General features: G+C 41.8%; 2 protein-coding genes and 1 long non-coding RNA gene across 3 annotated transcripts; 2 read left to right on the forward strand and 1 right to left on the reverse strand.

Moving 5' to 3' along the window:
• The first annotated feature begins 12,679 nt into the window (after nucleotides 1-12,679).
• ppp2r2ab (protein phosphatase 2, regulatory subunit B, alpha b) lies at nucleotides 12,680-42,695 on the forward strand. The gene is made up of 10 exons (XM_060908707.1): nucleotides 12,680-12,940; nucleotides 17,392-17,469; nucleotides 21,468-21,565; nucleotides 24,272-24,431; nucleotides 28,402-28,514; nucleotides 28,610-28,787; nucleotides 28,870-29,034; nucleotides 33,771-33,940; nucleotides 40,562-40,653; nucleotides 41,466-42,695. Exons 1-10 carry the CDS (start codon nucleotides 12,934-12,936, stop codon nucleotides 41,743-41,745), a joined length of 1,341 nt encoding a protein of 446 aa, XP_060764690.1. The 5' UTR covers nucleotides 12,680-12,933; the 3' UTR covers nucleotides 41,746-42,695.
• LOC132873310 (uncharacterized) lies at nucleotides 12,685-13,390 on the reverse strand. Its single transcript, XR_009651552.1, has 2 exons — nucleotides 13,313-13,390; nucleotides 12,685-12,763 (listed from the first exon to the last, which is right to left on the reverse strand). It is a non-coding gene; the product is annotated as an uncharacterized LOC132873310 (long non-coding RNA).
• A 7,875-nt stretch (nucleotides 42,696-50,570) lies between the features above and the next one.
• On the forward strand, nucleotides 50,571-75,685 carry bnip3lb (BCL2 interacting protein 3 like b). Its single transcript, XM_060908709.1, has 6 exons — nucleotides 50,571-50,648; nucleotides 65,822-66,041; nucleotides 68,073-68,142; nucleotides 72,696-72,790; nucleotides 72,943-73,092; nucleotides 74,218-75,685. Exons 1-6 carry the CDS (start codon nucleotides 50,573-50,575, stop codon nucleotides 74,264-74,266), a joined length of 660 nt encoding a protein of 219 aa, XP_060764692.1. The 5' UTR covers nucleotides 50,571-50,572; the 3' UTR covers nucleotides 74,267-75,685.
• Nucleotides 75,686-111,191: the final 35,506 nt, after the last annotated feature.

The following is a 111,191-nucleotide window of genomic DNA, read 5'->3' on the forward strand; positions in this document are numbered from 1 at the left end:
TTACCGTCCAAACGAGATCACATGGGATTACCTTTCACAGGTGAGACTGGAAAAATACTTTTCAATACTTTTCCTTCAGTCTTCAGTTTCCCAGCTCATCTCCACCGGGGGGGTGTAGAGTTATAAGCAGTGAGCATTAGATAATACAGTGCCACACTATGATGAACGTTTTTGAACGTATGATGAATGTTTTTATTTTTGTTATCTGTTTTTTTCTTCTTTTATGGCAAATACTTCTCTTCAAAAGAAACTAATGAAGAGTAAAATAAAACATTTTTTTAATTTTCACAGTGATATGCACTTTATTTTTCATCCCTTGGTTTTCTCATCTAATATGGAAGTTATGGATGTCAGTGGCTGTGACAAGACATGTTATGCTCTGCAATAAATAAAAAAAAACATTGGTACAAAGCAAGCCCATTCACTTTTTTATGCTGATAAGAGAATTACATGGTTTTTCATGTGACAAAAATGTGCGATTAAATTGTGATTAATCGCGAGTTAACTATGACAGTCGCGACATTAATCGCGATTAAATATTTTAATCGCTTGACAGCACTAATATATATATATATATATATATATATACCCCTTTTAGAACTGCCACCTTATTGTGGTGGAGGGGTTTGTGTGCTTGAATGATCCTAGAAGCCATGTTGTCGGGGGCATTACACCCCTGTTAGGGTCTCCCAAGGCAGACAGGTCCTAGGTGACAGGCCAGACTAAGAGCAGTTCACCAAAACCCCTTATGGATAACAATTGATCAAGGACCGTGACGTCGCCCGGTATGGCGCAGCCGGGGCCCCACCCTGGAGCCAGGCCCTGGGTTGGGGCTTGTATGCAAGCGCTTGGTGGCCGGGCCTTTGCCCATGGGGCCCGGCCGGGCTCAGCCCGAAGCGGTGATGTGGGCCCGACCTCCTGTGGGTTCACCACCCACAGAGGTAGCCACAGGGGACTGGTGCAGTGTGGATTGGGCGGCAGTCAAAGGCAGGGGCCTCGACAACCTGATCCCCGAACACAGCGGCTAGCTGTTGGGACATGGAATGTCACTTCGCTGGGGGGGAAAGAGTCTGAGCTTGTTCAGGAGGTTGAGAGGTACCGGCTAGAGATAGTCGGGCTCACCTCCACACACAGCTTGAGCTCCAGAACTCACTTCCTTGAGAGGGGCTGGACTCTCCACTTCTCTGGAGTCGCCCATGGTGAACGGCGGCTGGCTGGTGTGGGCTTGCTTATAGCTCCCCAGCTCAGCTGCCATGTGTTGGAGTTTACCCCAGTGAACGAGAGGGTCGCCTCTCTGCCCCTTCGGATCGGGGAGAGGGATCTTGCTGTTGTTTGTGCCTATGGGCCGAATAGCAGTATAGAGTATCCGGCCTTCTTGGAGTCCCTGGGAGGGGTACTGAGAGGTGCTCAGACTGGGGACTCCATTGTTCTACTGGGGGACTTCAATGCTCACGTGGGCGACGACAGTGATACCTGGAGGGGCGTGATTGGGAGGAACGGCCTCCCCGATCTGAACCCGAGTGGTGTTTTGTTATTGGACTTCTGTGCTAGTCACAGTTTGTCCATAATGAACACTATTTTTGAGCATAGGGGTGTCCATAAGTGCACGTGGCACCAGGACACCTTAGGTCAGAGGTCAATGATTGACTTTGTTGTCGTTTCATTGGATCTCTGGCCCTATGTCTTGGACACTCGGGTGAAGAGAGGGGCTGAGCTGTCAACTGATCACCACCTGGTGGTGAGTTGGATCCGCTGGCGGAGGAGGAAGCCGGACAGACCTGGCAGGCCCAAACGTATGGTGAGGGTCTGCTGGGAACGTCTGGCCGAGCACTCTGTCGGGGAGGTCTTTAACTCCCACCTCCGGGAGAGCTTCTCCCAGCTTCCGAGGGAGGCAGGGGACAATGAGTCTGAGTGGACCATATTCTCTGCCTCCATTGTCGACGCGGCTGTTCGGAGCTGTGGCCGCAAGGTCTCCGGTGCCTGTCGTGGCGGCAATCCCCAAACCCGGTGGTGGACACCAGAAGTAAGGGATGCTGTCAAGCTGAAGAAGGAGTCCTATTGGGCCATGTTGGCCTCCGGGACTCCTGAGGCAGCTGACGGGTATCGGCAGGCCAGGCATGCCGCAGCTCGGGCAGTTGCGGATGCAAAAACCCGGAACTGGGAGGAGTTCGGTGAGGCCATGGAGGAGGACTATCGGTCGGCCTCGAAGAAATTCTGGCAAACCATCCGGCGCCTCAGGAGGGGGAAGCAGTACTCTGCCAACACTGTTTACAGTGCGGGTGGGGAGCTGTTGACCTCGACTGGGGACATTGTCGGGCGGTGGAAGGAATACTTCGAGGATCTCCTCAATCCCACCATCACGTCTTCCATTGAGGAAGCAGAGGCTGATGACTCAGAGGTGGACTCATCCATTACCCAAGCCGAAGTCACTGAGGTGGTTAGCAAGCTCCTCGGTGGCAAGGCACCGGGGGTGGATGAGATCCGCCCCAAGTATCTCAAGTCTCTGGATGTTGTGGGGCTGTCTTGGCTGACACGCCTCTGCAACATCGCATGGCGGTCGGGGACAGTGCCTCTGGAGTGGCAGACTGGGGTGGTGGGTCCCTCTTTTTAAGAAAAGGGACACTTCTCAGCCTCCCAGGGAAGGTTTACTCCAGGGTACTGGAGAAGAGAATTCGGCCAATAGTCGAACCTCAGATACAGGAGGAACAATGCAGTTTTTGTCCTGGTTGCGGAACACTGGACCAGCTCTATACCCTTCATAGGGTGCTCGAGGGTTCATGGGAGTTTGCCCAACCAGTCCACATGTGCTTTGTGGATCTGGAGAAGGCATTCGATTGTGTCCCTCATGGTATTCTGTGGGGGGTGCTTCGGGAGTATGGGGTTCAGGGCTCTTTGCTAAGGGCTGTCCGGTCCCTGTACGAACGGGGCAGGAGTCTGGTTCGCACTGCCGGCAGTAAGTCAGACCTGTTCCCAGTGCATGTTGGACTCCAGCAGGGCTGTCCTTTGTCACCGGTTCTGTTTATAATCTTTATGGACAGAATTTCTAGGCACAGCCAGGGGCCGGAAGGAATCCTGTTTGGGAACCACAGAATTTCATCTCTGCTTTTTGCAGATGATGATGTCCTGTTGGCTTCTTCAAACCAGGACCTTCAGCGTGCACTGGAGTGGTTTGCAGTCGAGTGTGAAGCGGCTGGGATGAGAATCAGCACCTCCAAGTCCGAGGCCATGGTTCTCGACCGGAAAAGGGTGGCTTGCCCTCTCCAGGTTGGTGAAGTCCTGCCTCAAGTGGAGGAGTATAAGTATCTCGGGATCTTGTTCACGAGTGAGGGAAGGATAGAGCATGAGATCGACAGGCGGATCGGTGCGGCCTCCGCAGTGATGCGGTCACTTTACCGTCCGTTGTGGTGAAGAAGGAGCTGAGCCAAAAGGCGAAGCTCTTGATTTACCAGTCGATCTACGTTCCGACTCTCACCTATGGTCATGAGCTTTGGGTAATGACCGAAAGAACAAGATCGCAGATACAAGTGGCCAAAATGAGTTTCCTTCGCAGGGTGGCTGGGCGCTCCCTTAGAGATAGGGTGAGAAGCACAGTCACTTGGGAAGAGCTTGGAGTAGAGCTGCTGCTCCTCCACATCGAGAGGAATCAGCTGAGGTGGCTCAGGCATCTCTTTCGGATGCCTCCTGGATGCCTCCCTGGGGAGGTGTTCCAGGCATGTCCCCCCGGGAGGAGGCCTTGGGGAAGTCTATGTCTCTCGACTGGCCTGGGAACGCCTCGGTGTTCTTCCTGAGGAGCTGGCCGAGGTGTCTGGGGAAAAGGAAGTTTGGGCTTCCATGCTCAGACTGCTGCCTCCGCGACCCGGCCCCGGATAAGCGGAAGAAGACAATATATATATATATATATATATATATATATATATATATATATATATATATATATATATATATGTATGTCATTTACTTTTACATTTAACAGTTATCCCACAAAATCGAGTTGTACATGAGCTGATAGCTGATGAGGCGCGTAGCACCGAGTTGTCTATAATCCATGTACGATGAGATTGTTTTATTCTCTCCACATTCACTGGATTTTGAGAAACAGAACACTTTTATTTTAATTTTTTTGCAAATTCGATAAATAAAAACTTTACAAAACGTCCAACAAAATAATTTCCGCTTAGAATGTAAACAAACCGGCGAAATGACAGGAGCAATTTGTGAAAAATGCGATAATAATAATTCTTGAAAAGTAAAAAAGATACATTCTTACTATCAAATACTTTCATTCCATATTTTGTTCCTTTTTTGTGTGTTTTTTGGAGTCTTGTTTTCGAGTAGAGTTTTTATTTTATCCTTGGCTGGTTCAGCAACATGCGCCACCATTTTGTTTTTCTCTACTCACGGTATATGAGCTGATATCCTAGCAGTTGAGTAGCCAATCAGAGAGTGCGATTGCTCATATCCAGTGAATGTGGATAGAATAACAACTCATATGCCAGATGCTTTTATCTAAAGGCAGGGTGCCACATGACACTCAGCCCAGTAATCTAATATACCATGTACTGAGAGGCTCTGGTTGAAATGATGGATTCTCTTCGGTGAATGGTATCGTACTATTTTCTGAAGGGTGCAGTACTACACCAGTCACTGAAGAGAACCCATAATTCCCAGAGCCTCTCAGTGCATGGTGTATTTGATTTATATCCCTCATCAAAAAATTCCAAACTAAAAGTGTTAAGATTGAATTTCGACATAAACTCACTGGAGTTTATTTGTTGTTGATGTGGGCGCAACCTTCAACCTGCACATGTCCAGTGTACCATGTTATCGCCTGCCTCGCTAGGCATGATCATGATCCGTAGATCTACACACACAGAAATGCTCACAGAGCCACAGCTGTGACTCGAGTCGGCCATAAAGCTTGAAATTATGACGTCAGTTTATGGTATATCCAGGATATACCATGACTGACTCACACCATATCCATTTTTTTTTACATCACAAGATACATTGCTTAATCAATGGTGGAACTATTTTATGTCATGTGAGCCATCCTTGTCCGATCCATGCACAGGAATTTTTTGATGAGGGATATAATGTGTAATATCGTCCTCTCTCCCATTCCTGAGAAAGTTCATTTGGATTGAGAAATACATCTTTTAACTGCACGAAACTTTCAACTTGATCATGATGAATGAGTTCATTCGCATGTTTTGTCAGGACTGGAGTTGACTTAAATGGCTTTGAGTTTATTGCTCTACTTTGCCCCCTAGTGGAATAACACAGCTCCTTTATCGAATCTTTCCATTCATTAAAGTGGGATTGTATTGAAAAAACGCAGCGGCAGAGCGTACCGCATCACTCAGACTAAAATAATTCTCTCACTCAAATCAAATTAATGTCTATTGCATTACTAATTGTTGTAGTGTCTAATGTGTAACTAACTGTGCTAGCTAGCTTGATAGCTAAACCACAACAGAACAGAGCTCTTTTCAAGATACTGTGATATTCACGAAGGCTACGATCACACTACAGATCGTAATGCTTTGCAATGGGTTATTGATGAAAATGAGGCATTTGGTGGCGACGTTTCCCTGAGCTTTGTGAAGTATTCTCAAACCTATCTGCGCGTATTCGCTGTTAAATTGTCGACGAAAACATCGCCACCAAATTTCAGTGCGTGCATTGAATTTTTTGCGACGTTTTTGGCCACTCGCGAGGTGGAGAGACACTAGAAACAACTCGCGAAGCTCAGAGAACGTTTGCTGTGTATCGTACAATCGGTGGTGATGCGACTGATTTTTCATTGCCATGTATTCGCAAACCCATTACAAGCTGTAGCGTGACTGTAGCATCTATCGCAGTTATTGCACAGCTGTTTACTAAATAATCATTACTTTGGCACCAATACTGATTTAATTTTTTTTCCATGCTTCTGTTATAAAACAATCTGTTCAATTGAACATTTTGGATCTGCATCTATAGCAACATAAACTTTTGTAGCCTTCTTAAGATTAGCCTACTTGTTTAGCATTATCATTCATTACTGTATTACAGGCATTTAGCAGACGCTCTTATCCAGAGTGACGTACAACACACCCAGAGCAGCCTGGAGAGCAGTTGGGAGTTAGGTGCCTTGCTCAAGAAATGGCACTTCAGCCATTCCTGCTGGTCCAGGGAATCAAGCCAGTGACCTTTTGGTCCCAAAGCTGATTCTCTGAACATTAGACTCTGGCTTCCCCTACATTCACATTAAACTGAACATTGAAATGAAATCCATATTTTTAAAAATCTTCCATTGGCGTTTTCTGATGGAGTAACATTTTTTGCCACAGGGTGTCGCCAGTGAGCTGGCATTGTCACTCTGATTATTCAAGCAACTAACTTGATCAGACTTGTTTCCGCGGATTGATAGATTGGATGTGGTTCTCCAGAGTCTATAATCAGAGCTGTGTCCATAACAATGTTATTACCTCGCCCCGGGACGGAGTCCACCAGGGGGTGAGGTATTGTTTTCGGTGGGGTTTCTTTGTTTTTTTGTAAATGATATTATGGGAAAACAGCTGGACCAATCTTCATGAAACTTTCAGGATAGATGGGCATTGGTCTCAAATAGAACCTCCAACATTTTGAGGGTCGTATTTTTAAGTTCGTTTCTTAGACAAGGATTTTAAGATCGTTACCTTGTTGACAGTTTCAACGTGAAACTTCCGCCTTCTTCAGAATTGTCACCAGATGTCGAGTGGTGACGTGCCTTATCAGTTGATGTTACGTTACGGAGGCGTGAACCTCCTGTCCGATTTGACAGGTAGTTCACGCCTCCTGCTGTCAGGTCGCTCCCCCAGGACGGCGCTCCAGGTGTGCGACAGCGCATACGCTCCCTCATCCCGGTTTATCGTCCTTTGTGCCCGCTTGCGTATCTCCACTGCCTCTAAAATCCAACGCTGGTATCTATTTTCTTCAGCGCGAATGACTCTGGCGTATTCCCAATTCATTATGTGATTTTGTTGTTTGCAGTGGTCTGAAATGGCGAATGATTCTGGCCTCTTCCCAATTCATTATGTGATTTTGTCGTTTGCAGTGGTCTGAAATGAACTTCCACTATATATTTTGAGGGTCGTCCGGTCAAGGTCAAGGTTTTTGTGGCTACTGCCTCATATACAGTGTAATCGTGCTGTAAGAATGTAAGAGTGTAACAATTGCACAATACGGTGTGTTCTGATTGGCTGAGAGCAGTAAGCAGTACAGTGTGTTCTGATTGGCTGGGAGCAGCAGAGAATCATGGTGCGTTCATGTGCTATGGGAATTATGGTAAATACCAAACGCCGACATGGAAAGCACACATGAACGCCCCCTCTTATGGTATTTTCCACTGGGCAACTCGTAGAAAATTTTGATACATGAGTTGCCGAGATGAGATGAACTTTAACCTTTTCAACATGGCGGCGAGTGGTACAAGACTAGTTTATGAACCAAGAAAGAAGTGGTTTTCACCTACGGAAAGCTGACTCTCACCTTTTAAACGAGTCATGTTATGTATATTATATTATTATAATATGTATATTATAGCCTAATACAAAATATTCTGTGGCTGTCCAAAGAACGCCAACAATGATCTAGTTACTGGCTACACTCATTGTGGCTACAGCCAAATTTCCAAAAACTGCGTGGCATTCAATGTGTTAAGAAAATCTCTACTTGTCATGATGAGGAAATATTCAGCATTATTTACCTTTTGACTTTTGATAACTCATATTCCTGCTGCAGCTGATGAACAAGGCAATCTATAATTGTTTTCGCCAAATAACAGGCCTGATTCTGAATCTGGTCCACCATCTTTAATTTGTCAACAACAACAAAAGCATGTTGTTGCATTCATGTGCTATGGGAATTATGGTAAATACCAAACGCCGACATGGAAAGCACACATGAACACCCCCTCTTGTGGTATTTTCCACTGGGCAACTCGTAGAAAATTTTGATACACGAGTTGCCGAGATAAGATGAACTTTAACCTTTTCAACATGGCGGCGAGCGGTACAAGACACTTGAATGCTAAGCATTGTACGCTACTAAAGTTTTTTTTACTAGTACTAGTGGGTAGTTTTTGGTGTCTATGCAATGTTGCGTCATTAACAAGTGTAATATAATACGTTAGAAATCCGTTTCCTTTAAAAATGTGTTATGGTTTGTTTTTACCTATCCAGAGCGAACGCTAGCTAACGATAGCTAACTAACTATTGCTAACTTGAATCTGGTCCATCTTTAATTTGTCAACAACAAAAGCATGTGAACACAACACACTGGTAAATACCACTTCCCAACTGGAAAATATCATCTTCCCATAGCACATGAACGCAGCATCACAATCAGAACCATGTTTACTGGCCAAGTATGTTCACACACAAGGTCAAAATCAAGGTCACCAAAAAGGTCAAAATCATTTTTTTGCAATATCTTCCTTCATATTCATCATAAGTGCTACCAGGTGAGGTTTGTTTTGCCTGGCAACACTTGTTCAGTCTGTTATTCATAGCAGGGGTCTGATCTTCAGACATAACAGACCATAGAATGCTGTGATCGACCAATCAGAATCGAGTATTCAACAATGCCGTTTTCTTTCCTGTTAAAATGTCACCTGGTCTCATTGCTAACCAGCATACTGATGTGTATCCTAATCTAATGTTCTCTGAGCTTTTTAAAGCTTTTTAGAGTTGCACAATATTCTGCTTCAGTTAAAGGAAACTGCTGTACTGTCAGAAATAGGGGTGCAGTAGGAGTCCTTTTCTGCTCCCCAAGATACATGTAACCCCTACGGCTCATTACTGGACCTCAAGGTAACTATGTGTACCTTTTTAGGGCCAAAAAGGTACAAATATGTTCCTTAGCAGTATTTAAAGAGTACAAATAAGTACCTTTGAGGGAACTGATCCAGTGACAAGCCACTGTACCTCTAAGGGTACAATAAGGTACTTTATTTTCTGAGAGTGTGTTGGTGAAATCTTGAATGAACCCTTATGTAAAAATCACGTGATCATGTTTGTTTTTTTTTTTCAAATGTGATTCCGTGAGAATTTGGTGATTACATGTGAAAAACTAGTGCATGTCGTGAAACTGTGAAGTAAACACAGGTGAAGAAAATCTCTCATGAAAATAAATGAATTGTGTGAAGTGTCTAAAAACCACACATGAATGTTTCACATATGAATTGTACGAATATTTGTTTCGCACATGACTTTTTTGTTCATTTTGCTAGTTTATACAGTTCAGCGTGTCCTTGGGAAAGACTTGGATAAATGGATTTGACTTTTTGGATAGAAAATGGATCGCTATTTTAATCATTGTCAATGACATCAAAGTTAGAACTTCATATAAAACCATAATGACATGTTCCTACATGACAGCTGAACTCCTCCAGCTTCAACTCCCAGTTTATCTCCTGTTTAACAAGTAATAACATGGAAAGCTAAACACTGGAACACACACACACACACACACGCACAAAAAGGGATGAGGCTGTTTCTCAAGACAAGACAAGCTTTATTGTCTTTCTTTCATCCCACAGTGATAAGTAAGGAAAGAAATATACACTGCCTTGCATAAATATTCACCCCCCTTGAATTTGTCCACATTTCGGTGTGTTACAGCCTGGAACTGAAATAGACTTAATCAGGAGTTTATGTCATAAATAAAATAATATTGGTATGGCAGGAAAAATCTATAAACTGTTTACAAATTAAAAAGTTGCACACTTGTGATTCTCTAAGTGTTCATCTCCTGTTGCTGTGAAACCCCTAAATAAATTAGTTCTGGTGCAATTGGTCACATCAGAAGACATGTACTTAGTTGAATGGAGTTGGCCTGTATGCAATTAAAGTGTCATGTGATCCCAATATAACTGGACCTGTTTCTGGAAGGACCTAAACAAACAGAACTATGAAGACCAAGTCTCAGGTAAAGCGCTAGGAAAAATTACCATGACCTCTAGACATCCTACAGAGCAAAAATATGGCACAGCTGTGTCTCTGCCTCGAGGAGACCATCCACCAAAAGTGTGTGACCAGGTAAAGTGGGGATTAGTCTGAGAAGCAACCAAGAGTAACTCTTGACATGATGCTACCACCAGCATGCTTCACTGTAGTAAGGGATGGGGTTCTCAGGGTGATGAGTAGTGTTGGGTTTATTGCCAAGTGTAGAGTTTTGTGCCACTTCCAGGTGCCAGAGAAGTCAGAAGCCTGTTGCAGTAGCTCTCTCCCCACTTTCCTTTTCTGTGGCTATTTATTTATTTAAAACTTAACCTACATTTATTTATTTATTTTTTCAAAACCTTTATTCGTCACATACACACTTCAAGCACAGTGAAATTCATCCTCTGCATTTAACCCATCTGAAGCAGTGAACACACACGCACACACCCAGAGCAGTGGGCAGCCACACCAGAGCGCCCGGGGAGCAGTCAGGGGTTCAGTACCTTGCTCAAGGGCACCTCAGCCCAAGGCCGCCCCACGTCAACCTAACTGCATGTCTTTGGATTGCGGGGGAAACTGGAGCACCCGGAGGAAACCCACGCAGACACGGGGATAACATGCAAACTCCACACAGAAAGGCCCTCGCCGACTGCTGGGTTCGAACCCGGAACCTTTTTGCTGTGAGGCGACCGTGCTAACCACTACACCACCCTGCCGCTGTATCTATAATTTACTCTGTACTTGAGCTGTTGCAACACCTGAATTTCCCCTCATGGGGCTCAATAAATAAATATCTTAAATTATCTTATCTTAAATGCTCAATTTTGGTTTAATCAGACTTCAAACAAGATCTTCTTATATTGCTTGCTACTCTGACAAAAAGTCACATGGTTGTCTTGTGAGCAGTTTCTCCCATCTGGGCTGTGAATCTCTCCAGCTTCTTCAGATTTACTTCTTTTTGCATCTTGATTGCTTCCCACAAAGTGTCAAACCACAACAACCGTGACAACACAAAAAAAAATTTTTCCCCTAAAAAATGGTTTATGTTGATCTGCACAAATTCAGGAAGACCTTATCAGGGACTGGTAGGCATTGGACTGTCTGTTTGTGCTTGTTGTCGTGTTTGCACTTTGTTGTGTGTAGTTTATTGTCTGCAATGCTTGCACTTTCATGTTTATGTAGATTTGTAGCCCTGTGATGTTTAACGTAGCACCATGGTCCTGGAGAAGTGTTGTTTCATTTTAAGGAAGTACTGTACCAAGTGTATATGGGTGAAATGACTATTAAAAAGTCTTGACCTTGTTTTTGCTGTTACTACAGTATACTGAATTAATTTGGAAAATAGATTCACTGGAGGCGGCATGGTGGTGTAGTGGTTAGCACTGTCGCCTCGCAACAAGAAGGTCCTGGGTTCGAGCCCAGTGGCTGATAGGGGCCTTTCTGTGTGGAGTTTGCATGTTCTCCCCGTAACTGTGTTGGTTTCCTCCGGTTTCCCCCACAGTCCAAAGACATGCAAGTTAGTTTAATTGGTGGATCTAAATTGACTGTAGGTGTGAATGGTTGTTTGTCTCTGTGTCAGCCCTGCGATAACCTGGCAACTTGTCCAGGGTGTAACCCGCCTCTCGCCCATAGTCAGCTGGGATAGGCTCCAGCTTGTCTGTGACCCTGTAGAACAGGATAAGTGGCTACAGATAATGGATGGATTCACTGGAAAGAAAAGTGGATCATGCTTAAGAAATACTGTATAACTCATAAGGTTAAGGAGGTTTCATAAAAAAAATTCCATGTAATTTACTGAGAAGACCCTTGATGTATACAGGAATCACATTACCATTGATGATAAATCAGTAGAATTGGCCTTGAAACTATTCGCCATTTATTTTAGTTCTATCCCAGGGTAAAGACTTGCAGTGTCTTTTTTTTCTTTTTTTTAAATAAAGATGAATATTAACTTCAGTTCCATTGTATTGTATACTTATGCTGGAATGTTATTTTCAAAATTTAATGAAATGTTCTGGTGAGAATCCCAAGTTGTTTTTTAATGAATATATAAATGACTCGGGGCGGCACGGTGGTGTAGTGGTTAGCGCTGTCGCCTCACAGCAAGAAGGTCCTGGGTTCGAGCCCCGGGGCCGGCGAGGGCCTTTCTGTGCGGAGTTTGCATGTTCTCCCCGTGTCCGCGTGGGTTTCCTCCGGGTGCTCCGGTTTCCACCACAGTCCAAAGACATGCAGGTTAGGTTAACTGGTGACTCTAAATTGACCGTAGGTGTGAATGTGAGTGTGAATGGTTGTCTGTGTCTATGTGTCAGCCCTGTGATGACCTGGCGACTTGTCCAGGGTGTACCCCGCCTTTCGCCCGTAGTCAGCTGGGATAGGCTGCAGCTTGCCTGCGACCCTGTAGAAGGATAAAGCGGCTAGAGATAATGAGATGAGATGAGATATAAATGACTCTTTGTTATTTGAAAATGTATAATTCAAAAGCTGTGAATAGACTGTCTTTAGTTTAATTTTTTCTTTATTTTTTGTAATAATTGCTCTTGTTTGCTAACATGTACTCTGGTTTGTATTGTGTATATTTTTACTGTTAATTAAAAAAAACAAACAAGAAATGGATATGCACCAGTGTTTGGCGCACATGAAATGCGTCATCGCAGGGCGCCTTCCTTCCAAAGGCTGTTGTCGCGTGTTGATGGCGTCATGGCAGGGCGGGGATGCGCCATTTTGAATGTGGATAGTGGAGTGTGGGAGGAAAAGGCTGAAGGAAGGAGGAGTGTTGGACTGATTCAGAGGGACTTCAGCTTGAGAGGTGGAGGGGGAAAAAAACAAAGTGGTCAGAACACATCCTCGGTTTATTATCGAGCAGAATTTTTTTTTTATATTTTATTTGCAATAAAATAAACCTCGGGAGAGAAAGTTCTCAGGAACCGCCGCTGAGATTCCCTCCCTCCCTCTCTCTCTCTCTCTCGCCATGGCAGGTAACTTTGCTAAGCTAACTGCTAACCTGCATGAACGTCATGTTAGCTCGTTAGTGCACTGATTCCTGGAGTATTAGAATGTGTTTAGAATCTGACAGTGTTATAAACAGCTCTGTGCTGCAGCGACATGTTTCATATCATCACATGGGAATGATTCAGAAACGGAAACACTGCTCGTGCCTGTAGCTTAGCATGCTAGCATCCTGCTTTCCCTCCCGGTTCGCCACCAACTCCGCTTAAAGTCTTTTCGTTTTTAATTATCATCTTTCATTGAACTGTTTATTTTGTCTAGCTGCTTAAAACCTATGTACACACTTCAATGAGTAAGCAAAGAATAAAATGCTAGCATGGTTGGGTTTTTTTTTCCCCTACCTGTTTTCCGATTTAATCAGGCACGCTGATTTGATTGGTTGAGCCCATCCCGCCTCGCTTGCTCTGATTGGCTGGTTCCTCTTAAATGCTTGTTTGTGAATGGAACGTGTTCAGCGAATCATATGTCAGGAGGCGGGATGTTTTCAGAATATAGGTGGGGATGAATAACGCGGCTTTGCTAGCTCAACTTGCTGCCAGGAAAGCAGGCGCTTTATTTATTAAATTCGTGTATTCGGGTGAGTTTTTATTAAAAATATTATCATTTGGTTAAAGTAGCCAGCTGGCATGGGTTTGCAAATGTTTAAACCAGCTAGATAATGTATTTTAATAGGCATTTGCAGAGTCATGTGCAGGGAAAATGGGAGGAAGTAACTTAATTTTTGCAGCCATAATAATAAAATCATCTTCAGCCTATAAACTGTTCCAGATAAAAATCTCTGAGGTATTCATTTTTGTTATTGTGCACAAAGGGATGTTAAAGGGTGTGGGGTTTTTGTGCTTTGGATTAATAACTCAGAATTACATTACATATTAATGCACAGCCCTTTTCTCGGGTCCAAGGGCACTGATTTCCGGATTTAATAAATTTTAACTTCCTTCATTCGTGAGATTTAAGACAGGAGCAAGAGATGCGTACAAAATTACCATCGTAAGCCTTTGGGAGAAAATCTGCTTGCTTAACGCTGATGTGTGCAAAAGTTTGTGTCCCCTTTGTTTACTGGAGTGATCTTGCAAGGACTGAAAAGACTTTACACAAGTCCAGAGAACGTTCATGCATCATTCATTCAGCCGTTTAAACCTATGATATTTCATAAAAATGAATGATCGGGACGTCACGGTGGTGTAGTGGTTAGCGCTGTTGCCTCACAGCAAGAAGGTCCGGGTTCGAGCCCCGTGGCCGGCGAGGGCCTTTCTGTGTGGAGTTTGCATGTTCTCCCCGTGTCCGCGTGGGTTTCCTCCGGGTGCTCCGGTTTCCCCCACAGTCCAAAGACATGCAGGTTAGGTTAACTGGTGACTCTAAGGTGGGGTTTACATTAGACCGTATCAGCGGATCATCAGATTAACGTTTTTAAAACGATTAGTGTGCACACAGCAACACCAATACACGATTTGCGTGCACACAGCAACACCAATACACGGATACGCTCGGCTCCGCAGGCATCCTGCGCTCCAAATCACTCTGCCCTGAACAGCGAGTGCCCTCTGGAGGGTGCGCACTCCGGCCCTGCGCAGCTCACAGAGCGCACGAGTGTAGTGCATAAGCAGTGATTCGGGACTGAGCCGCTGTGTGTGTGTGATCCCAGCGCATATCACTTACCACTTGCAAGTGGAAGGATGGTAAGCCTAAAGACAATCATAACTACACAATGGGCAGTATTTGCATCAGTATTTGCAGTATTTTCATACTTTTATACTCTTTAATGAAAGGTGATACAAGGCGGAAGTCCGCGCCGTTTTTCAGCAGTCGCGTCACATGACCAACGCCAGCAAATCAGGAAGGTGGATGTCACAGTGACATTGTCCAATGACCACGCCAGCTAGAGCTCAGCACAGCGTATCCGCGTATTCTCAGTGTTTACACAGCACCGGAGCTGACACGATCTGGATTGAATACGTGGACCCTGGGGGATTCCCGTTTCCAGGCGGTTTAATGTAAACGGACAGTGCATCCGCGAAGAAAACGAGACAGATACGGTCTAATGTAAACTTGGCCTAAATTGACCGTAGGTGTGAATGAGTGTGAATGGTTGTCTGTGTCTATGTGTCAGCCCTGTGATGACCTGGTGACTTGTCCAGGGTGTACCCCGCCTTTCGCCCGTAGTTAGCTGGGATAGGCTCCAGCTTGCCTGCGACCCTGTAGAACAGGATAAAGCGGCTAGAGATAATGAGATGAATGATCGGGTATAATTCACAATGCCGGTGTCTTGTCTGAAAGGGTGCACAAACTTTTGCACTCAACTGTATCGAGGTGTGGGAATCTCTACAGAGGTTTGTTCTGTACTGGTTGTCACTATAAAATGTTTCTCTTGATGCTCGTTGAATACATTTTTAATACTTTTTTTTTAAAAATAATAATTTGGCCACCTGTATTGATGCTATAGTACTATAGAGGACTTTCAGTGATCTTTTTGTTTTTTATGCAGCATCTGCCATGCGGCCAGGCAAACTAAAACATAGCCGTGACAGTTAATCATGAAAATCAAGACGAATGCAGTCAGTACAATCTCTCTGAAATGATTAAAAATGTATTTTGCACCAGCAGACCATGTTTCATCCAAAAGCTGAAACATGCAGGCATCACAGAGCCATATAATTTACCCAGATGCATGTATTTATTGTGTTCTCTCTGTGTGTGCATGTGTTCACTGCTTCAGATGGAGTAAATGCAGAGGAGGAATTTCGCTGTGCTTGAGTTTACATGTGACAAAAATAAAGGCTGCTCTTGCTGCTTAATTTACCCACAAATGTTTCTATTCCATTTGAAAAGTGTTAGGCAAACTAGCTACCGGATTTGGGGCACTACGACACCCTGAACTATTTAGTATTTGGGACTTCTAAATACACCAGAGATGCTAAAGGCAGACAGAAGTACAGATACGTACCAATATTTCGAGGCAGGTTTTGTGCCATAATGTTACTGGAAATTCCCGATAAAGGAAAAATACCTTATTATGACAAAGGGAAACTCAAATGTGGGCTTAGATCGAGCATGTTTTATGGTGTTTAGCTGAGTCTACATCATCAGTCCATAACAAACATGCTGCTAGTTGAACCATGCATTAGGTCTAATAAAATATATCGCGTCCAGACCAAAGCTCACATCCAGATTTACAGTTTAATGTTGCACAGAGTTTTCACTCTAACCTGATATAACGTTCTCCACAGACGGATGTTTTTCTTCTGTTTAACTGCATCTTGCCATTTTTTTCATCTTTCTGGGTTCGCCGGGAAATGGTGAAAAGTTAAACCAGGCTTATCTCCACGTCTGTTATTACATCTAAAAGCACTACAGGTCTCTGGCGGTGTTCTTTTAGATGGAACTTCTGCAAGTTTGTCTGTTTTTAATTGGGCTTACAATCACGTGCATGCGCTTGTGCCGGTCGCTGGCAAACACAAAGCTTGGCCGGATAAACAAATCCACAGTTACGGTGGCGTCACGTGAAGGTCCTCTATACAAGGTCTTTTTACTTAGGTTTAATTTGTTTATATGTAATGTACAAAATGCATTCAGGAAGGACTAACAATGCATCTGTCTTTATGCCCATATGACCAGCTTGTTCCACAAGATTCATATTTAATAATATTTATTTCTAAAGAATTTACTCGCAGTTAATCATCCCAAACTTCTCTTGTGCCTCTTTAATTAAAAATAATGATGCAATCTGTGTGTTGAGGTCATCAGGCATCAAAGGGCTCAGTGTGTGCATAAATCGTGGAATATGAACGTAATAAAATGGCTGTAACATGATATTTGACGGTTGATGCGTCTGCATACCAGTGTGATGAGCTGATCATGATTTACTGTTTATACACACGCAGTTAAAAATCCATGTCGGATTGACGTGTGATCATCACAGCGAACCGGTTTGTGTCATTCGACGTTTGCTGTGATGACGGCACATAACCCGACCTGTTTTCTTCTCTTTAAATCGTGTCAAAGGTTCGTGTGCTTATTTTGCTTTAACTTCTGGAATTCACTTCTTTATTCTCTCATTCACCGGGTTTCTAAACACGGATTTAGTCGGCTCTGATGCTGTTCACCGTCCGAGTCACTTCCCTCCAGGTGGCTTTTTATAGCGCAGCCATACATCCTGCTTTTCACAGACTTTTTTTTTTTTTATGTCAATGGCGTTACATTTTCCAAGAACTCTAAGGATGTGACTCAGCCAGGACGTGTTTCGTGTCAGGAGTTTGTTTGTCGCATGGCTGATAAAGTGGACGGTGAATGTATACCTGTATATCTGTGTTTGATGAGTCAGGGTGGCGGAACAAAATACTCAACCTGTCCATAGGGTTTGATCTGGAGTCTGTATGTAACTATGGGCGGAGTCTAACCCGTGTGTGTGTTGTGGCTGCAGGTGCCGGAGGCGGGGGTAATGACGTGCAGTGGTGCTTCTCACAGGTCAAAGGAGCAATCGATGATGACGTAGCTGAAGGTAAGTTTTTTTTTTTTTTTTTTTTTTTTAACATTTTCAATTCTATGATGCACTCAATTGTGAAACAAGTAATTTTGATATACATGTTAATCTTTTTATTAAATTGCGTGTAAATGTTTGCGTAAGTCAAACACGGCTTAAAAAAAAAATCCGCCAGATTTACAAGAAACCCTGATCTTCATTTCGGTCACCTGTAAAGTCCAAAGCGTCTTCCTGACACACAGCTAATTTGCATATTCCTGACGCCCACAAAACTCCGTAACTCTACACCAAGTCACATAAAATACTGTTTTGAAATCGATAAATTAAATCACAATCTCGCCTGACATTTAAATAGTTTTAGACCGAACTTCGGCGCATCTTTAGTGCTTTTCAGAACCGCGTTTTCTTTCATCATTTATAATTCTTCCTCAGTTCAGGCCTCTGCATGCTCTTGCGACAAGGCTTTCGCAGATAGCTTTTCGCAGACAGTTGTAATTTATCGTTGAGCGGGGAGTAATAGGCGTGCGCGATGTTATTCACCGCCACAACGCAAGGGGGCGCGAAGTCGCGAAATCGCTAGGAGTAGTTGGTGGGTGTGGTTAGTGGAGTGTTTATCCTCCGGTTACTTATAATGACTAGAACTGGAGTCGTATAGATGTACGTCCTTCCTCACTTCCTCGATCAACCGCTCTTCGTGCTGCTCCATCTTCGCTCGTGTTTTTAAAAATGGCGGTCGTGAAAACAAACCAAACTGGGAAAGCAGGGAAGCGGAAGTGCGTGTACAGCGGATATAGAGTGGACCAATCAGAGTCCTCTTATCTGCGACGCTGTCTGCGGTGGTCACAATTTTTGGGAGGTGCGCGCAGAGCGTCTGCGAAGGTGGGGGGGCTACGCAGACACTGTCTGCGACGCCATCTGCGAGGACTGGGTTGTCAGCATAAATTGGCCTTTACATTGACAAAGCGATCGGCCGCCATTTTGCCGAGTCACTCGAGGTGATTATCGAGAAATGGTCAATTTCTTGACCAATTGGTGCCCGTGATTTTCTATAATCACATACATATTTATACTAATATTACTCATTTATCTTAATTCATGGGTCTGTGGCTGTTGTTTATTTTATTGTTTAACAGTGGTAAAATAAAGCGACTGGTTTTCTGTAAGGGCCTCTGCATGCTCTTGCGACAAGGCTTTCGCAGATAGCTTTTCGCAGACAGTTGTAATTTATCGTTGAGCGGGGAGTAATAGGCGTGCACGATGTTATTCACCGCCACAACGCAAGGGGGCGCGAAATCGCTAGGAGTAGTTGGTGGGTGTGGTTAGTGGAGTGTTTATCCTCCGTTTACTTATAATGACTAGAACTGGAGTCGTATAGATGTACGTACTTCCTCACTTCCTCGATCAACCGCTCTTCGTGCTGCTCCATCTTCACTCGTGTTTTTAAAAATGGCGGTCGTGAAAACAAACCAAACCGGGAAAGTAGGGAAGCGGAAGTGCGTGTACAGCGGATGTAGAGTGGACCAATCAGAGCCCTCTTGTCTGCGACGCTGTCTGCGAGGCTTCTGCGGTGGTCAAAATTTTTGGGAGGTGCGTGCAGAGCGTCTGCGAAGGGGGGGGCTACGCAGACGCCATCTACAACGCCATCTGCGAGGACTGCGTTGTGAGCATAAATTGGCCTTAAATGTTCTCGATGCTGCTCTTCGTCCCGGACCGAGCGAACTAGTCTGAGGATGCGTTTTTGATCGAGACTCCAAAGCTCTTCTGTAAGTCTCTCTGGATAAGGGCGTCGGCTAAAGATGATTAACAGCGTCTCGACGGTATATTCCAGATATAAAAGCTCAGTGTCCATGCAGATTATACGATGAAGTCGAGGTTTACATTATATAGTAGTCTTGTATGTAAATTTTTCAGGAAAACGAGTAGGTTAAATGTTTTTACAGGCTTTTCATGAAAACCAAATTTCTTGTGTAAACGCTCACACAAACGATTTATCAGCAAATTTCTTCTGATTCTAATGTACCCAGTAATTTGTGCACCACGTTAATCCTCCAGTGTTTACTCTGTTAGTAAGGGTGTGTGTGTTTTGTGCAGCTTATAGAAGGCAGGAATGATTGTGAAAGAAAGATGTGAACCCTGCCTCGTCATGTTCCCACACAACTTTAACTCGAACCACAACAGCATCGCCCTTTTTATTTTAATCTTCCCTCGGTGACTTGAAGGATACAAATAGAACGAGACGAGCAAGTGCGAGGTTGTGATTCTGAGCGATTGGTCATGAAAGAATACAAGACGCTGTGTGTGTGAAAGATTATTGGGGGCGCAAACTTTTGAGCAGTCAGAATGGAACAGAAAACATTTGTCCTCGTGAAAGAGGCAGATTCTCTCTCTCTCTTTTCCCCATCCTCTGAGGAGCGTGCAGGAGTGGGAAATGATTGGGTGCAGGTTGGCATGAAGGCCTTCTGAAACCGAAGCCCCGCCCACTTTGCTTGGAAGTATAATGCGGAAGATGGCTTCGAATGCGTTTTTTTTTTTTTTTTGGTTTGTTTTTTAAAAAGAGGTCGTCTGATTTAAATCTAATCCCTTAAACTTCGTATCTGGTAAAACTTGGCTACAAATTTTTTTATTGCTTTGCATATTCATGTAATATGCAAATAAGCTCTATTATTATTATATGTAACATTACAAACTACACAGGGTTTCTTTAATGTTACTCATTTACAGCCCCCCCCTTTTTTTATTTATTTATTTATTTATTTATTTTCTTAATAAAGGTGCCAACTTTGACATTTTATACAGGATGGTGTGATTTGGCAACAAATATTGTATCATGAGATTCTAGTTCTACGATGCTTGGTATTTATCATACGACGTTTGCGTAGTTAAGAGAAGTTTTGATATTATTTAACGTCTCCTCCTCCTCCTCCAAAAATAAATGAACATTTAAAAGCAACCTGAACTCGAGCTGCGTTCTTGTCTTTGGGAGTTTTCAACTTCCCAGTAGGAAATATTGGTTTGAACGGCTCTCGGAAAGCCTTTCACTCCAGGTTTCCTCGAAAGCTCGATACCGTGAGTATTTGTTTAATTTCCGGCGTGAATGCTGTAATGTGTGAGGCGGAAGGTTCCTGGTTGTTGTCGTAAACGCAGCATTGCACCCTGCACAATCATCTCTGATGTCTGCCATCTTGTTGAAATCTCACTAACAGCGTAAACATCGCTGCTCGAACCCATCTCAGGGATCTGTCGCTCTGCCTTCGTGGGTACGCTCTTAACCTCCCCCTGCGTTCGGGAAAACTGCATGTACTTTAATTTTGTATTTTATTATTTACGGCAGGTGATTCAGCGTAGATTTTCTTTTTAATTTTATTGAATCTAATTTCCATTTAAATTGAAACCCTTTATTCTATTAAGCCTCATCCTTTCTCACGTCCTCATTCTGTGATGTTTGCCCCCCCCCACACACACACTGTGGTTCGTCCTGTGGCTATTATTCCTGTCCTTTTGTGTTTATATGAACTAACTCTGGCTCGCTCGCTCGCTCACATGCACTTGGGGGGAGCGCTCAGGGAGCCTGAGCTCACACAAAAGCCTCCTGCTTCTCACACTCGCTCGTATTGTTGTGCATCAGCAAGCAGCCGAGGGTTAAAGCATGAGTCAGTCTCCGGCGAGAGAGACTCAGACTCGCGCGCGCGCACACCCATTTTAGCGCAGCGTGGGAGTGTTTCGCCTTGTGCTGATAGTCATCTCTCATTTCACGATAACTACTGGTTCACTGCTGCTGTGGTTAAAGCAGTGTGTCTTCAAAATTTGTTCAGAAGATACATCTCTTGAACAAATGTATATAATTTGGACATGTATATAAATTTGTTCAAAAGGTTTTTTTTTTTTTTATAATAAATGTGCATGATAACAGTGTACATAAATATCCTGCTGTATTGAGTGTTCATATGAACTTTGGTCTCTGTCGATCCTGACAGCAAGGTCACATGTTCCTGGTACGTTTTGTGTGTGTCTGACAGCTGATATCATCTCCACCGTGGAGTTCAACCACTCAGGGGAGCTGTTAGCCACTGGAGACAAAGGCGGACGTGTCGTCATCTTCCAGCAAGACACTGAGGTATCGGCACGTTTCCCATCATGCTTCACACAGCCGTGTCTGTTTCAGCAGGCCTTCACACATTGCACTCTGCATTTTGGTATCGCTGTACGCCGGTACGAGCCGTCCCTCCCTCAAAGATACACAGCAGGTTCGGTTCTGGAATGATTGACAGTTCCAGAGATGATCTGAACTCACTCATAAACCGTACAGCGTCCTCGATGCTTTGATTTAGCAGATATTCAGTCCCCCCAGGATTCCGCGGGCCTTTTTTGTGATTGTTGCGGGCTAAAATGTCTGATGTTGCGGGGTTTTTCCAAAAAATTGCAATGAAAGTTGGGGTGTTTTTTAGGTTTTTGTTGTGATTACATTGCGGGAGGAAGTGAAAGTTGCAAGGAATTGTTGCGATTTTCTCTTTTTGTGATTAAAATTGAGTGATATGTTAAATATTAAGTTATTACTGAAAAACTATTGATTAAAAAAACAAAGACACTGAGAAATGGTCCTATAAACAACTTTACCAATATAAAAGATTACCAGGACTACAAAAATGCAGAAAAATAGGCTTTACTGATCCAAATGCACCTGTTGGTTCAAAAGTTAAAGTGCATAGAACCTCACAGCACAACATGAAGTTACCTTAAAATATAATATAAATGCCTCAGCTTTCATGTAAGAAAAAAAAACTATTAATACTAGTACTGTGTGCAGGCAGTCTCTCCTGAAGACTAAATTAAACAATAATTATAAATTAATAAAATAAATGGCTCAGGCTTCATAGAAGAAAAAAACAATTTGAACAGAATCTCACAGTATGATGCTGAAGCTGCCTAAACAATGGAAAATAAAATACCATTTTGGCAAAAACGTTGGCATCCATTAATTTCTTGTATTAAGTAAAAAAAATAATGTAAAGTGCACACAGTCCTTCACTGTAAACATAACACACTTTCAGTAACAGAATTTAAGCCTATATAAACACTGACTCGCACATGCTGCTTCTCTTGAACGGAAACACGGAAGTAAGCAGTGTTGCCAGATACTGCTGACGTTTTCCAGCCAAAATATGTTCAAAGCCCGCCAAAATGCACTTGAAACCCCCCCAACTGGGTGGGAAACAGCCCAATCTGGCAACACTGAAAGTAAGGCAGAAGGTAGTTTGTCGACGTCACCTTAAGACGACGCCAACGATTGGTCAAATTTGCGGGAAAGTTGCGGTGATTGGATATAATTGCAACACCGCCCTGAATTCGCAGGGATTGGTTGTGTTGAAGTTGCAAATCGCAACATCGCAAAATCCTGGAGGGTCTGGATATAATTGTGTGTGTGGTTTACTGTGTGTTTGTGTATTTGGTATGCATTAGAATTTGTGGCCCAGAAGGTCAGAAATGGTATGGAAGAGATCTCGGATTTGAGGAGGCCTCAATTCCCCAAATTCCCAAGTAGGAGCCAAAGTGTTGAGGTCTGGGAATTGAGTATGTAGTCTAGTCAGAAGTGTTCAGTTTGTTCCTCAATGTCAACTGTGTGGAAATATTTCCAGCTAAGCCATTTGCAAAAATTGTATATCAAATTTTTTTTATTATTTTGGGAGCCAAGTAGTGAAACATTCATCCGTTACAGTCCTTTCGGATCAGATCTAAGTCCTTCCCACGCCATGTGGCGCATAGGGCTGCGCCAGTCTCCATTTCTGTAGCCCTCGGTGCCTCACCTATTGCGTAGCTAGGGTTACAGTGGGGGCGGGTCCTCTGGTAACCACGAAAGTTTGACTCCTCACTCGTATCTGTATTGCAGCGTGCCTTGCCAGACAGCAGCCGGTACCATTTTTATGATGGTCGTTGGTATGACCCGACCATGAGGAGAACTCGCGATCAAGAGGCGGACACGCTAACCGCTAGGCCAACTCGCGGTTAGCCAAACAGGATGTGATGTCGTCAAACTCGGTTGCACCCAGTCTTTGGCCAACTGACCAACAAAAAGCTTGCTAGGAGTGTTTACAAGCCAAGCTTTTCACATGATCAGATCGAGTTGTGATCGCAGCCCTGCTTGGCCCCCTCATTGCTGCTTGCAGCTGTATCTGTAATTAGGGTGTGGGATTTTTATGTATTTATTTAATTAAAAAAAAAATTTTAAACTCTACCCTTTTGGTGATTTTCCATATTTGCAAAATATAAATAACGATCCAACCAACCAGCATCAATCTTCCACGAGGTCAATGACTTACTACCTCCCCCCCCCCCCCCCCCCCTTCCTTTGTAGTGTTCTGGTTTTTAAAGAAGGGGGGAAAAACGAACAAATGAATGTGATGCTAGTTTAGTTCATTAGCAAGCATTAATCAGCTAGTTAATGTAAATGAACATGGTGTTAGTGAACGAGCTGGGTTTGTCTCTCTGCCCCCCCAATTTGCTTTATTTTGGAGATCAAAGCTGTTTTGTGGTGGTTGTTGATGTTACTAGTTATTAGGTCGCATACTTATAATAACAGAGACTGATTTTAAAGTGAGCATTAATCTACGCCGCTTGTAGCACACGAGACCAGCAGATGGGGGGGAAACCATGTCTGAGGGTTTCGGATTTCACTAGCAGTCGCCACAAAACAGAGGAGGAAACCATATGAAGGATAAATAGTTTCTAAGCAGTATTTTGTTTAACATCTCTAACAAAACATCTCTGTGCCTTTTTTTTTTTTTTTGTATTTCTCATCTTTTTTTTTTTTTTTTTAATTCTCCAGAACAAGGCACAGTGCCGCAGTGATTACAACGTTTACAGCACGTTCCAGAGCCACGAGCCCGAGTTCGACTACCTGAAGAGTCTGGAGATCGAGGAGAAGATCAACAAGATCCGCTGGCTGCCTCAGAAAAACGCCGCACAGTTTCTCTTGTCCACAAACGGTGAGCGGATCAGCGGCAGGACGGGGGAAAGTCCATGAAACCGAATGTCCTGGGCTGGCGTTTCCTGTGTTATGGATGTGAGGACGCGTTGTACTGTATCTTCAGGAGAGGATGCGTCTGAGGTCACGTCTTCAAATTGGGTTGATTTTATTATCTCTCACTCAATGAAATTAAAAAAAAAATAATACCGGAATTTATTTTTTCGCGGTCCAAATCCTGCGCTCTGATTGGCTGGCGAGCGGGTCTCTATCCTAAAATAAAACGTTTCAGAAGAAAGCTAAAAACTGTAACTTGCTAACACCGAGCAAAAACATGGCTGAATCCTGAATGACTCCTATTTGTATAAATAGGGAACTACATAGGCGGCAAAATGTAGGGTTTTTTTCCTGCCATGGAAGTGCACTTGTATACCGACAGGGATGAGAATTTTCCGCCAGTCGGCGGATTTCCGACTTTTTCAGACCGAAATGATCGTTTTTGAGATCGATGTAAATCTGTTGAGAAATTTTCTGCCTGGGGGGGGGTATGGTTAACGATCTGTGGTCACCTTATAACGTCTTGATTCTTGGTGGGCTCCGGGTTAACACACTCGAGTCTTTCGACATGTCGTAATTAACATTCACTTGTGCGACAGTTTTCGACTTATTTGCGGTAGAATTTTCGGGAAATCCCATCGCGTGCAGTGTATAAACACAAGTACGCATGCTCTCCACGCGTGGCTTGCAATCACTGTTCATTGTCCGGACACACTGTTTATTTGACGATACGCATTGGTAACATCGGAAAGATGCATGTATTCAGGCGGGATATTTTAGCATATCGACAATGGCAAAAGTCCTAGATAAGAAAGAAGAGGCTCGAACGAGGGAGATTGATAAAGGTGCAGGAATAAAGAACTGTTTTCGATGAGCTTGGTTAGAAAGAACACTGAACGCAGACTGTCACAACGAAGCTCGGTGATCACATCCGGAAACTAGACGTCCCAGGAAAAGTACGCTCGTAGAGGGGCAAGGACTATCGAACTTCACATATACACCAAAAAACACACAGGCAGGTCGAAAGTTATTTTGCCTGTTCAATGATTCATTATGTTTATAATGTATATCGCACGAATCAGTGCCATGGTGTGATATATAAGTGTGTATCTTTTATAAATGAGGTTAGCTTATCTAATGTAGCATGTTGGGGAGAATCATAGTATCATATCTATGTTTCTGATAAAATTTTAGGTATGATACCGTGTATAACTCTCCTACTTATTGCTCATTTCATGGGGGGGTGGGGGAATTGCTGGCATGTGCCGCACGGGAGCGTCTGCCCACATTTTTTAGGCCGAGATGAACTTAGTTTTTGATTTAAAAAAAAAAAAATTTCCAATATGTAATGCCATTTGTACATGCCTGTTCTTTAATTCAAAATCACCATCTTGATCTTCAAATTGACCGTATGGTATCTGTATTACATTACACAACATCCTGTCCAGATAAAACCGAGTTAGTACACACAACAGTTGAAAGGGAAGTGATGAGTGATGTTGAATGCTGCCTGCTTAATATGCAAGAGCTCCTGCTACCATGATAACATCAGAAGATTAGAGTATTCAAAGACATGAATAGCAAAAATGCAGAAATATAATACTGTAGAGCTCGTTTATATTAAAAGGTGCATCGATTTTTTTTTTTTATTTTTTTTTAATCATCAAATGTGAATTGATTAAAAACAAGTCTCTTGTACCATATCATTTTCACCTGGTAGTCCACCAAGAAGGGGAATTTATTTCCAAATAAATTGCAACTTTTTGCTGATTAATGCCATGTACACACGTAGCCGGGTATTTTTAAAACCGAACATTTCCCCCCCCTCCGTTTATAAAAATGTTTTATCCACACCACCTCGTCTTCGAAAAAAAATCCCTTCCACACATAACCGAACATCTGCGTTTTCAATCACATTCATAAGCATTTCCAAACCTGTAGATGGCTATTTCCCCAAATCCTACCCCCTAATCACATCGCCTGTGCTCTTGGAGCAGTAGTTGGGCTTCTAAAATTAAACATGTAAATAGCACCTGCACAATAATTAACGCTTTCAAGGCACTACTCCGATCCATTACTCTTTAGCTAGCCGCACACTACGCCGATTTTCAGCGTACCGAGCCAACTGAAGTCGCAAGTCAGGCGTAAAGACTAGTTTTCGATGGTACCGACTCATCTCACAGCCGGTTCGAAAAACTAATCGGGAGCCAGACTGATCGGCGAGAGTCGCTAGCAATAGCCAATCATATCTTTCGCATATAACACGTGACATCATTAAACACAATTTCTAGCGCGAGAAATACGCGTTGGTAGCAGCTAATGCAGGTATATACTGTAATTCCATAGACTGAAGCTTTATCCATAGACACAGTGGGCTGGAAAGCCACTCTGCTCAAGTTGTGTGGCTGAATTCCAAATCGCTTTAACTCCCCTATATAAGTGCACTATTTAAGGTTGGGAATAATAGCTCATGCAGCCTAGATAGTGCGCTACATATTCCGTGTTGTCATTTGTAATTCAGCCTGTAGCATCTTCAAGTGTTGGATTTAACAGTAACTATATCCAATAGCCAATCACAAAGCTATTAAGTTGTCACGTGTCGCTTCAATCGCGACTGCACTCGTCAACAGTCGGGGGATATGTGCGTGCCCTGTCGGGAGTCGGCTCTGAAATGGGTCGGTTCGGTACCGCGTGGATCGCCGTGGTGTGCGGCTAGCTTAAGTCCATGCTTAATCTGGCTTCTGCAGTAAACAAAGGTCACACGTTTGACGTCAGGGCAGATTTGTTGTCATTTTTTTGGCGCAGATTGTGACGTTCTAAAATGCAAAACTCCGGTTATCTCTGTCTACACGAAAAGGCATACACGGAGTTTTCAAAAATCTTCACTTTGCCCGGAGTTTTTTTAAATATTCGTTTTTGATGTGTTTTCATGTGGATGACAGGCCAAAACGTAGAAAAATATCTTCGATTTAGCAGATACCCGGCTACGTGTGGACGGGGTTCTAAGATTAATGGTTTTGGGGTATAAAAAAAAATAGCCAAAAGTCATTAGCTCCCGCCCTCTGGGGCTCTGCCCCTGGGCCCCGCTGGGTGCCTGCGGCCCCCAAACCCCCGGCTTTTTCCAGACTTTTTAAATATTTTTCATTCTCATCCCTGATACCGAGGAGGAAGCAATTTGCATTACAGCCGTGAATGAGGATTCAAAATGGCGGCTCGCCTCGGCTCGGTTTTCCCTTTCGGGCGCTCTCGTTTTCTGTTAGAATTTGGTAAAGAAAAAAATATATATATTATTTACCAGCTTAAGGTCGGTCCGTATGGTGAAATACCGTGACCTCGGCCTTGAATACTGACCTCGGCCCAGAGGCCTCGCTCAGTACTTTCAACACCTCGGTCACGGTATTTCACCATACGGACCTCCCAGCTGGTCAATAACACGTATTTAAAAAAAAAAAAAAAGTCTTGCGGTTTGTACAAGATTAAAATCAGATTTGTTTCAAGTGTTCTAAGGTAAAGGGAATAAAACATGATTTTATTGAACTTTTACGTATGCAAGAGTTGCTGGTTTGAACAGAACCTTGGTGTGTGTGTGTGGTTCTCTGCCTCAGGTTCTAAGTTAAGTGAGAGAATACGGCAATCGTACTTAGATCCAAGATCACCTGCACAGTGTGGTCTCGAGTGCGAAAATGATTCGACTCGCATGCAAATGAATCAATTTCACTCTGATTCGGAATCAGGGTGCGTACAAAACGCACAGATTTACTTTAATATGAACTGGAGGCGGGGTTTGTTTGATTGACAGCCAGGCAAGACTTGTCCTTGTGTGTCTCATCAATATCACAGGAAATTAAAATATCATCTGAAGGCAGAGCTCATTAGTTTTTGGGAAACATCCCACCCCCTTGGTCCAGGTCTTTTATATTTATTTTAATCAACAGATAAAACTATAAAGTTGTGGAAGATCAGTGAACGCGACAAGAGACCAGAGGGCTACAATTTGAAAGAGGAGGATGGCCGCTGCAGAGATTCGACCACCATCACTACTCTACGGGTACGTACACGTGTACATGCACACACTCGGGCACTTAGTTGAGACCTGCTCATATCCCCCACCCCGAGTCTGACCCGTGTTCTGTCGTGTATCAGGTGCCCGTGTTCAGGCCCATGGACCTGATGGTGGAGGCGAGTCCTCGGCGTGTTTTCGCCAACGCCCACACTTACCACATTAACTCCATCTCGGTAAACAGCGATAACGAAACGTACCTGTCTGCCGATGACCTGCGCATCAACCTGTGGCACCTGGAGATCACCGACCGCAGCTTCAGTATCCTGTAGAGTGTGAGTGTGTGTGTGTGTGTGAGAGATTTATCTGTAGGAGCTGCACGTGCTCCTTAACTCGCTCTCAGACATCGTGGACATCAAGCCAGCCAACATGGAGGAGCTGACGGAGGTGATCACGGCGGCCGAGTTCCACCCGCACCAGTGCAACACTTTCGTCTACAGCAGCAGCAAAGGCACCATCCGCATGTGTGACATGCGCGCCTCGGCACTCTGTGACAAACACTCCAAACGTGAGTCTCGCGGCCACGCTGAAGACAGGATCGTACACAGTGCAGATGAATCTTGCGTTTATTAGAGAGGATGGGTTTAATGTAACCTTACTGTTTAAAGCAGATACGCAGAACCTTTATTTTTAAATACATTTCTGAGTGGACAGGATCTCCACCCTTGACTCTTGTATGCTGTATAAATGGGAATAAAAAATATATTTTTGAGAGTTAAAATCGACCGCAAAGTTGGGATTCGAGCTGCGCCGCTGAGCCAGCCAGTCCCGAGTGCGTGACATCACAGCAGGAACCGGTTTTAAGGCCGAGGCCTTTTACAGCTATAGACCAAAGTCGTATAAATAAAGATTTATGGTGAAAGTAAGAAATGCCGTTACCGACTTGCTCAACTAAGACTGATTTGACTTCATTGATTGTGGGTTGACTCTCATTAAAACCGGATGGGTGTTATAACTTATGCAGCGTACATGTACATGCATGCATTTTCACTGATAAAACGTAAAAGGCTCATTAAATAATCAGATGAACTGAGACAATCACATTCTGAAGCAAATTTAAATAATCTCATACCGGTAACTTAAACACACAATACAAGTTACATGTATTGATCTAAATGCAGGTAAACAATGTGTTGTGTTTTGTTGTTTTTATCCAAATGAGAGCCGGAGCCGACCCGTCTGTGTTCTCGCTTCTTGAAGGCTGATTTGTTTTTGAAACAATCTGACTTTCAGTTCTCCGTTCATTCACTTCTTCTACATAAGGGTGAGATGGCAGTGATATCCAGTTTAGAAATCAGATGGCTGCTCCACTCATTCTCCATACCGAGTACTCCGCCATTACTGCTCGGCTCAGGCAATTACTAAAACCTGGGACGGAACGGGACGTCACCGGTTTCAGCAGCGACTGCAGGGAGGTCACTGCCCGAGCGATATGTTCCATCCTGGGTTTTACCAACAACCCTCAGCTCACGCTCCAGGAGGACTGGTGCAACTGAACTCGCTTTAAATAAAATAAAATACTTGTTTTTTCTTTTAATTGTTGGTAATGCAGCCTCTTTCAGTACGGGCTTATAGCCAACGCTCCTCAGCAGATCAGAGGTCTCGTACGAGTCTTCAGTAAAATGTGCAGAGCAGAGGAGAGACCACTTCATAGCCGCCCAATGTGCCCGTGAACTTCTCGCAAAACGCGTCCAAATCTTTGCAGTTTGAACATTCTTGGGCCATGAACGCAACGTAAATCCACCTTCTGTTGTGTTGCTGCACCGGCCAAAAACACATCTGCGTGGTATGGCGATGAATCAGCTCAAAATGGAGGATCAGAGTTGCAGTCAGCTCTGTGTTTTAGTATAGCGGAAATGGCGATGAGACCGATAGCCTTCCTGCTGTGACATTACGGACGTCAAGGTCATTCACTCAGGCCGCTACCGATATAAATCACTTTTATCGTAAAAATGACTATATTAGATTTATTGTTAACGCTTAAAACTATTCCTGTGCCAGAGACTCAGATTGTTGGCGCACCCGCGTCTAAGACGCACTATTTCGAATAATGAACGCATTGTCGAGAGGGGCAGGGGCCAATATGGACGCGAGCATTTTATACCCTATTTAGAACGTTTCGTGGCGTATGACAGACCCTCCAGGATGTTGTGATTTGCAACTTCAACACAAATTCAACCAATCCCAGCGAATTCAGGGCGGTGTTGCAATTATATCCAATCACCGCAACTTTCCCGCAAATTTGACCAGTCGTTGGCATCGTCTTGAGGTGACGTCGACAAACTACCTTCCGCCTCACTTCCAGTGTTGCCAGATTGGGCAGTTTCCCGCCCAGTTGGGCTGTTTCAAGTGCATTTTGGCGGGTTTTGAACATGTTTTGGGCTGGAAAACGTCAGCAGTATCTGGCAACGCTGCTTACTTCCGTGTTTCCGTTCAAGAGAAGCAGCACGTGCGAGTCAGTGTTTATGTAGGCTTAAATTCTGTTACTGAAAGTGTGTTATGTTTACAGTGAAGGACTGTGCGCACTTTATTTTTTTTTTTTACTTAATACAAGAAATTAATGGATGCCAACATTTTTGCCAAAATGGTATTTTATTTTCCATTGTTTAGGCAGCTTCAGCATCATACTGTGAGATTCTGTTCAAATTGTTTTTTTTTCTTCTATGAAGCCTGAGCCATTTATTTTATGAGTTTATAATTATTGTTTAATTTAGTCTTCAGGAGAGACTGCCTGCACACAGTACTAGTATTAAGTGTTTTTTTTTTTTCTTACATGAAAGCTGAGGCATTTATATTATATTTGAAGGTAACTTCATGTTGTGCTGTGAGGTTCTCTGCACTTTAACTTTTGAACCAACAGGTGCATTTGGATAAGTAAAGCCTATTTTTCTGCATTTTTGTAGTCCTGGTAATCTTTTATATTGGTAAAGTTGTTTATAGGACCATTTCTCAGTGTCTGTTTTTTTAATCAATAGTTTTTCAGTAATAACTTAATATTTAACATATCACTCAATTTTAATCACAAAAAGAGAAAATCGCAACAATTTCCCGCAACTTTCACTTCCTCCCGCAATGTAATCGCAACAAAAACCTAAAAAACACCCCAACTTTCATCGCAATTTTTTGGAAACCCCCCGCAACATCAGACATTTTAGCCCGCAAAATCACAAAAAAGGCCTGCGGAATCCTGAGGGGACTGATATTACTTGACTTCATGGTCTCAATATCGAAAATCTTGCACAAATGTGCAACTTCCAACATAATTATCTGGCTATTCAACAGATTTCAGCATCGGATGAATTTGTTTTGACCGCCGCCATATTGAATATACGTCGGACCTGTTTGTATATTTACGCCGCCCCGTTTGTAGTGTCCCAAGCGAGTAAAACCTGATCCAAGTCTTTCGCTAGGTGGCGTCTTACGGTCTATGTATGAATATTCGAAAGAGACAAGAAAACATGGATAAGAAAAATACATCTATTTTGTCATTCTTCGGCAGAAAGAGAGTACATTCACCTGAAAAAACTGATACCCAAGGTAATTAGTCATACTAGATTTACAACAACAACTACTACTGCAACATCAACTACTACAACAGCAACCACTACTACCACTGGTGACGACTACTACTACTATAGACCTACACCTAACTGAAAACAAGTTAATAAAATAAATTATAATCTACAAGGAGGAGATAATATAGATGTGAGATATAGTGGCCTGTGATTGAATTCCAAAATATTGCCACTGATTAAACGATATCTCAATATATTTGGTTGAAGCATTGATTTTTGTCATCTACATTGCTTCATATGGCTTCTAATACCAAAAAAAAAAAAAAAAACAGAATTGAGAAGAAAAAAACAGCCCCTGGGCTGCCCCAGCTGTTCATTGGGCTCGCTTTGCTCACTAGGTTCGCTTCAACTGAAGGGTAATCACTGGGACCCCCATTGTAGAAATGGGCCCCTGTTTTTTCCCCAGGAGGGGCCCTGTGGGCCCCTTGACCTGCAAAACAATCTGAGTCTCTGCTGTGCCATTCTTGAGGTCTCAAGGCGTTTATGAATGAAAGTGAAGCCATGGCTCTGTGTATCTGCTTTAAGGAGCTGTTTGCCTATTTAAGGACTGTGCTGATGCATTTGCATTGCAAAGTATTACGATACACGTTACCGAGCCTTTCTTTTTTTTTTTTTAAAGATTTTTTTTTGGGCTTTTTTCACCTTTATTGTATAGGACAGTGTAGAGACAGGAAATGAGCTGGAGAGAGAGAGACAGGGAGGGATCGGGAAATGACCTCAGGCCGGAATCGAACCCAGGTCCCTGGATTTATGGTATGGCGCCTTATCCACCTGAGCCACGACGCCCCCGTTACCGAGCCTTTCTACCTGTTGTCTTGATTTCCTGTTTCTCGTTCTTGTCCTCACTTAGCCTTCGATGTCCTGTTTGCGCCTCGACTGACCCTTTTGCCTGTTTTCTCGTTTTTGATCTAGCCTGCTGTTTTGGATTGGTTGCCTGTGTATATTTCGTCTCACTTTTTATATATTCTGCACTTTATTAAACTGTATACTTCTGCACATACATCCGCCTCCCTCGCATACGTGACTTGGAGATTATTCCATGCGACTTTGAACCAACTGAGAAGATTTGGAAAGACAGCCGATAAGGACGAGTCTGTCACGCTGGTATTTACGTCATTACCGCCGCACAATTAAAACGTGCCAGATCAGTCGGCTGCTGGGTTTTCAAAATAATAAATACATGCATGTGTTTTTGCGATAAATACATATTATACTGAGCGCATTTCCAACATAATCCTCGCTAAGGTTTCGGACATCGCTACAAAATGGCGTCCCCACTATATAGTGAGTAGGGAGCGATTTCAGACACAGGGAAAACTTCCGGCTCGATTACATCAGTATTCGAAAGAGGGAACGTACATCTTTGACGACGTTGGCAGATGTCGGTCACTTTGATTTCCGCTGTACGTTTTACTTCCGTACTACAATGTCTTGCACAGGTCTTAACGAATCTTGTTTACACCCATTGCTTTGACATATGGACTGATATATTACAGAGCATATTTCAAACACTCATAACTTGCTCTAGCAGTGACAAACTAGCGATCAAACATGCATCCTGATATTTAATAAAATGAGAAATAGAATTTTGTTGATAAAAAAAAAAATTTGCCTTCAGTTCTCCTTTAAATGTTTGTCATTAAAAGTGATTGTCCATGTTTCTGGTCAGTGTTCGAGGAGCCAGAAGACCCCAGCAACCGCTCTTTCTTCTCAGAAATCATCTCTTCCATCTCGGACGTGAAGTTCAGCCACAGCGGCCGCTACATGATGACCCGAGATTATCTGTCCATCAAGATCTGGGACCTGAATATGGAGAACCGGCCAGTGGAGACGTATCAGGTGGGGATACAGGGACCGGGAGGAAGGTGTTTTAGGGGAGACTGGGGTTGTGGTGGGGTGTTTTGGGGATTATTGGGGGGAGAGAAGTGTGAATCCAAACGCGATGTATTAAACACGTTCCCTGAGTTATACGTTCCTGTTTGTTCCTTAATTTGGTCTCTGATAATTCTCACCGCTTGACGCTTAGTTAAGTGCCGTCTGCCCTCTTCCACATACAAGAGCTCACAAACACCCATGAGTGGCTGGTGTCATTATGATTGACAAGGGAGAGTATGCCCCTCCCTCTCAGAGAGCACAGCTAAATTTGCATCCAATAAGTTAAAAAAAAAAAAAAAAATTTTTTGTGTGTGCAACTTATTTATTTATTTTTTTTATTTTTTGACAAGAGCTGCGTTTGCATCCGTGTGCCGTAGAGAGTGTGAGAGAATCTGTATTAGAAAACAAACTCCAAAAATCAAACAGTTCAGACATTAGTTAAATATCTTATTAAACATTATGGATTTCTCTGGCTGGTTCGGTCATGTTTAATAATCTTGTTGGAATTAAGGTCCGGTCCCACTATAGCTATAAATAAATCCGTCCCCTGCAGTTTCTGTGGTCGGTGCTCACACCAGACTGATAATGATCCCTATAGCCCAGGCCTGGGTTTATCCGTATCGCTGAGATTACTTCTGGAGAGGTTTTTCCAGGCCTGGACCTGATCCGATAAAACATCTGACCAATCGGGTCATTATTTCCATGTGACGTTGTCTGAGTGCGTGCTATTTTTCCCCGGGAGTCTTTGTCCATCCTTGTTGCATCATGAAGTCACGGAAAATAAAAAAAAAATGTAACACAAAGCGCGGATCTTTTATTCATGGATGTGTGATATATATTCTGTGAAATAATCAATAGTAAAGATATAAGTGCAGGCAAGATATTTTAATGATGAACTTCAGCAGTCCAGACGTTTGTTTTAGACTAATTAATTTTATCTGTGATGCATCGTCCGTATGAAATCGGTAACCAGTCTGTAAATTATTACCATCCGTGATGCATCCGTATTAAAATCCGTAACCACTCTGTATTTTGTATCCTTTCTTATTATATTTCCGTAATCCGTGATCTATCCGTATTATATCAACCACCGGAGTGTGTGCATGGGTTGTTGGAGTCCAAGCTGTACAGTACGACCCGGAATAATGTGCTACTACTTGGGGGGGGGGGGGACTTCCATGACTATTCCTGAGTTGCATGTGTTTATTTCCCTGAGTGTCAGGACCAAGCGGGATTATAGTCGTGGTGTTTCTGCTCCAGTTATAGGTATAGTTCCCGGTGTTGTGGGACCGGGCCCTTACACTGATGTTAATGATAGTTATCCAGAACTGCCGGAGTCATCCATCAAAGTCTTGCAAATTCTTTTATGGCATGCGTTTGTGAGGTGGAGTGAAATGTTTATTGGGGTAACGTTAATTATTAAACCCGTGATGGAGCTATGAAGTTAGCGTTCTTACAGAAAGGCTTTAATCAGCCATAATGTCAGTGTGAACTTGTAGAGCGTTTCATTAAAAATTAAAGTTGGGAAATTATTCGTATGCATTTTGGAAAACAAACCAAAACCGTGTTCATTTTATTCGTGTTTGAAACGATCTCTCCTGATCATTTTTAGTTGACAAACTTTTCTATATCTAACCACCTTGGAATAAAACTTGAAATCCAAATCGTGTTAAAATTAACACAATTTATCATATTGACGTTATGAAAGGCTTGAATAGGGCTTTAAAGTGCAGGCTTTCGTCTAAACGGGGGAACAGGGGCGCTGCGCCCTCTTACTCTCGGCGTGCGCCCCCTTACCGACTCCGTGAAAACATCCCAGCAACACTATGTGACAATGTGTCTGATCATCAAATACGTTATAATTGCTCCAAAAATATTCCAATCATAGTAGATACACCGCCAGACGGTGCAAAAACAATCCGAATTGGCGTTTTCCAGACTGAGGCGCCATGTTGTTTAGTTGTTTACTTGTCGCGGCTGCTCTCACAAGATTTGACATGGGTTACATACAAGGTCAGCTGACTTGTAGAGCGAGATTTCTCGAGACTGAATGACCCTTCACCCACCGACGCGGGAGCTTTTGACAGAAGTAGTTCGCGAGTTGTTTTTGTTGACACTTGGGCATTTAAAGATGTCATCTCGCGGCACGAAGCGGAAGAAAGCCAAAGACTGTCTGGGGCAGAAGAAGATTAGGCCAAAAAAAAAAAAGTGTTTCCGGTAACCCGACCGATCGAGAATTTCTGCATCGAAATTGCCGACCATAAAGTTTTTATTACAAATTTCCCTCAATATTTTAGTGTAAGCGGCGTTAGTTTATCATAATTTTTTGTTTCAACGCATTCAAGTTGTGAAAGAAACGATAAAAAGTAAAATGTTTCGCCACTTCTATCAGCCCTCCTGCATAAACTGAGCCGAGCCGCCATTTTGAATCCTCATTCAAGGCTGTAATGCAAATTGCTTCCTTTTCAGTATACAAGTGCACTTCCATGGCAGGGAAAAACACTACATTTTGCCGCCTATGTAGTCCCCTATTTATACAAATAGGAGTCATTCAGGATTCAGCCATGTTTTTGCTCGACCCAAGTTCTACAGTAGGCTAGGCGAGGCCGTCTGCTTTTAATGGAAGTAGCCTAGCCTAGGACGTTATTTTCACGTTATTACATGAAAATATCATGAAATATTGCTTCCGTAGATCATAACTCGAACTCTCGCGATATTTTTTTTTTTATTCGTTTAAAGATTTAAAACACTTATTTTATTATGATGTGTGGTATAAAGGATTCTGTGCCAAAATACTATTTTGTAAGATGTTTACTTGTGTTAATTTTTTCGAACAAAATTTTTAAAAAAAGAAAAAAAAAACTTTCCTACCTACCGACCTTATTTTAGTATTTCATGTTACCGGAAACGCACTTTTTTTTTTTTTTTTTTTTTTTGGCCTTACTTCTTTCTTTTTCAATGTTGACAGACAATTTGTTACAATTTCCCTCTCAGATAGCCTCAGAATGTTCCATTGGAGCATTTTTCAAAGGCTTTGCACGGCGGGGGGGGGACAACCGGCACACACACCCCCCCCCGCCGCTTCGCTCCCTCGCCATGGTGAGCGCCCTCATACTAAATTTTTCTAGAAAAAACCCTGAAGTGCATGTCACGGGTAAATTCAGGAGCAAGATCAGTGTAATTCTCCTATTTTATATTAAACTTTGGTCAAATATCTGTCGCATTTTGTGCAATTTTTTTTTTCCTTGTGCAATACCAGAAAAATTCAGTTGAAATCAAGCCATTTGAGGCGAGTTGGTCTTCAACGTTATTGCGTAATTATTAAAATGGTTAACAGATGTATCGTAGGAGGGTGTAGCAACACCAATCATGATGGGATTAGTACTCATCATTTTCCAAAAGACCGGACAACGAGAGAGAAATGGGAGCGCTTGGTCTACACAGGCTGTGCACTGAAACCGTGCAAAGCTCTCGCAGCCTGCTGGTGCTTCCGCAGGTGACATCACAAATCTGGCTCCAGACTCCCTTGGGATTTTTCCAGACGGGGTTTTTTTTTTTTCTGCTGTAGACAGATGGCCTTGTGCAAAATTACCCTTCTGGATGAGTGTGTAAAGGGACATTCTTTCATATATTAAAAAAAAAAAAAACGAATTTGGTTCAGGATATGCACTTTAATGCTGTGACATAAAGCATACGAACCGCTAGAGGGCGACATTTGGATGTGCTGGACACTGCACAGGATCATGGCACAGAGATATTAATAATGAAAATGTGTGTAAAGTCATAGTTCGAACTGAAGACACTTTGACGCGTCTCTTGATGGAATTTCTGGAATATCATGGAACTTTTAAAAAGTGAGAAAAAACTAATCCAGGCATGGAAAGTCAGCGGATTCTATTTCATTTCTTAAACACTTGAAGTCTTTGTACTGAAAACGTCTGAATTAGTGAAAAAGTCTTGCAGATTGATGGGTTTAAAAACACTGTGGCTCAGCACAAAGGTGACTGGTTTTTCCATTCAGGGAAATTTAGCTTTTTAGTCAGGGAAATGTCGGAAGGTTTGACTTGGAGCATGGATTAAAGTTTTCGTCAACTGAACTCTCCCAAGGCCAAATGTGAGGTCGGTGCTGATCCGAGGAGAATTAAAATGACGGGTGGTTGGGTAGAGATTGGGTCTGATGTGTTGCAACACCATCGACTATCAGCAGGGTTTATTTAACTTTTTTGTTTTTGAGCCATGCTTTGTGTCGTTCATTTCCTATGTTTGATCATGTTTAAACGTTCGCTGTCTACGGTGCGGCATTTAAAAAACATGCGCTGTCAAAATTGGCAAAGTACATTCCCATGTGCTTGGTGTGCTTGTGTCTGACCAATTCTGCTTTGTATTAAATTAAATCTTGCCAAAATGACTTAGTTCAAACCTGGACATATAGAAATAGAGCATGTTAAAAAAAAAAAAACGAAAAAATAAACCCCGGAAAGCCCGCTCCTCTGCTTCAGCCAGACTTGAAGACCCGACGGTGCAATGCTTGCAGACTGTCAGAAGTAATTAGACCTAAATTTATAGCTAACAAATCAGCAGACGCCCCAACAATTATTATTTTCGTTAGGCCAATGTGTAAGGTATGTTAGAACCGTGCCTTATAGCCTACGTTATATCACAATTTAAAGGACGTTTGAGGAGTTGGAGGCTGCGAGCGCAATGATGTTCCGACATGCGCTAAACTTTATTCCCTGAAAATCATACACCAGCGTTCAATGCCCCAAACAGCCAAAATGTCTAGAAGACTACGGTTAAATAATAATCATAGCCTACTAAGTTAAATTACGTCAGAACATCTGTTTCTGGCCTATGAAATGATGGAGGAAAATGAGAACGAACGCAAAGTAGAGAGCAGCCAACTTCACGCGATCTTTTAGGGAACTTAACACTCGTGTTGGCCACAATATTTCTCTTGAAGGTCCCATGGCATGGTGGTTTGTTGATGCTTTAAACGGGCTTGTGGAGGTTTCCGGATGTTATATCCGCAGCCTTTCTCGAAATGAACCCTCGGTATGTAGATATAGCCTCCTGGGGGAAAGCCCCATTTCAGCGCTTTTCCCAGTGCGTCGTTTTGCTAATGAGAAGCAGGAGGCGGGGAAGGGTAGAGGGTGGGGGCGTGCCATGGGGGGGAGGGGCTGCCGTCTGCCTCCCAAGCCGGCCGAGAGCACTCCTCGTCGGGCACAGCCAGGTGGGCGAATGCTCTGGTCCGTCCGCCCTGTCTAAAAAAAAAAAAAAAAAATGGTACAACTCGAGCCCATGTACCTGGCTAACTGCAGGAAGCGGTTAGCTGCACAGCTAATGTAGCCATTGCTAGGCTAACGCACCGATTTTAAAACACGGCAAAACGACTTAACAGTTATACACTTACTTGTTCGGTGTTTGTGGCTGATGCGGCAGGGATGCTTGGTACGGACCCAGGCTTCAGTGACAGTTGATGTGCAAAACCTGCCCTGTACTGTCCCAAGTTGTGGAAACATTCATCAGGAAAATGCTTCCGACAAACATACACCGTCTTAGGTAGACTCGACGGCGTATTATTGGAGTAAATAAAATTTAAGTCACTGCGTCTTCAGGGGCTCTCCCGTCGGCAGTAAAAACAGACTCTTTTCTGTGTTGTCACATCCATGTACAGCGCAATTCTCCTCACTACAAAATGTAGTCATGTGTTCTGCGCATGCGCAGTAGGCTTGGTAGGACAAACAGCAACTTTTGAGCTGGGCGGGGCAATCCATACAGTGGGTGGGAATCCAGAGGGGGGACGTGGGGATCATCTCCCTTGCTGACGTCGGCAAGGGAAGAGTTTATCAACGCGCCGTTTTGACGCGCCATTCTCAAATGTTGGGCATAGTTTGGTTTACACATTATGAAATTTCTAGCCACTGGGGTGACTTAAGAAGGTCAGAGGAACTCATTTTAACGTTAAAAAACCTCAAAGTGAAAATTTCATGCCATGGGACCTTTTAATAAAATCTTGAATTGTTTTTGAAGTTGTATTCAACACAAAGTAAGGTCAAATTTATAATTTTAATTTAAGCGAAGATCCAAACTTTTTCCTATATTGACGTCGAGCACAGAGGAGCATGTCATTCTGCTTTCGGTTTCGGCAGCATGGATGCGCTTGACATGAAAGAAGGCACCGATGTGTCTGCCATCAATAAAGGTGTAAAAAACAAGTGGAGGTGGGCTCGGCTGTACGAAATGGGTGAAAACGGAAAGCCGTTTAGTTCATGGTGCAAAAAACTAAACATTCCAGGCGCTTGCATTTGTGTGGTTTGCCACAAAAAAATAATATACGGAAGCAATGGAAAGAAAGTGAATATATTAATCCATTAATTAATTGATGATAAAGTTATCAGTTCTATGTTAATCATTCTCAGAATTTCATCGAAATCCACCCATAAACCCCTCCCCCGTAAATTTTCAGTCACTTTTTTTTTTTTTTTTGCTTTAATCCATGTTGGAGTATGTGGCCTTGTGTACGAAGGACTCCTTAAAGGTCGCGCAAAGCCGCCGATTCTGATCTCGTGACCCTTCTCTGTGCAGGTTCACGAATACCTCAGGAGTAAGCTGTGCTCGCTCTATGAAAACGACTGCATCTTCGACAAGTTTGAGTGCTGCTGGAGCGGGAACGACAGGTGAGGAGATGATGGGGACGGGTCTGCGAGTTTTATTAATGGTTCGGAGTTAAATCAGGGTTGTGGGAGGAGTCTCCAGGGACAGCGCTGAATGTTAGGATTACAAAAATACTTCACGCTGCTCTGTCACTGATTGTGTGATCGTTCCGGATCAGCATAGCATGCAGTGTTGTGTATTCGTTTATATCAAGCGCACACGTCTTTGCCTTGGAGCTCCAGTGCTGTTTTTTTTTTTTTTTTTTGGGTCAGGCGCTGCTGATGACAGCCTGAGGGCGGGGTCCTGTCTTATCAACACAAGCCTCTCTTATCACTAGCTGCAGGTTTACAGTCAATGGATGAGTGGGTTAGAATGTCACGGAGGAGTTCAACTACAACCTACAACAGTGTGTGTGCTGTTATTCAAACAGTTCACTCTTTGTTGGAACGCTAATTTTTTTTCTTCCTCACACACAGCTGGTGCTCAATAAATACATAGACACAGCTGGGAATGTTTATACACAACACACACAGCTGGCAGCATGTACACACTTTCTGAAACGCGCATCGCACAGCTGGCGGAATTCGTGCACTCTCACTCACAGCTGGCAAAGTTTACACACAACTAGTGATTAAAGAAACACACAGCTGGTCATGTTACATACACGAATAGTTATCTAGTAATGAGAATAGAGCTTGGGATCTGAAACACCTGTGCGCGCACGTGTTTTGTAGGCAGCATTAAATCTCACTGCTTTTGTACACCATGTGACAAGCGAGCACCATTTTTATATCTAATAAAGAATTTAAATTAATCCTTGGCTCTCTCCACTCAGCGTGGTGATGACTGGATCGTACAACAACTTCTTCCGCATGCTGGAGCGCACGCAGCGGCGAGACGTCACCCTGGAGGCGTGTCGCGAGAGCTGCAAGCCCCGGCAGGTGCTGAAGCCGCGGCGCGTGTGCGCCGGCGGGAAGAGGAAGAAGGACGAGATCAGCGTGGACAGCCTGGACTTCAACAAGAAGATCCTGCACACGGCCTGGCACCCGCACTCCAACATCATCGCCGTGGCAACCACCAACAACCTCTACATCTTCCAGGAGAAGGGCAACTAGGAGCGACCAACCTCACACACCTGTGAGAAAAAGTGAAAGAGGAACTAGAGAAAATAGGTTTTTTTTTTTTGTGACAAGCATCACCACTACTGTCATTTTTATCATCAGGACGGGGCGGGGCAAACTGGCGCCATCACGCTGTACCGAGTCAGCCGTGACGCACGCCGTCCACTCTGCACCCACAATCCTCTCCTCTTCTCCGTCAGGCCTGGCGACGTAGCCGCGTTGGCCACAGATTCTGAAATTAGCCTTTTTTTTTTTTTTTTTTGCTGTTTTTTGTTTTTTGTACTTCTCCTTCGAACTAGGAATGTGCTGATCGGTTTCGCAATACAGCGCAATATTTGCTTATTATTATCGTTTACTTTGCAAACGCACATAAGGGAGAAATTCCATCATTCTGTGCACCGGATGAGGATGAGTTCCAGCCGCCTCTGCAATACGATACTGTATTGTAATATTTAATATCGGCGCATTCCTAATTTGAACGAACGAGTCCCTGTATTGTTTCCACCTCAGCTCTTTTTGTGCCATTCAAAGTTTTTAAATCTTCTCAGTGAAATTGCCAAGTTGTTTTTAGGTTGTTTTAAATTCTGTTTTAAAGAATTTTCTTTCTGCTCAATAAATTCTCCTCGATACTGTACTGAAACCACATGGTTCCATCCAGCCATTCATTCCCCAAAATACACACGATTCTTTTAACATGCATTCATACATAGTCTCACACACACACAGAACAAAGAAGGCCAGTCTTGGTGCAGATGAGCCCGTGGCAGTATTGTAGTCGTGTGATTTTTGTTTGCCACCGTCTGTCCTTGATCTGCTCCAACAGACTGAACTTTTGTTGTATTTTTCTGTTCCCACCTCTCTGTCTGTCTCTCGTTACAAGCTGAGAAAGATTATAGAGATTATGACGATGGAAAAAATGGTATTTATAAACTGAACAAACATTATATTGAGTCGTGTCTTTTTTTTTTTTCTCTTCCCTTTCCCTGAGACTGAACTGAATTCTGGAGTTACTGACTTAACCATATTTGTTTCATAATCTACAGTGTGGGTGTTCCATTTACAATTTTCAACCCATTGCTGAAGTGATATATGGTACCTGAAAATGACACTATTCTGCTTTTTCAGACGAAGTATACCAAACATGAATGAACTTTGCCTGTCGTGGTGGAATTAACTGAAGGGGAAAGGACAGGGGCTGTAAAAGAAGCTCTTGCTTTATTTAATTAACATTAATTCTGTGAACTGAGTGTCCGGCTCAATCAAGTGTGCACAAAATACATATTACCTCAAATCTACAAAGTAAATCCCGTAAGGTGAAATATAAACATGATATTCCACAGTTGCACAAAGATATGCAGTTTATCTTTGAGTGATGAATGTATATACAGTACATCCTGAGTGGTTTTTTTTTTTTTCCCCCCAAACATGAGAAGATAAACTTCATATCTTTGCACCACCATGTATTCTTTATATTGTATGGATACAATCATAAAAAAAAAATCAATGCGCAAGGTAATGAAAAGAATTTTAGTTTCGAACTGGTTCGCCATTTTGACAATGCGCGTCTAGTCAGCGGGAAAACACTGTGAGTGACGTCATCAGAGTGAAATATCGGGAATTATTATACATACAGGACCCTTTTCCATGGAATAAAAGCATGTGTTCTATTCCCTTCTAGCGGATTTCATTCATTTGGTTTGATAGCATGCAATATTGTTAGCATATCGCTTATCCTGCGTGTATTACGTCACTCTACCCAATGGAGAATGAGCGTTGAATATGGTTGTAAAGACAACATGGCATCACAAATCAGAGATATAAAATTTCCACACCAGTGAGCGACTGGGACCATTTGCAAATGAACAAACATGGCTGCCAGGTTTGCTTCATTAAATATGGAAGATTTTGAAAGAGAAAGACGTGTTGAACACCTGAAAGGAATGTGTATGTATAATAATATTGGCTGTTTTTTTTTCATGGTCTATCAGATATATTCCATTCATCGACTCGTTCAGTATCATGCTCGCTGAACAGAATATATCTGATAGACCTGGAAAAAAGCCACCAATATTATTTAAATATGTCCCTCAGATCCGTGATGTATTTCGTATGAAAAATGAGTTTTTCAACACGAGAAGATAAACTTCATATCTTCAAGCCAACGCGCGATTTTCTTTTTATTATATCGACACACAAACAAAAAGTCCCTAAATTTATCAAAACAATTCATCGATTTCTTCATGAGTGACGGATAGAGCTTTGTCACGATTTTGGTTCTCCATGTTCTGGATGGAGCTCAGATGAAAAATACCAGTGGTGTATTTTCCCAGTAAAACACTTGTCCGTGTGTGTGTGTGTATATGTATGTATGTGTGTATATATATATATATATATATATATATATATATATATATATATATATATATAGTGTGTGCACAAGATAATTTGCTATAAATTTGTGCATGTCTCTGAGAATGGTGCTATGTGTCAAACATGCTTGATAGCTTCAGAAAGTTTGTTGATTTATCAGTACAACTTGCCCCTGCTGTCTTCAGATCATATTCCTATCTTACAGGGGTGGGTTTCCCAAAAGCCTCTTAACGCTAAGAGCATCTTAACTAGGAGAGTGAGTGTTCATTGTGCTGCTCACGCTACCATTTAACGATTATCTTTTGCTTTTATCGATGCTTTTGGGAAATTCAGGCCAGACCTGTTCTCACGAGATAATTAACTCTGAGGCGTCACACTTTGGCGCTCTGTACATATCCCTCTGCTTCTGACAAACTTCTTTTCATTTCTTGATGCTCCTTGTGAATGTACCCCGAGGTGTTCTTTAAGGGCCTCGTCTGCGAAGAAACCTCCAGTGAAAAAGTGTCGTGTGTATTTCCACCCACCTGTGTGCTAATGATGTGGTGGAGCACTGGGCCAATATTATCTTATTCAAACCTTTGTATTCCAGTCTCCAGGCCTCATATTTCTGTCCTCTGAACCCACAGTTAGGTGCTCTCATGTTTACTAAGCTCTATTTAGCAACAACTTAGATGGAATTACAGGTGTTAGAAGCAGTCAGTGTCTCATTCGTTCTTTTGCAGTTTCTGCAGCAAGCAAAACTATGGAAGAAAAAAAATTAAATCATGTAGTACGGTATGTCATGAGAATGCATCTATGTAACTGTGTAATATAATTGTCATGTCATAATAATTACTACATCATTACAATGAGAACATTTTCTCAAAGTTATTACATTCCATTATGAGATGACAAGTCAGTTATGACATATTTAGTCATGAAATGGGTTTTCATTGTGATTTAGTATCTCAATTATGGTTTACTATGTCATGAGAGAATTTCATTATGAGACAGGAAGTCAGAATTGAGATACTAAGTCTTTATTTGAGAACTTAAGTCAATTATGAGATATGAAGTCATGAGAGGATTTCACTGATATAGCAAGTCATAATCATGAGTTACTAAGTCATGAGATAGGATTTCATAATTATGAGATACGAAGTCATTACTGTGAGGTAGGCTCTCATTATTAAGAAATAGAAAGTCTGATTTATCATATAATTATGAGATAGCAAGTCATGAGTTAGGATTTCATTATGAGATACGACGTCATGACAACTGAAGTCTTAATTATGAGATACTAAATCATGAGATATGATTTCATAATTATGAGATACGAAGTCATTACTATGAGGTAGAATCTCATTATTAAGAAATGGAAAATCCGATTTATCAGATCTCATAATTATGAGATACAAAGTCATGAGATAGGATTTCATTATGAGATAGCAAGTCATAATTATGAGATATGATGTCATGACAATTTAAGTCTTAATTATGAGATACTAAATCATGAGATAGGATTTCATTATTATGAGATAGTAAGTCATTATGAGATAGGATTTCGTAATTATATCAAGTCATTACTATGAGGTCGGATCTCATTATAAAGAAATAGAAAGTCCGATTTATCAGATCTCATAATTATGAGATACAAAGTCATGAGATAGGATTTCATTATGAGATAGCAAGTCATAATTATGAGATATGATGTCATGACAATTTAAGTCTTAATTATGAGATACTAAATCATGAGATAGGATTTCATTATTATGAGATAGTAAGTCATTATGAGATAGGATTTCGTAATTATAAGATATCAAGTCATTACTATGAGGTCGGATCTCATTATAAAGAAATAGAAAGTCCGATTTATCAGATCTCATAATTCTGAGATACAAAGTCATGAAATAGGATTTTGTAATTATGAGATACTAAATCGGGTGGCACGGTGGTGTAGTGGTTAGCACTGTTGCCTCACAGCAAGAAGGTTCTGGGTTCGAGCCCTGTGGCCGGCGAGGGCCTTTCTGTGCGGAGTTTGCATGTTCTCCCCGTGTCCGCGTGGGTTTCCTCCGGGTGCTCCGGTTTCCCCCACAGTCCAAAGACATGCAGGTTAGGTTAACTGGTGACTCTAAATTGACCGTAGGTGTGAATGTGAGTGTGAATGGTTGTCTGTGTCTATGTGTCAGCCCTGTGATGACCTGGCGACTTGTCCAGGGTGTACCCCGCCTTTCGCCCGTAGTCAGCTGGGATAGGCTTCAGCTTGCCTGCGACCCTGTAGAACAGGATAAGCAGCTACAGATAATGGATGGATGTCCCAGTCCTAAATGTCCACCACTTCCAAAGGCCATATTTTCCAATCGCTCCAAATCTAATAGTGCTGCCATTTTGTGGCGATGAATGAATATAGGAGTTGGGGTTTGTGGTTGATGCTAAGCATAATTGTCGTCATACAAATCTTTTTTTTTTTTAGTTATTCACTGAGGTATCTGAGGTAAACTTTGACATTACCAACAGCTGAGTTCTGTCATGAGGTCATCCTTGCTTGAGGTCTCAGTTGGTTTCCACATATAAATGTTGAACACAACAGAATATATTGATTGATAGACATATTGATTTATGTTTTTCATTGATTAATTTGTATAAAAGGTCATGAAAGGTAAAGTTCTGTTTCGAGGTAAAGGTAAGTGTTGTCCTTTATTTTCTTCATGACTTAATTCACACCATACATGGAATCAAATCACAATTTTATTCATAATTAGTCTTTTTCTTTAGCAGTTTGCCAAGGTATATGAGGTAAAACTTGATATTTTTGACCAATTTCTACCATTCTTCAGTCTTTACAGTGTTTTTTTTTTCACTTTTACAAACACTTTAACTGCTACATGCTACCTCAGATGCTAGTTTATGCTCGACGTCCATGTTTTTTTTTACGTTGCCTAACAACAGTGATCACGTCCCCAGTTGAAATGTTATTGGATTGTTGATACACTTCTTCTTTTGGCTGCTCCCGATTAGGGGTCACCACAGCGGATCTTTCGTCTCCATTGCTCCCTGTCTTCAGCATTCTTCTCTACCACTTTCATATCCTCTCTCACCACATCCATGTATCTCCTCTTTGGCCTTCCTCGTTTTCGTTTGCCTGGCAGCTCCATCCTCAACATTCTCCTTCCCACATGCTCTGCATCTCTTCTCAGGATGTGCCCAAACCATCTCAGTCTCATCTCTCTTAGCTTCATTCCCAAGCTCTCCACATGTGCTGTCCCTCTGATGTGCTCGTTCCTTATCCTGTCCAACCTCCCATCGCAAACCTTAACATCCTCAACTCCGCCACCTCCAACTTTGCCTCCTGTCTCCAATCCATACATCACAGCTGGTCTCACTACTGTCTTATACAGCTTACCTTTCACTTTTGCTGGGACTTTCCGATCACAAATGACTCCCAAAATCCTTCTCCAACTGTGCACTCTCCTTCTCACCTCACTATCACAGCTCCCATTTTCCTGCACAGTTGACCCCAGGTACTTGAATTCACCAAGTTTCTTTATGTCTACTCCTTGCACCTTCACTACACTCTCATCCCCATTCTCACTGATGCACATGTATTCTGTTTTGCTCCTGCTCACCTGCATTCCTCTTCGTTCCAATGCATACCTCCATCTCTCCAAACCCAACTCAACCTCCTTTCACCACATATCACAAGATCATCCGCAAACATCATGTTCCATGGTGCCTCACTTCGTCTGTCAAGCTATCAAACAAGAAAGGACTCAAAACAGATCCTTGACGGAGTCCCACCTTCACCTTGAACCATTCAGTCGTTCCAATTGCACATCTCACTGCTGTTTCACTGTTCTCATACATGTCTTGTACCACTCTGATATACTTCTCGTTCACTCCACTCTCATACAACCCCGATTCCAAAAAAGTTGGGACAAAGTACAAATTGTAAATAAAAACGGAATGCAACAATTTACAAATCTCAAAAACTGATATTGTATTCACAATAGAACATAGACAACATATAACATGTCGAAAGTGAGACATTTTGAAATTTCATGACAGCAACACATCTCAAAAAAGTTGGGACAGGGGCAATAAGAGGCTGGAAAAGTTAAAGGTACAAAAAAGGAACAGCTGGAGGACCAAATTGCAACTCATTAGGTCAGTGGTTCCCAAACTTTTTGGCTGGGGACCCCCTTTTGGACTTCAGAATATTTTTGGGACCCCCTGACATCGAACCCCCCACCCCCACCCCACCACCACCACCACCCATTATGCAGTGTGTAGTGTAGTAATAATAACAATAATAATAATTTATAATAAAATAATAATTAATTAATTAATTAATTAATTAATTAATAATAATAATTAAACTTTCTGTCGCCAGCACCTTCAGACAGAGAACACACTGTGGTCGTTCCTCACCACCCACCAATGTGCTCGTAAAGCCCATTTCGATGTATGCATCATCATACCGCCTTATCTTTTTCGCTGCCGAAGTGCATGGGAACTTGTCCTGTGCAGCAGCCTTGCGTTTTGTAGGAAGCACGTGTAGAAACTTGTCCATGTTGTCATAAAGTCGCCGTCTGATGTTTTGTTCTGAATCTCAAAATAGGGACCTGTTTTATACAGTTTGTATTCACAGGAGGAGGGTTTGCTAATAACAACAACAATATCGGAGCAATCCAACAGATTGGAGGGCGGGGAGCGATTATGGAGTGAAAGGGGGTGATTGGATTCTATAGACTGATTTAATGACTCTCTGCCGGCTGACGCATTACCAACATTCCGACGCCATTCAAAACATTCCAATGCCCGTTTTTTTTTTTCTGTGTTATGCAAACAGTCCCGTCTCTCCGCGACCCCCCTGGAGTCCCTCCGCGACCCCCAAAGGGGTCGCGACCCCCACTTTGGGAACCGCTGCATTAGGTCAATTGGCAATAGGTCATTAACATGACTGGGTATAAAAAGAGCATCTTGGAGTGGCAGCGGCTCTCAGAAGTAAAGATGGGAAGAGGATCACCAATCCCCCTAATTCTGCACCGACAAATAGTGGAGCAATATCAGAAAGGAGTTCGACAGTGTAAAATTGCAAAGAGTTTGAACATATCATCATCTACAGTGCATAATATCATCAAAAGATTCAGAGAATCTGGAAGAATCTCTGTGCGTAAGGGTCAAGGCCGGAAAACCATACTGGGTGCCCGTGATCTTCGGGCCCTTAGACGGCACTGCATCACATCCAGGCATGCTTCTGTATTGGAAATCACAAAATGGGCTCAGGAATATTTCCAGAGAACATTATCTGTGAACACAATTCACCGTGCCATCCGCCGTTGCCAGCTAAAACTCTATAGTTCAAAGAAGAAGCCGTATCTAAACACGATCCAGAAGCGCAGACGTCTTCTCTGGGCCAAGGCTCATTTAAAATGGACTGTGGCAAAGTGGAAAACTGTTCTGTGGTCAGACGAATCAAAATTTGAAGTTCTTTATGGAAATCAGGGACGCCGTGTCATTCGGACTAAAGAGGAGAAGGACGACCCAAGTTGTTATCAGCGCTCAGTTCAGAAGCCTGCATCTCTGATGGTATGGGGTTGCATTAGTGCGTGTGGCATGGGCAGCTTACACATCTGGAAAGACACCATCAATGCTGAAAGGTATATCCAGGTTCTAGAGCAACATATGCTCCCATCCAGACGACGTCTCTTTCAGGGAAGACCTTGCATTTTTCAACATGACAATGCCAAACCACATACTGCATCAATTACAGCATCATGGCTGCGTAGAAGAAGGGTCCGGGTACTGAACTGGCCAGCCTGCAGTCCAGATCTTTCACCCATAGAAAACATTTGGCGCATCATAAAACGGAAGATACGACAAAAAAGACCTAAGACAGTTGAGCAACTAGAATCCTACGTTAGACAAGAATGGGTTAACATTCCTATCCCTAAACTTGAGCAACTTGTCTCCTCAGTCCCCAGACGTTTACAGACTGTTGTAAAGAGAAAAGGGGATGTCTCACAGTGGGAAACATAGCCTTGTCCAAACTTTTTGGAATCAGGGTTGTATAATACCATAACTCATCTCTCGGCACTCTATCGTACGCCTTCTCCAGGTCTACAAACACACAATGTAGCTTCTCTGGCCTTCTCCATTAACATTCTTAAAGCAAAAATTGCATCAGACATGCTTTTCCTTGGCATAAACCCATACTGCTGCTCACAGATTGCTGTCTCTCTTCTCAATCTCGCCTCCCATAGCTTCATGGTGTGGCTCATTGGATTGTTAATACGCTGCGTTTAAAAAAAAAAAAAAAAAAAGTACAATTAGACTAAATGTCGCTTATATTTATTACTTGGTCATATTTACATGTTTATTTTCATAAAGGTGTTATTTAAAGCAGGATTAGCATATACACAAATCCACCAATAGGAACTCAGCGTGCACGCATGCGCACATTGACAGTTCTATGGACGCTTCCGTTCAGAGAGACGCGATGGCCGATGCTGCTGCTTCAAGTCATGCACGCGAGCCGGGATTAAACGGTACGTACGAGCCCGTTTGACTCGCATTACACTGCCATTCGGGTAGCGCGAAAGATGAGACTTTATCGTACCGTTTTCTACGGTTTTTAAGACTTTTTAAACGGTGCTTAATGTGTAAAACGACGTTTTCTGAGTTCAAAACTACCCCGAAGCCTTCCCTATAGCGGTCCTTATCTGATTGACGCCTGTTGTAACCAATAAAAACGCGCGGAGTGCAAAATAGGCGGGATAACAAAACGGATTGACATTCTCTGAACCAATCATGAACGCGATCGCTGTGACGTGATTTATTAGGTTTCATGTCAACAAGACGACTGCAAACATGGAGATTTTTAGGCTACGTTACATTTATTTTTTAAACCTTTTTGTTTTGTGAAATACTTTTTGGCGTGACTTTAAATCCAGTACTTGAGAAAAGCCTGCTGTCTAAGATATATATTTAGCTAGCTTTATATAAAAATAATCAGTAATATGTTCCTTAACCATCCTTTCGTAAATCTACTTTCAGCTCTGCTTGGAATTATTTCTGAAATATAAATTGCAGTTACTCTTCAACTGAGGTCTGAAAGGTTTTTAAATAGTTTACAGCAAAAATTGATCTCGTTAATAATTTCATCTTTCTGATCTGAAATATCGTCTTGATATCGCGACATCTTGATTTTCAGTAAAAACAAACAAACATCTCGTGTTGTATCGCGATATTTCGTCTGATCGCGTCCTGTATAGTACACACTAATCATCTCAGCAGTATACACTATAGTGTGTGTTAGTGTTCTAAGGGGGCGGGGGAAACAGTCCAACAAAATGGCAAATTAAATTATAAGACAAAAGGTATTGTTTAAAAAAATACTTTTCACTTGTCATCAAGAACCGTTTTTTTTATACACTGTTTATTTGGTCTGAAATGAGTAACATTGCGTTAAAAATATTAAAAAAAACCCATTTCAATTAACACTTAATTTGCCAAGAAATTACATAATTAAATTGTCTAAATGATTTAATGTTTTTTTTTTTTTTTAAAAAGATTTTCCAGTTGTAATTTTGTTTTAAAATAAATCAGAATGTTTGCAAAATATATCATGATACCCAGGGTGCGATTTGTCAAAAAACCAGAAGGGGGGGGGGGATGTTTTTTTTTTTTTATATCATGAAACGTCACAAAATTAAGGTAACAATAGGCTAACAGCTCAATAACATCCGATGATATGATATCAAATGAATAACACTAATGCCGCTTTTCCACTACAAACGCGGCTGAGCCGTGCCGTGCTGAGTCGGGCTGAGTGGGGCTGCTGGAGTTGCATTTCGACTACAACCGCGCTGAACCGTGCTGGCTGGAAGTGGGTGGACACATTGGGTGGAGTTAGCGAAAGTGGGTGGACGTCACGTGATGTCGTTAAGCGGCGCAAACAGTGACATCAGTGAGCTTTTAAGCGGTAGTCTCACGACCTGAATAGTAAACAATAAACATGGAGGACATGGAGTCGTTAGTGTTGCTGGTCTTGGTTCTGTGGCTTGTTGTCACCGACAACGCCAACAGATACTGGCAAGAGCGTATAGATGAGGCGAGGCGCATAAGGCTTCAGAAATTCTCGTAATTCTTCTTCTTCCGGGTTTACGGTGTTTACAGATCCCAGCGTGCTCGCGGGGTGTGTGTGGGCATGTGAGGACACTCCTCCTCACCAATCAGTGCACAGGGGAGTGTCTGCTCACGCCCCCAGCCTCACTCGGCTCGCTTTGGCTCGCTTCAGCCCCACTCCAAAACGGTGCGAGTTTTAGGAGCTAAGCAGGGCTGAAGCGAGCTGAGTCGTGCTGTTTTTTGGTCGTCGAAACGCGAGCCGTGTCGGGCTGAAGTGAGCTGAAAAAGGGTAGTGGAAAAGGGCCATATATGAAAACGAACACTAAACCAGAGATAGTAAATTCATCTTCCTATCTCTCTGACTAAATACACGAACACTAACACAACAAAGTTCGCATTGCTTGTCGCGTTGCTGTGATGTTTCTCTCCCTCCGGATTAAATGGACAGTGACTCGAAAATCACTAAAATACATGAATACTAAATGAACAGTTTGCTCTGATGGCGCAGTTCACATTGTGCGCAGCTTTCCGATTTAAACTGTTTTTTTTTTTTTCTCATCCTTATACTTCCTGTTTCATGGACTGTAACGGATTTGCTTATTTAGTAATTTTAATACAGAATTTACTTTGAAATTATAATTAGACACTCCAACGTCCCCCCTAAAAAAAAAAAAAAAATCGGCCGTGAAAAAGGCGGCATCCGCCAAAAGGCGCGCTGTTTGCATCCCTGCTGATAGAACGCAAAGATATTGTTATTATCTACAATGTATCTATTTGCTGGGGACGTTCGTGAACATTAAAGCTGCCACTTCGGGTCATTTTGAAAGTGAGTGCAATGTAGACCATAGAAAACTGTGTCACAACATGCCTGTCATGTCAACTTTTTTTTTGGTTTGTTTGTTTTATTGACGAGGTTGTCCCCGAGGATTTTTTTTCAGCAGAGATAAAAACCAGAGAGGGGGATGATCCCCACCATCCCCCCCAGCAAATCGCACCCAGATGATACCCATAATATCTCAAAGTGTATCGTGACATAATTCATCACAATATCGAGTGATATATTGTCATATTTCCCAGCCTTTCCTTCTGTCCTGTGTGTATTTGTGTGCATGTACATAATCAAGGACAAAATGGTCTAAATGTGATCTTGTTTTGTCTGAAAATCAGAAAACATTTCTCCACACGGGAGGCTTTGAGGTTTCTAAAGGGACAACCTGATGGAAAAACTCTTCATGTTTTGACGTAAATAAATATGGGTTTTTCTTTTGTAATTGTAGAGATGTAATTATTGTTATCTTACGTTAATGGTCACTACACAGGCTGTTATTAAATAAGACTGTAAGACATGCATCCTTTTAAAAATCTAAAGGAAGTGATGTGCGTATAAAATAGGTCTACAGTCGTAATAGCATTGTTTTAGTGCTTAAAGTAACATTGTTTACATGTAAATTCTTTACTGTATGACTATTTTACAAGCCTGTGACTGTGACTTTGGTTAAACTGTGAAATCCTGAATGAATTCTGGGTCTGACTCTGAAGACACCTCTCGTTAAATGAGCCCTGAAACCGTTTTCTGTCTCGATATAACACGAGGCGGAGAGCCAGTCATCACGCTGCTGTTAACTGAAGACAAACGCAGCGTTGGAGAGACAGCGATAGACACATGCATGCAAACCGTGAGGTTTTCACCTCGCTCCATTTCTGGTGCTGGAAAGTTTTAGACGTGTGGGACGTGCTGATTTTCCAAGACATGGAAATCTCTCAAGGCCTTGCTGTTTTCTTAAAAACATGGTGAGTCGCGGACAGACGAGTCTGCATGGCTGTGTGATCGCGGAGTCCCTGAGAGGTTTGTTTGTCTGTGGTGCAAGAACATCTACATCATCCCTTGATACAATAACAGGAAAGATTATGGATTTAAAAAAAAAAAAATCCCAAAATGTTTTTATCCAGATGTAATTAGGAAACGTGGAAAACTGGATCTTTGGTGACTTTCCAGAAAGAATATATTTTTAATTCATTTTTTTTAATATGGAAAATTTTGGTTCATCCAAATCCATTCAGCTCAACTTTCTAAATATCACAAAAGTGATTAGAAAACTGAAAGAAAATGCTAAAGGAATAATAATAATAATCTAAAATCGATGTGTATATCTTTTACAATTTCAAATAGAAATAAAAAATCTTTATCTTGCATTTCTTCATTTGTAATTTTTTTTAATTAAAAGAAAAAATATGGCAATAAAGACTTTATTATTATTTAAGTGTTTCATAGTGTTGCTTGTCATGACTTTCTTTTAATTATAATTGTATAAAAATAAAGAAATGCAAGATGAAATTTTTTTAAATGTATATCTATATTTGAAACTGTAAAAAAATTAAATGTTTTTATTTGACTATGATCTCAGTTTTTTACAATTTCAGATAGATATAAATAAAAATCTTGCCTTTCTTCATTTATTTTTTTATTAAAAGAAATATGGCAATAAACACAAACATTTATTATTATTATTATTATTATTATTATTATTATTAATTTTTATTTATATAATTTTAATTAAAATTGTATAAATAAAAATAAAGAAATCCAAGATGATATTTTTAAAAATTCTGTAGATATTTGAAATTGTAAAACATTTGAATATTTTGATGCTGATGCTTTTTATTGCATTTCCCCCATAACCTGCATTCGTTAATTAATTAACTAAATAACAAACAAACTCTCATCTTCCTAATTATTCATCTGCCAGTTCACACCCCTCCCCCTCGGCGATCACCTGGAGACAGTGAATGCGAACACGTGCTTCCTCTGAGACGCAACAACCCTGTCGGCTCCATCAGCGTCACGCTCTATCTGCCCTCTTCCACATACACGACCTCGCGGATGCCTACGGTTGTTGAGTCACTGAGATTGGCTGGGGAAAGAGTGTATGCCCCTCCCACTTCGACAGCCCAGCCCAGCCCGTTTCCCTCCCTCGGATTCCTGAACGTTAACCGAGCTCCTTAAGTGACGAATTCATCACTGTGAAAAAGTCACAATAAAAACACGACGGAACGAAGATGGTACTGATGAAGGAGATCTCGACGTGACGTTCCTGATTTTGTAGAATCAAGAAGCAGCTCTGCTCTGGAAACTCAGATTCTGGTTTTATTCCACTCACTTCTAGAAATAGAGCCACGCGTTTGACTCCTGAGACTCAGGACTCGGTGCTGGAATTAGTGTCTCCCTCCCTCCCTCCCTTCCTCCCTCCCCCCTTCCTTCAGGCTGAGTTGTGTGAGAGTTTACTCTGAATCTGTGTACATGCGTTACGTGCCCTGTGGAAGAGGATTAGGCTGCACTCCAGTGCTCAGCCCTCTTACCTAACTGCACGCTCAAGTTTCCACCACTTCAGTTTCCTTTCTCTTCCTCACTGGCAGCGTTTGTGTTTTTAAATGACCATGCTCGCTGATAACTTCCCTGCACCCTCCGGTTCACCTCTTTTAAACTGTTTAAACACCATAAAGACGCTTTATCGTAATCAGGTGACTCGTGTTGTAAGGAAGAAGCCCGGGTTCCTCCTGGAGATGTTTACACAGAGCGCACTTTAGTCTGCTTTGCTTTCAGTAGGATTCAGAGTGACGGTTGTTGTTTTTGTTTTTTCCCCCTTCTAATTCACAATGTTTTATTATAAAATATCACGGTAGACGATGATGTAATCGTAAAAACAAACAGGAAAGCGAGCATTTCCACCATCTCCTGTTGGAGTGGGGTGTGATTTATTATATCATGATTTATAGGTGGTGTAATATTATTATACTTCCACGTTAGTTGTAAAGTGCTTGACTTGACGCGTCGTCAAACACACAGTTGTTTTAATCTTTGAGTCAAAATCTTCCTCTGTTTGTCTTCTTCGTTCTTATCTCGCAGCTGTCCCGGATAAATCCAGCTTAGTGATGTTACATATGTTTATTGATGTAATATATATTTACATACTTTGTGTACTGTTGATCATACACAGATACGTCGTATTTCGCATGGTTGAGCTCGAGACCTTCTTCGTTTACCGCTACAAAAAGCCTGTGAGCCACATGAGTCAGGAGTGCAGAAGGAGGCGGGGCTTCCCGAATGCCGTGGCTAATATGGGAGACTTCAAAACGTGTTCGCAAATCATTCCAGGTTCACGTGTCACTTCGCTCATCTTCCGTTTAATCAGAGAGAAGAAAACTGTGATTTTTATCGAAGCTGTGAGTGACGGCTCGTATAAACTAGGGATGGCGAAAACTAAAAAAAAATCTTGACCGACCACCAAGCCTCATTAGCCGGTTAAAGTCGGTTAACCTATGAGTTTAAAATTCTAGAATTGGAATTATTACAGGGATGTAAACGGCGCGCCTTTTGGCGGATGCCGCCCTCTCCACGGCTGAATCGCGCAGATCTGACCTTCCTTTCCCAAGGGGGGGCGTTGGAGCGTCCGACCACAACTTCATCAAAGCAAATTCTGCATGTAAGCAAATGCCACCACAGTCCACGAAGCACAGGAAGTACAAGCACGAGAAGAAAACAGCAAATCAGAAAGCCGCGCACGCCCGCGCCGAAGCCCGCCCAAAATTTAATGTGCGCAGCCCCCCGATCCACTGCCCCCCCGATCCACTGCCCTCCTCCCACACCCCCCACGCCTCATGGACTGCAACGGCACCCGCCTATTTAGTAATTTTAATACAGAATCCACCTTGAAATTACAATCAGACACTCCAACGCCCCCCCCCCCCCAAAAAAAAAGGATCTGCGCAATTCAAAAAAAAAAGTCGGCATCTGCGCCTTTAGTTTGTGTGGAGAGATATGATCTGCAATAACATGCATTGTTGGCTACAGACCGAAACATACTTTCAGAATGCACTGGCCGAGGCAGGACTAAACTCCATGTGCCTTCTAATAATAATTTAAAAAAAAAAAACAGAATAGTAATTTGTAAGCTAAAAAGCCTGTGTCTACACTTTTCTCTCGCCGAGTGGCAGCGGGAGGGCGGGACATGACTGAATGGGTGTTTCTGATTTGTCAGCTGTCTTTAACTGGGGCGGGAGGGCGGGACATGACTGAATAGGTGTTTCTGATTTGTCACCTGTCTTTAACTGGGGCGGGAGGGCGGGACATGACTGAATAGGTGTTTCTGATTTGTCAGCTGTCGTCCTTGCACCACATGGCATGCCCCAAGCGTTTACAACACGGAATTCCAAGTCCTCCACTCCAAAATCGGCAGCTTCAAAACGATGGATATTTTTTTTTTTTTTTTAACCAACAACCAAAAAAAATTAACCGGTTGACGTTGATTCGGTCAACCACCGGTCAAACAGTCATCGGTTAACATCCCTAGTATAAACACCATCTGATAATTAAATTATGGCGCAGTTACGCAATGGAGAGACGATAATATCACACAAGCCTTGATTTGAGCATTAAACAGGAAGTACATCCAGTTTGTCTCTGTCCCTCTCTGACTCGGCCTCGGTTTCTGTGTCTCTGTCTCCATCTCCATTTGTGTCTGTCCATCTCTGCCCCTCTTTGTCTCTATCTTGGTTAGGCCTTTCACGATGATAAATTTTGTTGGACGATATATTGTCTCAGAAATTATTGTGATAAACGATATTATTGTTGACGTCTTTTCAAGACAATTTTATGCCACTAGTAAAATACTGATCATGCAAATACACCCTTTAAAAGAACAGTAAACTTTAATCAAGTCAACTTATTCAATTCAACAGTGGAACGTAAAAAATATATAAATAAATAACCTCATGAAATAAAACAATCAAACGAAACCACTCAATAAAAACAATAAATAAAATACAATCTATGCCTCTTGAAAATTGCACTTAAGTAAATATTAACTTGGCACAGGGTAATCAGAAACAGACATTCTTTTCTTCACACCATTCTGCCAATCCAGTTTCTCAAAGATTAGCACCCAGATAAACAAAAAGTGCAAAGGAACAACGTATTGCCAGCTGCCATTTGGATAAAAGTAACAACAATTAGAACGAGAGAACATGTAGGCAAGGGCGTAGGTTTGGTATTAACACTGGTGGGGACATAAACCCAATGCCAACCCCCAGTGGCGCCAACTTCAGGTCAACATTAGAGGGTCGCAATATTTTTGCTCCGTTGTGTTCCACCAAAAGAGTCTCCATCATCTCTCCAAAGGCCAGACTTTTAACATTTGAAGTTCAGAACTGTAGTAATTCATGAATAAGTATAGGGTCATTCCATGCCAAATCAACAAGAGGTTATGCTCGACCATCTCAGATTTCAATGAAATTTGGAGGGCTCAGAGATACTATTAAAAGAAGTTAATTCCCAAAACTTGAGCTTCCTATCACCAATAGTTTCAGAGATACAGGCATTTGAATTTTTCGATTTTTTTGTTTTTTGCTGAAAACATACATATTTCAAAGTGCAATATAATCTTTATTATGCAAGATAGAAACCTAAAATTTTGCACAGAGACTCAAGGTCTTGTACTAGAAGATTCAACTTAGAATTTCAATGGTCATTGTATATTAGATGGTGATTTTAATAAGGAAATTAAAAAGACAAATTTGCATTTTTAACTCATTCTGGAAGCTTGCCTGTGGCAGTAATGCTTAAACTAAGAATGTTATTCAAATCTACACAAATATCTACTAATTTCAGTTTTACCAAGTCTCTACTATTCCTAGTTTGTCTGTAATAGGGTTTTGAAATTCGCCGATTTTCTAAAACATGCCATTTTCAGTAGCAAGAAATCCAATGTGGGATAGCAGTTAGGAACTTGTAAATTTTTTTCAGTAATCCCCAAGACCCATATTTTATATTTCCAAATTTTTGTTGCGTGTCTCTCAAGTATTTTTAAACTACAGGGGTTTAAAAAATCCATTTTCACCAAATTCGAATTTTTTATATATTTTCATATAACTGATATTTGAGGGTTAATAAATGCTTCAGTAAGGCTCAAGTAGGTTAGGAGACGTGTTTCTTCCTCAATTTTAAATAAAATTTCAATTAATGCTCAGTATTTAATTATTTGTAAATTGATTTTAATTTAAGACTGTGTAACATTAGCAGTCAATGACCAGCTATTGTGTACCAGTCAACAGCCAGCCTTATCAATATCAACACAGCACAATAGGTGACCTTTGATACCAGAACAGGTGGCTCATATCTTATAGTTTTAGAGTCTGTAAACTGCATACTTGTTCAGATAACATTATATTGCTTGGATTATATTAAATACATTGTAATACAGAGCACTGAGGAAATTTTACCAATGTTATTAACTGAATGTGTTTCTTTGCAAGGATTGGATATTTTGAATAGTTGACTAGGGAATTTAATTGTAGTTGCTTTCAATTTGAGATCAGTATAAATGAGTTTGTTCTTAGACATCTAGAAATGGCTGAACTTCCTCCCTGTTCTATAGGAATTGGACTAAAGAAAGATTCTGACTGCCATAAACTAACATACAACAGAAATTGTAAGTTAAATACACTCTCTCAGTAAGGCTGGCTGTTGACTGGTACACAATAGCTGGTCATTGATTGCTAATGTTACACAGTCTTAGATTAAAATCAATTTACAAATAATACTGAGCATTAATTGAAATTTTATTTAAAATTGAGGAAGAAACACGTCTCCTAACCTACTTGAGCCTTATTGAAGCATTTATTAACCCTCAAATATCAGTTATATGAAAATATATCAAAAATTTGAATTTGGTGAAAATGGATTTTTTTAAACCCCTGTAGTTTAAAAATACTTGAGAGACACGCAACAAAAATTTGGAAATATAAAATATGGGTCTCGGGGATTACTGAAAAAAATTTACAAGTTCCTAACTGCTATCCCACATTGAATTTCTTGCTACTGAAAATGGCATGTTTTAGAAATCGGCGAATTTCAAAACCCTATTACAGACAAACTAGGAACAGTGGAGACTTGGTAAAACTGAAATTGGTAGATATTTCTGTGTAGATTTGAATAACATTCTTAGTTTAAGCATTACTGCCACAGGCAAGCTTCCAGAATGAGTTAAAAATGCAAATTTGTCTTTTTAATTTCCTTGTTAAAATCACCATCTAATATACAATGACCATTGAAATTCTAAGTTGAAGCTTCTAGTACAAGACCTTGAGTCTCTCTGTGCAAAATTTTAGGTTTCTATCTTGCATAATAAAGATTATATTACACTTTGAAATATGTATGTTTTGAACAAAATGCAAAAAAATCGAAAAATTAAAATGCCTGTATCTCTGAAACCGTTGGAGATAGGAAGCTCAAATTTTGGGGATTAACTTCTTTTAATAGTATCTCTGAGCCCTCCAAATTTCATTGAAATCTGAGATGGTCGAGCATAAATTTGTCAGATATTTGTTGATTTGGCATGGAATGACCCTATAGGTAATCGTATGGGGCCGAGTAAAATTAAGGATTTCGAAGTTTTGAAAATTTGCGACTCGGGCAATTTCAAAACTTTTGAAATCGATTACTTGTTTATAATATATAGGGCCAAATTCATACTTCGGAAGCCATTCAAGTTCACACCATTTGTCATTCACGTTTTCTGAACCAATCCGGGCGCGAGACTATCTTGCACGTTTGAATCAGTTTCTAAAGCGTCTTTCATCATGACACGGTGACACGACGCAAGGATTTTGAAAGTGGTTTACAAAAGTTTATTGGGACTTCTTTACAAAAGCTATTTTGTTGACAATTTGTTAATTTTTGTAACCGTAACCAAGCAACGAACTAGCCAATAGCATTTCAGAAATACGGCCCCGTGTTAAGGAAAAAAGCCCTCCTTGATTGGTCAATCAGAATTGAGTAATTTGGCCTTATTATTATTATTATTATTATACATAATATGCAATTCATTTAATTAATTGCAAATCTTGCATGTGATGATTAACTCATTCTACCAATTTGAAAATGTGTTTTACAAGCGAATACCGAACTGACTGTCGGGAGGGTGTATGTTCCTTTCCCTCGTAAATGGAAGTAAAACCCATCCGGAGCCTTAAACACTGCGTTCCATGAGGCTGCAGGGGGAGTCGCTCTCTTCTGTGGGATCTGTAACTGGTTTTAGAATGCCAGTTTAAGCTGATGTGTGATTGATCTAACAGTAAAACAGCTCGAGGGCTCGAGAATTTTTGTGACAACGTTGAAAGGTTACAATTTTACTTGGCAACAGAACGTATCTGAATTCTGATTGGTGGTTGGATGTGAATTCTGATTGGTTGTTATATTATTGCCCTTTTGTTGTGTTCTTGAGCCCAGAGCGGGGGAGGGGGGGAGTGACAGGGTTCGACAGAGAAGTTTTTCGCCTCCAGCTTTCGAATGAACCGCCTCGAAAACCAATCAGTTCAGTGGATGCCTGACTCGGTATGTGACGTTTTCAAAAGAGAGGCGGAGTCACCAAACATTTCTGATCCAGAAGGCGGAGGCTGTTCTGCTTATTACCTGAAAATGTTTGATTTGATTAAAAGGTGTCTGGGTCTCGAACAATGTCCACATCACCATCAGGTTGTTGTTGTTGTTGTTGTTTACATGTGTCATGTTACCCGAACTCGGTCAGGGCTCTGCAGGTCTTAACTGAGACGCTTCAGATTCAGGGTTAGCGGGCTGCTAACGTTTGCAGGCACTTCACAAGCAAGACTCGGTGCAATATTAGCCTAGCCTGGCTAACGCGACTTCAAAGCTCTCCGAGCATTTGGTCTGGCCAAGCTATTAAGCCCAACCGTTTCCCAGAGCCCGTGGTTGACCCGCCTCCCTGAAATGCCTCAGTTTGCTACTGGTCAAAGCCAGAAAAGGCTGTGACGAAGCTTAAACCAATCACATCACTCTTTCCTCTGACGTATGTGACGCGACGGAAACTGCTTGAGTAACTGGTAGATTAAACTCTTACCGAAGCCGGTCGGGAGCAAGGCGAAAACGTCCTTCCTTTCAATAAATACCTCCTGGGCTGCTCTTTGCTCCGTTTTCAATGAGAACTTCCCGTTGAATGCTTTCAATACAGCATCTACTGCTGTAAACAATCTATGGCTTCCGGTCGCAGTTCTACTACATCAGTGCCTTGAACACGCCTCTACCCAGGGCTGTTGGAGATGCTCAAAGTTGATTGGTTCCCGATTTTTCGGGAGCTTGGAAATGCTGTAGATAGCCTGCCTGGCCAGACTAAGCTCGGAACAGGCCCTCGTGTTGCGTCACGCTTAGGATGGGCGGGCCCAGGCTAATATTAGCCAACATTAGCACAATCTGATATGATTTAATAATGTCTTTGTGACCTTAATGAACACTGGTTGTTGTCGTAATCAAGTCGGATTGTTATTTACACGCCACACAAACTTAGAAAACAGTCACATTCGTATGTTGTCGTTTTTACACACTGAATAGGAACTGTTGTTAACGGATTCATTTTACAAGCTAATCTAACGGTACATTCCTCAAGGACAGTTTGCTAGCGAGCAGCCGGTCACTGCACCGCAAGCGCACTTCCTGATTGACACGGTAGCCGAACTTGCTTGCTCTTTTCGCGACCACGCCCCCAGAGCAAATATTCATGAGCGAATTTTGCGTGGTTTCGCCCAGTGGAAACCTACAGCAACCATTTGTCCCGCCCACGGAGCGTGATATTTTTTTTTTGTTTTTTTCTTCTTCAATCAGAAATATTAGTAGGGACATATCAGCCGTCGTTTGATATTGGTAGGGACACGTCCGTACCCAATTCTACGCCTATGGTCTGTACAACAGAGCACCGTGTTGTTGTCTTTTCCCCGTTCAGTGGATCCCCTGGCTGGATAACTGTTGCATGCTGGGAGGCCCCGCCTCTGACAGAGCGTGTTTTATTCAGTCCAAGGGTCAGGCTAATACTCTGGCGACTTCCCTGTGTAGATGTACAGCGCGTAAATGCCAAAATTACAGTAAAAAAAAAAAAAATTACCAAGTTCATTTTCATTTACCATACGATAAGTCGGTATATCGAATATTGCGACGGGCCTAGTCTTGGTTTCTCTGTGTCTCTATCCCTCTCTGTCTCTGTTTGTCTGTTCCTCTTTGTCGCTAGAATTTGATCCACACTTTCTCCCATGATTAAGTAAGCATTGTGTAGGCGCTGCATTTTTACTTTTCAAAACCTGCAGCAGTTTGTGTTTTGATGGACGGAGGTTTGATTTTGACAACGTTACTGTCATGTTTTTTTTTTTTCTGGATGAGTTACGTCTCAGCCGTTATCAGGTTCTGCTGCATAAATCCACGGATCATCCCACATCTTGACCAGAATGTTCAGCCTTCCAAACGGTGTGCGTGTGTGAGAGAGTGAGAGAGAAAGGGTACGTGTTGATCTGAATTTCCTGCTTACTTCATCAGATCTGTTTCAGAGCAAAGTCAGTGTTCTCTCGACTCACATGACCCATGTTTACTTGCTGCCAGGAAGTCATGTGACTGTTTTTCGGCCTCTGTCTTAATCCCAGGAGCAGGAACACTGCGTTCGTGGCTGTAACCGTATCTCAGATAATCAGCAGTGTGTTTGTGTGAACGCAGGAGCCGTCATGAGGCCAGTGAGAGACGGAAAATACAGCTGTGCCAATTCACGAACAGTAACGACGTGTGTGTGTGTGTGTGTGTGTGTGTGTGTGTGTGTGTGTGTGTGTGTGTGAGAGAGAGAATGAATTTGGGGGGGGGGGGAGTGTGTGGTCCTGCCAGGGCTCCTGAAAGGTCTTGGCTCGTGTGTCAGTGAGTTTATAGCGGGAGGTAGCGAGAGGTTTTACTGTCCTTTCACCAGGCTGTAAATAGAGTTCAACTGTGCCAACAGAGGGCTTATGGGAAATCGCTCTGTCTCTGTCTGTGACTCTGTCCATCTTTGATTGTGTTTGTTAATCTTTGTTTCTGTCTTCATTTGTCTCTATCTCTCTGTCCACATCTATCTCAGTCCATTTCTTGTTCTGTCCACCTTTGTGTCTGCCTGTCTCCATCTCTGTCTGTGACTGTCCATCTTTTGTCTCTGTCCGTCTTTGTCTCTTTCTGTCTGTTCATCTTTGTCTCTCTCTCTCTCTCTCTCTCTCTCTCTCTCTCTCTCTCTCTCTCTCTCTGTCTGTCTGTCTTTGTCTGTCTGTGTGTCTGTCTCTCTCTCTTTGTGTCTGTCTTTGTGTGTCTCTCTCTCTCTTTGTGTCTGTCTTTGTGTGTCTCTCTCTCTTTGTGTCTGTCTTTGTGTGTCTCTCTTTGTCCATTTTTGTGTCTGTCTCGGTCCATCTTTGTGTTTGGACTGGTCTCTGTCTATAGTCTGTTGTATGTATGAAGGTGTGAGACTGTAGTTATTCTCTGTGTGTCTGTGATTTTTATTTTGGCCTGAATGAATCCTTGATGTCTGTAGTTTCTGACATCGTGTTGGTGATGGGATCAGCTGACTCGGTTCACTATTGCCCCTTTTCCACCAAAGCAGTTCCAGGGCTGGTTCGGGGCCAGTGCTTAGTTTGGAACCGGGTTTTCTGTTTCCACTGACAAAGAACTGGCTCTGGGGCCAGAAAAAACGGTTCCAGGCTAGCACCAACTCTCTGCTGGGCCAGAGGAAAGAACTGCTCACGTCAGCGGGGGGGAGCGGAGTTAAGACCAACAAGAATAACAAGACCGCGAAAGATCGCCATTTTTAAGCGACAAGAAGCAGCAGCTGTACAAACGCGAAGTCATTTATTATTATTGTTGTTGTTGTTGCTGCTGCTTCTTCCGTGTTGTTTTTGCTTCGATATTCGCACCAAGGTTTATGCAAACGTAGCGACGTAACTGATGTATACAACGACGTAATGACGTATACAGCGACGTAATGACGTGGCTCCGCTTAGCACCGCGAGCTATGGAAAAGCAAACTGGTTCTCAGCTGGCTTGCAAGTTGAACGAGTTGTGAACCAGCACCAGCACTGGCCCCGAACCAGCCCTGGAACTGATTTGGTGGAAAAGGGGTATAATAAGAGTCGACTCTTTTTCAGCTTTGAAACGGCGCCATGTAGAGAGATGAACTGAATCTTTAGACTCGAGATCGTGAGAGTGCTGATTGGTGTAGCTGTAATCCTGCAGCAGGGGAGTTTAAAGAGCTGCAGCCGAACAAAAGAAGACAAACTGATGCCCTGTTGAGTGCCATCAGTGTTACAGCGCGGGTGCGCAGACAGTGTCGCAATCTCCGCCGAAAAATAGCCAGGAGCTCCAGCACCGGCTGAACTGGCGAGGAGGAACTCAAGCCAGTGATTCACAAAACGAGAGATTAGTGTTGGCTTTTTTTTTTTTTTGTCCAAGCCAAGTGGTGAAAGGTCACTAACAGAACCAGCATCCCTGATTTTAACCCCTTAAGCTCAACAAACTTCAGATTCAAACTCCTAATATGTTGTTTGCTGTGACATTAAAATGTAGCTATTTCAGGAAAAATAAAACTCGGGTGCTTCAGTAACTTCAGCGTGTTATTATTACAGTGCCGCATGCAGTGTATTATTTCTTTACACTTCACATGTTAATGCTTTTGAAACCCTACTACAGTCCTTTGATGTCCCATGTTCATTGTCCAGTATTGTGTGTTTTTAATATATAAACTTTTCCCGTCCTCAGGCTCGTGGGTGGAGCTCGAGATGAACAGGAACTCCCCCGAGACGTCACAAGCGGACACGTCAGTCACGTCCAGTTTGGTCCAGGTTGTTGAAGAGGATGAGGGGATTGTCGGGGGACTAGAACACGTGCCGTCGTCTTCCTCCATCCATAATGGAGACATGGAGAAGATCCTACTGGACGCGCAGCACGAATCCAGCCGCAGCAACTCCTCCTGCGACAGGTAGAGGAAAAGTTCTGCGCTCGGGAAATTGGCGACAATTAGGGCTGAACGATCTATCGTTTTTGACCGAAAATCGCGATCTCAGACAACACAATTTTGGGATCGTCAAAGCCGCGGTTTTTCTCAGTGCTCCTAAACTGACCCATGTTTTGTTTCATCAATAAATTGTCCTCATTTTTTACACTACAGACAAAAAATTACGTTCAGGAAAGCCTTGTTACGGAGCCGTAGAGGGGACATGGTGAATAAAAAAATAACAAAGCGTGGGAACGACTTATAAGGCGTGCGCACGGGTTATTAAAAAGTGAGGGAATGTCTTAAAACGCCTTCCCTCGGTTTATATCCAAGGCGTAGGAATGATATCCTATGTTGTTCCCTCGACTTATTAAAATATTCCCACAATATCCTTGTTTTCGGTGATCTCGTTGCCTACACACACACGTACACACAGGCTGTAGCTCACCATGGTAGCTCCGGAAATACTAGACGCTATTTTATTCTATTTTAATATTGGACTCAGATACACAGAAATCCTCGATGCACTTGCATCCCAACATGGCTTTATTATAAGTCTGAGACACCTCAAGAGAGTTCTGAGAGAGAATGGGCTTCGCCGGGAGGTGTCTCAGACTTATAATAAAGCCATGTTGGGATGCAAGTGCATCGAGGATTTCTGTGTATCTGAGTCCAATATTAAAATAGAATAAAATAGCGTCTAGTATTTCCGGAGCTACCATGGTGAGCTACAGCCTGTGTGTACGTGTGTGTGTGTAGGCAACGAGATCAACGAAAACAAGGATATTGTGGGAATATTTTAATAAGTCGAGGGAATGACATAGGATATCATTCCCACGCCTTGGATATAAACTGAGGGAAGGCGTTTTAAGACGTTCCCTCACTTTTTAATAACCCGTGCGCACGTATTAATATCTCGTGCACACGCCTTAATGAAAGCGAGGGAACGATTTGTAACTCGTCCCCTCACTTTTAACTACCCGAGCGCGCGCCTTAACGCAAAGCGTGCGCACGGGTTATAACTCGTGCGCGCGCATTAATATCTCGTGCACACGCCTTATAAGTCGTTCCCACGCTTTATTTTTTTTATTCACCATGTCCCCTCTACGGCTCCGTACCTTGTGGCACTCAGTGTGAAAGAATTTTGTGAATATCTCCTTCCGTTTTCGTGTAAATCCCCGTTGTTTGGAGGGAGCGCTGTGAGGAAAAAGTGCGCTGTCTCTGTGTCTGAGCGGGTGGGGGAGGGGCTGCTTGCTCGCTCTCACACACACAGGAGGGAGGGGCCCTGCAATAGCGACTGCTACAGCCACTGCATCACTCTTATTTCCCACAGGGGAATTGTTGGCTCTAGTTATAATTTATAATGCTCATGTACATTCTTTTACAAAAGTGCAATATTTTGATGCTGCTGAGCCATTGATCAACCTTTTTTTATGTCTGATATGTTGTAGATGGGAAAAGTAAAAGAAGCAAAAGTTTACTTAAGAAAGATGGCTCTCTTTTTATTTTTATTTTAAGTTATTATAACTTGTTCCTCAGGCACTCAGTGTTAATAAACAGGCCTACATTTGAAATCTGTTGACCTCAGTTTTCATTCTTGCATTAGCTTTATGGAATTCATTGTATTAATTAATTTGCACTGAAACTTGATTTAAAGAAAAAAAAATCGTGGTTGAAATCGAAATCACAATATCTGCCAGAAAAATCGCAATTCAATTTTTTCTTAAAATCGTTCAGCCCTAGTGACAATGATTAATTTTAATTAGCGTCATATATGAGAAAGTAGTTACATAATTCTTAACACTGGTACATTAAATGTTTATCACAACATACAAATGTAACTGAATTGGCTTGTCTTATCACTGTTGGAAATTTTTTTTTTTTTAGTAATTTCTTATGTTTTGTCGTACATTCACATTCAGAAATTCACCGAGATGTAATGCAATTTTTTTTTGTTTGTTTTCTTTTAATGCTCAGAAACCTTTTCAGTTAAAATGCTGTGTTTTTGTCCCACAGTCCACCACGTCCTCACAGTCCTCAGGATGAAGGTCAGATCAGCTTTGATGTGGACAGAGGAGAGAACCAGGTAGTCTGGGAGACTCATTTTGATTTTCATGAAATGTATATAAACGTTCCAGATGTAATTATATGGATACGAGTGTTTTACTGGGAAATACAACACTGGGAATTTATTTATTTAGGTTTTTTTTTTTTCAACCTGTGACACACATCTCTGTCACTTGTGAGGAAACTGATGAATTGTTTTGATAAATTTAGGGACTTTTTGTTTGTGAATGTGTCGATATAATAAGGAAATCACAGGTTGGCTTGAAGATATGAAGTTTATCTTCTCGTGTTGAAAAACTCGCATTTTTCATACGAAATCCATCGTGGATCTGAGTGACATATTTAAATAATATTGGCTGGCGCTGTTTTTCGTGGTAAATCAAATATATTCTATTCAGCGAGCATGATACTGAATCAGTCGAAGACGAGTAGCTGAATGGAATATATCTGCTAGACCATGAAAATAATCCAGTTATTATTATTATTATTATCCATACACATTCCTTTCGTGTGTTCAGCGCGTCTTTCTCTTTCAAAATTCTCTCAAAATCTTCCGTATTTAACGAAGCAAACCTGGCGGCCATGTTTGTTTATTTACAAATTGTCCCAGTCGCTCACTAGCGTGGAAGTTTTACATCTCCAACATAATGTGGCGTCATGTTGTCTTGACAACCATGCAACATCGTAAACCATATTCAACGCTCATTCTCCATTGGGTAGAGTGACGTAATGCACGTCGGATAAGCGATATGCTAACAATATTCCATGCTATCAAACCAAATAAACGAAACCCGCTAAAGGGAATAGAACCCATGTTTTTATTCCATCAAAAAGTGTCCTGTGCGTATAATAATTCCCGATATTTCACTACGATGACGTCACTCCCAGTGTTTTCCCGCTGACTAGATGCACGCTGTCAAAATGGTGAACTTGTTCAAAATTAAAATTCTTTTGATTAACTTGAGTATTTTATTTATTTTTTTTGTGAATGTGTCCATATAATATAAAGAACATTATACAGTGGGGTGAAGATACGAAGTTTTATCTTCTCGTCTTGAAAATATATTCTCCACTCAAAGATAAATTTCATATCTTCACGCAACCGTGTAATATCAAAAGGATATCTAATGAAAGATGTAACTGAATTTGTAGGTAGGACGTCGCTTAACTCTTTACCCCTTAAAGTAGTTGCTACAGCCACCCTTGTATATGTATATACTGTTCACGCTTAGAACATACTTCTCATCTCATTATCTCTAGCCGCTTTATCCTTCTACAGGGTTGCAGGCGAGCTGGAGCCTATCCCAGCTGACTACGGGCGAAAGGCAGGGTACACCCTGGACAAGTCGCCAGGTCATCACAGGGCTGACACATAGACACAGACAACCATTCACACTCACATTCACACCTACGCTCAATTTAGAGTCACCAGTTAACCTAACCTGCATGTCTTTGGACTGTGGGGGAAACCGGAGCACCCGGAGGAAACCCACGCGGACACGGGGAGAACATGCAAACTCCACACAGAAAGGCCCTCGCCAGCCCCGGGGCTCAAACCCAGACCTTCTTGCTGTGAGGCGACAGCACTAACCACTACACCACCGTGCCGCCCTAGAACATACTTACAAGAAAAAAAGTCGTCAAATGTCATCATTATGGTGCATGCACGCCGGCGTCATATGTCGTCATGATGGGATATACACGGGGTCGTCGTTAAAGGAATGATCCGGAGTGATGTGCTTTCTAGGTCTATTTTCTCATTATTAGGAGCGCATATGTTGAGTTGCTACCACAGTCACGTTAATCGCATGTGTTTTGAGACCGTTCGGTTTTTGCGATTTCAACCGGAAAGCGCTAACGTGGCAGTGCGCAGGGCGTGTCTTTTTGCCAATACAAAACGCTAGTTTTAAAACCATTGCCAAGCTCAAAACAACATGACCGTTCTGTGGAAGTGAGTAGAGGGTTCCTACAAACAAAACGAAGTGTCCCTGGCTCTGCAAGTGCACGGACAGAGTGTGTAGAAGAGTAAATACAAAGCCAGTACCTGACCTGAAGTAGTTCTTTTCCAGAGAAGTGAACTGCAGAGCCCATCCCGCTGGAAATGCACAATTGCGGTATGTTGTGCATTTCCAGCGGGATGGGCTCTGCACTCGACTTTTACGGACTTTCCCCTGAAGATAGTGTCTGGAGAAGAACAACTACTTCAGGTCAGGTACTGGCTTTGTATTTACTCTTGTACACACTCTGTCCGTGCACTTGCAGAGCCAGGGACACTTCGTTTTGTTTGTAGGAACCCTCTACTCACTTCCACAGAACGGTCATGTTGTTTTGAGCTTGGCAATGGTTTTAAACAGGGGTCATCAAACTACGGCCTGCGGGCCGACTCTGGCCCCCCAGCCCCTCTGCCCCCCACCACTTGAACCGGCCCTATGAGGCAATCCCCAAAAGTGGTCATGGCCTATTTTTTTAAAATTGCTTTTTGGCAAAAAAAATAACATGTCTGCACCTTGTATTTTGTTGATTTTTATCAATTAAAATTGATATTTAGTTATAAAATGAACTTATTCGGAAAATATTTTCCGAATTTTCATCATATGCTCGCGATCAAGCAGTGACAGGCAGCGCACGCGCAGAGAACTGTCAGTGTTCAGGACAGCAAAATGGCTAGCGGTCAGCGAAAAGCTGACAGAGTGTGCAGAGTTTTTAAAGAACAGTGGACCACCGATTTATTTTTTCGTTCAGTGTAAGGACCGTGCAGTTTGTCTTGTATGTAAAGAAAGTGTGTCGGTTTTCAAAGAATATAATCTGCGTCGTCACTACGAAACCCGCCACAAAGAGTATGCTAGTTTGCGAGGGCAAACAAGAGAAGACAGGATTTGGAGGATGAAATGCGGACTGGCTGCACAACAGAATGTATTCCTTCGCCAAACCCAGATCAACCAGGCTGCTGTCCGAGCTCGCTATAAGGTAGCTCACCTACTAGCTACCCATGGAAAGCCGTTTGCTGATGGGGACTTTGTTAAAGTATGCATGCTTGCTGTGGCCGAGGAGGCGTGTCCCGACAAGAAGGATGCGCTCAATGCGGCGAGTCTCTCCACGCCTACTATGACCAAACGAACCGAAGATTTGGGGGACAACGTGTATGACCAGCTGAATGAGAGAGCGTCAGAATTCGAGTTTTTTGCTTTGGCCATGGATGACAGCAATGACGTGCAGGACACAGCACAACTGCTGTGATCTATTGATCTATTGCTCATATTATTATAATTTCACTGTTTTTTAAATGTATTTATTTTATAGGCCTATTTATTTGACCTTTATTAAGTGCTGCATACAATTATTATTAATATTATTAATAATATCAACAGGCCTACCTACAATGTATAATTTTCCACTCACCTTTGCCAGTGTCAATCACCTCAACTAGGCAGATGTTTCTTACCTTGACAGCTTTGATGTTATTTTTATTAGAAAATAAATAAATGGAATATCAGTGGTATTTCAAATTAAAACAAAGTGTGAAGACTCAATTACTACTTTTGCAAACCACTAGTAAAGATAAACGAATATGTGCCAGGAATCAAGTGTGGGTATAGTAGTGTGGGTATAGTAGTGTGGGTATAGTAGCGGGGGTGTAGTAGTGGGGGATGTAGTAGCGTGGGTGATGTAGTAGCGGGGGGATGTAGTAGCGTGGGTGATATAGTAGTGGGGGATGTAGTAGCGGGGGGATGTAGTAGCGTGGGTGATATAGTAGTGGGGGATGTAGTAGCGGGGGGATGTAGTAGCGTGGGTATAGTAGCGTGGGTGATATAGTAGTGGGGGATGTAGTAGCGGGGGGGATGTAGTAGCGTGGGTATAGTAGTGTGGGTGATGTAGTAGTGGGTGATGTAGTAGCGTGGGTGATGTAGTAGCGGGGGGATGTAGTAGCGGGGGTGATATAGTAGCAGGGGTGATGTAGTAGCGTGGGGGATGTAGTAGCGTGGGGGATATAGTAGGGGGGGATATAGTAGTGGGGATATAGTAGTGTGGATGGCTGTGCCAGGCTAGTAATCTCTACTACACAATGAGGCCTGCTGGTGGTCATATTTGTCTGGGTCATACAATTCTATGTTATGTAGCTGACCCGACCCCGGCCCCCCATCACAGTCAGGAACGACAGTGTGGCCCCCAGAGAAAAAAAGTTTGGTGACCCCTGGTTTTAAAACTAGCGTTTTGTATCGGCAAAAAGACGCCCCTCGCGCTGCCGTGTTAGCGTTTTCCGGTTGAAATTGCAAAAAACGAACTGTCTCAAAACACATCCGATTGATGTGACTGTCGTAGCAACTCAACGTATGCATTCCCAATAATGCGAAAATAGACCTAGAAAGCATTTCACTCCAGATTATTCCTTTAAGGGGTAAAGAGTTAAGGAATTATTTGGTATCATTACCTGACAGAATTGGAGCTGATATAAAGGTGTAAGTAGTTTTTGTCGTGCTACAGAGAACACTGTAAATCTGGAGATGTGACAGAGTTGTAATAAAAATAACAGAGAAAGAATGGAGTAAATTTGGAAAGCTTGTGTGTGTGTAGGAGGCGCTGGAGAAGTTGAGGGACGATGAAATTCTGATGAAAGACTCCGACTGGGTGGCTGATTGGTCCAGCAGACCCGAAAACGTTCCTCCCAAGTGTGTGGTGCTTTTTTCCCCCCCCCGAATATGTTCTGCACACTGAGAGACTCCTCTCAGATTCCCTTTTTACAAAATCTACAAATCTTTCATATGAAGAATGGTGTTTTACGGCAACCTTTTATTCTACTGTGTGTGTGTGTGTGTGTCAGGGAATTCCATTTCCGACACCCTCGGAGAAGCGTCACACTGAGCATGCGTAAAACTGGAGCCATGAAGAAAGGAGGGATCTTCTCCGCCGAGTTCCTCCGAGTGTTTCTCCCCTCACTGCTGCTTTCACACTTATTGGTCCTGGGGCTCGGGTGAGCACTTTTAAAATAAAATAAAAAATCCTTATGTGACTTTCAAATGCATTTTCATTACATCAGTTCAGGTCAGTGTTTGTTTTTGTAGAGCTTTATCACAAAGCAGCTTTACAGAAATCCTGATGATAATCCCAGGTGTTTTTTTTTTTTTTTTTTTAATTGTTAGAAATATCAAAGTCCTGATTAAAAGTTTTTGTGCGAGTATTTTGAAATGTTTCCACCAAGGCAGATTTCTTCATTCCTCCATCTCTGTCATTGTGTCTCATCACGTCCTTGTGTCTCGTTCTGGACGGTTATTCCACTCGAACACTCAGCGGTTTATTCCTGCAGTCAGTGTTTTGAGTTTTTAAAACCTCTCACGTCCTCTCAGACCCACCAAGAGCCCTGTTCCATGCACCGATCTTCTGGATCAGTAAATGTAGATTTGAGCATCAGGTCAGAGTTTTAGATTTGAGACTCGGATCATGATCTCAGTCAGAACGACAGCAGGAAGCGAAACGCATCGTCAGTGTGTTAAATGTTGCTGCGCGTGAAGTCATTAAATATTAGCGTGATTTTGGAAACCTGACTGACGGAGACATTATGGGGTCGTGAACGTAGATGTTATGAAGTCATTTACCCTAAAGGTTTGGGAACCTCTGTTTTAGACTGTCGTCCTGTTGTTGAATTCCTGTCATCACCCAAGAAGGACAGCAGGAGGGAGATCTGGGTATCGGAGCGAACTGGGAAAGTCGATGTCAGGCTTTACCAGTGAAGACGAGTTTAATGTTCTGGGTTTTGTGAAAAACGTACAGAATAACAACCACCATGATACTTTCTGTTAGAAACTAAAAACTTGGATGTAACCCCTCTCTCTCCTTTCTTTCTCTCTCTCTTTTGCTGTCTGTCTGTCTCTCTCTTTCGCTGTCTTTCTTCCCCTCTTGTCTGTCTCTCTGGATTTCTCTCATTTCTTTCTCTGTCTGCATCTCTGTTTCTGTCTCATTCTGTCTCTCTCTTTCTGCCTCTCTGTCTCTCTTTCTGGCTGGCTGTCTTTCCCTCTCTCTGTCTCTTGCTTTGTCTGTCTGGATCCTAACCCTAACTCTTTTTTTTTTTTTTTCCTCTCTCTCTCTCTCTCTCTCTCAGGGTGTATATCGGGAAGAGATTGACCACGCCCCCTGCCAGCTCCTTCTAAGCGTCGAAGTGGAAAAGCGTCTCAGCCGCGGCTCGTGTTTGAGAGATTTGAGAGAAAATCGCAGTTTGTACTAGACGCATTGCCCCCTGCTCATCACGTCATTCTCTTTCTCTCTGTCTCTCTCTCTCTCTTTTTTTTTTTTCAAATTGTTCCAGTTTGTGCTTTGCTCGTGTTCTGCTTGGCCTGGAAATGTTTCCCCTCGATTCTGATTGGTCCTGAGTGATTACAGTTGTGTTGCAGGGGTGGATACAGAAGGGGCGGAGCTTAAACCAAACCCGTGAGAATGACCTGATCCCAGAACTCTTTCACTCACAAAACGGGGATGAGTTAAAGCAAATACATCAGCATGTGTTTATCGTAGATTTTCTTTTACACGTCGCTCGTGTTTGAGGTGTTTCACGTTTTTATTTTGGCATTTCAGTTATTTTTGTAGCACAGTGATTTGAAATAATGCGTATTTCTGCACCCCCCCCCCCCCCCTTTTTTTTTTAAATTCCAGTATGCGCATTCAAACATGCTAATGGTAATTAACAATCTCCTTAATTATCATTATTAAAAAGCACCAAATCTTACAAAACTTTCCTCCAAATTGATTTTATAAAATCTTAAGGATGTATTTCTGAGACTCTGATCAGGACTGAAGGAAAAATGATACTGAGCAAAACTAATGAGATGAAAAAATAAACTAGACCCCATAGCAGTAGGGGGCGCCCAAGTGCCACTTTAAATGCAGTCCAAATAAAAAATATAAATTAATTTGGTGACTGACCCCTTGAAAATGGTTCCTCCAGGAACCATTAAACGTTTTTAAACGTTTCAGTTGTCAAGACAATGGAAAAACTAAAATACAAGAGCATTTTGTTTTGTGCACAAGAGCATTGTGATGTATCTTTCTGTTTTTGTATTTTAGTTTTTCCGTTGTCTTGACAACTGAAACGTCATCGTTCCTGGAGGAACCATTTTCAAGGGGTCAGTCACCAAAGGGTTAATGTGAAAAATAAAATAAAAATGAATCTTGTAAGACCCAGATGTTGGTGCAGGTGAGACCTGTTCCATGTGACGTGTGTAAATGTTATTGTCTGATGTATTTAAATTTCATTTTGGTGGGTTTTTTTTTTTTGATCGCGTTCCTTTATTTTTTCATTTGTCACTTCATTATGGGCCATTTCTTCTCTAAAAATAACTCCACGACAAGTGAAAACACACTCTGTCGAAACTATCAGCTAGTTTGGTTCATCACGTCTTCAGAGTTAAAGATTATATTCCGAGATTACGTTCTTTGAACTCTGCGTAACTTGGCTTACAAATTTAACAGACAGGAACATCATCGCTCCAATTTCTGCAGAACAGATCAACAGAGAAGTGTTGAGATCGCGGGTTCTTGAACTTTTTTTTTTTTTTTTAAACATATATATTTTTCACAAACATGCATTAAAAACTTTAAATATCTCCAATAATATTTTTAGTTATTTTACTTTCTGACCTTTTCACCCATAGAACTCATTTTTATTCAAATTACAGTATCATGATCATTAGATCTGATTTGTCGTTATTTATAGATTGCAATAAATTTGATAATTGTTGAAAGAATTGAGTCATGTCCACTGCTATGAAAAAATAAACTGCACACCCCTCTTTTAGAATCAGGGGTCAAGAAACAAAGCCATGTTTTTATTTTTTATATATTATGGTGAATAATTTGAAGCAGTTTGGAGTAACTCAGTGATGCGGATTAGACACGCCCTTATCAGATATAACGTTGTGGTGAGATTGTGTTCTAACCAATCGGATCTCATGGTTGGGTCTAACGGACTTTATTTGACGAGGTTGATTTAGACTTGCTGTTAAGTGTGTGTGTGTGTGTGTGTGTGTGTGTGTATACATGCAAGATGGCCGCCATGCTTATCCTGCACTCGTTTGGTGCGTCACTTGTGCACATCCTTAGAAAACGTATGTGATGCATGCAGCAGCATCAACGTACATCTTCGAGGTGGTTCAGCACCACATGACACTGGCTGTGTTTGAAACAGAAGGTCGCCGCCTTGTTGCCTCACTGCGGTAATAGACAGACAGGTGTCTCATGAGGCAGGACTTTCAACTAGAGGCTCTTCAAAGAACATTAGTTTCGAAGGAGGTTTTAGGATCACATTTATGGTAACGTCTGTCAGCACACCAGGCTAGCTAGCGCTAGCTTATTGCATCCATTGCAAAGAAATTTAGTTGGTTACAGTTATGGGGCTATAAAAGTATATGATTTTTATTTATTTATTTTGGGTAACAACAGAAAGCCCAAAAAATTACATTTGCAGATAAATACACTACCGTTCAAAAGTTTGGGGTCACTTTGAAATGTCGTTATTTTTGAAAGAAAAGCACTGTTCTTTTCAATGCAGATCACTTTAAACTAATCAGAAATCCACTCTATACATTGCTAATGTGGTAAATGACTATTCTAGCTGCAAATGTCTGGTTTTTGGTGCAATATCTCCATAGGTGTATAGAGGCCCATTTCCAGCAACTCTCACTCCAGTGTTCTAATGGTACAATGTGTTTGCTCATTGCCTCAGAAGGCTAATGGATGATTAGAAAACCCTTGTACAATCATGTTAGCACAGCTGAAAACAGTTGAGCTCTTTAGAGAAGCTATAAAACTGACCTTCCTTTGAGCAGATTGAGTTTCTGGAGCATCACATTTGTGGGGTCGATTAAATGCTCAAAATGGCCAGAAAAATGTCTCGACTATATTTTCTATTCATTTTACAACTTATGGTGGTAAATAAAAGTGTGACTTTTCATGGAAAACACAAAATTGACTGGGTGACCCCAAACTTTTGAACGGTAGTGTACTCTAGATAAGAACTAGACTAAACACTCATTCATATATATATATATATATATATATATATATATATATATATATATATATATATATATATATATATATAGAGAGAGAGAGAGAGAGAGAGAGAGAGAGAGAGTGTTTAGTCTATGTCTAGTTCTTATCTAGAGTGTTTATACTGTTCTCATCTCATCTGTAGCCGCTTTATCCTGTTCTACAGGGTCACAGGCAAGCCGGAGCCTATCCCAGCTGACTACGGGCGAAAGGTGGGGTACACCCTGGACAAGTCGCCAGGTCATCACAGGGCTGACACATAGACACAGACAACCATTCACACTCACATTCACACCTACGCTCAATTTAGAGCCACCAGTTAACCTAACCTGCATGTCTTTGGACTGTGGGGGAAAACGGAGCACCCGGAGGAAACCCACGCGGACACGGGGAGAACATGCAAACTGCACAGAAAGGCCCTCGCCGGCCACGGGGCTCGAACCCGGACCTTCTTGCTGTGAGGCGACAGCGCTAACCACTACACCACCGTGCCGCCATCCCCCATCTCCCTTTAAAAAAAAAAAAACTTCTGGAGGCAATTTGATGGCATCTTCTCCTCCTTTGCCCATCCATTGTGTTCTAGGTTGAGTCCCTTTCCTCAGGTTTCTTGGCTAAGTAAGCACAACTGGCTCGCCACACTCCTGCTGCACTCCTTTTGGGCAATTTAGAGTAGCTAGTTAAGCTAACTGCATGTTTTTGGGATGTGGGAGGAAACCAGAGCACTTGGAGGAAACCCACACAGAGACAACATGCAAACTCCACACAGAAAGCGTCAGCCGTGAGGTTCGAACCCAGACCCTTCTTGCTGTACGGCGACAGTGCTAACGACTACACCACTGTGCCGCCCCTCGACACCATCGTACATATAAGAAATGAGTTTTTAATCCATTTCGGTTGGTCCCGTTACGCCCCGGCTCAAGACCGTAACAAAAGAGGAGGAGACCCCTCTTTAATTTAGAAAACTCAAGGATTTATTGGTATAAACATACACGAAGTTTAACTAAAGAAAGAGTTAAAGGCAAACAAAATGAGCAAATGGATCGTCAGTAATCAATAGTGTAAGGAAAGTGTCTGGATGAATAGAACACAAGGTGTAGTAAAAAAAAAAAACAAGGAGGCCTCAAAAGGACAGCTGCCATATGCGTCCATCCATGTTATCTGCTAAACTGATCTTATATAGAGGCCGAACCAGGTAAGACGGGCCTCAGGCGAGCAGGTGGGAGGAGCCAACACAAAACAGGAAAACCAGACGAGCCCAGAGATGATTACAGTCCTCGATGCCTCGTGGTCTCGTTCAACGCCCTCCTGAGATGCCGTTTTCCCCGATTCGAACTCAGTCACTGCTTCTACGACTGAATAAACAAACTAGAGTTGTGTCTCAGATCGAATACCTGTCGAATAATCCAAACTGTTTTGGTGTATTAACCCTCACTCATGGCTTTCCTGTTACAGTACCAAAAGGTCTGCTTCGAGTCCCAGTCTTCTGGATTTTCCAGATTAGTTTTGATTTGAAACCAAGATCATGACGACAATCACGAAGAGAGAAACTGAGTTCATCACTGTTTAACATCACTGTTTCTGAAATCAGTAAACATTAAACATCACTGTTTGACTTGGAAAGCAGGTGTTTTGGCTCCGAGGTTTCCTCTAGTGGTGGCTGCTTGTTAATGTTCTAGATGTATAAGCGACGGTGCCACTTGCGAAGGAAGCAGCTGGGTTCGAATGTACATGTAGTGAAAGTGAAGTTCTGAATATTCTTCAAACCTTAGATTGTGTAAGAGAGTCATCTTCAGTACCATGGTCTGTTTATACGGCGCATTTTCACTTTGCTCAGCGATATTGAGTTAGATCGACAGGATGAGCTAAGGCGCACTTTTCCAGTTTAAATGGCGTTAATGTGGAGTTTACTGGTTTTTATTGACAGAAAACCCAACCGTCGACATGGAAAAGTACTTTCGAGCGGTCGTTCAACTCGGAGTGCTAACGATATGGTGCCGCTCAGACAGTCAACAGGAAACAGAATTATTACTTTTTTGCATTGTTTTCTTTGTGATAAAACTTGAGTTGTATGTGATATGTTGCTTTTGTGTTGTGAAAACGTTTCCAACAGGTTTAGATTTGTAACTGTTGATTCCAGCCCAAATTTACAAACATGGTAAGAGCAATGTTTTTGATTTTTGATTATTTTTATGAGCGATGATGAACCAGATACTTGACCTAACTTGTAGGTCGTTTCTCATTGTTAATCAGAAATAATTCATGCAGGTCATATTAATAATGTGTTGATCAAATTCAGAGACTAGGCGTACAAATGTAACCTTGCTCTGGGTGTGTATGATTTTCAGACGAATGCTTTTAGATCTCGGCGAAGAAAATCGACCTGGAACTTTCCAAGTTCTGAGTATTTCAGAATTACAGTCAACTATTAACGTGAACAAAACATCAGGTAGCTGAACACTGGAATGTTAATGGAGGCGGCCATCTTCTCTTCGGTCTTTTCTGACCCGTCAGCTCACGGTTTACATGTACTGCTTTTTTCTTTCATGGATGATGTTGCTGCTGCCGCCGGTCAAGCGCTCCTGACCAATCACATCACGAGGAAAACAAAAACATGGAAGATAAAGTGCTGATTTAAAAAAAAAATCTCATTCATGAGTGAATGAGATTTACAAAAATATTTCCTTGTAACTAAATATTACAGCCTGTAGAAGTTTCGGGAGTTTACCTGTATGTGACATGGAGTCACACATTAACTGTAGTAGCATACAGTCTAGTAGGTATGTAACATTTTATATCGTGTGAAAATTTGAATTGATGAAAGAGAAAATTAATTGTAATTTATTATCAGGCTGCGTCATCTTAGGTTTTCCGAGCTGTAATTGCGTTGTTTAGACAGCAGAAGGTGCTGTAACGTACAATAGCGGGAATATGTGTGACTTCACTGTAGGTGGAAGTCACGCAGCTGTAATGCTGCAAAAAACGTATAAAATGTGAAAGAGCTGTTATGTGATTGTGTACAAATAGATTTAACAAGAAATCTGAGCTCTCTTTTAACAGACTGCTGAAAGATAAAGAGAAACAAATGGAGGAAGTACAAATGTTCATTAAAGTTTATTAAGAAAATGAATATTTTAGCTAAATGGGCTATTAATTTTATTCCAACTTTTACAAATGTGGGTAAATAATTATTGTTGGTTATTAAGAAAATAAAACAAGTTTATAAATGTTGCTTTTTTTTTCCTCAAAAATATTCTGGGAAAATTTGGGAAAATCATGACGCCAATGTTGTGAATCGATTCGAAGTGTGAATCATTACATACCGAATCACATCAGCTCAGATTCTTCTTTTTTTTTTTTCAGCTTCACAATGACGAACGACCTCCTCGTCCTCAAAATTACACCGATCTTCACTTTATCCGCTTTACTGAAAATACTAAATCTTAGCCTGGCTAACGCGACTTCAAAGCTCTCCGAGCATTTGGTCTGGCCAAGCTATTAAGCCAAACCGTTTCCCAGAGCCCGTGGTTGACCCGCCTCCCTGAAATGCCTCAGTTTGCTACTGGTCGAAGCCAGAAAAGGCTGTGACGAAGCTTAAACCAATCACATCACTCTTTCCTCTGACGTATGTGACGCGACGGAAACTGCTTGAGTAACAGGAAGAAGATAAATACCTCCAGGGCTGCTCTTTGCTCTGTTTTCAATGAGAACTTCCTGCTGAATGCTTTCAATACAGCATCTACCGCTGTGTCAAAGGCTTGCCGCTGCTCCATGTTCGTGATGTGAATGAAGCGCTTCCGGCATAGATTCTGTAAACAATCTATGGCTTCTGGTCGCAGTTCTACTACGTCACTGCCTTGAACACGCCTCTACCCAGGGCCGTTGGTGATGCTCAAAGTTGATTGGTTCCCGATTTTTCGGGAGCTTGGAAATGCTGTAGATAGCCTGCCTGGCCAGACTAAGCTCGGAACAGGCCCTCGTGTTGCATCACGCTTAGGATGGGCGGGCCCAGGCTAACTAAATCTAATCTACAGAGTGAGCTCGGCTAGTTAGCTGCTACTAGCTAGGACTGGTCAGAACGTTGTCATGGTGATGAGTGCATGCTGCGTGAGCTTTTTTTTTTTTAAACATATAAGCACAAAAGACACACTTCATTTGAGAAAAGTGTGAATGCAGTTATGTAAATTAGCCCTCAGCCCCTCCCTTGAGGCTCCGCCCTAAAAATTAAAGATGAAATTGTACCAGAATGATGTTTGTTTCATGTTAATCTTAAGTCATTTGATTTATTGTAATTTTTTTTTTTAAATCAAATTTGTCTGTATATCTATAAATGATCTTCAAGCTGTCATTTGAGGCCTGGCGATGGAGTTTGAAGTTTTAATGGAAAAGTGTTTCTGCACAGATGAGCAGTATTTTGAAACTTAAACGATTCGTGTGTGTCCTGAGACAACGCCACGTCATCTGTCTCCAGGGGTGTGGGACTGATTTATTTATTATACAATCAGATTAATTCAAAATATCAGCCAAAAATCTGAATTTGTAGAAAATTTCAGCTCACACCGCCTAGTGGCCAGTGTTAGTAATTACCAGTCATACATACCGCCTAGTGGCCAGTGTTAGTAATTACCAGTCATACATACCGCCTCGTGGCCAGTGTTAGTAATTACCAGTCATACATACCGCCTAGTGGCCAGTGTTAGTAATTACCAGTCATACACACCGCCTAGTGGTCAGTGTTAGTAATTACCAACTCACCGCCTCGTGGCCAGTGTTAGTAATTACCAGTCATACACACCGCCTAGTGGTCAGTGTTAGTAATTACCAGTCATACACACCGCCTAGTGGCCAGTGTTAGTAATTACCAGTCATACATACCGCCTAGTGGCCAGTGTTAGTAATTACCAGTCATACACACCGCCTAGTGGTCAGTGTTAGTAATTACCAACACACCGCCTCGTGGCCAGTGTTAGTAATTACCAGTCATACACACCGCCTAGTGGTCAGTGTTAGTAATTACCAGTCATACACTCCGCCTAGTGGCCAGTGTTAGTAATTACCAGTCATACATACCGCCTAGTGGCCAGTGTTAGTAATTACCAGTCATACACACCGCCTAGTGGTCAGTGTTAGTAATTACCAGTCATACACACCGCCTAGTGGCCAGTGTTAGTAATTACCAGTCATACATACCGCCTAGTGGCCAGTGTTAGTAATTACCAGTCATACACACCGCCTAGTGGTCAGTGTTAGTAATTACCAACACACCGCCTCGTGGCCAGTGTTAGTAATTACCAGTCATACACACCGCCTAGTGGTCAGTGTTAGTAATTACCAGTCATACACTCCGCCTAGTGGCCAGTGTTAGTAATTACCAGTCATACATACCGCCTAGTGGCCAGTGTTAGTAATTACCAGTCATACACACCGCCTAGTGGTCAGTGTTAGTAATTACCAGTCATACACACCGCCTAGTGGTCAGTGTTAGTAATTACCAACACACCGCCTCGTGGCCAGTGTTAGTAATTACCAGTCATACACACCGCCTAGTGGTCAGTGTTAGTAATTACCAGTCATACACACCGCCTGGGGCGGCACGGTGGTGTAGTGGTTAGCGCTGTCGCCTCACAGCAAGAAGGTCCGGGTTCGAGCCCCGTGGCCGGCGAGGGCCTTTCTGTGCGGAGTTTGCATGTTCTCCCCGTGTCCGCGTGGGTTTCCTCCGGGTGCTCCGGTTTCCCCCACAGTCCAAAGACATGCAGGTTAGGTTAACTGGTGACTCTAAATTGACCGTAGGTGTGAATGTGAGTGTGAATGGTTGTCTGTGTCTATGTATCTGGCGACTTGTCCAGGGTGTACCCCGCCTTTCGCCCATAGTCAGCTGGGATAGGCTCCAGCTTGCCTGCGACCCTGTAGAACAGGATAAAGCGGCTACAGATAATGAGATGAGACACACCGCCTAGTGGTCAGTGTTAGTAATTACCAACACACCGCCTAGTGGCCAGTGTTAGTAATTACCAGTCATACACACCGCCTAGTGGCCAAGAGTTAGTCATTACCAGTCATACACACCGCCTCATGGCCAGTTAGTAATTACCAGTCATACACACCGCCTAGTGGTCAGTGTTAGTAATTACCAACACACCGCCTCGTGGCCAGTGTTAGTAATTACCAGTCATACACACCGCCTAGTGGCCAGTGTTAGTAATTACCAGTCATACACGCCGCCTAGTGGCCAGTGTTAGTAATTACCAGTCATACACACCGCCACGTGGCCAGTGTTAGTAATTACCAGTCATACACACCGCCTAGTGGCCAGTGTTAGTAATTACCAGTCATACACACCGCCTCGTGGCCAGTGTTAGTAATTACCAGTCATACACGCCGCCTAGTGGCCAGTGTTAGTAATTACCAGTCATACACACCGCCACGTGGCCAGTGTTAGTAATTACCAGTCATACACACCGCCTAGTGGCCAGTGTTAGTAATTACCAGTCATACACACCGCCTAGTGGCCAGTGTTAGTAATTACCAGTCATACACACCGCCTAGTGGCCAGTGTTAGTAATTACCAGTCATACACACCGCCTAGTGGCCAGTGTTAGTAATTACCAGTCATACACGCCGCCTAGTGGCCAGTGTTAGTAATTACCAGTCATACACACCGCCACGTGGCCAGTGTTAGTAATTACCAGTCATACACTCCGCCTAGTGGCCAGTGTTAGTAATTACCAGTCATACACACCTCCTCGTGGCCAGTGTTAGTAATTACCAGTCATACACACTGCCTCGTGGCCAGTGTTAGTAATTACCAGTCATACACACCGCCTAGTGGCCAGTGTTAGTAATTACCAGTCATACACACCGCCTAGTGGCCAGTGCTAGCCAGTAAAGAAATCAAACAAAAGAGACTGGCTATGATATAAGAAAATTCTACAACCCAGAAACAGATGGGAGCTCCACTTTTAGGCAGTGCCTAAACCTATATATTACTCTCATCATAATCCGGTCTCTTCACCATTTTACATAAGTGCTCATGCGTTCATTTGTGTCATATCTCCATCACATTTCTTTCTTTTGCTTTGTTGTTGTTGTTGTTAACACTTTATTACCTGGAGATAATGAGTTGATTTTGTTGGTTTTGTGGCTGAGCTAAAGATTACAGTGAGCTGGTTTTGGGTGTGGAGAACACCTTTCCCCTGTCCGTGGATAATTCACATTGTTTTGACATTAAAATTTAAAGAAGAAATCATATTTTCTTTGTTTGGAGTGTGTTGGGGTTTTTTTTAACTTTTTTTGCTTTATATAAATGGTTCACCGCGTGGGTTTCCTCCGGGTGCTCCGGTTTCCCCCACAGTCCAGAGACATGCAGGTTAGGTTAACTGGTGACTCTAAATTGAGCGTAGGTGTGAATGTGAGTGTGAATGGTTGTCTGTGTCTATGTGTCAGCCCTGTGATGACCTGGCGACTTGTCCAGGGTGTACCCCGCCTTTCGCCCGTAGTCAGCTGGGATAGGCTCCAGCTTGCCTGCGACCCTGTAGAAGGATAAAGCGGCTAGAGATAATGAGATGAGAGATGAGATAAATGGTTCAAACTCTGGTTTAGGCATCATGCAGAAAGTACAGTCAGGCGATTTTTCAGCAGAGAGACCAAAATTGTGAAATGATTAAGACTGCTTTAACTTGTCAGCTCTGTGATCTTGCTAAAGTATGGAATCCAAGGCGAAAAGGAAAACCAGATTTAAAAATCATCACAACTCCAATTATAGCCGCTTTACGGCGCTTCAGAGAAATCTTGGTTTGAATTTTAAGAAATGAAAGTTCAGTTTTTTTCTGACATAATTCCGTTACTGACTTTTTTTTCTTTCCTTGTAAAAGATTTTGCATTCAGAGTTAAACAGAGCCAATCTTCTATGCTTTTTTAGGGTCAAAATATACCCCATACAGTGTGAATTTTATTTAATACCATTTTATCTTGAGTACTGCAAAAAAAAAGTTACCACATTTTGCTGAGTGTAATTCTGTTACTGAAGAAATACCCAGGACTGTGCAAAAGTCTTGCGCATAGCCAATGATGAAACCCTGAAAGAAACAGTATTTGGTGTGATGACCCTTTATATCCGCAGTCTCACGGACACTTTGGAATTGGAAGATTTACTGAGTATCTGTTTCAGGTTTTCTGGACACTATGACTGATGCACTTGTTTCTGTTTTGCAGGTAAATATACCTGATGGGAACAGAGACCTCGTAAAACATCGAAGACATTTCTATAAGTTAAAAAAAAAAAGTAACAGTAGTAGTAGTAGTAGTAGTAGTAGTAATAATAATAATAATAGGAAGTCCAAGACATTTGCACAGTAATGTACAGTATATTCTTAAAAACAACTTAACTGATTTTAAGAAACAAGCCACATTACAATGAGTACAATGTCATGTTGGCTGAACAACAACAACAGCAAAAAAATCATCAGTTTCATTGAAAAGAACACATCAGCACTTAAATATGTTCAATTATCAGCGTTTATCCCAAACAGATTGAACATAGCCATGGAGAAGTTATGGTTTAATGGTTAAAGAAGCAGCTTTGGGACCAAAAGGTCGCTGATTCAATTCTCTGGACCACCAGGAATGGCTGAAGTGCCCTTGAGCAAGGCACCGAACCCCCAACTGCTCCCCAGGCTGCTCTGGGTATGTTATACATCACTCTGGATAAGAGCATCCATGATCTATACGTCAATCTGCAATTCATTAAAAAAAAAAGATGATAGAATACCGTATGTTGGTAATGTTTTACCATACATCTGGAAATGAAATCAATTTATTTTGGATTTTATGTGATGATTTGGATTTTATGTTACAGTGCTGTAAAGAAATGCTGTTGACCACAGATGGCATAAAAATAATGAAATTAAATGTTTCAACATTAAAAAAAAATACTATAAACAGCAATCAGTAAGCCATAATAAATGAAACAAAGTCAGTATTTGGTGTGAGACAGCGCTTTCATCTCATTTCATCTAGTCTCATTATCTGTAGCCGCTTTATCCTGTTCTACAGGGTCGCAGGCAAGCTGGAGCCTATCCCAGCTGACTACGGGCGAAAGGCGGGGTTCACCCTGGACAAGTCGCCAGGTCATCACAGGGCTGACACATAGACACAGACAACCATTCACACTCACATTCACACCTACACTCAATTTAGAGTCACCAGTTAACCTAACCTGCATGTCTTTGGACTGTGGGAGAAACCGGAGCACCCGGAGGAAACCCACGCGGACACGGGGAGAACATGCAAACTCCACACAGAAAGGCCCTCGCCGGCCACGGGGCTCGAACCCGGACCTTCTTGCTGTGAGGCGACAGCACTAACCACTACATCACCGTGCTGCCCAGACAACGCTTTGCTTTAAAAAAAAAAATCGTATTCTCAGGTCCAGTGAGTGCAGTTTTATTATGCGGAAATGATCTGTAGGTTTTCCTGAGCATCTTCCAGAACCAGCCACAGTTCTTCTGGACACTTTGACTGTCACACTCACTTCTTCATTTTGCACCAAAACCCAGCAGCCTTCATTATGTTTTCTTTTTTAATCTGAAAAGTGCTCTCTTGTAGAATATGCTGCTCAGATATAATTTTTTTTTCTGTAACATTTAATTTTGTGCTGGGAAAAAAAATGAACTTTTGGAACTCTAAAATGTTTTTGTAATGTTTTGACTCGATAATGTTGAAATCATTAAATAGAAATCTATAACAAAATTTGTATGTTTGAGGGGGAAAAAATAAGGTGCCTAAGACAGTGCTGTATGTACTATATTGCCAAAAGTTTGTGGACACCCTGACTATTACACCTATCTGGCCTTGGTGAACGTCCCATTCCAGATTTATGGTGGCACAGTGGTGTAGTGGTTAGCACGGTCGCCTCACAGCAAGAAGGTCCGGGTTTGAGCCCTGTGGCCGGCGAGGGCCTTTCTGTGTCTGCGTGGGTTTCCTCCGGGTGCTCCGGTTTCCCCCCACAGTCCAAAGACATGCGGTTAGGTTAATGTGGAACGGTCTTGGATTGAGGTGCCCTTGAGCGAGGCACCGAACTCCCAACTGCTCCCCGGGCGTTGTTAGCATGGCTGCCCACTGATCTGGGTGTGTCCATGTGTGTGTTCACTGCTTCAGATGGGTTAAATGCAGAGAGGAAATTTCACAAGTGTGTGATGAATAAAGTTGTGCTTTCTTTCTTTGCTTTTTCTTATTTTTATCCCCTGCTGGCCAAAAGGCCCGAAGGGGGATTATGCCGTGGCAATGTCCATCCATCCGTCCGTCTGGGGAAGGGTACTCGCCTTCTGAAACCATCAACTCTCACAATTGTTGAAGGAATTTCACGAAACTTGACAGGATTCTTTGTTATATGTCAGTAATACGCATATTGCAGTTTCATTCAGTTCAGTCGCATTTTACCAGAGTTAAGGTTCTTGATTACCAAACTTGTACTCTGACAATTTATGAGGTTGTATTAAGCACTTACAGTATAGCACAAGTTGTCAGTGGGGGCTATTGTGCTCTCAGAGCAGTTTTGTTTCTCTTTCCTGTTATAATGAGCTCCATTCTTCTCTTCTCTTGTCTTCTGGAAGGCTGTCCATTCGATTTTTGGGGTGTGGCTGTGGGAATTTGTGTTCCTTCAGTTCAGCAACAAGAGCATTAGATCAGATGAAATCGGACACTGATGTTAGGATGTTGAGGTTGGAGAGGCTCCAGTTCATCCCAAAGGTGTCCACTGGGGTTGGGTTCAGTCAGGGTTCTGTGCAGGAAACTCGAGTTCTTCCACCATTTTCAACTTTACCAAACCATGCCTTTGTGTTTCTACAGTATACAGATACATTCTGTCCAATTGCATGGTTATAAATTTATAGGAACAGTTTGGGAAGGAAAGCCACGTATGTGATGGTGTGAGGATCAGGGGTGCACAAACTTTTGGCCAAATTGTGTATCATTTAACACGTTTTTGGTCAGTAGCTAAGTTTTTATGGTTGTGAGTTTATTTCTCTTTGTTCTTTTTTTTATTTCCCTTGGACTAATAGAACTCCATTTTTCTGAGTCTTTCAATTCAATTACAATCCATAAGGTGGTTAAATTGTCGAATATGGATTTGAAATGTGCTTCTCGGGCCGGATCAGAACCTTATCTGCAGCCCACATGTCTTCAACCTGATGCTTTATGCATGTTCTTGAGTAACTGCTATACATTATTAATGAACAACCAAAAGGAAGATGGACAGAGATGGTGTAATACTGTAGAGCGAAGAGTCTACGCCATCGATGCGCCATCGACGCGCCATCGACGCGCCATCAACGAATCCTGAAAGATATGAGGATAAAAAAATAAAAAATACAAACAAAATCAAATTACGGAATTGTTTATTAGAAAGTGTACAATTTCAGCCAAAAAAATAAATAATAATCACTGTTATGGAACAATATCACAAAATGTGTAGTTGTGAAACCAATCAAAGCAGTGAGTCGTTTGGGAGCTGAAAGAGTCGACTCGTATTGCTGAACCGAGTCAAATGATTCGACTCACTGAATTTTGGCTCCCCCCCCCAGTGAGAGCTTTCGAGTCTCAGTGATCTACTCTGCCCTCTAGTGGCTCAGACTAGAATAAAAGGGTGTGTCCTTCTCTGGCTCCAGGACCCCAGAAGTGCAGAGAGACAAAAGCTGATGAATCTGATGAGTCAGTCTGGTGTGTCCGAGCATGAAACACAATCCACATGCAAAATCCATCAGGAAGCTGATCACTGACTGATGTGTTAGGAGTGATCATGCTGGACAAGTGGTTGCTGCTTCTTCAATTCTAATTATTTTCTGATGATGGAAGTGTTTTTCTGTTTAATACCTGCATTCACAGCAGCACAGATGTTTATGGGTGTGTCTCACTGGGCTTGCTATCTATCTATCTATCTATGAAGAAAGCCCAGAGAGACACACCCATAAATATCTAATCACACACTAATACAATTATCCATCCACCTCCCCGTGACCTATGACATCAGCACCAGGAGTGGGAGGAGCTAAACTCATGGGTGGCTCTCTCCTGATAGGCTGAAACACATGTTCTGATGCTGTGTGTGGGAAATGTTGTTATAAAAAAGCAGGATTTTTTTTTCTTTCTAGAGCTGGGAAGTATGATGAGGTAATATCAATATTGTAATGGATGACGTCACAGTATGCTTTCCTGAGATGCTCATGATAACTGCATTTATTATTATAGACTTCATTGGTAGTGCATGCTAAACTATACAAGTTCTCAGCCACTTTATTAGATACACCCATACATCCATCTGCAGCTGTTTTTGTTTTCTGCAGTTCTCTAATCAGCCAATCCCGATGCATCAAATCAAGAGCTTCAGTTAATGTTCACAACGCTCAAACATCTCATCTCATCTCATTATCTCTAGCCGCTTTATCCTGTTCTACAGGGTCACAGGCAAGCTGGAGCCCATCCCAGCTGACTACGGGCGAAAGGCGGGGTACACCCTGGACAAGTCGCCAGGTCATCACAGGGCTGACACATAGACACAGACAACCATTCACACTCACATTCACACCTACGCTCAATTTAGAGTCACCAGTTAACCTAACCTGCATGTCTTTGGACTGTGGGGGAAACCGGAGCACCCGGAGGAAACCCACGCGGACACGGGGAGAACATGCAAACTCCACACAGAAAGGCCCTCACCGGCCACGGGGCTCGAACCCAGACCTTCTTGCTGTGAGGCGACAGCGCTAACCACTACACCACCGTGCCGCCCTGTTCAAACATCAGAATGGGAAAAATTGTGATCTCGATTTTCGTGTGACTTTCTTTCACTGTGGCATGGGTGTTGGTTTGAGCCAGATGGACTGCTGGTTCAAGTATTTCAGAAACTGCTGATCTCCTGGGGTTTTCATATACACACAGTCTATACGCAGAATGGTGCGAAAAACAAAAAACAGTGAGTGAGTGAGTGAGAGTTCTGTGGGTGGAAACAAACACCTTGTTGATAAGAGAGGTCAGAGGAAAATGGACAGATTGGTTCGAGGGTTTTTTTTTGCCAGAAAGGCTATAGCAACTCATATAATCACTCTTTACAACCGTGGTGAGCAGAAAAGCATCTCAGCAACAGCTTCCACTCCTGCAGCCAAGAACAGGGATCTTAGAATCAACAACAAGTTTCTATTAAAGTGGCCGGGGAGTGTAATATATAATGCAATAAATTCCTTGTTTTCCTTCGAACCTGAAATGAAATCAATCAACTATGTTTACTGTCCAAATTTTGCTCATTATACCACAACGCTGCTGAATTCTGAACATCAGAAGGTGTTGATTAATTTCCGCTAACAGCAGCTCTGACACTAGTTCAGGTTTGTATCAGTCTGAGGTAAGTTCTATTCCCTTCTTTACTCCTAGCGGCTGTGTTTTAACACGTGGATACCTTTGTGCGTGTGCACACACAAGTCATACGGTGATCAAATAATCTTAACGCCCATCGTTCTCTGGAACTTTCGAACCAAGTTCCTCATGATTTGGTGTTGAGATACCCTGATGATTATAAGTATGACCTTGCTTTCTTTTTTCTGACATAATAGTGTGTTTATGCTTTACCATTTCTCGAAAACATGACAAGTTTATTAACTTCAGAAAAGAGAAAAAAACAATATCGTGCAGGAACAAGTGATAATGTAAGTGACAACAGGAAGTAACTTCCACAATATTAAATAAAAGTATGGTGTGATGTTTGTGTTCTAGAATAATGTAATTGTTGGCTGAATGTTGTGGTACGAGCTGAATGGAGTTGTTCAGGACGTGCCGTTGGTTTATTATAAATCCTGTTCTGTTTTCTGTGACACACAGTGACTGATTTCTTTATTAATTTGTTTTATCTGGAGACGTAAAACATGCTTCTGTAAATCATCAGGTCTTCAGGAGATCATCTGAAATGTGATATGGTTGCAGCAATTAGTGCTTGGATCATTTCCATCCATCCATCCATCCATCCATCCATCCATCCATCCATCCATCCATCCATCCATCATCACTCCACCCATCTCTCTAATTATTTATCTCTGTCTGTTTGCAGTCCATCCAACCATCTGTCCACTGATGTCTGAAATTATTTTTTGTCTGTCTGTCTTTTATCTATCTATCTATCTATCTATCTATCTATCTATCTATCTATCTATCTATCTATCTATCTATCTATCTATCTATCTATCTATCCAGTGACCCATTCATCCATCTTTTCATTTAACTATTTATGTAGGTAATGTCTGTGTTGTCCATCCAACCATTTACCCATCCCTCCATTGATGTCTGTAATTATTTTTGTCCATCCACCCACTCATCTAATTAGATATGTGCATCTATCTATCCATCCATCCACCCAAACAGCTAATTAGATATGTGCATCTATCTATCTATCTATCTATCTATCTATCTATCTATCTATCTATCTATCTATCTATCTACCCAAATATCTAATTAGATATGTGCATCTATCTATCCATCCATCCATCCACTCATCTAATTAGATATGTGCATCTATCTATCTATCTATCTATCTATCCATCCACCCAAATATCTAATTAGTTATGTGCATCTATCTATCTATCTATCTATCTATCTATCTATCTATCTATCTATCTATCTATCTATCTATCTATCTATCTATCTATCTATCTAATTAGATCTGTGCCTCTATCTGTTATCCATCCATCCATCCATCCATCCATCCATCCATCCATCCACTCATCTAATTAGACACGTGCCTCTATCTGTCTATCTGTTATTGATCCATCCATCCATCCATCCATCTAATTAGATATGTGCCTCTATCTATCCATCCATCCACCCACTCATCTAATTAGATATGTGCCTCTATCTATCCATCCATCCACCCACTCATCTAATTAGATATGTGCCTCTATCTATCTATCCATCATCCATCCACCCACTCATCTAATTAGATATGTGCATCTATCTGTCTATCCATCCACCCACTCATCTAATCAGATATGTGCATCTATCTGTCCATCCATCCATCCACCCACTCATCTAATCAGATATGTCCATCCATCCATCCATCCATCCATCCATCCACTCACTCATCTAATCAGATATGTGCATCTATCTGTCCATCCATCCATCCACCCACTCATCTAATCAGATATGTGCATCTATCTGTCCATCCATCCATCCACCCACTCATCTAATTAGATATGTGCCTCTGTCTGTCCGTACATCCATCCATCAATCCATCCACTTATCGAATTGTTTTTGCTGTTTGTCCGCCCATCCATCCAACCGTCTGTCCATCCATCTAATCGATGAGTCATTAATTATTTAGGATGATTGTGTATCTGATGCACAATAAAAGGACAGATCCAGTGTGTGTGTGTGTGTGTGTGTAATGGCTCGCGCGGTGCTGAACGGACAGCGCCCTGGGCGGGGCAGCACGCGCCACCGCGGACACGCAGAACCCCGACACCAAGTTACCGCAAACTTTCCCCGCGTCCGCGCTGGGATTTATATCCACGGGTTCAGTGACACACCTCTGTCCAGATGTGCGGTGTGTGAGCTGATCAGGGAGAGAGCAATCGCGCGCGCGGGTACCGGCACCAGGGGACAGACAGAGAGAGAGAGAGAGAGAGAGAGAGAGAGCAAAACAAAAGGAGCTGCAGGATAAATCAGTCCGGAGGAAGTGCAGATCAGAAGCTCGGACGCGACCGCGACTGAGTGAACGCGCACAGCAGCACTTCCGGATAACAAGCTGCGCGTGACATCTCCCGCAGCTCCCGCACGCGCATCCTGAGCAGACCTGCTGCACGGTAAACACACCGATCTGTTCTTCTCCTTCTTCTCCTTCTCCTTCTTCTAAGACAGGACCTGTGCGTTTGGGTTCCATTAAAGCTCGAGTTTGTTAATGATCTGAACCAGAGCAGGTGCACGAGCTGAGGGGGAACCGGCTTCAGGCGCGTGCACCATCTCACAGGAGAGAATAACATCTGCATGCAGTCATGTGTTTTATAGATTTATATATATATATATATATGTGTGTGTGTGTGTGTGTGCGTGTGTCTGTCTGTCTAACTTGGATCCTGTTGGTGTCAGTAGCTTTAGCAGTGATGGTGCGGTTCGATTCCACCCTGAACACTGAGTCACTCCTCCACTCCACTCCTCTCTTCATTTCATTTCATTCCAGTCCTGAAAAACCAGACTTCACTCCACCTGAGCTTCCAGCCTGAGCCATGTCCGTGTTCGGAGACGCAGCTGATTTGTCCAGAAGTTCCCCGACCCCCAGGCTCTGTGGAGTGCTGTGTCCACTTGACTCGCTGTGGACCGACGGGAAGAAGACGGAGGGACAGCAGAGGAGCACGAGCTCGGGGAACAGGAAGGTGGAGATCCGCAGGAGTGCTGGCAAAGAGCTACTGCAGAACCTCAATGACCAGGTACAAGACTCCATCCATCCAACCATCTCTCTAATATTTATCCCTGTAACTGCTATCTGTTCATCCATCTATTTATTTTTTCTCTGATCCATCTATCTCTCTAATTATTTATTTCTGTCAGTCTGCTGTCCCTCCATCCATCCACCCACCCATTCCTCCAGCCACCTCTAATATTCATCTGTCTGTTATCCATCCATCCATCCATCCATCCATCCATCCATCCATCCAATTTCTGTTATCCCTATATCTCTTTCATCCATCCATCCACTCTTACCTCCATCCACCTCGAATATTTGTCTTCTCTGTCTGTTATCCATCCAATTACAGTTATCCATCCATCTATCTAATTATCTGTCTGTCCATCCATCCATCCATCCATCCATCCATCCATCTAATTGGCTTTATCCACCCACCCTTCCATCCAGCCACTGATGCCTCCATCCACCTCAAATATTTATCTGTCTATTATCCATCTATCCATCCAATTTCTGTTATTAATATATCGCTTTCATACATCCAAACATCCATTCATCTAACTGGCCATATCCATCCATCCATCCATCCATCCATCCATCCATCCATCCATCCACCTCAAATATTTATCTTCTCTGTCTGTTATCCATCCATCCAATTTTGGTTATCCATACATCTATCTAATTATCTATCCATTCATCCATCCAAACATCCATTAATCTAATCAGCCATGTTTACCCATCCTTCTACCCATCCATACAGTGGTGCTTAAGTTTGTGAACCCTTTAGAATTTTCTATATTTCTGCATAAATATGACCTAAAACATCATCAGATTTTCACACAAGTCCTAAAAGTAGATAAAGAGAACCCAGTTAAACAAATGAGACAAAAATATTATACTTGGTCATTTATTTATTGAGGAAAATGATCCAATATTACATATCTGTGAGTGGCAAAAGTATGTGAACCTTTGCTTTCAGTATCTGGTGTGACCCCCTTGTGCAGCAATAACTGCAACTAAACGTTTGCGGTAACTGTTGATCAGTCCTGCACACTGGCTTGGAGGAATTTTAGCCCATTCCTCCGTACAGAACAGCTTAAACTCTGGGATGTTGGTGGGTTTCCTCACATGAACTGCTCGCTTCAGGTCCTTCCACAACATTTCCATTGGATTAAAGTCAGGACTGGGTTCTCTTTATCTACTTTTAGGACTTGTGTGAAAATCAAATGATGTTTTAGGTCATATTTATGCAGAAATATAGAAAATTCTAAAGGGTTCACAAACTTTCAAGCACCAATGGACATCCAAACATCCATTCATCTAACTGACCACGTCCACCCATCCTTTCATCCATCCATCCACTCATGCCTCCATCCACCTCGAATATCAATCTTCTCTGTTATCCATCCATCCATCCATCCATCCATCCATCCATCCATCCATCCATCCATCATCCATCCATTCACCTACAGTATCTATCTATCTATCTATCTATCTATCTATCTATCTATCTATCTATCTATCTATCTATCTATCTATCTATCAAAATAAATATTCTGGACTAGACAGAACATTCCAGATTAGACTGAATGATCTGGATTAGACAACAAATTTCAGATAAGAGATCGATCTAATGTCTGTCAGTTATCATTCATTCATTACATCCATTCATCGCTATAATTATTCACCTTTGTGTCTCTCTGATTATTCCATTCAGCCATATCTACAGTGCTCAGCGTAAATGAGTGCACCCCCTTTGAAAAGTAACATTTTAAACAATATCTCAATGAACACAAACAATTTCCAAAACGTTGACAAGACAAAGTTTAATATAACATCTGTTTAACTTATAACGTGAAAGTAAGGTTAATAATTTCAACTTAGATTACACATTTTTCAGTTTTACTCAAATTAGGGTGGTGCAAAAATGAGTACACCCCACAACAAAAACTACTACATCTAGTACTTTGTATGGCCTCCATGATTTTTAATGACAGCACCAAGTCTTCTAGGCATGGAATGAACAAGTTGGAGACATTTTGCAACATCAGTCTTTTTCCATTCTTCAACAATGGCCTCTTTTAGTGACTGGATGCTGGATGGAGAGTGATGCTCAACTCGTCTCTTCAGAATTCCCCAAAGAAAATTTCTTGACACCACAAAGGTGAAGGCTACAAGAAGATCAGCAAAGCTTTACTTATCAGTCAGAATACTGTAGCAAAAGTGCTACAAAAATTTAAGAAAGATGGAACTGCAACCATCTCACAGAGACGTCCAGGTCGTCCACGGAAGTTAACACCTCGACAGGAGCGTCTTCTGATGAGAAGGGTTGAAGAAAATCGGCATGCAAGTTCACTGCAGTTATCTAAAGAAGTAGAAAGCCAAACTGGGGTGACTATTTCCCGTGACACAATACGGCGTACACTGCAGAGGAATGGCATGCATGGATGCCGTCCACGAAAGAAGCCTCTCCTAAAGCCCAGGCACAAAAAAGCCCGCCTAGAGTTTGCCAGGGCCCATGCTGACAAAGATGAAGACTACTGGGACTCTATACTCTGGAGTGATGAGACCAAGATAAATGTTTTTGGAACTGATGGCTTCAAAACTGCATGGTGTTGCAAAGGTGAGGAATACAAAGAAAAATGCCTGGTGCCTACAGTGAAACATGGTGGTGGCAGTGTCCTTATGTGGGGCTGCATGAGTGCTGCTGGTGTCGGGGAGCTGCATTTCATTGATGGCATCATGAATTCACAGACGTATTGCTCTATACTAAAAGAGAAGATGCTACCATCACTCCATGCCCTTGGTCGTTGTGCACTTTTCCAACATGACTAAACACACATCTAAGGCCACTGTTGGATTTCTGAAGAAGAACAGGGTGAAAGTGATTCAGTGGCCAAGTACGTCTCCTGATCTGAACCCAATCGAACACCTATGGGGAATTCTGAAGAGACAAGTTGAGCATCACTCTCCATCCAGTCACTAAAAGAGGTCATTGTTGAAGAATGGAAAAAGATTGATGTTGCAAAATGTCGCCAACTTGTTCATTCCATGCCTAGAAGACTTGGTGCTGTCATTAAAAATCATGGAGGCCATACAAAGTACTAGATGTAGTAGTTTTTGTTGTGGGGTGTACTAATTTTTGCACCACCCTAATTTGAGTAAAACTGAAAAATGTGTAATCTAAGTTGAAATTATTAACCTTACTTTCACGTTATAAGTTAAACAGATGTTATATTAAACTTTGTCTTGTCAACATTTTGGAAATTGTTTGTGTTCATTGAGATATTGTTTAAAATGTTACTTTTCAAAGGGGGGGGTGTACTCATTTACGCTGATCTATCTATCTATCTATCTATCTATCTATCTATCTATCTATCTATCTAGCTAGCTAGCTAGCTAGCTAGCTAGCTAGCTGTTTTTATTTAAAGTATATGGAAGGCTTCTTAGCTTTCTAATAGTTTTTCTTCCATCTCTCTCTCTCTCTTTCTCTCTCTCTCTCTATCTTTCAATCCATCAACCGTCAAACACACCTGTTTGTCCAACTGTACATTTATCCTGAGGTCACAAAAGTATACACATCCTTTCCTTCAGTAGAAGTACAGATAGTTGTGTAAAAATACTCTGGTTAAAGTAAAAATTCTGATTCAACTTCTTTACTCAAGTAAAAAGTACAAAAGTAAAAGCTCTGAAATATATTCAAAATAAAAAGTAACCATTTTAAAGACATTTCTCCCGACTGTTTCTGTGCAAAGGTAACTGAACCACATAATATAATATAATATAATATAATATAATATAATATAATATAATATAATATAATATAATATAATATAATATATTCAGAGGGTTGGAGTGTGTGTGCAGAAGGAGACAAACCCACGCTTTCTTAAATGAATTATGAAATAATCCTATAGGCCTGTATAAAGTGCTCCACACCAGTGTTTTACTTGCCAAGTACTTTGATAAATAATCCACTTGCACATGCAGTCTTTACTGATCAGCTATGTACAGCAAACGAACCAACAACATCGCTGCATAGAGATCTTGCATGTGACGTCACGGCCGATCCAGATTGTAACAGACGCCATCTTGTTGGTCAAACGCCATATCCGCCTTCTACTTCTGGTTCTACTTCTGCTTCTACTTCTACCTTTTCCTCTGGAAAACCCTACTATATACAATTCTACTACAACGGCTGCGGCTACAAGCTCTCCCAACCTGTGCATGTTTTTTATGTTTTTTGTGTGTATTTTTGCGTGTTGTTCATCTGTACCGGACTTCAATATCCACTACAACCGTATGGACTTACTGGACATTGGTTTCCAGCAGAAAATGACGGTTTGTAGCGATTTCCATCGCATGCACAACATTCCGGACGAGATAGCGAGACCAGCGGGGTCTCCGTGGATTGTTATCGGGTCTGGCAGGCGAAGGAGGCGGCGTTGGGAGAGGAAGCAAAAGCAAGGCTGCAGGCAGAGCCGGCCTGTTGACTAAGCTCAGAAAACAGCCACTCAAATCTCCACTGCCAAGCCTCTATCTCTCCAACGCCAGATCCATGGTAAACAAGACGGACGATTTGGAATTACAGCTGGAATTACCTTATTCTATTCTATTCTATTCTATAATCGGCTGGTCAGTGCTATACTAGATACTACTGATATATCTAGTATCAGTACTAGTAATACTTAAGTGACTTACCCGTCCAATGAGGATTGTTATTTTCTTGTTTACAAGATGCCACATCTGAGGGGGGCTGACAAATCCTGAATTTCTGTAAAGATAACTGTCCAGAGATTTATACACGTCTGGGTATTCCATCTCTGGCAGTTCAATATCCACTGACACGGTCATGAAAACTACGTCCGGTAATCGATAAGGGTCACTAATCTGTAGATCGTTTATTTTAGACATATATCTAGTTATCTGTTCATTAGAAAAATGAGCCGTGTAGTCCGTCGGTTGAAATTTATCCATTTTGTACACGAGTGCAGCAGTATTCAGCGGTGTTTTTTACCGACAAGATGGCGGCTGTGTACTTTCCAGTCACGTGACTGCAAGATCTCTATATAACAGTAACCTATAGCTCTCCTGACCTCACTAAGCTCCTTACATACTCATTCATAACATATTTACAAAGTTTGAAAAGCAAACATCACATATAGCTAAAGCATTCGGTGTTTAAATCGAACAGTTTGGTATGTTTACCAAAAATGTTCAAATGTAAAATTTCAAACTAAACCTGTTCACGTCAGTTTACTGAATTTGAATGCAGCTCCTGTTGATTGAGAGTCAGGGTTGCCAGATTGGGTTGGTTTAATCAGTGGTGTTCTTCTATAGCTGCTTTTACACGGGCACTTGCGCCAGAACAAGTTGCCTCGACAAAACTGCCCGTCCAAACATGATTTGTTCTGGAACAATTTGACACCGGTGGGCGCAACTTGCTCCCTTTTACGAGGTGGTGCAACTTGTTCCGGAATAACTTGTTCCCGTTTACCATCTAAACACAATTGGTGGCAAGTAGGAGTGCTTACACATGCACAGTAACGTTCATCTGGGTCCTTTACCATCCAGACAAGACCGCTTCACGACAAATTCAATGGTCAGTTCTTCTCCAGTGCTTTTCCTTGTCAAACTTCTCCGCCTTTAAACAATGGAGTCGAGCGATTCCCAAACCAATCGCAGTGATAACTGGACTAAAGAAGAAGTTCTTACCCTCATCCACTTGTGGCGAGATGCAGATACCCAGTTGGATTTGGAGAAATCGGACCGTAATGACCTGATTTACCACTGAATCATTGAGCATTTAAACAGAAACGAGCAGCAAGAGGACAATAAAGCAAGTTAAAAACAAGCTTCTGATCATTAATTTGCACATGCACACTTGTGTGTTTGTGCCCAACTTCTGGTTTGCCACTGATGGAGAGTGAGCGTGTAAACACGAAGGAAAGTGGGAGCAACTTGTAACAGGTGCAACTTGTTCCCACTGCCCGGCTAAAAATCAGCTTAAGTATGTTTATTGTCCCATCCATTTAGGTTGAAATCAGTCTTGATGTTGGGAAGGCTTGCAATGATGCAAAATAAAAAATAATCCATAATTCTCCTCAAATGCATTAAAAGCAGAGTCACGAGCCTGATCTGAAAATGTAAGGAGTCAAAAGTACAGATGCTATTTGTGTTAAAATGCATGGAGTAAAAGTAGAAAGTTGTCAGAAAAGTAAATACACGAGTAAAGTACAGATACCTGAAAACTCTAATGAAGAACATGAAGTATTTTTACTGAGTTACTGATCACTTTTGCGTTTATCTGGAACATACAATTATCTGACTATTGATCGATCGATCAGTGGAGCAGATCAGAGGAAATAATCTGGATTAGACAAAATATTCCAGATTAGACTAAATAATCTGGATTAAACAAAAATATTTCAGATGAGAGAAATTGTTCCATATTAGACCAAAATGTTCCAGATAAAATAAATATTACTGGATTAACAAAATATTCCAGATCAGAAAAAATATTCTGGATTAGACAAAGTATTCCAGATCTGAGGAAATATTCTGGATTAGACAGAATATTGCAGATTAGACTAAATAATCTGAATTAGACCAAACTATTCCAGATAAAATAAATATTTCTGGATTCTACAAAATATTCCAGATCAGTGAAAATATTCTGGATTAGACAAAGTATTCCAGATTCGAGGAAATATTCTGGATTAGACAGAATATTCCAGATTAGACTAAATAATCTGGATTAGACAAAATATTCCAGATAAAATAAATATTTCTGGATTAGAGGAAATATCCCAGATCAGTGAAAATATTCTGGATTAGACAAAGTGTTCTAGATTAGACTAAATAATGTAGATTAGACAAAATATTTCAGACAAGAGAAATTATTCTGGATTAGACAAAATCTTCCAGGTTAAATAAATATTTCTGGATTCGACGAAATATTCCAGATCAGAGAAAATATTCTGGATTAGACCAAGTATTTGAGGAAACATTCTGGATGAGGGGCGGTACAGTGGTGTAGTGGTTAGCGCTGTCGCCTCACAGCAAGAAGGTCCGGGTTCGAGCCCCGTGGCTAGCAAGGGCCTTTCTGTGTGGAGTTTGCATGTTCTCCCCGTGTCCGCGTGGGTTTCCTCCGGGTGCTCCGGTTTCCCCCACAGTCCAAAGACATGCAGGTTAGGTTAACTGGTGACTCTAAACTGACCGTAGGTGTGAATGTGAGTGTGAATGGTTGTCTGTGTCTATGTGTCAGCCCTGTGATGATCTGGCGACTTGTCCAGGGTGTACCCCGCCTTTCACCCGTAGTCAGCTGGGATAGGATCCAGCTTGCCTGCGACCCTGTAGAACAGGATAAAGCGGCTACAGATAATGAGATGAGATGAGAAATTATTCTGGATTGGACACACTATTTCATGTTACAAAATATTCTGGGTGTGACAGTTTTTCTGGATTAGACAGCATTTTGTACAGTATCACCACTACAATTGTTCCTTTTCTTCTGTCACATTGTGCCGTAAGTACAAACCCGATTCCAAAAAAGTTGGGACAAAGAACAAATTGTAAATAAAAACGGAATGCAATAATTTACAAATCTGAAAAACTGATATTGTATTCACAATAGAACATAGACAACATATCAAATGTCGAAAGTGAGACATTTTGAAATTTCATGCCAAATATTGGCTCATTTGAAATTTCATGACAGCAACACATCTCAAAAAAGTTAGGACAGGGGCAATAAGAGGCTGGAAAAGTTAAAGGTACAAAAAAGGAACAGCTGGAGGACCAAATTGCAACTCATTAGGTCAATTGGCAATAGGTCATTAACATGACTGGGTATAAAAAGAGCATCTTGGAGTGGCAGCGGCTCTCAGAAGTAAAGATGGGAAGAGGATCACCAATCCCCCTAATTCTGCACCGACAAATAGTGGAGCAATATCAGAAAGGAGTTCGACAGTGTAAAATTGCAAAGAGTTTGAACACATCATCATCTACAGTGCATAATATCATCAAAAGATTCAGAGAATCTGGAAGAATCTCTGTGCGTAAGGGTCAAGGCCGGAAAACCATACTGGGTGCCCGTGATCTTCGGGCCCTTAGACGGCACTGCATCACATACAGGCATGCTTCTGTATTGGAAATCACAAAATGGGCTCAGGAATATTTCCAGAGAACATTATCTGTGAACACAATTCACTGTGCCATCCGCCGTTGCCAGCTAAAACTCTATAGTTCAAAGAAGAAGCCGTATCTAAACATGATCCAGAAGTGCAGACGTCTTCTCTGGGCCAAGGCTCATTTAAAATGGACTGTGGCAAAGTGGAAAACTGTTCTGTGGTCAGACGAATCAAAATTTGAAGTTCTTTATGGAAATCAGGGACGCCGTGTCATTCGGACTAAAGAGGAGAAGGACGACCCAAGTTGTTCTCAGCGCTCAGTTCAGAAGTCTGCATCTCTGATGGTATGGGGTTGCATTAGTGCGTATGGCATGGGCAGCTTACACATCTGGAAAGACACCATCAATGCTGAAAGGTATATCCAGGTTCTAGAGCAACATATGCTCCCATCCAGACGACGTCTCTTTCAGGGAAGACCTTGCATTTTCCAACATGACAATGCCAAACCACATACTGCATCAATTACAGCATCATGGCTGCGTAGAAGAAGGGTCCGGGTACTGAACTGGCCAGCCTGCAGTCCAGATCTTTCACCCATAGAAAACATTTGGTGCATCATAAAACGGAAGATACGACAAAAAAGACCTAAGACAGTTGAGCAACTAGAATCCTACATTAGACAAGAATGGGTTAACATTCCTATCCCTAAACTTGAGCAACTTGTCTCCTCAGTCCCCAGACGTTTACAAACTGTTGTAAAGAGAAAAGGGGATGTCTCACAGTGGGAAACTGTGCCTTGTCCCAACTTTTTTGAGATGTGTTGTTGTCATGAAATTTAAAATCACCTAATTTTTCTCTTTAAATGATAAATTTTCTCAGTTTAAACATTTGATATGTCATCGATGTTCTAGTCTGAATAAAATATGGAATTTTGAAACTTCATCATCATTGCATTCCGTTTTTATTTACAATTTGTACTTTGTCCCAACTTTTTTGGAATCGGGGTTGTATGAACACATGGTAATGAGGGTTGGAGGGTTAACGGGGAATGGAGTGGAATGGAAGTAGAATTTGCATATTAATGCATATTCATCAACCGTTACATTTCTGATGAGAGTAAAACTAAAGAACATGTTCCGAGAGCATTTGTAGTCATTTGTTGGGATTAAAAAGGCATAAAACACTTTATTATTTCAAGTAAGTTGTTTTAAATGGTTGCATTAAAAGTCAAGTTTATTTTTAAAGCACTTTTAACTATAGACATTGTCACAAAGCAGCTTTACAGAATTTTAAGGACTTTAAACATGAGCTAATTTTATGCCTAATCTATCCCCAATACACAAGCCTGTGGCGATGGTGGCAAGAAAAAACTCCCTCAGAAAAAACACAGAAAAAAACCCAAAACACTTTTTGTCAAAAAGTGGTTCTCCAAACAGGATGATGGGAACTGAACATTTGAATGTATTTTAGTGGGCGGGACTTTAAATTTATCCATTAGTATCTAGGTGGTTTATGAAAAGCAGGAGTCTTGATATGTCTTTGCTGATTTATTTTTTTATCCAACACACAACCCTCAGTAATGGTATAAAGGATGGAATTGGACTGAAGGTTTTCAGTCGATATCTCATTAACGTCATTAATGTGATCAGCTGGGATCGGTGTGTTACAGAATTACTTTTGGGAGAAAAAAGGTTTAAAGTGTCCACAGTTTGCAGTCACTCATTCGTTGATCATGCTAAAGAAAAAATAAATTACTTCTGGTTGAAGCTGTGATAGAAAAATAATCAACAACTAGGTGGCTTGATGCAACCCCCCTCCCCCCATCCTGAAGTGTTTTATTCCTCTTCCAGAATTCTACAATGATTTTCCAGTGATCATGAGTTTTGTTTTGTGAATGAATGACTTTCCATATTTTTATCCATTTATAGTTGCATGTAGTATTGTTGAATGTCTGCGTAAAAAATTATTTTTTGTTCTTGCTTACATTATAGCAGCAATAAACATTTGGAATGCAACTTGTCATGGTACCAAAAAAAACCCCCTGCAAAGTTACAACTTTAATTTCCCAGATGGGATCAATAAAGTCTGTCTGTCTATCTGTCTGTCTGTCTGTCTTATCCATTAAGCCATCTCTCCTTGCATCTATCTATCTATCTATCTATCTATCTATCTATCTATCTATCTATCTATCTATCTATCTATCTATCTATCTATCTATCTATCTGTCTGTCTGTCTGTCTGTCTGTCTAACTTATCCATTAAGCCATCTCTCCTTGCATCTATCTATCTGTCTGTCTGTCTGTCTAACTTATCCATTAAGCCATCTCTCCTTGCATCTATCTATCTGTCTGTCTGTCTGTCTGTCTAACTTATCCATTAAGCCATCTCTCCTTGCATCTATCTATCTGTCTGTCTGTCTGTCTAACTTATCCATTAAGCCACCTCTCCTTGTATCCATCCATCCATCTATCTATCTGTCTGTCTGTCTGTCTGTCTGTCTAACTTATCCATTAAGCCACCTCTCCTTGCATCTATCTATCTATCTATCTATCTATCTATCTATCTATCTATCTATCTATCTATCTATCTATCTATCTATCTGTCTGTCTGTCTGTCTGTCTGTCTGTCTGTCTGTCTGTCTGTCTGTCTGTCTAACTTATCCATTAAGCCATCTCTCCTTGCATCTATCTATCTATCTGTCTGTCTGTCTGTCTAACTTATCCATTAAGCCACCTCTCCTTGTATCCATCCATCTATCTATCTATCTGTCTGTCTGTCTGTCTGTCTAACTTATCCATTAAGCCACCTCTCCTTGCATCTATCTATCTATCTATCTATCTATCTATCTATCTATCTATCTATCTATCTATCTATCTATCTATCTATCTATCTATCTATCTATCTGTCTGTCTGTCTGTCTGTCTGTCTGTCTGTCTAACTTATCCATTAAGCCATCTCTCCTTGCATCTGTCTGTCTGTCTGTCTGTCTGTCTGTCTGTCTGTCTGTCTGTCTAACTTATCCATTAAGCTATCTCTCCTTGCATCTATCTATCTATCTATCTATCTATCTATCTATCTATCTATCTATCTATCTATCTATCTATCTATCTATCTACAAAGTGCTGACACTGGAGACTCCTTCCTGAAGTGTTGCATAAACGTGTCCTTACAGCAAACCAGGTCTTGACATTAACGGTAGTCCGACTGTCCGGGACAGCCAAATGTTTGGTCCGCACAAGTCAAATCCCCATCCACCTGTCCGACAGGACGAATATTTGGAGAAAATCATTTTAATTGTAATTATTCAAGAGTTACATCAATAAAGTTCCAGCAAAACCAGTTCAATCCCCTCAGTGATCCGGCCGTGTTATTGTTTATGAAATTCCAGGGAAGCTGAGTGCAGCAGGTGTAATACCTAAGTATAGATTATTAGACTCCTCGAAATCGGAGAAATGGCGATCAAATACCTCAATAAACTAAATATCTGTGGTGAATCTTCATTTCATTTCATTTCATTTGGACTTTCACTGTATTTTTCTTCTGTACGGTCCACATTAACCGTCACAAATGTCGTAAAATATTTCAGGGAAATTTTACGACAGTGGTGAACTCACTCATGGTTTGTTTTCAATCACAATGTGATTCTGTCACCTTTATCATGTCCAACTTGTTTTCTTTAAATTAATTTATACTTCAGGTTTTACTGGATTCATCAGGATTTAACTTTATTTCCTCCAGAATCTTTGAATTTGGGTGAGTCTAACTCTTAAAACTGCAGATCAGGTCATGGGTTAGAACACACACACACACACACACACCATAATGGGGCATTGGGTCATTTTTGTTTATTGTTATAGTTGAAGTTTGAGTTTTAATGAAAAATTATAGCTCATTAAAGCATAATGTTGACGGTAACTATACCTGCTTTTTGATAAACTTTGTAAATCATTTTCTTTTCATTGAACAAGTAAATACAGAGGAATAAAAAGGTTCTGGTCAGGACGAGTGAGAAATCTTTCTGCTTGTCCAACTGGTTTCATTTTTTTTTTAAATGAACAGATTTATAAATCCCTGTGAATGAGCTGTTACTATAGCAACGATGATGTATTATAACAAGCTCATTAATATAAATGTTTATCTATATATCTTTATAAAAGACGAGTCTTTGCTTGCCTGCTGTTCCACTGCCTCTGAAGACATGCTCAGGCTACAGCGAGCTCATGAGATCTGGGATGCAGTAACCATAGTAACCAAGCCCATCTAACACCAGTGACAGCGGGGAACAGGAGCGGAGGAATGGCAGAGGAGTGATTCAGGAGAATCTGCTTCTTTCGTCCTGTTGCATTTAAAAGCAGATGAGAGAGAGAGAGAGAGAGAGAGAGAGAGAGATGGAAAACGCATTTAATAATCATAAATCAACAGTGTCCATGATGGTGAGAGAAGAATAAAAGAGGAAGACTCATGATTTAAGGCGTAGTAACATGACCCTGAGCTGTTCTCTCTCACAGAGCTGCACTCGTTTGTTCTGTGTGGATGTGAGGAGACGCTGCAGCTCTTCCCCTCACTGAGAGCCTGCCATGAGCAAACAGATCAATACACAGCTGTGGTGAAACAGCTGGATGCACAAATGCACTCTAATGTAACACCCGAGTACTCGGCCTTATTAATGTACCTGTCTGTCTATCATCTGTCCATTCTGATCATTTATCTCACTGTTTGTTCTCTCCATCCATCCATCCATCCATCCATCCATCTGTGTAATTATTTATCTGTCTTTCTGTTAATTCAACAAATATATTAATGAATATTTATTTTTGTCTCTGTTCTCTTAATCCATCCATCCCTCCATCCATCCATCCCTGTAATTATCTATCTCAGTCTGTCATCAATCTATCGATTCATCTGCCCATCCACTTCTCTAAATATTTTTTGCTGTTTGTCCATCCATCCCTCCATCAAACCCTCCAATGTAAGTACAGTATTTATCTCTGTCTGTCATCCATTTATTCATTCCTGTAATTTAGCTCTGTGTCCATCCATCCATCCATCCATCCATCCATCCATCCATCCACTCCTCTAATTATGTTTTGCTGTTTGTCTGTCCATCCATCCAAGTACAGTATTTATCACTGTCATCTAATCCATCCATCCCTGCATCCATGTAAGTACAGTATTTATCTGTCTGTCATCTGTCCATCCATTCTTGTGATTATTTATCTGTCTGTGTCTATCCATCGCTCCATCCATAAAGTACACTATTTATCTCTGTCTTCCATCCATCCATCTATCCATCCATTTATCCATTCCTGTAATTGTATCTGTGTCCATCCATCCCTGCATTCATGTAAGTACAGTATTATCTCTGTCTGTCATCCATCCATCCATCCATCCATCCATCCATCCATCCATCCATTTATCCATTACTGCAATTATTTCTGTGTTCATCCATCCATCCATCCATGCAAGTACAGTATTTATCTTTGTCATCCATCCATCCATCCATCCATCCATCCATCCATATAATTATTTATCTCTCTGTTATCCATCCATCCATCCATCCATCCATCCATCCATCCATCCATCCATCCATCCATCCATCATTTCATCTGTTTGTCTCCATCCATCCATCCATCCATCCATCCATCCATCCACCAACCATGTATTTGTCAATTTTCATCTCTGTCTGTACTTTTCATCTATCTATCTATCTATCTATCTATCTATCTATCTATCTATCTATCTATCTATCTATCTATCTATCTATCTATCTACAGTTGTGGTCAGAAGTTTACATATAGTGACATGAATGTCATGGCAATATTTGAGCTTTCAGTAATTTCTTTGAACTGTTCTTTTTCTGTGGCAGAATGATTGTATAGCATACAGCTTTAATAAAAAAACACTAGAATTTGGTGCACAAGTTTTAATTTTCTTTGGGTTTTCTTAAAACAACACAGGGTCAAAATTATACATACAAGGTCAAAAATGTACATATGCTCACTTAGATTATTAATTCAGAGGTGCTGAAACTTCCAAAATGTCTCTTATCTTGCCAAGGCCGAGGTCTCTTAACTTCCTGTTAGTGATTATGATTGACTACAGCTGATAGCTTCTCTCTGCCTTCATAAAAAGGGTTTGTTTACAGCACTCAGTGGATTGACCAACACACAGTAAAATGGGAAAGTCTAAGGAGCTCAGTGCAGATCTGAGAAAGAGGATCGCAGATATACACAACTCCAGAATGTCTCTTGGAGCCATTTCTAAACAATTGCAAATTCCAAGATCAGTTCAAATAATTGTATGCAAGTTATTGTGAGGTGTCGTCACTTTGCCAAGCTACTTTGCTTCAAGAAAACCCAAACTGGCACCCTCAGCTGAAAGGAAATTAGTTTGGATGGTCAGGAACAACCTGGGAACCACCATGGCACAGCCCTGCCATGAACTGGAAGCTGATGGATCACTGTCTACAGTTCAGATCACTATGGACTAAGAGGGTCCTATCCAAAAAATAACCCCCTGCTCTAGAATTGACACCTTGAAGCTTAACTACAGTTTGAAGCTGACCACACGGACAAAGAAAAAGCCTTCTGGAGGAAAACTGTAAGGTCAGATGAGACAAAGATTGAGTTGTTTGGCCACAATGACCACCATGTACAGAGGGACACTGTACCAGCTGGTGGTGGTGGTAGGATCATCATGCTCTGGGGCTGTTTTGCTGCCAGTGGAACTGGTTCATTGCACAAAGTGGATGGAATAATGAAGAAGGAGGACGACCTCAGAATTCTTCAGCATAAACCATCAGAAACTTGAACACGACTTGGGGAGTTACAACAGGACACTGAACCCAAACACGCATCAGAGCTGGTTGTGGAGGATAAAGCAGGCTAACATTAAGCTTAAAACAAGTCCTGACTTCAACCCTATTGAAAATATATGGACCGTGCTTATAAGTCGAGTCCATGCCAAGAAAAAAACTCTTTACCAATTCTACCATGAAGAGTAGTGAAATATCCAACCAGAATTCTGCCAGAAGCTTGTTCATGGTAAACAAAAATGTTTGGTCAAGGTGAATCTTGCAGAGACATTTTACCCAATATGAGGTGTGCTGTATGTATAATTCTGACTCTGTGTTGATTTCAGAAAACCCAAAGAAAATTAAAACTTGTGCACCAAATTCTAATTTTTTTTATTAAAGCTGTGTGCTGTACAATCATTCTACCACAAAAAAAAGAACAGTTCAAAGAGATTACTGAAAGCCCAAATATTGCCATGACATTCATGTCCACTATCTATCTATCTATCTATCTATCTATCTATCTATCTATCTATCTATCTATCTATCTATCTATCTATCTATCATTATCTCAGGGAAAGTTAAGAGTCCTTATTAAACAGACAGGAGAGTAACGTGGCAGTGAGTAATGAAGAGAGTGATCAGTGATGGTGTTGGAACAGGATTCAAACATATGACTGAATCAGAAGCTTTTTTTTTTCTCTAGATGTAGCAGAGCGACAGACTGGATCTTGGGTCTGACCGCTTGTCATAACCACTGGTCACTCCTTCTGTAATACACACTTCTGTTAAAGATAGTATGTCACAATAGTATTTACTCTGGGTGGAGTCTGGTACAGGAAGGGGTGGACACGGAGCTCTGTGATTTCATATGGTAAAAAAAAACTAACAACAAAAATGTATTGTTCTTAAAATTTGACACTATTTTATGGTATATATAATTTACAGCACTGTGCAAAAGTCTTAGGCACATGTAAAGAAATGCTGTCGACCAAAAATGGCTTAAAAATAATGAAATGAAATGTTTCAACATTTAAAAAAAAACCATACTGTAATCAGTGAGCCACAATAAATGAAATAAAGTCGATATTTGGTGTGAGACGACCCTTTGGTTTAACCCCCCCCCCCAGTAATCTCAGGTCCAGTGAGTGCAGTTTTATGCGGAAATGAGCTGTAGGTTTTACTGAGCATCTTCCAGAACCAGCCACAGTTCTTCTGGACACTTTGTCACACTCACGTCTTCATTTTGCACCAAAACCCAGTAGCTTTCATTATGTTTTCTTTTTTCTTCTGAAAAGCGTTCTCTTATGGAATATGCTGATCAGATACAAACTTTTTTTTCTGTAATATTTAGTTTTCATCTCATCTCATTATCTGTAGCCGCTTTATCCTGTTCTACAGGGTCGCAGGCAAGCTGGATCCTATCCCAGCTGACTACGGGCGAAAGGCGGGGTACACCCTGGACAAGTCGCCAGGTCATCACAGGGCTGACACATAGACACAGACAACCATTCACACTCACATTCACACCTACGGTCAATTTAGAGTCACCAGTTAACCTAACCTGCATGTCTTTGGACTGTGGGGGAAACCGGAGCACCCGGAGGAAACCCACGCGGACACGGGGAGAACATGCAAACTCCGCACAGAAAGGCCCTCACCGGCCACGGGGCTCGAACCCGGACCTTCTTGCTGTGAGGCGACAGCGCTAACCACTACAACACCGTGCCACCCTTTCTTTTATTTATATATGTAAAAAGTTATTCCATGAAATCGAGTCGTACATGAGCTGATAGCCGATGAGGCGCGTAGCACCGACTATAATCCATGCATGATGAGATTGAGTGGAATAACTGTTTTATTCTATCCACATTCACTGGATCTTGAGAAACAGAGTATTTTTCTTTTTTTGCAAATTTGATAAAAATAAAACTTTATACAAAACGTCCGATAAAATAATTTCAGCTTAGAATGTAGTCTAAACAAACCGGAGAAATGACAGGAGCAATTTGTGAAAAATTCAATGATAATAATAATAATAATAATTCTTGAAAAATAAAAAAGAGATGTTCTTACCATCAAATACTTTTATTCCGTATTTTTTGCGCTTTTTTCCGTATTTCTGGGGGTTCTCTTCTTTTTCTTCTTTAGGGATTTTTGGCGGTTGGCAAACCAACTTAGAGGTGCATTACTGCCACCAGCTGGGCTGGAGTATGGAACAGGGGCTTTTTTTTGGGGGGGGGGGGGGGGGGGGATGTATTCTTTTACTTATTTTAACATCGTGGTTGTCCAGCGCTCTGTGCTTTAGTGCTTGGTGTGGTGTTCCAAGCGATGTTGACTGGTGGTGTCATGGTGGCTGTGCAGGCGGTTTGGGAAGTCCCGGCGGTCTGTGTGGCGGTGCTTCTGTGCTCGCTTTGTGGATCCATAGCGTGGTGTTCCGAGTGATGTTGCTGGCGTTGTCGTGGCGGCTGTGCTGGCGGGGTGGGACTTGTTTTCGTGCACCTTTTGGTGGGACTGTGACATCCTGGCCTCTATTTGGTGGACTTTTATTTATTTATTTATTTATTTATTTGTTTGTTTGTTTGTTCCCTATAACTGTAAAGCAACCTTGGGTTTTGTGAAAGGCGCTGTATAAATTGAACTTTATTATTATTTCTGTTTCTTTCAAATACTTG

Source organism: Neoarius graeffei, chromosome 25 (assembly GCF_027579695.1).
Source record: "Neoarius graeffei isolate fNeoGra1 chromosome 25, fNeoGra1.pri, whole genome shotgun sequence".
Taxonomy (NCBI): Eukaryota; Metazoa; Chordata; class Actinopteri; order Siluriformes; family Ariidae; genus Neoarius; species Neoarius graeffei.

Excerpts from the sequence above, each read along its gene's own strand:
- ppp2r2ab (XM_060908707.1), top strand. Across the intron at positions 21,566-24,271 it reads TCTTCCAGCAAGACACTGAG|AACAAGGCACAGTGCCGCAG; the intron begins GTATCGGCACGT and ends TTAATTCTCCAG. Across the intron at positions 28,788-28,869 it reads GATCACCGACCGCAGCTTCA|ACATCGTGGACATCAAGCCA; the intron begins GTATCCTGTAGA and ends ACTCGCTCTCAG.
- bnip3lb (XM_060908709.1), top strand. The coding sequence starts at position 50,573 with ATGGACGCTTCCGTTCAGAGAGACGCGATGGCCGATGCTGCTGCTTCA. Across the intron at positions 50,649-65,821 it reads ACGCGAGCCGGGATTAAACG|GCTCGTGGGTGGAGCTCGAG; the intron begins GTACGTACGAGC and ends TCCCGTCCTCAG. Across the intron at positions 73,093-74,217 it reads TTATTGGTCCTGGGGCTCGG|GGTGTATATCGGGAAGAGAT; the intron begins GTGAGCACTTTT and ends TCTCTCTCTCAG.